The following is a 144,179-nucleotide window of genomic DNA, read 5'->3' as shown; positions in this document are numbered from 1 at the left end:
ATTGGTTCTCAGCTGTGTGATCAGGTTGTTCAACAGTATCAGTCTCTTGACCTGCTGTGTGATCAGGTTGTTCAACAGTATCAGTCTTTTGACCTGCTGTGGCTGGTTCCATGAGAAGATCTCGACGATTTCTTCTCAGAACAGCACCCTCATCTGTCTGAATGGTGTATGATCTTGGTTGAACTTCACTCAGGACAGTTCCCTTCTGAGTCCATATGTTTGTTTTGTCTTTGAACCTTACTTGGTCACCAGTGTGGAGTTCAGGTAGGTTTTGTGTTCCTCTGTCATAATAGTACTTTTGCTTTTCTTTCTGTTGTTCTTTGAACTTCCTCACTTTCTCCCCCTCTTTTGTTTTCAGGAGGTTCTCCGGGATGGGTAGGTTTGACCTTAGCCGACGTCCCATCAGGAGTTGGGCTGGTGACATAACACACTCGAGCGGCGTTGTGCGGTATACAAGCATGCTTTGGTAGAAGTCAGTTCCATTGTCTTTTGCCTTGTACATCAGTCTTTTCACTGTCTGGACTGATTTTTCCACTAGTCCATTGGACTGTGGATAGTGAGGACTTGACGTTGTGTGGACAAAGTCCCACTCTTTGGCAAAGTGTCGGAAATTTGCATTGTTAAACTGGGGTCCGTTGTCTGTGAAGACCTCACTTGCCACGCCATGTCTGGAGAATATGGCTTTCATACTTCTTATCACAGCTTCTGCAGTGGTGGTGTACAGTCTACAAACCTCTGGGTACAGGGAGTAATAGTCTGTGATGACAAGATAGTCCTTCCCTTGACATACGAATAGGTCAGCGCCTACCTTCTGGTAAGGTCTGTCTGGTGCTGGGTGTGGCTTTAGTGGTTCTACCGGATTGCTTGCTCGATATTTCAGGCATATTGTGCAGTTTGACACCTCATTTGTCACATCTTGGTTCATTCGTGGCCAGTACATCACCTCTCGTGCTCTTTTCTTACACTTTTCGATTCCCAGATGTCCTCCATGGATCTTTTTTAGCATCTCTTTTCTCAGACTCTTTGGGATAACTATTTTACTTCCTTTGTAGATGATGTCTTCGACCACTGATAGTTCCGCCCTACAGTTCCAGTACTCTGCCATGTCAGGTGAGCAGTTTTGCTTCATGTTGGGTCATCCATCCAAGATGCTTTTTCTCAGTCGTCTCATTGTTTCATCTTTGTTTGTCTCAGTCTTTATGAGCTCCATTTTTGCATCTGCTATGGGCAGTGCACTTGTGATCATGTCCACGTAGGCATTCACTTTTTCATCCAATGTGGTATTTGCGGGCTCACTTGGGTCAACAGCTCTGGACAACGTGTCTGCTGTATACATCAGCTTACCCGGTGTGTACACAACATTCAGTGTATAGCGTTGCAGCCTGATCATCATTCTTTCTATTCTAAGCGGACAGCTATTTAGTGGCTTTTGGAACAATGCAATCAAGGGCTTATGGTCAGTCGCTACACTGATTGCTTGTCCTGCCACAAACTGGTGAAATCTTTCACAGGCGTATGTGATGCTGAGCAGCTCCTTTTCTATTTGAGCATATCGCGTCCCCACGTCTGTCATTGAGCGCGATGCATGTGCAATAGGTTGCCAGTAGTCATATTGTTGCAGAAGAACGGCACCGAGCCCACTCTGTGATGCATCTGATGATACCTTGATGGGTCTCGCTGGGTCATAAAACCTCAGAACTGGTTCCTCTGTGAGCAGTTTCTTTAGATCGCTCCATGACTTCTCATGCTCATGATTCCATTCCCATTCTATGTTCTTTTCAGTTAGTCTTCTCAGTGGCGCTATTTTTTCTGAGAGGTTGGATATGAATTTACCCATTCCATTAAACCTCTGCACGTCCTTTTTGCATTGTGGCCTTGGCATATTCTCAATGGCGGACACCTTTCTGGGATCTGGTCTGATGCCCTCACTGCTAAGGATATCTCCCACGAATGTCAGTTCTGTCACCCCGAGCTGGCATTTCTCTCTATTCAGCTTCAGGTTTGTTTTCCTTGTTGCTTCCAGCACTTTTTTCAGTCTCTCGTCATGCTCAGTTCTCGTGGTTCCCCATACTATGATGTCATCCATTGATGTATCAACTCCCTCCAGGTGCTCATAGATCATATGGATAGTCTTGTGATACACTTCAGGAGCTGAGGCAATGCCAAATGGTAACCTTAGGAATCTGTATCTGCCAAATGGAGTGTTGAACGTGCACAGTCTTGAACTTGCTTCGTCCAGCTTCATCTGCCAAAATCCTGAGGATGCATCTAACTTGCTGAAATATTTTGCATTTGCAAACTGTGCCATGATTTCCTCACGTGTAGGAAGCTTGAAGTGCTCTTTCTTTTTTGCTCTGTTTAGATCTCTTGGATCCAGGCAAATTCTGAGCTTTCCATTCTTTTTGTCCACTACGACAAGGGAACTCACCCACTCAGTTGGCTCATCTATCTTCTGAATCACGTTCAGGCTTTCCATCCTGTCCAACTCTGCCTTCAGTTGCTTTTGAAGAGCAAACGGAACTTTTCTGCATGGATGTATGACCGGTGTCATACTTTTATCTACTCTGATCGTGTGTTCTCCTGGAATGCAGCCTAGACCCTTAAATAGGTCTTTGTACTCTTTCATGAGTTCATCATAGACTGTCTCTCCTTCGCTTTCCACAACGAGGACTCTCTTTACCAGGTTCAGTCTCTCACAGGCTTTTAAACCTAGTATGGCTTGCACATCCTTTGGCACCACGATTAATGCTAGCGTGTGCGCTCTGTCCTTGTGTGTTACTTTGACAATGCATTTTCCTTTCACTGGTATATCAGTACCTGAGTATCCGGTCACTTTCACTTGTATTCCATGTAACTTTGGTCTGGGTCTAATTCTCTTAAAATCGGTCTCTGATATCACATTAACTTGTGCTCCAGTATCCAATTTAAATGGAATGTGTATGTCATTCACTTTTAGTGTCAACATCCAGTCTCTTTCTTCTTTTTTGTTTTCAGACACAACATCTACATTGAATTCCTCTATCTCGCTTTCATCTACTGTATGGACCTTGCTTTGTTGCATTTGGTTCTTACAGCAACGGGCATAATGGTTGTTTTTGTTGCAACTATTGCATGTTTTACCATATGCTGGACACTTTTTTGGTGGATGCTGTGTTCCGCATCGACTACATGACTTTCGATTGTCCCTTTCATTTTCGTTCGCTGGCCACGCCTCGTTTTTCACATTGGCGCTCGTTTTGTTAAACGGTTTGTATCCGTTCTTTCTCACTGCATCCACGTTGCAGCTATTGTCACTGAACAGCTCCTTTGCCTGCAACTTCACAGTCTCTGTAGCCCTACACAGTGCAATGGCTTTTCCCAGGTCTAGATCTTGCTCTCTTAGCAGTCTTTCCCTTAGACCATTATCTGGAATACCACACACCAGTCTGTCTTTTATCAGCGAGTCTGTCAGTCCCCCAAATTCACATGTTTTGCTTCAGTTTCTCAGTTCAGTCACATACTGATCAATAGTCTCGCCCGTTTTCTGTACACATGTGAAAAATTTGTGCCTCTCAAAGGTCACGTTGCGTTTAGGTATGCAGTAGGCCTCAAACTGTTCCATTATTTTATCTAGCTTCATTTTGTCTCCATCAACGGCAAATATGAAATTATTATACACCTCCAGCGCTGCATCACCCACTACATGTAAGAACACGGACGATTTCTGTTTATCACTTTTCTCGTCAGCTCCAATTGCCGCTAAATACAACTCTAAACATTGTTTGAACCTTCTCCAATTTTCAGCCACATTACCTGACAACTGAAGCATCGCCGGTGGGTGTAATCCTTCCATTTTTCACTTCGTTAGCTATTCTCCAAGGTAAGTAACGATTTTCTCTTTTGGCTTGCTAGTATGTGGAGAGCTGTTTTAACTTCAGATCTTTTTTCTTCATCTCTTTCAGTCCCTCTCTTTCAGCCACTTCTGACACCATGTATTGATTTCTTTGTGGGTTCAAAGACGAGACATTTATGAAAGAGAATGAGTTTTAATCTAAAGTCTGTTCAACTCTTTTATACAGCTTTTACAGGAGACCCGATGCTGTGATGCATCTAGAATGAAACCGAAACTAAACTCCACTGCCTTGCTTGTCTCGGTCACATGACCTCTGCTGGTCAGGCACAAGCAATCAATACCTGCAATCATGCTGCTAAGGCATCATAATCGAACAGGCAAATACCATCTCTATTTGCTGATATCATTACAGAGTCAATTACTGCTGTAAGGAGGGATGATATCTTAGCAGGTTCCTCTAATGAGGCCATATGGGTAGAACTTAAAAACAAAAAGGGGCAAGGACTTTGCTGGGTGTGTACTATAGGCCCCCAAACAGTCAGGGGGAGATAGAGGAACAGATATGTAGGCAAATCTCAGCGAAGTGTAGAAATACTAGGGTAATAAAAGTAAGGGATTTCAACTTCCCCAATATTAAATGGGATAGTCAGAGTGTGAAAGACTTAGAGGGTGCGGAATTCTTAAAGTGCATCCAGGAGAGCTTTTTGAACCAGCATGTAGAAAGTCCTACAAGAGAGGGGACGGTACTGGACCTAATTCTAGGGAATATAGCCGGGCAAGTGGTAGATGTGTCAGTAGGAGAGCATTTTGGTGACAGTGACCATAATTCGGTGAGATTTAAGGTAGTCATGGAAAAGGACAAAGATGGACCGGAAATAAAGGTTCTAAATTGGGGAAGGCCGATTTTAATATGATAAGGCAGGATCTGGCCAAAATGGATTTGGATCAGCTACTTGTAGGAAAATCCACATCAGAGCAATGGGAGTCTTTCAGAAAGGAAATAGAGAGAGTACAATGCCAACATGTTCCCGTAAAGGTAAAGGGTGAGACCAACAAGCCCAGGGAACCCTGGATGTCAAGGGATATACTAGAATGGATTAGGAAAAAAAGGGAGGCTTTTGGCAGATACAAAGGGCTAAAAACAGTGGAAGCCCTAGAGGAGTATAGAAAGTGCAGGGGATACTTAAAAAATAAATTAGGAGAGCGAAGAGGGGGCATGAAAAAACACTGGCGGGCAAAAAAAAGGAAAATCCCAAGGTGTTTTATAAGTATATTAAGGGCAAGAGGATAATCAGGGAAAGAGTAGGGCTCATTAGGGACCAAAGTGGCAATCTGTGTATAGAGCCGGAAGATGTAGGTGAGGTTTTAAATGAATATTTTGCAGCTGTGTTCACTATGGAGAAGGACGATGTAGGCATAGAAATCAGGCAGGGGGATTGTGATATACTTGAACAAATTAGTATTGAAAGGGAGGAGGTACTAGTGATTTTAGCAGGCTTAAAAGTGGATAAATCCCCAGGCCCTGACAGGATGTGTCCCAGGCTGCTGTGTGAGGCAAGGGAGGAGATTGCAAGGGCTCTGACACAAATTTTCAGAACCTCTCTGGCCACAGGGGAGGTGCCAGAGGACTGGAGAACAGCTAATGTAGTACCATTATTTGAGAAGGGTAGTAGGGATAAACCAGGGAACTACAGGCCAGTGAGCCTAAGATCAGTGGTAGGGAAATTATTGGAAAATATTCTGAGAGACAGAATTAGTCTCCACTTGGAGAGGCAGGGATTAATCAGGGATCGTCAGCATGGCTTTGTCAGGGGAGATCATGTCTGACCAATTTGATTGAATTTTCCGAGGGGGTGACTAGGTGTGTGGATGAGGGTAGTGCAGTTGATGTAGTCTACATGGACTTCAGTAAGGCTTTTGACAAAGTCCTGCATAGGAGACTGGTCAAGAAGGTAAGAGCCCTTGGGATCCAGGGCAATTTGGCACATTGGATCCAAAATTGGCTTAGTAGCAGGAGGCAGAGGGTGATGGTTGAAGGTTGTTTTTCTGACTGGAAGCCTGTGTCCATTGGTGTACCGCAGGGATCGATGCTGGGTCCTTGCTGTTTGTAGTGTACATTAATGATTTAGATATGAAGGTAGGAGGTATGATCAGTAAGTTCGCAGATGACACGAAAATTGGTGGAGTGGTAAATAGCGAGGAGGGATGCCTCAGGCTACAGGATGATATAGACGGGGTGGTTAGATGGGCAGAACAGTGGCAAATGCAATTTAACCCTGAAAAGTGTGAGGTGATGCATTTTGGGAGGACAAACAAGGCAAGGGAATACACAATGAATGGTAGGATCCTAGGAAGGACAGAGGATCAGAGAGACCTTGGTGTGCATGCAGATAGATCCCTGAAGGCAGCAGGACAGGTAGATAAGGTGGTTAAAAAGGCATATGGGATACTTGCCTTCATTAGCCGAGGCATAGAATATAAGAGCAGGGAGGTTATGATGGAGCTGTGCAAAACGCTAGTTAGGCCACAGCTGGAATACTGTGTGCAGTTCTGGTCGCCACACTATAGGAGGGATGTGATTGCATTGGAGAGGGTGCAGAGGAGATTCACCAGGATGTTACCTGGGCTGGAGCACTTCAGCTATGAAGAGAGACTGGACAGGCTGGGGTTGTTTTCCTTAAAGAGAAGGCTGAGGGGGGACCTGATTGAGGTGTAAAAAATTATGAGGGGCATAGATAGGGTAGATAGAAAGGAACTTTACCCCTTAGTAGAAGGGTCAATAACCAGGGGGCATAGATTCAAGGTAAGGGGCAGGAGGTTTAGAGTGGATTTGAGGCAAAAGCTTTTTCACCCAGAGGGTGGTTGGAATCTGGAACTCACTGCCTGAAAGAGTGGTAGAGGCAGGAACCCTCACAACATTCAAGAAGCATTTAGATGAGCACTTGAAACGCCATAGCATACAAGGTTACGGACCAAGTGCTGGAAAATGGGATTAGAATAGAAAGGGCTTGATGGCCGGCGCGGACACGATGGGCTGAAGGGCCTCTTTCTGTGCTGTATAACACTATGACTCTATGATTCTGTGGGAGGCCAGCAAGGGGAGCATTGAAATAGTCGTGTCTAGAGGTAGCAAAAACATGGATGCATTTTCAGCTGCTAATGAGCTGAGGCAGGGGCAGATGGGGGATGTTACGGGGGTGGAAGTAAGCGATCTTGATGATGGAAAGAATATGTGGTCGGAAGCTCATCTCAGTATCAAATAGGATGCCAAGGTTGCAAAAAGTCTGGTTCAGTCTCAAGCAGTGGCCAGAGAGAGGGATGGAGTCAGTGGCTAGGAAATGGAGTTTGTGGCAGGAACTGAAGACAATGGCTTTGGTCCTCCCAATATTTAATTTGAGGAAATTTCTGCTCATCCAATACTGGATGTCGGATAAGAAATGTAATAAATCAGAGGCAGTGGAGGGGTTGAGAGAGGTGGTGGTGGTGTGGTAAAGCTGGGTGTATTGTCAGTGTAAATGTGGAACCTGAAGTTGTGTTTTCAGATGATGTCACCGAGGGGCAGTATGTAGATAAGAAATAGGAGGGTGCCAAGCATAGTTCCTTGGGGCCCTCAGAGGTAATGGTGCGGGAGCGGGAAGAGAAGCCATTATAGGAGATTGCCAGGCTACAACTGTATAGATAGGGATGAATCAAGGCCAGGGCAGCGCCACCCAGCTGGACAAAAGAGGAGAGGCATTGGAGGAGGATGGTGCAGTCAACTGTGTCAAAGGCTGCAGATAATTGAGAAGGATGAGGGCGGCTAGTCCACCACGGTCACAGTCACATAGGATATCATTTGTGACTTTGATAAAGGGCCGTTTCAGTACTGTGCCAAGGACGGAAACTTGATTGGAGGGGTTCAAACATAGAGTTGTGGGACAGATGGGCATGGATTTGGGAGGCGATATTACATTCAAGGAGTTTAGAGAGGAAAGGGAGGATGGAGATGGGGGGTGGGTAGTTTGCAAGGATAGAAGGTTCAAGGTTTTTTTTGCAGAATGAGGTGATGATGGCAGATTTGAAGGAGAGGTGGACAGTACCTGATGAGAGGGAACCGTTAATACTATCAGCTAACATGGGCAACCAAGGTGTAAATTTTCACATTTAGTGCTGACAGCCACAATTTGCTGAATATTAAAATTAATGCATGAAAAATCAAGGGTGGGGGGTGATGCGTCCAAATTCCCAATATGCATTCTTGGTGTGTGAAGTTCTGCACCAGGAGCACTAAAGATAAAAATGTAACCACAATTTATTATCTTACCTTGGCTGGAATTTTAAACAGGAGGCGGGCTGGGAGTGAGTGGGCTCGGAAGCAGTCAGGAAACCCAGGAGAAGGTGATCAGAGGCCCCATGGGGGAGATTGGATGCCTCATGGAAGGTCTCCGATCGCGGGGGGTGCATTAGGCAGGGTTGCTGGATCCAGGAGGTAGGTGCCAAGGCAATTACCTCCTGGATCCAGCAGTCCTTGTCTTCCATTAGGTTTCCTGATGCCTGCGAAACTCAACCAGCCACAGTTGAAATGCTGGTTAAATCTGAGGCACACCAGCCTCATTATAATATTTAAATGGACGATTTGCCTCCTGGGAGAAGGTTGGCTGCCCACTCCCATCCCACCTCTGTTAAAACCGGAAGTGGGCGGGTTGGAGGTGGGTTCTGGTCGGGATTCTGTTTTTAACATATTAACTTCCCACCTGACCCAACCCACCCGTTTTTGGGGTTTAAAATTCCACCTTTTGTGTCAGGTGTGAAAGATGTCAGTAAGTTTTACCATGGTGCTTCCTCTCACAGTATTTGATCTAACTCCCAACTTGCATTCTAAGTGATTCTCCAGTTGAAGGGGTAGCACATTAGTCCATTGTTGGGTTTCAGTGGGAGCTGGTTGGTGTTCAGGCTACTGTGTATTTCCTTCTGCTTGTTTCTGAGATTGCTCTGTACCTGATTCAGCTGCTTGGCTGGCTGGTCCTACCTAATGTCTGGTACATCTACTTTCACTGGTACAGCATTGCTGGATGTGCCAGACATGGCATCACCCTGAAATACCTCAGCCTTATTCATGCCTGCTCCAGCCATGCCCAGCCATGTTCACTGATCTGCCTGGGAGCAGACTGTTGAGCAAGAATGAAATCTGTGAATCTTTCACTCAAGTTTCACTCAATCTGATCTCCAGATAGTTGAAACTTGACAACATAGCATCTTGTAGATTGGAGCTCAAGGTCTCTATAATAGCAGTCTGAGCATTCACAAGAGATACTTGAAATTTTTGGATGTGTACCATTAGGGAGACGTTTATGAAGGGAATTCAAGAGTTTATGACCTAGACAGCTGTAAGCACAACTGCCAATGGTGGGGCAAAAGGAGTGGGGGATGCGTAGAGACCAGAGTTGGAGGAATGTAGAGTTCTCAGAGGGTTGTAGGGCTGGAGGAGGTTCCAGAGATAGGGAGGAATTTGAACATAAGGATGAGAATTTTAAATTTGAGGTGTTGCTGGACCAGGGGCCAATGTATGTCAACGGGCCCAGGAGTGATGGGTGAGCAAGCCTTGGTGCGGATTAAATATGGGCAGTAAAGTTTGGGATAAGCTCATGTTTATGGAGTAGGAAGATGGGAGGCCGGTGGAGAAAGCATTGGAATAGTCAAGTCTGGAGGTAACAAAAGCAAGGATGAGAGTTTCAGCAGCAGATGTGCTAAGACAGGGGTTGAGGCGGGTGATATTACAGAGATGGAAGTAGGCGCTCTTTATGATGGAGCAGATATGGGGTCAGAAGCTCAGCTCAAGGTCAAACAGGGCGCCGAGATTATGAACAGTCTGGTTCAGCCTGAAAGAATGGCTGGGGAGAGAGATAGAAACTAAGGCCTAGAAATTCAGTTGTTTGCGCCAGCCGCTAGCGCCTTAGGAGGAGGAGATGTGGGGCACTAGGCGGCTAGCGGCCGGGCGCAGCGCGATCTGCGCCTCTCCCCAACTTCAGTAAAGATTTAGCGGCGGCGCAAAGCCTTTGCGCGCGCTCAGCTGCGCGCGCAGATCCTGACGTCATTTCATCGTGCAACGCCCTTTGTGCGCCCCGAACCGGAAATTCAGTGGCGCCGCCCTTCTTTGCGCCTGGCGCCCCTAGCGACTGGTAGAGGGGAACGGTTCCCAGTCGCTGCGGGGCGCGGGGGCGCTATTTAAAGGGGACTCCTCCTGCAGTATAAGTGGCAGCCATTTTGTGCCAATCCCTCTGTGTGAGAGACGGATATTTGGAGAGAGACAAAGGCAGAGAGCTTTTTGCTTTGACTCAGCGCTTGCACAGGTACTTGTGGCTTCAGGCCAGAGCTTTGCACTTGGATTTCACTTTCAGTGCCATAGCCTTGAGTCGCCACATATAATGGGGGCTGCAATGGGTGGAAACGTTGGCTTTCTGCATTGCATTCAAAGGGATCAGAGACGCCATGAGAGAGTGCCAGTCATGGCCAGACGGAGATTGGCCAACAGGCGTCGGCACAGGAGGCCTTACCCACCCAGGGTATAGCACCAACAGTTCTCATATCTGAACATGTCTGAGGAGCAGTGTGTTCGGAGGATGCGATTCAGAAGGGAGGTGGTCACTGAGATCTGCCACCTGCTTCACAGAGATCTGCAGCCACAGCTGAGGAGCAGGACGTCTCTGTCAGTGGCAGTGAAGGTGACGGTGGCTCTCAACTTCGATGCCACTGGCTCCTTCCAATCCGCTACTGGGGGCATTGCCAACATCTCCCAGTTCGCGGTACATTGCTGCATCCGCCAGGTGAACAATGCCCTTTTCAGAAGGAGACGTCAGTACATCTCCTTCCCCATGACCCTGGACAAGCAGCAAGAGCGTGCAATCGGCTTTGGAAGAATAGCGGGCTTCCCCATGGTTGAGGGCGTAGAGCTGATGAACCAGCAATGGTCAGGCCTTGCTTCAGGGCTGCAGTGTACAGGGCATGGCAGCCAAACAAGTCGACCCTTCCCCTTTAAGAGCTGACCGGCGCCAGCGTGTCTGCCTTCATTGAGCAACTCGCCGCACCTGCGCTGCGCCCGTCCTCGGTGTTAGCGCCCCGGATCGCCGGCTTAGCACCTAATGATAGTCGTGCATTGCCTGCTTTAGCGCAGCAGCAACCTCTTGGGGCGATGCCACTGAATATCGGCAAAGGCGGCGCGAAGTTGCGCCGGGCGCAAACTTTAGCAGCCGCCCGGCTGTAGCGCCCCAAATGTGGCTATACTGAATTTCTAGGCCTAAGTTGATCACTTCCAGAGGTTGGAGAGGAATTTCCCAGAGGTAATTTTTACACGAAATTGGTCTAGGATTTTGTTCTACTTTTTTGCCTCTCTCAGGAGATTGCATGGTTGGCTGGCTAGTGGGGAGCAGAGTGGAGGAACGGGGGGATTCAGATGAAGGCTATGGTGTGTATATGTTACACTGTGACAATATGGGACTGTATTGGGACAGTATTGGGACAGGCTTGATGGATCAACTGGTCTTGTTCTGTCTTTGTTTTGCATGTTAATATGGGGGAATGGGGGGGGGGAGGGAGAGGTGGGAGAGAGGGTTAGCTGCCAAACATCCTGCCCGAGCAATCTAGGACCAGGAGCAGTGGACTACACATGCACCCAGGATGGTGTTGTAATTCTCAAAAAAAAAAATAACTGTGACTACTAACTAACTAACTACTGACTAGCTATGAAACAGAAAGTATTTATCATTCATTTAGCAGACAGAATCACAACTGCAACATTTATTTTAATAGTACACAGAAAAATACTTGGGGAATGTGTTTAAAACTACACATAAGAAAATAAGAAATAGGAGCTGGAGTAGGCCATTTGGCCCTTCGAGCCTGCTCTGCCATTCAACAAGATCATGACTGATCTTCTACCTCAACTCCACCTTCCCGCACTATCCCCATATCCCTTGATTCCCTTTGTTCCCAAAAATGTATCGACCTCTGTCTTGAATATACTCAACGACTGAGCATCCAAAGCTCTCTGGGGTAGAGAATTCCAAAGATTCACTACCATCTGAGTGAAGAAATTTCTCCTCATCTCAGTCTTAAATGGCCGACCCCTTATTCTGAGACTGTGACCCTGTGTTCTAGATTCCCCAGCCAGGGGAAACAGTTTCCCAGCATTAACCCTGTCAAGCCCAGTAAGAATGTTATATGTTTTAAGTAGATCACCTCTCATTCTTCTAAACTCTATGGAATATAGGTCCAGTCTACTCAATCTCTCCTCATAGGGCAATCCCTACACATTTGATAAAAGATTGATGAAGGAACCCAGAAGGTTGGCAATTGCAGACTTTAACAAAGGTTCAGATCTGAAATTCTGGCACTTTCACTCCAGCAAAAACAATGCTACAGTACAGTGAATAATAATTTATAAAAAAGAGAGTCATGAATTTCATCAGATCTGAACACAGCTTATGATAGAGTACTTTGGCTCTTTAAAGTGCACGTCAGCTACTGATTGCTCATTCACTCAGCATATGTCCCACATAAATCAGTCGATCGGTGAATGGATAACTTAATGTTGAAATTATTCGACAAATCTTGATTTACCATTGTATGTCTAAAGGCAGTGGCCTGCTGAGTTTGTTGCCTTTTCAGAAGTGTGAATTCTGAGAAACTCTGAGTGATCTGTTGGGGGTGAAAAAAATCTCCTGGAAATGCATATTAATGTTTTGTGTAATTATTCTGCAATTGTTTTCTATTCTACTCAAATCAGACGCATCGTTATAATAATTTGACATAAAATTATTTTTTGCTAGCTTCAGAGTTAAAGACATATGGGAAAAGTCAGAGATGAGAAAAGCCACTTGGCCTATAGCTCCCATACATTAACTCTTCCATCATAACATTTAATTTTATTTAAATAGTCCTAATAATTTTCCTTCTGTTACCTTGCATGATTGTTCCCCATATTTGTCACATTTTAAGTATTTTTTTCTGATATCTGTTCTAAATTAGCAGGGTACAGTAGTGTAGTCATTATGGTTATGATACTGGACTAGCAACTCTGAGTTGTGAGTTCAAATCCCACCATAGCAAGATATGAAATTGAATCTAATAAATCTGGTAATTTGTGGGCTGGCACCAGAAAAAAAAATCATGAAAACTGATGGATTGCTGGAAAAACCCAGCTGGTTCACTAATGTTCTTCAGAGAAAGGAACCTGCTATCTATAACTGGTTTGACCTACATGTGACTCTAATCCACACTACATGGTTGACTTTTAATGCACTCTGAAGTGGCCTAGCAGGACACCTTCTCAAGGCAACTAGGGATGGGTAATAAATGCAGCAACAGCAACATCAACCACAAACGAGAAAAAAGTAAATACTTACTTCTCACTCATTTCTATTCTAATCTCTGATCCCACTTTCTTGAGTTACTTCAAATTAATAATCTGGTTTTACCTTATCTTTACCATTTAACAGTTTATATATTTTGATGAGGACCTCTTTTAACAGGCTTACCTGTAGCCTCGAAAATGTAAGGCCGCAATTTTAATTCAGCTGCGAGGGCGGGTTTGGAGACGGGCCGGCAGCGAAAATTGGAAAAACTGCCGGCGGCATGCGAACCCGCCTCCATCCCGCCTCCACACTATTTTCGCAAATGTCGGGTCAGCCGTTCCCAAACTGACCTGACACCAAACGTCAGGGAAGGCATTTAAGGCAGTTAACTCCTTGTTAACTGCCTTTCTAATCCTGTTTTAATTGGGGTTTCCGATTTTGGTGCATTTTTTCCGTCTTCCCCGTCTTGCGGAAAACATGCCAGCTTCAATGAGTCGGGTTTCTCGAGACAATGAATTGTTGTAAGTTGGTGCAGCAGCGTTAAAGTGCTCCTGCACCATGGCTGACATTCAAATGCCACAACTTTGTTGTTTGATGTTTTGGCAAAGATTTAGCTACTCTACTAAACTTGTGAGTGTTCAAGCTGAGAGCCATCTGCAGTGTGACCTGTTTGGACTATCCTCAGGTCACTTTGACTGTGTGCTTGCAAGCTTTTTTCCTCAACTGAAATCTATGGTATGGGACTGATTTATACCCTCTCATCCTGGTCATCAGATTCTGAGGAACAACAGCCACGGCAGCAGCACAACCAGCCACAACAACTGTTTGCCATCGCTTTTGTTTAATGACATCACAAAAGGAGGACACTCGATACATTACAGCACAATAAAACACCCAAGTGACTACCTTTGTGACTATTTGTGTGTTAACTTCCTCTTACGCATGCTTCTACATAGTGCTTCCCCTGTGGCTTCAGCAGATGTAGAGGCACCTTGCTCACATTGATGCTGCGCCTGCTTAGATGCCTTTGGCAGGCGTCCTCTGGGTTTGGGAGTCTGGGAGGGCTCCTCCACAGTCTGCTCTTCCTGCGCTGTGCAGGGGCTGAGACAGCCATCTCAGTTGGGTGAGGACTCTGGGGCTCTGACCCAGGGCTCCGCAGTGGCAAGGTTGTGTGAGCGCTTGGAGAGGAGCCCACACTTCCTTGTTGACTGCCGCCAACATACCTCTCATGGGTCAGCCGCACTTCAGTGCTAGCAAGTGGCTGGAGAGCACCTTGATGCACATCAGGGGGGCCATGAGGATCTGTCTCTGTTCTGACAGTCCTCATAACAAGGACATCCATGAACCTCTGGTGTCTCTCCTCAATAGATGCCCATCTATCCTCCAATTTAATAGACAATCTATTTTGAAGACTCACCATGTTTCATGACTCTGGCGACTTATGTTCTCCATGGCGGTTGCCACCCTCTCCATGGTGGCACATTCATTCACCATTGCCTCCACAAAGGCAATGCTCATGTTAGAGATGGACTCCTCCATTCTCTGCACAGTCGCAGTTACCTTGTATGCAAACCCTGTCAGAGACTCCTGCACTTGTTCCTGGAGTTCCAGCACCGCTCTCTGGATGGCCCCAGAGGCACAGTGTGATGAAATATTCCATTCATCACTGCCTGTGACTGTGGTTGGTTTCAGGTTTCTCCTCACCATTGTATTGTATATCATCACTGCCTGTGACTGTGGTTGGTTTCAGGTTTCTCCTCACCATTGTATTGTATATTGGAATGTATGGAATGCATTGTGTGTGTAGGGCTCCGCCCATACCTGGCCTCTATGTAAGCAAGCAGTCTGGCCTCATATCCAGTACTGCAGACCTCCAGATGGAAGATACCTCTCTCCACTGCGTGTTATCTTCTAAGTTAATAAAAGCCTTGTTTTGTTTCGCTAACATCGAGTCTCGGGATTATTGAGGCACATCAATTTTATTAACTTATTTTTCAACACAATGGATCAACTCCTAAAACCCGAACGTTTGGATTTGGATCAGCATGCTCCGGACGCATCAGCACGCTTCGGACACTGGTTTATGTGTATGGAATTCTTCCTGGACAATTCCGCAGCCGTCAAAGACGCTACGGACGCTGCGAGTATGAAACTCGGAATTCTGCGGAATTGGGTAAGCCACCGGGTTTAACCCCTCATCCAAGACGCCGACACGTACCTGGCCGCCTGCGACATCTTAAAGGCGCATTACCAGCAGCCTACGAATGAGGTGTATGCTAGGCATCTGCTCGCTACTCGCGCACAGCGACCTGGGGAATCGGTGGAGGAGTTCCTAGGCACCCTGAAAATGCTTGGCAAAGACTGCAAGTGCCGAGATGTAAAAGCCGCAGTGTACACTGACGAGCTTGTTCGCGATGCCTTTATCACAGGCCTCAGCTCCACTTACATCCGGCAAAGACTGCTGGAAAAAACGGGATTGGACCTGAAACAGGCTGCGGACACCGTGCGATCCCTGGATGTGGCCCAGAGAAACTCGGACGCCTACTCTTCAGCCCACGCCGTCCACGCCGCCACGTGTGCACCAAGGGCGCCGCCATCTTGGAAGGCATCTTCCCCGCCCGGCAGCCCGACACCGTCGGGGCCCCGCTCTCCCCCCAGAAGCCCTACGACAGCCGCGACGCGTCGGGGACCCAACTGCTACTTCTGCGGGCAGCCAAAGCACACCAGAAACCTGTGCCCAGCGAAAGGCACCACCTGCTTCAAGTGCGGTAAGAAGGGGCACTTCGGGAAGGTGTGCAGAGGAAACCCCGCCAGAAAACCAACCGCCGGAAAACCCGCCACCGCCGCGTGCGCGCCGTGGGAGCGGCCATCTTGGACGCCATCTTGCCCGACCTCGTGGGGTCCGCCATCTTATGAGCAGACAGCGTGGATGCCATCTTGTCTCGATCAGGGCCCTACAGTGGCATCGGTCACAGTGGACCAGACCAGGCCGCACCCGCTATCCAAATCAATGGTGGACATCGAGGTAAACGGGTACCGGGTTAAATGTTTAATTGACAGTGGAAGCACGGAGAGTTTTATCCACCCTGAACTGGCACAACAACTCTCCCTGAAGGTGGTCCCTACTCAGGGTACCATCTCTATGGCTGATAAAACCCAGACATCGACCATTCTGGGTTACTGCATGGTACAATTGTCCGTTAACAGAACTGTATATGATAATTTTAAAGTATTAATCATGAAGAATCTATGTGCGAGCGTGATCTTGGGCCTGGATTTCCAGTGCAACCACCAAAGCATCACGCTCAAGTACGGTGGGTCCCAGCCGCCCCTCACAGTGTGCGGTCTGGCTACCCTGAAGGTAAAGCCGCCTTCGCTATTCGCGAACCTTACCCCTAACTGCCGGCCAATAGCGACCAAAAGCAGGAGGTACAGCTGGGAGGACAGGCGGTTTATCGCGACCGAGGTAGACAGGCTCCTGAAAGAGTGCATTATTGAACGCAGCAACAGCCCGTGGCGCGCCCAAGTGGTAGTGGTAAGGGGTAGCGAGAAGAAACGGATGGTGATCGACTATAGCCAAACGATCAACAGGTACACCCAACTAGACGCCTACCCGCTACCCCGCATATCAGAAATGGTGAACCAAATCGCCCAATACCGGGTGTTCTCCACCATCGACCTTAAGTCAGCGTACCACCAGCTCCCTATCAGACCAGAGGACCGCCCGTACACCTCCTTCGAGGCGAACGGACGCCTCTACCAATTCCTCAGAGTCCCCTTTGGGGTGACGAATGGGGTCTCGGTTTTCCAGAGGGAGATGGACCGCATGGTCGATGACCACCACTTGCAGGCAACCTTCCCCTACCTCGACAACGTCACCATCTGCGGTCACAACCAGCAGGATCACGACTCGAACCTCGAGAGGTTCCTGGAAACCGCACAAAAACTCAACCTCACCTACAACGAGGACAAGTGCGTTTTCAACACCACGCGCCTCTGCATACTAGGCAGCGTGGTGGAGAATGGGGAAATCGGACCAGACCCCGACCGATTGCGCCCCCTACGGGAGCTGCCCCTGCCCAACACTCCCAAAGCCCTGAAAAGGTGCCTGGGGTTATTTTCTTATTATTCCCAATGGGTCCCCAACTACTCCGACAAAGCCCGCCCCCTCTTGAAAGCATCCTCTTTTCCGCTCTCTGCTGAGGCCCACGCCGCCTTCAAAAGCATTAAGCAGGATATTGAGTGGGCCACGCTACAGGCAGTGGACGAGAACGCTCCATTTCAAGTGGAAAGTGATGCGTCTGACTTCGCCTTGGCGGCCACCCTCAACCAGGCGGGGCGGCCCGTAGCTTTCTTCTCGAGGACCCTCCAAGGGCCCGAGATCAGACACTCCTCCGTGGAAATGGAGGCCCAGGCCATCGTGGAGGCAGTGCGCCACTGGCGCCACTACCTAGCCGGCAAACGCTTCACCCTACTTACCGACCAGCGGTCGGTAGCGTTTATGTTCAATAATAAACAGAGGGGGAAGATTAAAAATGATAAGATTCTTAGGTGGCGGATCGAGCTCTCCACCTTCGAGTATGACATCATTTACCGGCCAGGGGCCCTTAACGAATCCCCTGACGCCCTCTCACGAGGGATGTGTGCCAGCGCCACCGGGGATCGGCTACAGACCCTCCACAACGACCTCTGCCACCCAGGGGTCACGCGGCTGTTCCACTTCATAAAGTCCCGTAACTTACCCTACTCGATTGAGGAAGTTCGGTCTCTGACCAGGAACTGCCACACTTGCGCTGAGTGCAAGCCTCGGTTCTACCGCCCAGATAGAGCCCACTTAATCAAAGCTACACGGCCCTTTGAGCGGCTCAGCTTAGATTTCAAGGGCCCCCTCCCGTCCGTTGACCGCAATGTTTACTTCCTGAACATTGTGGACGAATACTCCCGGTTCCCATTCGCCTTCCCCTGCCCAAACATGACCAGCGCCACGGTCATTAAATGCCTCAACAGCCTGTTCTGCCTGTTCGGTATGCCGAGCTACATCCATACGGATAGGGGGGCGTCCTTCATGAGTGAAGAGCTACGCCAGTACATGCTGTCCAGGGGGATCGCCACGAGCCGTACCACCAGCTACAACCCCCGGGGTAACGGCCAAGTGGAGCGAGAGAACGGGACAGTATGGAAAGCAGTCACTCTAGCTCTGAGGACCAAGGGCCTCCCTATCTCCCGCTGGCAGGAAGTCCTCTCGGATGTGCTCCATTCGATACGGTCGCTATTGTGTACTGCCACTAATGCCACGCCTCATGAACGAATGTTTGCCTTTCCCCGGAAATCCACCTCAGGCGTATCCATGCCGTCATGGCTCTCCACCCCAGGTCCGGTATTCGTGCGAAGGCATGTGAGGGGCCACAAGACGGACCCTCTCGTGGAGCCAGTGTACCTACTCCACGCCAACCCCCAATACGCATATGTCCGGCACGCCGACGGAAGGGAGGACACCGTGTCCATAAAAGACGTCGCCCCAGCCGGTAACGACAACAACCACGGCGATAGCAGCGGCAACGACCACAGCAACTCTTACCCACCCACTACTCTTTCATCACCCCCGGAAGAACATCGACCAACGGCACCCCCACCAACTACCCCTTCAACAACCCTGGCGGCACCCCCGGCAGAGACCCAGGAGGCTACCGGGGACACCCAGCCGACACCCGCGGCACCACAACAGCCACGTCGGTCGCAGAGGACTATCAAATCCCCGAACAGACTAAATCTATAGAAGGGGTGAATGTGATGAAATATTCCATTCATCACTGCCTGTGACTGTGGTTGGTTTCAGGTTTCTCCTCACCATTGTATTGTATATCATCACTGCCTGTGACTGTGGTTGGTTTCAGGTTTCTCCTCAACATTGTATTGTATATTGGAATGTATGGAATGCATTGTGTGTGTAGGGCTCCGCCCATACCTGGCCTCTATGTAAGCAAGCAGTCTGGCCTCATATCCAGTACTGCAGACCTCCAGATGGAAGATACCTCTCTCCACTGCGTGTTATCTTCTAAGTTAATAAAAGCCTTGTTTTGTTTCGCTAACATCGAGTCTCGGGATTATTGAGGCACATCACATAGCGTCTACATGCAGCTGAGCAGAGCTAGCAGCATCCTGCGACCTCCGACAAGGACACTCCGCTGCTGTCGCTGTCTCCACCATCTGCTCTTGCTCACTTGTGAGTTGTGAGACACCAGGTGACAACACTACTCTATCTCGCGTGGGACCCACCGAGGTATGCGTCTCTGCGCTGCTGCTGGGTGCGCTTATGTCTGGTGATGGTGCGCCCCCAGAGGCTGGAGGTTCCTCTGCGGAGTCGTCTGGCTCTTCCTCCTGGACAGTGGTGGGGGGGGGGGCGGTGCTCTTGATGGACCTGTGAGAGAATAAAAGAATGAGTTAGACATCAGATTTTCAGGTCGCAGACACATCCTATTGTGCAGATGATCAGAAGTCAATCTCTATGAGCATCATATGCCATTGCAGTAAATGATGATTTGTAAATGCCAGGGATGAAAATGCATTCTGTCACCAGCTTCCTCAACTGCGCCCTTCTCTCCGTCCCCCACTTCCAGCACCTCGCCACCTCCCACGATGTCGTGAGCAGCCTCCTCAGCATTGGTTAATGTCGCCAGGGATGATGGGCCTCCTCCTGTCTTTGCTCTCTCCCTCTTATTGTGGGCTATCTTTTCCTGCAGGGAGGGACACAAGTGGAGTTTCAGCGAGAGTGATGGAGTGACTGTGAAGAATCCATAACATTGAATCTTAGAGGGAGACCAAGATGGAGTGAGGTGGCAAGAGGAAGCTGCCTCCCTGTGCGTTGTTAGTTGTTGCCATTGCATAACAGTGAGAGCGAGTGTGAGGGCTGCATAGTAGGATGGTGAAGTGATTCAGTACAGAGAGAGAGATAGAGAGGTAAGGGTGCAAAGGAAGTAAGGGTAAGGTAGGATGTGGAGGAGCAGGCTGACAATGCAGAGTGCTGGTGATGAGAAGAGTAGGAAAGCAGATTGAAGGTAACTGTGATGTGATACTCACTTTTGAGGTTCGCAGAAGATCATTGAAGCGTTTGCAGCACTGGACCCAGGTGCGTGCACATAGCGACCTTGCGCTTACCTCCTCAGCAATGTGCAGCCAGGATGCCTTTGCCTGCTGATCAAGGCCATCGAGAGGGAACAGAATCTCCCTGCGTCCTCTTACTCCCTGCACAAGAGCTAGCAGGGAGTCCTCAGTGAATCGGGGAGCAGCTTTGGCTTTGGCAGCAATAATGGTCACCTTGGTCCATTCAAGCTGCAGCAGTATTGAGAAATGAGAGGCTGAGGCTACATGGATCCCTTAAAAACAAGTGCAGCAATGATCTCATTAGTGCAGACCAACAGACCCGCTCCCACACATTGCAGCAGGCAGGACGCACAACGGGACTAATTGATCCAATTAAGCCAAAATGGAACATTGGGAGCGGCTGAAACCGGCAGCGAGTCCAAACCCCGCCCACCAGGCAACCCAACTCCAAGCCACCTCCTCCATTAAAATTGCAGCCTAAGCATTTTTAATCTTGTCTTATAGTTTATCTCTTTTACACTTGGGATCAGCTTAATTGCTCTTCTCTGCACCCTTTCCATGTATGTACAGCATATCTTTTTGTGTGGTGTGGTGGCAAAATCTAATTGCAATAATCTAGGTGTGTTCTGACCAGTGGATTGTAAAGGCTTAAATTGGGCTAGATTTTGCTGGGTCCCACCTGCAAGACTTCACAGGCTGGCTTCCAGTCGAGCGGGGAACTTGGAACAGGAGGCCGCAGGACCAGTTAGATGCTGGGCCCAGGATAGTGGGGGGTGGTTTCTGATCCTCCAGGGAGGGGGGGGAGGATGGGGGGTCCGATTCCCCCGGGAAGCGGGGGGGTCCAATACCCGGGGGGAGAGGTCCGATCCCTGATCCCAGGGCTGAGTCACGATCCTGTGGGAGGAGAGGGTGTTCCAGGCCTGCGGGGGTCCGATCCCAGGGGGTCTGATCCCCGACCCCGGGGAGGGACAGGCTGATGATTGGAGGCTTAGGGGGCCAGGAAGAAGCACTCCTGCTCTCCCGGCCCATAAACAATGCTCCCCGAGGCTGAGGCGGCCTCGTTGCAGCCACTGGGAATCCCGAGCCCCAGGATCCCCAGCCGCCTGCAGTAAAACCTGCAAAGCAGGTTAAAGTAGAGACTTCAGACCTCATTATCATATTTAAATTGCCAATCCACCTCTTGGCAGGGGAACCTCCGGGAGCATTGTTTCTGGGCCGGGAGAGCAGGAGTGCTTCCTCCTGGCCCCCCAAGCTCCCCACCACCAACCTGCCTCTGCCCGGGGTCAGGGATCGGATCCCCCTGGGATCGGACCCCCCCCCAGGCCTGGACCACACCCTCCTCCCACAGGATCGTGACTTGGCCCCGGGGCCAGGGATCAGGGATCGGATCTCCCCCCACCGGGTATTGGACACCCCCCCCACCCCCCGGGGTCAATCTCATGCCCCCTCTGGGGTCGGGGATTGAATGTGATTTTCAAGCTGGCCTTGATGTAGGTGGCCAGAGCTCCTGCCCAAAATATGGTAGGGGCCTCATTGAAATGTTTAAATGAGGGCCCTCTGCTGTATTTAGGACCCCAATGCAATTATGATCTTCAACTGTCTGCACACACTCTGTCCAGGGAAACTGAGTGTTGAGCGGTCGAACCATCAGTCCTTAAAGGGACTGGTGCGTGTCGCTTTGAAAAACAACTTTGCCAATAATTTCTGTGGGGCAAAAAATCTTCCCTTCCCTCTGTGGCCCTGCTCCAGTCCTCCACTTCCAGCTTGAATCCACAGAGGAGCTGCCAGATTGCCCCATTTCCCAACCCCTCCACCCCAACCCCAACCCAATCAGCAAGAGCAAGCCAGGATCATGGCCTGGACCCCTGAAGAAACGGCATAGAAATTTTTTTTAAATATTAAAAAGTGGTAATCTTACAAATGGGTCCATGGGGGCAATGCCCCATCTGCAATGCTCCATCTCACCCTCAGTAACCTTCCTGCTGGAGTGGAGCTAATTTACAGAACAAATGGGAAACTGTTCAACCTCCATTGCCTCCAGTCCAGATCCAAGGTCGTCCCATCCTCTGTCGTCGAATTACAGTATGCAGACGACGCCTGCATCTGCGCTCACTCAGAAGTCGAACTTCAAACCATCATCAACACCTTCACCGAAGTGTACGAGAGCATGGGCCTTACATTAAACATCCGTAAGGCAAAGGTCCTCTACCAACCTGCCCCTGCCACACAGTACTGCCCTCCGATTATCAAAATCCACGACAAGGCCTTGGACAACGTGGACCACTTTCCATACCTCGGGAGCCTACTGTCAACAAAGGCAGACGTCGATGACGAAGTCCAACACTGCCTTCAGTGTGCCAGTGCAGCCTTCAGTCGCCTGAGGAAGAGAGTGTTTGAAGACCAGGACCTCAAACCCGGCACTAAGCTCATGGTCTACAGAACAGCAGTGATACCCGCCCTGCTGTATGCCTCAGAGACATGGACCATGTACAGCAGGCACCTCAAAGCACCGGAGAGGTACCACCAATGCTGCCTCCACAAGATCCTGCAAATCCATTGGCAGGATAGGCACACCAACGTCAGTGTTCTCGCTCAGGCCAACATCCGTTTTGACCACGCTCGATCAGCTCCAATGGACAGGTCACATCGTCCGCATGCCCGATATGAGACTCCCAAAACAAGCGCTCTACTCGGAGCTCCGACACGGCAAGAGAGCCCCAGGTGGGCAGAGGAAACATTTCAAGGACACCCTCAAAGCCTCCTTGAAAAAGTGCAACATCCCCACTGACACCTGGGAATCCCTGGCCCAAGACCGCACAAAGTGGAGGAGAAGCATCCGGGAAGGCGCCGAACACCTCGAGTCTCTTCGCCGGGAGCAAGCGGAAGCCAAGCGCAAGTAGCGCAAGGAGTGCACGTCAACCCAAGCACCCCACGCACCCGCCCCTTCAACCACTATCTGCCCCACCTGTGACAGAGACTGTAGGTCCCGCATTGGACTCATCAGTCACCTGAGAACTCATTTTTAATGTGGAAGCAATTCATCCTCGGTTCCGAGGGACTGCCTAAGTAGTAGTAAGTAGTAGTCACCACTGGTGGGGCCTCAGAAAATCAACCCTTTAATATTTCATTTAACTTCTTTTAGCAAATTTCTAGACTGCTCCCAGTTCCCCCTTTCTTCTTGATTGATCTTCTCTCCCAGCCTCATTCCACTCTGGATCATTCAGTCGAGCTGTAGACAGCTTTCCAATGTTGATCTGATACATTTTAGCAACTTTTATAAGGGACCAGATCGGCCCAAGCCCGACTCCAGATTGCCTCAATTACAACTGATCATGTTGTTGCAGCAACCTAGCAGTTACAACGTGCAACCAACCAACTTATTTCTAATTTATTCCTCTTATAAGTTACTAAAATTTCTGAATAAAAATAGTCACATTAGAATCAAATCATTGAATAACTGCTTTTGGAGTCAAATTAAGGCTTAAATGATAATTGGTAATTTTATTTGAATGATCGATTGCAATCAAAATCCAGCCACAGCATCGTAACAGGCACCAGTGATATGAACTGTTGAAGAAGCAATCAGTTTAATTTACATATGCAAATAATGTCATATTAGCACACTTTGCTAATACAGTAAATCTTCATTTTAGCATAATGAACATAACTCTAAACTTCTTGAAAATGGGATTAATAAATTGAGTTATAGGGATTTGTATTTTGAATTAACACAATTTGCATATTTTATTAATATGTTATCCCGGTGACCATAATATACATAGCTTTCAAGATAGGATTCATGTATCTTCAGTTATCAATGACAATTTATACATGGATGTTGTGGTGATGCCAGATGTTAGAGCACCAGCATACAGCAACACAGAGTGGTTGGATGTAGGTTTGATTCCTTATTCTGCTGAATTCCTGAGCACTGTGGGGAGCAGAGCCCAGCTGCCAGCCCACAGGGATGATGGGAAAATCTGTGGGCATTTCGCCCGGACTGGTAGCGAGTGACATTAGTAGACATCTGGGTGTGGATTGTGGAGCTCTAGAGAGGGATAGATGATCGGAAAATAAATAAATAAACTTTGTCAAAGTATTTCTACAGTCAGTCAGAAGAGCGACTTGAAAAGCATGTTTTGTTTGTACATGTTATGCTTCTTCACTATATCAAGGGATTGTTCCATTTAATGTTAAATTCTTTATACTAGAAATCTCAAGACTTATTAAAATAAATATTAACAGCGAGTGAATGTGATTTCTCTCTAGTCTCTACTAATTCTGCCCAGTGAACATTATTTTTAAATTTGTAATTGGATGTCATCTCCTCTGTAACTTGGAAATTGCACTCTGAATGTGCACAGCTTTTGATGAGATAAGCTGGGGCAAGCAATTTTAAAATAAAAGCGAAAAAATTCAATTTAACAGTAAAATAGCATAAATAAGCTTCAGAAATTATGTAATGCTTTCAATACCAAGTGCCAAAGCAAGACATCTATCTTTTTTGTGGTTTTATTTGCTTCACAGTGTAGATAAAATGGAATAATATAGTCAGCACAGAGAAATAGAACGAAAAAAAATCTTGGCTAATTGCCCCTATTGCAGCTTATTTACCACGGAGGGCCTTTGTAAAGTAGCTAAAAATAAGTGGCTAACGGAGACGCTTATTCAAGATTTTCATTGACAGAACATTTTATCAAAATAGAATAAGGGTGATGAAACCTAAAACATATGCTTTCTTCTATTTAAATGTAACAGTTTCACAAGGAAACTGGAAAATGAGTAGGGGCTGATTTTCATCCTTGCCACCAGACAGCAAGAGGGCAGTATCATGATCGATATTGTAGTGCAACACTTAAGTCCCTGTACCCGTAGCCATTTTGTTGGGGGGCCTTGAAATGGGTGGCTCAGGTGCCCATTGGAAATAAGCAGGAGCTTCATTTGCCTGTAAAAATCAGGGTCCTGTAATAGCAGCCAATGCTATTGTTAAGTACCAATGGTTGGGCAGGCTACTCCTCCTGGCCCCACAAAAATTAACCCCCCACCCCCTTCATGGCTGACCCTCCACAGCCTCCCCACAGGATTGCCTCCCACCTTTTAATTTTGGATTGGATGCGGAGCAAATTTCGCTCGACTCGGTTCCAAAAAGCGCCAAAGTCAAAACTCAGAAGGAAACTTGTTACCACACCAAAGTCACATTTCTATTTCCTATAGAAGAATGTGCAGAATTGGAAAGGCCTTTCAGCTTATCAAATCAAATCTTTCCACAAACCATATACAATCTACTTCATTGCAAACCTCACCCCACCTATTTAATCCCCGAGAGAATGTTTGCACAGGGAGTGCACATACTCCCCGATCCCAAAAGATATGCAAAACTCCAGAATATTTAATCCATTCCCATATCTCCACTATGAGGGTGGTGAGCTGTCAGCTTTCAATTTAGGCTAGCAATGCAAGTTTGACATTGCTGAGCTGTAGGGCCACACCCCTGACATCAGGGAAGGCCTGAAGCCACAATGATAGTTTGAATTGTAGTAATTGCACATGTGCAAGATAGTGCATGCGCAGTTGACTTAATCGATATTTGTGGCTTTGAGCGATTACAATGTTGCCGAGTTCACCCTGCAGTTTAGACAGTGTGAATTTGTAATTTGGGGGAATCAGGTTATGCTGTGAATCCAATTCCATTGGAAGCAGCTCTCCAGTAATACAGAGCACTGCTCACCAGCCTCCACTTACATCCAGCTTCTTAGTGAGAAGAACTTTTGGAGCAGGGTATATTTTTTCAATTGATTTACAGAAGCTGAAAGGCACTTGGATTTTAGAAAACAATAAAAGAATGTTGTCAAAAAGCAGATTCTTCGCAGTTATACTGCCATTGGTTCAAAGTGAAAAGAAACAAGACCACCTTTTGAAAATTCTCTTGTTTCCTTTGATGCCAAATGCACTGCCAGTTTTATTTTGTCCTCTTGGCACTGGCATGCCATAAACACTGGCAAAATACAGGTTCTAAAGCTCCTGTATTAAGACAGCATTACTTTGCTGGCCAAACAGGAATTCTACACTGTGAACCCAAATAAACACGACACTGGCAAGAGTTCAACTGATGATTGAAAACCTAAATGAATGAAAAATAGAGCACAGTCCACAGAAATCACCTAGTGTAAGAGATATTTCCTCATTCCCAATAGTTCACGGTGACAAAACATTCCCCAATTACGGCTTTAAGTTATGAACTGTAAATTAAGAATTTTTCACATGGGCTCTTTTTTGGCACTTTCAGCAAAGTCAGCGTTTGAAAAATTCTCATGAATTTTCATGAACGTTAATGAATCTTCACTCAGGTAAGAAGTTTCACAGCTAGTAAATGTTCGCAACCTGATTAGTTTGCGAATGGGGTATCAGTGTACAGTTCGCAAAGAATGAAAGAAATCAAAATCAAAATATTATTAAAAGCATTCAGTGTGTGTCTAGGAAACAGCAATTGCTTTGTGTGAATTGGTAGGACAGAAACAGAGTATATTCAAAGCATACAATTCCTTTCTGTTTTGATGAACACTACATATTTAGGAACATAGGAACATAGGAACTGCAGTAGGCCATTTAGCCCCTCGAGCCGCTATTCAATGAGATCATGGCTGACCTGTGACCTAACTCCCGCCTTTGCCTCATATCCCTTAATACCTTTGGTTAACAAAAATCTATCAATCTCAGATTTAAAATTAACAATTGACCTAGCATTAATTGCCGTTTGTGGAAGAGCGTTCTAAACTTCTACCACCGTTTGTGTGTAGAATGGTTTCCTAACTTCACTCCTGAAGGGCCTGGCTCTAATTTTGAGACTATGCCCCCTAGCCCTAAACTCCCCAGCCAGTGGAAATATTTTCTCTCTAGCTACACTATTAGTTCCCCTTAATATCTTGAAAACTTCAATCAAATCACCCCTTAACCTTCCAAATTCCAGGGATAACAATCCTAGTTTGTGTAATCTCTCCTCGTAATTTATCCCTTGGAGTCTGGGTATCATTCTGGTAAACCTACACTGCACTCCCTCCAAGGCCAATATATCCTTCCTAAACTGCTCACAGTACTCCAGGTGTGGTCTAACCAGGGCTTTGTATAGCTGTAGCATAACTTCCACCCCCTTGTACTCTAGTCCTCCAGATATAAAGGCCAGCACTCCAGTAACCTTTTTGATTATTTTCTGTACCTGTCCATGACATTTTAATGATCTATGTACATGGACCCCAAGTCTCTTTGAACCTCCACTGTTTTTAGCTTTTCACCATTTAGAAAGTACCCTGCTCGATCCTTTTTAGGTCCAAAGGTCACATTTGCCTACACTGAAATCCATTTGCCACAGTTTTGCCCATTCGCTTAATCTATTAATATCTCTTTGTAATTTTATGCTTCCATCTACTCTGCTTACAATGCCGCCTATCTTTTTGTCATCAGCAAACTTGAATAGGTGGCTTTCTATCCCATCATCTATATCGTTAATAAATATGGTGAGGTCCCAACACAGTTCCGTGCAGGGCACCACTAGTCACATCCTGCCAATTAGAGTGCCTGCCCATTATCCCAACTCTGTCTCCTGCCATTCAGCCAATTTCCTAACCAGGTCAATAATTTACCTTCAATTCAATGAGCTTCAACTTTAGCCAACAGTCTCTTATGAGGGACTTTATCAAATGCCTTCTGGAAGTGTATGGCCTAGAAATCTGATAAAGTCCGAAATCGGGCAGTGCCACTATGGGGCGAGGTTTGCTCATGCCAGTAAAAAGATCGCAGGCAGTACCGTTATTTTGGTGCTGCCTGCTGATTTGAATGATTGCAGCGCACAGCCTAGCATAAATCATGCTGCTTCAGGCTGTGCGCTCAGCAGGAGGCCCAATGTAGCGTGGCCGTAGCATCCTTGGAGCGAGGCAGCCTTCTCGTAAAGCAAGTCTGTCATTTTATAAAGCAGTCTCAAGCCCTTAAAGGGGAACTGCCTTCTAAAACAAAAAAAAATCATTTAAAAATAGGCAGACATTAGCCCTTGGAGCTCAACTGCCTTCTGAAAAGAAGAAAAACATTAAAAATAATTCCAAAATGTCAGTCTTCAGCTCTTAAAGCTGAACAGCCTTCTGCATGTAAAAAAATGGTAAAAGTGCTTCAGCACTAACAGAAATGGCTCAACAAGCCAAGGAAAGGGCACCCACGGTCTTGCACACAGCACTCCAGCTTTGTGCACTTCCAGTCAACACTGGAAGAGAGGTCCCCTACCCACAGGGGGCCACAAGGCCATCCAGAAAGAAGGATGTGGGACCAGATCGCTGAGACCATGACTGCCATCAGTGTCACCTCCAGGACCTGGCTCCAGTACCCAAAGAAGTTTCATGACCTCAGACCAATGGTCAAGGTCAGTGAATGTGTCTTCGAAAGCTGTCTGCTACCAACTGAACCGCTAGCCTCACACATTACTCAATGCACGACCATCACCCCATCACTCACCTACCAACAATCTCTACCAAACACGAGGCACACCTCACATTCTTAGCTTCACCTCACCCCCTTGAAGGAGACAGTGCTGGCCATCTTGGTAGGGCCATGGCTGAGCCCTTGGCCAGCGGCGGGGCTGAAAGAATACAAGATGCTGGTATCCTTATACGTTATCCTCCTTCTCACATCCCACTTCTCCCTCATCCCACCATCTCTTCTGATGTACAAGGTGTGCATGGTGTAAACATGCAGCTCTTGCTTTCCTGCCCTCCCCTCACCACAAACCTACCCTTGTGCCTTCCTCATTTCAGACACCCAAGAAATCCAGCCTGCCCAGCCAGAGGGAGAGGAAAGTGAAGAAAAAAAAGAAGAAACACTGTCATTTGATTTCACACTCCCAGCCACCAGCTCCTCGAGGTTGTCCTACAAGGCCAACTACAGTGTCCCCCACTGAAAGACGACAACCTTCCACCAGCCATGATGCAGCCACTGGGGTAGCACTACTGGGGTAGGATAGGCAAAGGCAGACACAAGACAGTCACTAAGGGAATGCATAAACGTGATTAGCTGATTTCCTGATGTCATATTGGATGTATTTTTGGATGAAGTTGGATTGGAAAGTTTGCTTTGTGGTGGCTTTTATTTCAGCATTGTGGCCAAGTGATGGTCAGCAACAGAGGGAAGGTAAGTTGTGGGACAAATGTTGAAAGACGAATTGAGGTTGTGTTCACTGGTACTGCTGATCAGCGGGGGAATGGGACTGTCTGTATTGCTCTACAGAGAGCTGGCATGGACTCGATGGGCCAAATGGTCTCCTTCTGTGCCGTTATGATTCTAGGGGCTTGATTTTACCATTGGTGGTGGGTTGGGGGCGGGTCAGGTGGTCGGCAGGTCCCACTCCTGCCTCCGCTGTCAGGCGGGCCTTTTTTCAGCTATTTTGCCAAAATTGGCCAATTGATTCCCAGCATGTGCAAACCCCTGGCCCAATTAGTTTTTTGGGGCTGAAACTCGCCTCTGATGACGTCATTTCTCCAGCTGCATTTAAGGGCTCCAAGTAGCCTTGGTTCATTTTCAGCCTATACGCTTGTGATTGCTTCTCTTCATAATAGTTTTTGGAGCTAGTGGAAGGTCGACTTCAAGGCCCAAGGCCTCACCATGCTTTAATGATGACTCACTCCATGCTCTGGTGGAGGGAGCCAGAGCACAAAAGGAGGTGCTGTTTCCATCCTCTGGGAGGAAAAAACCTCCTCAGCAGACCAAAGCTGTGTGGCTGCAAGTTGCCCAGGAGGTGAGTGCCAGATTGATGTGCAGCAGAACCTGGCTGCAGTGCCGAAAGAGGTTCAATGACCTTGTCCGAACAGGCAAAGTGAGTATAGCATCACCTTTACCCTCATTCTGCTCCCCATCTCCTCTCAGCTCCAGCACTCTGCATTGTCAACCTATTCCTACACATCCCACTTTACCCTTACACCCCTTGCACCCTTAACCATTCCCTCTCTCTCTATGTACACAATCACTTAACTATTTGACTATGCAGCCCTCACACTCCCTATCACTGTGATGATATGACAACAACTAACAACACACAGGGAGGGCCCTTGGTCTTGGAACCTCACTCCATCTTTGTGTCCTTCTAAGCATCTATGCTATGGATTCTCTACACTCACTCCATCATTCTCACTCAAACTCCACTTGTGTCCCTCATTGCAGAAAAAGAGAGCCCACAATAAGAGGGAAAGGGCGAAGACTGGAGCAGGGCCACCCTCAATAGCCCATCTTACCAGCGCAGAGGAGGCAGCCCTAGAGATCATTGGCGCCAAGGAGGATGTGGAAGTGGGGGACGGACAGATGGGCACATCAGAGCAAGCTGGTGACAGAATAGTTTTGCATCTCTCTCATTGACATTGCATGAGTGACTGATATAGCTTCTGATGCTCAAACAGATTGACTTATGATCATCTGCACTATTCCATGTGCATGCTACATTTATATCACATGTCTTTACTCCCCCACAGGACCATTGACAACCCCCCTCCCCACTGTCCAGGAGGAAGAGGCTGAGACGAAAGACTCCTCATAGGAACCTGCAACCTCTGAGGGCGCAGCGTCACCAGAATTAAGCGCACCCAGCACCAGCGCAGATACGCACACCTCGGTGGGCCCTTCGGGACATGCCAGCTAATCCTGTTGGGTTCACAAGTGGCTGTCTACCTAACAGCTGGAGGCGCAACCGAAATGGAGTCTGCAAGCCCGCCTTTGGGAAAGTTGCGCAGAGGCGGGTTGACGGTGGGATCAGAACCCGCCGTAATTTTTTCAAATTTTCCCAACAGTCCCGCCCCAAACCCGCCTCCTCAGGGCTGGTAAAATCCAGCCCTGAGATTCTACGGGCTGGATTTTACCAGCCCCGAGGAGGCGGGTTTGAAGGCGGGTCAGGTGGGAAAGTTGTAAAAAATGGTGGTGAAGCTGAGATCCATCTCCACTGTGACTTCCTGGGAAAACCTTCTCCCCACATTGACTTCCTCAACTGAGGTATACACCAGCAGCATGGAAACCATTTATTTCCTTTCCTCCTGTTCCTCAGATTCGGACGAAGACCAGCTGTGGCAGCAGCAGAACCAGGAACAACAGCAGCAGCAACAACAGGAGCGCCAACCTGCTGCTCACCCACTTGAAGCTGCACAGGGCAGAAGGCGCCAGCGCAGGGAAGCACGCCACCGCAGGAGACACTCCCAAAACAGGGTTTACAGATAGAAGATGAGCTACCTCAACATGACTGAGCAGCAGTGGCAAAGAAGGCTGAGATTTTTGCAAGAGGTAGTGGGTGACATCTGCACAATGCTGCAACAACACCTGGCCGTAAAAGTCAACACCACACTCAAATTTTTTGCTTCAGGTGCATTCCAGGGATCAACAACAGACATCAGCAGCATCTCCCAGTCGGCCGCACACACTTGCATCACACAGGTAACCAATGCCCACTTTGCAAAGGTGCACAATTTCATCAACTGCCCCAAGGATCAAGCAAGTATAACTGCGCGTGTGGTTGGATTTGCAAATATGGCAGGCTTGCCAAGGGTGCAGGGTGTCGTAGACTGCACACATGGCTACTTGGAGACAAGAGCTATCCCATGAAAACGTGGCTAATGACACCATTCAGGAGGCCATCCAACGAAGCTGAGGAGCGCTACAACTCCAGCCACATTTTGACCAGATCCATTATCGAGCAAACCATCGGCTTGCTGAAGATGCGATTCAGAAGCCTTGATAGATCAGGTGGAGCCCTGCAGTACTCAGCAGCCAGGGTCTCCAGAATCGTCGTGGTCTGCTGTGCATTTCACAACATCGCACAGCATCGTGGCTTGCAGCTTCCTGAGGAACAAATGGCTCAGCACATAGCCTCCTCAGATGAGGATGAGGTTGAGGATGAGGAGGAGGATGAGGAGGAGGAGAACAAGAACGAAGACCTTGCGGAGGCGCATCAACCAGCAGCAGCAGCACGCGAGAACATTGCTGCCCGGGATACAAGGATACACTCATCTTGGCCAGATTTGCTTAGGTTGCCCAGTCAAACACATTTGGCTCACACCTTCTTACCACACCATAGACAATGGACAAGAATCTGCAGCTTCCTATCACTCTGACCACCATCATGACAAATCCAAGTCACCCTGAGCCCTCAATGTGGAACTTCCATTTGTGAAATGACACAGCCCATAACTTCAACAGTTTGCCATCACTTCATTTTATTACATTGACTAAAGGATGGCATTTAACAATTAAACACAACAGAACACTCAAGTGGCTACCCTTGTGATTACTTTTGCTTTATCTTCCTCTTACGCGTGCTCCTACGTAGTGCTTCCCCTGTGGCTTCAGCAGATGTTGAGGCCCCTTGCTCACTTTCATGCTGCTCCTGCCTTGACACCTTTGGCGGGCATCCTCTGGGGTTGCGAGCCTGTGAGGGCTCGCCAACAGTCTGCTCCTCCTGCAGCTGTGCAGGGGATGAGATGCCCATCTCAGTTGTGTGAGGACTCTGGTGGGGCTCTGACTGAGGGCTCCGCACTGGCATGGGAGTGTGAGCGCTTGGAGAGGAGCCCCCACTTCCTTGTTGTCTTCCACCAACATCCCTCTCATGGGTCAGGCCCACTTCAGAGCTAGCAAGTGGCTTGACAGCACCTTGCTGCACATCAGGGGAGCCATGAGGACCCATTTCTGAACTGGCAGTCCTACTCCAGAGGACTTCCATGAAGCTCTGATTTCTCTGCTCAATAGCTGACCATCGCTCCTCCAGAGATGTCAACCTATTCCAAACAATCACCATGTTTTCAACACTCTGGCGACTTAGCTCCTCCATGGCCGTAGCCATCCTTTCTACCATAGCCATCCTTTCCACAGAGGTTGCCATCTTTTCCATGGTGATGCGTTCATGCTCCAATGCCTCCACAAAGCTTCTGCTAGCGATGGACTCCTCCATCCTCTCCACACTCGCAGTGACCCTGGAGACAAAACCTGCCAGAGACTCCTGCACCTGTTCCTGGAGTTCAATCACCGCTCTCCTTCTGGATGGACCCGGAGGCACAGGGTCCACATGCAGCTGAGCCGAGCTGGGAGCACCCTGCGGCCTCTGAAGAGGACTCTCCACTACTGTCCCTGTCTCCACCATCTGCTGATGCTCGCTTCTGAGCTGTGATACACCAGGTGACAACACTATCTCCCGAATGTCCCACCGAGGTGTGAGTGCCTGCGATGGTGCTGGGTGCGCTTAATTCTGCTGACGCTGCACCCTCAGAGGTTGCAGGTTCCTCTGAGGAGTCTTCAGGCTCAGGCTGTTCCTCCTGGACAGTGAGGAGGGGGGTCTGTCGATGGTCCTGTGGGGGAGTAAACTCATGAGTTAGACATGTGATATAAACGTAGCATGCACATGGAATAATGCAGATGATCATAAATCAATCTGTTTGAGCATCAGGAGCCATATCAGTTACTCATGCAATGTAAATGAGAGAGATGCAAAACGATTCTGTCACTAGCTTGCTCTGATGTGCCCGTCTGTCCGAACCCCACTTCCACATCCTCCTCGGCTCCCACAATCTCTAGGGCCGCCTCCTCAGTGCTGGTGAGCTGGGCTATTGAGGGTGGCCCTCGTCCGGTCTTCACCCTTTCCCTCTTATTGTGGGCTCTATTTTCCTGCAATGAGGGACACAAGTGGAGTTTGAGTGAGAATGATGGAGTGAGTGTAGAGAATCCATAGCATAGATGCTTAGAAGGACACAAAGATGGAGTGAGGTTCCAAGACCAAGGGCCCTCCCTGTGTGTTGTTAGTTGTTGTCATATCATCACAGTGCTAGGGAGTGTGAGGGCTGCATAGTCAAATAGTTAAGTGATTGTGTACATAGAGAGGGATGGTTAAGGGTGCAAGGGGTGTAAGGGTAAAGTGGGATGTGGAGGAGTACATTGACAATGCAGAGTACTGGTGGTGAGAGGCGATGGGGAGCAGATTGAGGGTAATGGTTATGTTATACTCACTTTTCCTGTGTGGACAAGGTCATTGAACCTCTTTTGGCACTGCAGCCAGGTTCTGCTGCACATTGATCTCCAACTGACCTCCTGAGCCAATTGCAGCCACACAGCTTTGGTCCGGTGGGGAGGTTTTTACCTCCCAGAGGATGGAAACAGCACCTCCTTCTGAACTGTGGCTCCCTCCACCAGAGCATGGAGGGAGTCATCATCAATCCGGGGTGAGGCCTTGGCCCTTGAACTAGACATTTCAAGAGGACCAAACCATTAGAAGATTAGCAAATAAAGGTTTTGAGGCCGGAAATCAACCAAGGCTGCTTGGAGCCCTTAAATGCAACTGCATAAATGACGTCATTAGAGACGAGTTTCAGACCCAAAAGAATCACTGGGCCAGGAGTGCACACACACTGGGAATCAATTGCCCAATTAGGGCAAAATAGCTAAATCATCCCGCCTGATATTGGAGGCGGGAGCGGGATCCGCCGACCACCTGACCCACCCCAAACCCACCACCAATGGCAAAATCCAGCCCTATGACTCTATAAATGTTGAAAGGGGAATTGGGGTTGCAGTCACTGGTACCACAGGCGGATGATCCGATCCCAGATCTCCAGACCAGAAAGGGTCTGTCTAGGTTGCACCCTTCCTTCCATTTCCTCCTCTGCTGCTTCTTCCTCTTCCCTCTGTGAACTTGTCCCCTTTGCTGCCTCTGCTGCATCTCCATGTTCCCCCCAGGACTGTGATCAAGTGGTCTTCACAGAGGCAAAATACTGCAGATGCTGGAAATCTAAAATAAAAACAGAAAATGCTTGAAATATTCAGCAGGTCAGGCAGCATATTGACCTGAAAATGTTAACTCTGTTTCGCTCTCCACAGATGCTTCCTGACCTGCTGAGTAGTTCCAGCATTTTCTGTCTTTTCAGAGACCTTCCTTTACCATCCAAAGTCTTGCAAGTGTCCAGCAGCACTCCCTGCACACTTTAACAACTTTTTAAATGAATTGCATGAAGTCACTACTTCAATAAAATATAAACGAAGTAGTCCAAAAGCTCAAATCCGAACTTACCTGAAAGATGTGTCTGTCTCTGTAAGAAGTGCTGACAGCATCTCTGCAGTGCTGCTACACGCACGTTCTTCAGTGCATGTTTTAGAGATAGCGTTATGGCATGCAGCGATGGCGAAAATCGCAGTTGTGGCATCAAATCAGGCGTTACACACCGATTGACGTCACGATTTACTCATTTGAATTTGAGAGACCAGCACTGACAATGGCAGCGCTATGGACCTCACCAAATTGGCAGCAATCGTGTCCCACGCGGAAACAGGTGGAAACGAAATGGCCGCCATTTCCTGAAGAAATATGGTGCAAACACACGCTGTTAAGGTAGAGAATTTCTAGGCCTATATAAATAACATCCATAGGCATTCCTCTGTGCACTACTATAGTCAACTCTTCAAAAAATTCGAACAGGTTCGTCAGGCATGATCTACCCTTTACAAATCTATGCTGGCTCTCTCTGATCAGCTGAAAATTTTCAAGGTGTTCAGTCACTCTATCCTTAATTATAGACTCCAGTAATTTCCCGACAACAGATGTTCAGCAAACTGGTCTATAATTCCCTAGTTTCCCTCTCTCACCTTTATTTTATCACCTAATATCTACAACAATGAATAAGAAGTAATGGATATGGTTTTATATGTGAAAACAAACTCATTCCAATAATAGAGCACATCCCTTAACACCTTTATAGTCAAACAACGTGTTACTTCAGTTTTTAATCTTTCCTGGGGTTGGAGAAAGGAAAATTTGGTACGTTACATTAAGGAACTGAGAAAGTAACAAAATACAGAGAGGAAGAAATTCGGTTGGTTAGCACCTGGCGGGGACGGTAACGGGGCACTAATGAAGTAGTGCCAGGACGATGCGAATCCTGCACCACATGTCAAATCCAGTCGCCCCTTAGCACTGCCACATGGCTTTAGCGCCAGGCAGATCGTGACATCAGTGAGCGTGCAACACTCACTGAGTGCCCAATCTGCCAAATTGATTATCGCCCCCTGCCTTAGCACCTTACCCGACAATGACAGGAAGAGGAGGGGTGAAGCAGGCAGATGGCGGCTCCAGGGGTGCTATTTAAAGGGATCAGTCGCATCTGTCAGGTTAGTGCTGTTTCACTGCTTCCTTGTCAGTTTGCGATTGTGCAAGTGCTTAATTCAGTCATTTAAAGGTTCTTTAGTATCAGGAGTGTTGTGGCTACTAAAAATTTGTTACATTTATTCTGACAAAATTTCAAAGTGCTACACATCGTTACATTAATGGGGGCTGTACTGGCAGTCGACCTCGTCCTCCAGGAGCTACACTGGAGGGAGCACAGGAAGCAAGAAAGATTGCAAGATGTGGCCAGAGGGAGGAAGAGAGCCATCAGGGCGCAGTGAATTAGAAGGCTCCGCATCAGCAAGGCTGTGGTCACCGAACTCTGCCACCTCCTGCAACCAGACCTCAAGCCTCAGATCAGGTCAACCACAGCTCTCTCAGTGGCAGTCGAGGTCACCGTCGCCCTGAATTTCTTTGCCAGCGGTTCTGTCCAGTCTGCATCAGGAGATATAGTGAACATAAGAACTTAAGAAATAAAAGCAGGAGTAGGTTATACGGCCCCTCGAGCCTGCTCCGCCATTTAATAAGATCATGGCTGATCATCGACCTCAACTCCACTTTGCCGCCCGATCTCCATATCCCTTGATTCCCCTAGAGTCCAACAATCTATCTATCTCAGCCTTGAATATACTCAACGACTCAGCATCCACAGCCCTCTGGGGCAAAGAATTCCAAAGATTCACAACCCTCTGAGTGAAGAAATTCCTCCTCATCTCGGTCTTAAATGGCCTACCCCTTATCCTAAGACTATGCCCCCTAGTTCTAGACAATCCAGCCAGGGGAAGCAACCTCTCAGCATCTACCCTGTCAATCCCCTTCAGAATCTTGTATGTTTCAATGAGATCACCTCTCATTCTTCTAAACTCCAGAGAGTATAGGCCCATTCTACACAATCTCTCATCATAGGACAGTCCTCTCATCCCAGGAATCAATCTAGTGAACCTTTGTTGCACCGCCTCTAAGGCAAGTATATCCTTCCTTAGATAAGGAGGCCAAAACTGTGCACAGTACTCCAGGTGTGGTCTCACCAAGACCCTGTACAATTGTGGCAAGACTTCCTTACTCTTATACTCCAATCCCCTTGCAATAAAGGCCAACATGCCATTTGCCTTCCTTATTGAGACATTTCTTCTTACAAAAAATCTGACAGATGTCACGTCATACGTTGACGTGCTCTGTCACTGACTTCCCCCTAATTGGCCTGCTGAGCCCGCTGGGCAGGCTTAACAAGGTCAATCAGGGGAAAATCCCGCTGGTTGGCCAGAAACTAATGGAGGCGGGACTGAAAGCCAGCAAGCAGCATTCTCACCTCCAAAAGCTTCCCATTGACAAAATCCAGCCCTTTGTGTCCTCCTCACAGCTTACTGTCCCACCTAGCTTTGCATTATCAGCAAACTTGGATACATTACACTCAGTCCCTTCATCTAGGTCATTAATATAGATTGTAAATAGCTGAGGTCCCAACACTGATCCTTGCGGCACCCCACTAGTTACAGCCTGCCAACCTGAAAAAGATCCGTTTATCCCTACTCTTAGGTTTCTGTCCGTTAACCAATCCTCTATCCAGGTTACTACATTACCCCCAACCCCATGAGCCCTGATCTTGTGTAATAACCTTTTATATGGCACCTTATCGAATGCCTTTTGGAAATCCAAATATACTACATCCACTGGTTCCCCTTTATCTACCCTGCTGTTTACATCCTCAAAAAACTCTAATAAATTTGTCAAACACGATTTCCCTTTCATAAAACTATGTTGACTTTCCCTAATCATGTTATGATTTTCTAAGTGACTTGATACCACTTCTGTAAAGTCTGTGGGTTGTTTAGTTAATTAATACACAGACTACCAGAGTAACTTAAAACAGGACTTTACTATTCGAAGGTCAGGGCGAATCTGCCCAATAAATCATGACACAGCACTTATATACCGGTGTGGTCACCGTCGGTATTACAGTATAGAGAAGCCAACAAAGTAGTGCAACACCTAAAGTAGTTCTCTTAAAGGTGGATGGTTACATACAATAGTTCTCTTAAAGGTAGACGGGTACATACACTACAATCCTCCCTTTTTAGCTTACAACATACTGATTCCCCATTAAACATACATTATAACATATATACAACTTTATGCAAGACAGTTCACAGATTCAGTCTCTCTGGAGGTTTCCGGACTCTGTCCGGATAACGCCTCGGTGGTGTCGTAACTCCCGGCGGGGTAGTAGGTGCTTCTGGCAAGGTCGATTCGGCTTGAAGGACAATGTCAGGTTCATCTGATTCCAGTATTACCAGATCGGAGGTAGGTGTTCTGGGTATCTCTGTCTCAACATTAACCGTGTAAGGTGGTGGAGTAGGTTGGCCATTTGTGGCTGACCCTATGATCTGGTCAACATGGCGCCTTATTATACTGTCCCCAATGTCCACCGTATACATCAACGGCCCTAGCCTTTTTCCGATAATTCCAGGCTGCCATTTCTCGGTACGGTAGTCCCGGGCCAAAACTTGTTGACCTATCTGAAAAGATCTAGTTGGCCTTTCATTCATGCCCTGGAATTGCCGGTTCTCTACGTCCCTTCTGACGTTTGGCTTAAGCAAATCCAGCCGGCATCTTAGTCGTCTATTAAAAAACATCATTGCGGGAGTTTGATTTGTGACCGCATGTGTTGCATTCCTGTACGCCAACAAGAAGCTATCCACCTTATGTTGTAAGTTAATGGCTTCATTACCCATGGCCTTTATGGCCTTCTTGAAGGTCTGGACAAACCTTTCAGCCAATCCATTGGAGGCGGGATGGTATGGGGCTGACGTGTAGTGCTTAACCCCATTGCTCTTTAAGAATTTCTTGAATTCTTCGGACACAAATTGCGGTCCATTATCAGAACAGATCTGTTCCGGCAGCCCATTCCTAGCAAACATGGTCCTTAACACTGTGATGGTTTTTTCCGTGGTGGTGGTGGTGGACATCTTTATTACCTCCGGCCACTTGGAGTGTGCATCCACCGCTATTAGAAACATTGAGTCCATAAATGGACCAGCAAAGTCGATGTGTACCCTTTGCCAAGGAGATGAGGGCCACTCCCATGGATGCAGAGGAGCCTGTGGTGGCGCGTTTTGGACCTTCTGGCATCCTAGACAGCTCTTAGTGATTTCTTCGATGTCCCCATCAATGCCTGGCCACCACACAAACGCTCTTGCTAGGTTCTTCATTTTCACTCCACCCAGATGTCCCTCGTGCAGCTCCTTTAACACCTTCTGTTGAAGTTTGGGTGGAATCACCACTCTAGATCCACACATCAGGGTTCCTCGACACACTGACAGCTGTTCTTTTCTCTGCGAAAATGCTGGCAGCGTTGGTTCGCCCTGTGCTGGCCATCCCTCCACCGTTAAATCATAGACTCGTGAGAGAGTTGGGTCATTTCTTGTTTCGTTTTCAATCATCGAATTTGTTACTGGTAGACATTCCACTATGGATGAGTGGAACATCTCTACCGGGTCCACTGTAGTCGCTTCTTCTACTATCGGCAATGGCAAGCGTGATAACCCATCAACATTTCCATGCTGTTTGGACCTTTTGTATTCGATGTCATATTGGTGTGCCCCAAGTAACACGGACCACCTCTGTAACCTTTGCGCTGTCATGGTGGAAACGGCCTTGTTAGGGTTGAATATGGACACCAACGGCTGGTGGTCTGTCAGTAATGTGAACTTCTTGCCCTGCAGGTAATGATTGAATTTCTTTACGCCCCACACAAGGCTGAGGGCCTCCCTATCTATTTGAGCATAATTTCGCTCCGCGGAGGTCAATGATCGGGACGCGAATGCCACTGGCCTTTCCGAGCCATTTGGTAACTTGTGTGAAAGTACTGCTCCAATTCCATAGGGGGAAGCATCACAAGCTAGACGAAGAGGTAACGTTGGGTTGAAATGAGCCAACACTTCTTCAGAGGTAATCAACGCCTTGCTTCTGCGAAAGGCCTTTTTACATTCCTCACTCCACTTCCATGGTACTTCTTTCCGCAACAGAGCATTCAGCGGATGCAGCACCGTGGATAGATTCGGCAGAAACTTGTGATAATAATTAATCAACCCCAAGAATGATCTTAACTGTGATACGTTTTCCGGAGCGGGGGCCTTCACGACAGCTTCTATCTTGTCAGGTGACTTGTGCAGCCCCTCTCGGTCAATGACATGACCGCAGTACGAGATCCGTTTTTGGAAGAACTCACATTTCTTGCGATTAACTCGAAGGCCATATTCCTTCAACCTAGTGAGCACCAGTTTCAAATTTGTGAGGTGTTCTTCCTCGTCTTGTCCCGTAATCAGGATATCGTCTAAGTAACACTGCGTGCTTGGAATTCCTTGTAATACCTGCTCCATGGCCCTCTGCCAAATTGCTGGAGCCGAAGCTACCCCAAAAACCAGTCTATTATAACGATACAAGCCTCTGTGTGTGTTGATGGTGAGGTACTGACGCGACTCTTCCTCGACTTCCATTTGTAAGTATGCCTGTGCCAGGTCTATCTTGGTGAAGTGTTTCCCTCCAGCCAACGAAGCAAAGATGTCTTCAATCCGCGGAAGCGGGTATTGTACCGTGTGAAGCACCGGATTCACTGTGATCTTAAAGTCTCCGCAGATGCGGACCTTCCCCGGTCCCCCTGGCTTGTTGCTTGGTGAAGACTTCATGACGGGAACAATGGGCGTGGCCCACTCACTCCAGTCCACTTTTGACAGTACCCCTGATCGTTCAAGTTCTTCCAGCTCTGCCTCCACAGCAGGTCGTATCGCGTAAGGTACCGATCTGGCTTTGAAAAATTTTGGGCTTGCATGTTCTGCAATCTTAACCTTTGCTTTAATTCCTCGCAGTGTTCCCAGTCCTTGCTGGAATACCTCTTTAGCTTCGTCCAATATTCTGGACAACCGTTCAGGTTTGACATCTTCCTTTCCGGAATCTACCGTCATGGTGTTTAGTGAATGCCAGTCTATCTTTATTTTCCTGATCCACTCCCGTCCCAGGAGTGGTGGACCTCCCTCAGGCAACACATACAGGTCCATCCTTTGGTGCTCTTTGTCCTTGTATCTCACCTTGACTTCTATCTTTCCGATGGGGTATACTTTGTGCCCCGTGTATGTCTGCAATACTAGTTCCGTATCCCGTAGGGGAATATGCTTGAATAACTTTTTATAATCATGCTTATTCATGACCGTCAATGCCGATCCGGTGTCCACTTCCATTTTCACTTGGACTTTTGCAATCTGTAGTGTGATCCAGATAGCTTGTCGGTCAGCTTCTTTACTCACATTATGACTCCTCAGACTACCCAGTGCCTTGCTGTTGGAGTCTGAGTCCGAATTCTGTTCATCTGGACTCTTCCTAGTCACCTCATGTACCTTCCTGTACCTCTTTTGTGGTGACTCATTATTGTTGGTCTTCTTTCCTGACCGGCATACCTTAGCTATGTGACCGAGCTTGCCACATTTCCTACATTCCTGGTTTTTAAACCAGCATTGGTTCTGGTCGTGTGTTGTCTTCCCACAACGATAGCATTTCGTTGTACCCGAAGTAATTTGCTGCACACTGAGTGCCGCTGCCTTTAGCTGCATTTCCGCCGTTCCTTTCGCTGTGGCTTCGTTCGATGCAGCAATAAGGACAGCCTTATCAAGTGTAAGATCGTTCTCTTCGAGCAGTCGTTTTTGTGTTTCTTCCTTCGACATTCCACACACGAATTTGTCTCTGAGTGCCTCTGCCAGATTTTCCCTAAACTGACAGTGTTTCGCTAGCCTACGCAGTTCAATCAGGTACTCCGCGTTGCTTTCCTCTTTCCGTTGCGTTCTCGCGTAAAATTTGGATCGTTCCACTAACATCAGTGGTGCGGGGTTAAAATGATCCTTCAGGACAGCAACAATATCATCGAAAGTCTGATCCGTCGGTTTAGCTGGTGCTAGTAGATGTTTCAAGAGCCCGTATGTCTTCGCGCCCATCGAGTTTAGCAAGGTTATAGCTTTGTCATCTTCTTCTATTTTATTGGCCTCACCATAGATCTCAATGCGTTCCACATACGTGGCCCAGTCTTCTACCTCGGAATTAAAATCATTGATGTTACCACGCTTAGGCATCTTCCTCTCTTCCTGATAACACCATGGATTATTTCTTTAAATTTTCTTTTTTTTTTCTTCAAGATGGCGGTTCCCGCGAAAATGGCGGTTTCCCGCGCTTATCTTCTCTCCCCGCCCACTTCAATGGCGGTTCCCCGCTTCTGTCTTCTTCTCCGCCTAATGGCGGCTTCCCGCGTTTCTTCCCCTGGTGGGAGGGGTACACTTTCCCCACGGGCGACGGCCGCTGGCTTTCAGGTTCACAGCCTGCGCGTCGGCTTCAGTGCTTTCCCTTTTCTCGGCAGGGCAACCGGCGCTGGGTACACCCCGTTGACGGCGAACAGTTTCAGCCGCTGGGCTGGCTCTCGCTCAGTTCCCCTTGCTCGGGCTCTGTCTCTCTCCCGCTCGCTCGGCTCTACCGGCGCTGGGTACACCCCGTTGACGGCGAACAGTTTCAGCCGCTGGACTGGCTCTCGCTCAGTCTCCCTTGGTCGGCTCTGCCTCTCCCGCTCGCTCGGCTCCCAATCGCGCCTCCCAGCCCTCTCGCAGTCCGGTGCTTCCCTCCCCGGCTGCGGCTGAGTTTTTATATCTTCCCGCGCCTACGCTCCCGGTCGCAGCGCTTCGTGGCTTCGGTCGCTGCCCGGCCTTTTCCGCCGGTCGCGGTCTAGCTGTCTCACGACGCCGTTGCGTCCCCAGCCTGTCTGTACCGCGGCTTCCTTGCTCCACGCTGCCCCAGTCTCAGCGCCTCTGGGACCGACTTCTGTCCGGCTCCTTTCCCCCTCGACCGTGGTCGAGTGCACCGCCCTTATCCTCCGATTATTCTTTTTACTTTTCCCTTACTCACAGTCACCGTGGCCGGCTTGCTTCTCGTGCTGATCGGCTCACTCCTCACCATGGCAGAAGGGACAGTCAGTGCCTGTTGCTGATGGAAGTCTTTGTCTCTGAATTCTTCCTCCTTTCCAGCTCTGCAGACTCGAGTTTTCTCCCAGCAGAATGGCGAGGGCGGTTGCCTCTTCTCGACGCTCGTTAACTGCTTCGGAAGTATTGTTGCCGCAGGGTACGATCGGACTCATCGCCACTGTAAAGTCTGTGTGTTGTTTAGTTAATTAATACACAGACTACCAGAGTAACTTAAAACAGGACTTTACTATTCGAAGGTCAGGGCGAATCTGCCCAATAAATCCTGACACAGCACTTATATACCGGTGTGGTCACCGTCGGTATTACAGTATACAGAAGCCAACAAAGTAGTGCAACACCTAAAGTAGTTCTCTTAAAGGTGGACGGTTACATACAATAGTTCTCTTAAAGGTAGACGGGTACTGTGGTGTATGTGCCTTTAAGAGCAATTATGGTGTATGTGCCTTTAAGAGCCCCAGGTGTGCGTAATGCCGGTAATTGCCACTTGGGCTATATAAGCCTGTGTATTGTGTATATCCTTTAGAAACCCCCCCCCCAGACTTGCTTAGTAAATACCTATGAACCAACTCTTGTCTTCAGTGTCTTTATCTACACACGGACACTACAGTGGCGACGAGGTGGAAACGGACTTACCTGCAATTCGGCAGCACCTCAAGGACATCGATTCCTCCAGCGTCCAGAAGACTCAAGGAAGTAAGAGAAACTGTGGTTTCACCAGCTGGCCAAGCTGGTGACAGGTACTGCGCTAATCCTTCCTGGGCGTCAGGCTGGAGCTCCAGCGGCGGGCTCTACAGCTGAGACAGGCAGCGAAATCGGAGGCAAGCAATAACGGACTGGGAGGGTGCACTCGAGAGATGGCCGGCACGGCAAGCAGGTCAGCGTTTAGACCTCCGTCGGGAACGAGTCTCCAACAGTGAATAAACGGAAACCACAGTAAAACAGCGTTGTTATCGGTAGCAGCGGCGGGAAAGCGCAGGAAGCGCCATATCGTCGCTACAGAGAAAAAAAAAAGCGCGGGAAGCGCCATATCTTTTCTGAAATGCCTAAATCTGGTAATATTGAGGCTTTTGATGGCGAAATAGAAGATTGGACCACATACGTGGAAAGAGTAGAGGTTTATTGCACTGCAAATGGAATAACAGATGAAAAAAAAGCTTCAGTACTTCTGAACTTAATGGGCGCGAAGACATACGGGCTGTTACGAAATTTAATCACTCCAGCCAAACCAAAGGGCAAGACTTTTAAAGAAATTGTTGATACCCTGCAGGAGCATTTAAACCCAACACCGCTGCTGATAGCGGAACGATTCAAGTTCTTCAAGAGAAATCAACACAAGAATGAAAGTAACGCTGATTACCTAACCGAATTAAGAAAGCTATCAAAGTACTGCCAATTCGGAGCAGGACTATCGGATTATCTTCGAGACAAATTTGTTTGCGGTCTCTTAAGTGAAGGAACACAAAAAAGACTGCTTTCTGAAAAAGATTTAACATTGGACAAAGCTTTCAGTATGGCTGTATCATACGAAGCAGCAGCAAAAGGAGCTGCAGAGATACAATAAGAGACACAGGACTTCGGCACCCATAAAATGACACAGGAGTTCGGAAGATGTTATCGCTGCGGCAGATCCACCCATAACCAGAGGGACTGCTGGTTCAAGGGCAAAGCATGCAGGCAATGTGGTAAGATTGGACACATTGCACGGGTATGCCAATTTGGACAAAATAAATCCACTGACAGAAAACAAAAAATCAATAAAGAAAAGTACAGGAAGGTACAAATGATGGCAGACAGTAGCTCCGAAGACCAGAATAGCGATAGCGACTCCGGAAACAAGAGACTAAGCTGTCTCAAATTACATAATGTACTTGCCAAAGAGGATTACCAAACCATTTGGGTTACCCTCACAATAGCAGGGTCCCCAGTTAAAATGGAGCTAGATACAGGATCAGCTCTAACCGTAATAAATCAACGAGATTACGAGAGGCTATTTTCGCATATACCTCTAAAAGACACATCCATTATCTTAAAAACATATATGGGGCAGAAAGTCTACCCCAAAGGAAAAATAAGGGTGCCTGTGGCATACAACGGCAAAGAAACACAAAAGTTGTATTTATACATTCTACAAGATGGTGGGCCACCGTTGCTGGGACGTGAATGGATAAGGAAGATACGTTTAGACTGGCACTCCATTCAGGCACTGACGGTGACCAGTAAGGAAAAAAACAATGATGACATCATACCTGAACGATTAAAAGACATCTTGGCCAACGCCAAAGAAGTGTTTCAAGAGAAACTAGGAACCTTGAAAGGCATCACCGCCTCAATAAAAGTGGAAGATACAGCAATTCCAAAATTTTTTAAGGCAAGACCGGTGCCATATGCAATACGTCCGGCAGTCGAGGCAGAGCTGAAGAATTTGGAAAAGGCAGGCGTATTATCCAAAATAGATTGGAGCGAATGGGCAACACCCATCGTTCCAGTCATGAAAAAAACATTGAAAAATAACTCTGAGGAACAGAAAAAAATTCGCATCTGTGGGGACTTTAAGGTGACTGTAAACCTGGTCCTTCACACGGTACAGTATCCTCTTCCGAGGATAGAAGATATTTTCGCCTCACTATCCGGAGGGAAACATTTCACAAAAATTGACTTGGCACAGGCATATCTACAGATGGAGGTTGAGGAGACCTCTAAAAAGTATCTCACAATAAACACACACAAAGGCCTGTACCAGTACAATCGACTGGTTTTTGGAATAGCATCAGCTCCAGCTATCTGGCAAAGAGCTATGGAGCAAGTCCTGCAAGGGATTCCGGGGACTCAATGCTACCAAGACGACATCCTTATAACAGGAGAAAACGACAATGAGCACCTTGCCAATTTGGAGCAGGTGCTCACTAGGCTGAAAGAACGGGGCCTACGAGCAAATCGCCCCAAGTGCGAATTTTTCCAAAATCAGATATCATATTGTGGCCACATAATTAATAAGGAAGGGTTGCATAAGTCACCTGAAAAAATTGAAGCAGTTATAAAAGCCCCAGCACCTGAAAATGTTTCACAATTAAGGTCATTCCTGGGATTAATAAATTACTATCATAAATTTTTACCGAACTTATCAACTATTCTACACCCTCTTAATGATCTTCTACAGACAGGAGTGATTTGGAAATGGAACGAAGACTGTAAACGTGCCTTCCATAAATGTAAAGACTTAATCACATCCGAGAAAATTTTGGCTCATTACAACCCATCACTACCAATCAGACTGGCGTGCGATGCATCCCCTTACGGCATAGGAGCGGTATTGTCCCATAGATTCCCTGATGGCTCGGAATGGCCGATAGCTTTTGCGTCACGCTCATTGAACTAAGCTGAGTGTAACTATGCCCAGGTAGACAGGGAAGCACTCAGCCTGGTATGGGGAGTGAAGAAATTCAACCATTACCTACACGGACAAAAATTTACCTTGCTGACTGACCATCAACCCCTCATCTCCATATTCAACCCTAAAAAAGGTGTCCCCATTATGACGGCACAAAGACTACAGAGGTGGTCCCTTTTTCTAGGGGCACACCAATACAACATTGAATACAAAGGGTCAAAACAGCATGGGAATGCTGACGGTTTATCACGCCTACCGTTGCCAACGATAGAAGAGGCACCTACAGTAGACCCAGTAGAGATATTCCACTCTACCATAGTGGAATGTCTACCGGTGACAAATTCTGCCATTGAAAGGGAGACAAGAAATGACCCTACTCTCTCACGGGTCTACGATTTAACAGTGAAGGGATGGCCAGCACATGGCGAACCACTGTTGCCAGCATTCTCGCAAAGAAGAGAACAGCTGTCAGTGTGCCGAGGAACCTTGATGTGTGGATCCAGAGTGGTGATTCCACCCAAACTCCAGGATAAAGTGCTAAAGGAGCTTCACGAGGGGCATCTGGGTGGAGTGAAAATGAAGAACCTAGCTAGGGCGTTTGTATGGTGGCCAGGTATCGATGGAAACATCGAAGACATGACCAAGAGCTGCCTAGGATGCCAGAAGGTCCAAAATGCTCCGCCACAGGCCCCTCTACACCCATGGGAGTGGCCCTCATCTCCCTGGCAAAGGGTGCACATCGACTTTGCTGGTCCATTTATGGACTCAATGTTCTTAATCGCAGTTGATGCACACTCCAAGTGGCCGGAGGTAATAAAGATGTCCTCCACCACCACGGAAAAAACCATCACAGTATTAAGGACCATATTTGCCAGGAATGGGCTGCCGGAGCAGATATGTTCTGATAATGGACCGCAATTTGTGTCCGAAGAATTCAGAAAGTTCTTAAAGAACAATGGGGTAAAGCACTACACGTCCGCCCCATACCATCCCGCCACCAATGGATTGGCTGAAAGGTTTGTCCAGACCTTCAAGAAGGCCATCAAGGCCATGGGTAATGAAGACATAAAACTTCAGCACAAGGTGGATAACTTCTTATTTGCATATAGGAATGGAACGCATATGGTTACTAACCAAACTCCCGCCATGATGTTCTACAATAGAAACCTAAGATGCCGGCTGGATTTGGTCAAGCCCAACATCCGAAGGGACGTGGAGAACCGGCAGTTTCAGGGCATGAATGAAAGGCCAACTAGGGTCTTCCAGATAGGCCAACCGGTTTTGGCCCGGGACTACCATACCGAGAAATGGCAGCCTGGAACTATCTGCACACGATTAGGACCACTGATGTATACCGTGGACATCGGAGACAGCATAATAAGGCGCCATGCTGACCAAATCATCAAGTCATCCGAAAAGGGACAACCTACACCACCACTCTATACATCTAACGATGAAGTAGAGATACCCATATCTACCTCCGATCCGGTGATACTGGAGCCCGATGAACCTGACACTGGCCTTCAAGCCGAATCAGCCTTGCCAGAAGAACCTACTACACCACCAGAAACTACTACACCCCCGAGGCGTTATCCGGACCGAGTCAGGAAGCCTCCTGAGAGACTAACTTATAATTAATTAATACAGCAATGTATATTATTTTGCATATAACATGTAATTAAGAATTACTTAAAATATGATGTACTAGTTAGCTAGAAGGGGAGGAATTGTGGTGTATGTGCCTTTAAGAGCAATTATGGTGTATGTGCCTTTAAGAGCCCCAGGTGTGCGTAATGCCGGTAATTGCCACTTGGGCTATATAAGCCTGTGTATTGTGTATATCCTTTAGAAACCCCCCCCCAGACTTGCTTAGTAAATACCTATGAACCAACTCTTGTCTTCAGTGTCTTTATCTACACACGGACACTACAGGTACATACACTACAACTTCCTTAACAATGGATTCCAGCATTTTCCCGATGACTGATGTCTGGCTAACTGGCCTGTAGTTCCCTGATTTTTCTCTCGCTCCTTTCTTGAATAGCGATGATACATTTGCAACCTTCCAATCTGATGGGACCATTCTAGAATCTATGGAATTTTGGAAGATCAAAACCAATGCATCCACTATCTCTTCAGCCACCTTTTAGAACCCTAGGATATAGGCCATCAGGTCCAGGGAATTTGTCGGCTTTTAGTCCCATTAGTTTCTCTAGTACTTTTTCTCTACTTATATAAATTACGTTAAGTTCCTTGGTTTCCCACCAATTTTGGTATGCTTTTTGTGTCTTCTACTGTGAAGACAGATACAAAATATTTGTTTAACATTTCTGCCATTTCCTTATTCCCCATTATAATTTCTCCTGTCTCAGCCTCTAAGGGACCAACGTTTACTTTTGCTACTCTTTTCCTTTTTGCATACTTGTATATTTCTTGCTAGTTTTCTTTCATATTCTATTTTTTCCCTTTTTATCAATTTTTTGGTCAACCTTTGCTGGTTTCTGAAACTCTCCCAATCCTCTGGCTTACTATTATTCTTTGCAACTTTATAAGCTTCTTCTTTCAATCTAATGCTATCCTTATCTTCTTTAGTTAACCATGGTTGGATCACTTTTCCCATGGAGGTTTTGTTTCTCAATGGAATGTATTTTTGTTGAGAATTATGAAATATTTCTTTAAATGTTAGCCACTGCTTATCTACCGCCATATCTTTTAATCTATTTTTACAATCTACCTTAGCCAACTCGCCCCTCATACCTATGTAATTGGTTTTATTTAAGTTTAAGACTCTAGTTTCGGACTTAGGCAAGTCACTCTCAAAATTAATGTGAAATTCTATCATATTATGATCACTCTGCCCCAGAGGAACCTTTACTATGAGATTGCTAATTAACCCTGTCTCATTACATAATACAAGGTCTAAAATAGCTTGCTCCCTGGTTGGTTCCATGACATATTGTTCTAGGAAACTGTCCCGAATGCATTCCATGAACTTGTCCTCCAGACTACCTTTGCCAATTTGATTTGTCCAGTCTATATGAAAATTAAAGTTCCCCAAGATTATTGTATTACCTTTGTTGCAAGCTCCTACTATTTCTTGATTAATATTCTGTCCAATGGTATAGCTACTGTTAGGGAACCTATATACTACTCCTACCAGTGTTTTCTGCCACTTGTTATTCCTTATCTCCACCCATACTGATTCTACTTCCTGCCCTTCCGAGCCGAGATCCTTTCTCGCTACTGTCCTTATGTCATCCTTTATTATCAGGGCTACTCCCCCTCCTTTACCATTCTGCCTGTCTTTTCAAAATGTCAAGTACACTGGAACATTTAGTTCCCAACCTTGGCAACCTTGCAACCATGTCTCTGTAATGGCTATTAGATCAAACCCATTTATCTCTATTTGTGCCATTAATTCATCTATCTAGTTACGAATGCTTCATACATTCAGATAAAGAGCCTTTAATTTAATTTTTTTACCATTATTCCCTGCTTTGACCTTATTCTCTGCTGCACTGCTACCATTAAACTCTCTGACCCTTCCTGTCACACTCTGCTTATTTTTGCCCAAATCACTACACTGCTCTATTGCCTTGACCTTTCTCTTTAGATTTCTAAATTGACCCTTCCACCCCCTTTTTTAGTTTAAAGCCCTATCTACAGCCCTAGTTATTCGATTCGCTAGGATGTTGGTCCCAGCCCTGTTTAAGTGGAGCCCGTCCCGACAGAACAACTCCCTCTTTCCCCAGTACTGGTGCCAGTGCCCCATGAATTGAAACCCATTCTTCCCACACCACTCTTTGAGCCACGCATTTAACTCTCTGATCTGCTTGACCCTATGCCAATTTGCGCGTGGCTCAGGTAACAATCCAGAGATTATTACTCTTGTGGTTCTGCTTATTAATTTAGACCCTAGCTCCTCAAACTCCCTCAGCAGAACCTCATTGTTAGTTCTACCTATGTCATTGGTTCCTACATGGACCACGATAACTGGATCTTCCCCCTTCCACTCCAAGTTCTTCTCCAGCCGCAAGGAGATATCCTTAACCCTGGCACCGGGCAGGCAACACAGCCTTCGGGACTCTCTTTCGTGGCTGCAGAGAACAGTATATATCCCTCTGACTATACTGTCCCCTACTACTACCACATTCCTTCCTTCTCCCCCCACTTGGATGGCCCCCTGTACCACAGTGCCGTGGTCAGTTTGCCCATCCTCCCTGCAGTCCTTTTCCTCATCCATACAGGTAGAAAGTACCTCATACCTGTTGGACAAGGTCCAGAGCTGAGGCTCCTCCATCACTACATCCTGGGTCCCCATAAGTTCTGGACTTGCAGTCACACCCTCCTGTCCCTGACCACTGATGAACTCTAAAGTACTACTTAACCTAAAGGGTGTGACTGCCTCCTGGAACAAAGTGTCCAGGTAACTCTCCCCCTCCCTGATGTATCACAATGTCTGCAGCTCGTACTCCAGCTCAACAATTCTGAGCCGAAGTTCCTCGAGTTGCAGACACTTACTGCAGATGTGGTTGCTCGGGATCGCGATGTTCTCCACAGGTTCACAAATGCTGCAGTTACAGCTCTGTGCAATATTGGAGGCGCACTCCTCCACTCTCCTTACAATTGCTGAGAGGTTCTCAGGCACCCTTGCAATTGCACCTATCATCTCTGTGTGCATGCCTATCACCCTTCTTCTAAAGGCCTCCCCATCGAGGTCCTCATCTGAGTCCTGTGCAGCAGAACGTGCACGTGAACTCGCCCTCCGAGCTACTCTTTCCTGCTGGCCTGGCTGTAGCCCACTCGTCCTCGGTGTCTCACCCTGTGCAGATCCCACTACTATGCTAGCCTCTAAAGAACGTGTAGTGCCAGTATCTGAGCTGGTGCCTGCGGGTAAGACATGCAGTGACGCGGTTATGTACTTCGTGCTCCTCTTATTCCGCCTCGCTCTCTATGGTGGACGCAGGGACAGGCTGCTCCGGTGCTTGCTCATTATCTGAAAACATAAAGGCACAAGAGTCAGGTTAGGGTGAGGGGAGGGGGGCAGGAAGGGAGAAATGCATGCATACAGCATGATTAGCTGGAAAGTGGGAAAGGCTTGTGGAGTGAGATGTGAGAAGAAGGAGTAGGGATGAACATACCGTTGTTGTCCCCAAGGAGGTCAATGTCACCGGTGGCCACGGTGTCCACCACCTGGCACCCAATGATTTGCAGCACTCTTTCCTCCAGCTTAGAAAGTGGTTGGGTGTCAGGTTGTCCACCGCCTGTGAGCTTCTGCTCCCTCCTGTTGTGAGCCACCTTGGCTTGCAAGAGAGAGGAAAGATGTGAGTGTGGAGCAATTCATAGTTGAATAGCTGTCATTGTGTGCAAGGTGTGAGATGTAGGTGTGAGTGTTGGGAGGTGGAGATTGTTGATGGGTGAGTACTGGGGATGTGGTGCTTTGGGCAGTGTGTGCAGACTGAGGTTCAGATGGTGGTATGTAGCATTTGTTGAAGCATTGACTGACCCTGGCCACCTGAGTGAGATCATTAAATTTCTTCCTGCACTGTGTGTGGTTCCTGGGGACCACAGTGCTGCCTGAGAAGTGCTGGGCTACCTCCCTCCACATGGCGCGGAAGCCTTGCAGCGAGGGCCTCCTGCCACTTGCCGGGTAGAGCACCGCCCTTGTCTCTCCACAGTGAAGACCAACGCCTCCAGTGCTGGGTCGTAGAATCTGCGAGCTCTGTCTCTGGGCTGTTGATCTGCCATAATGACACTTCCTTCAGTGATGCAGTTCCTTCTCCTTGGCCTTCTGCTGCTTGCTGAGACAGCTGCAGAACCAGCAATGCTGAGAATAAGGTTCTGCAGCATGAAAGAACCTCCCCTTTAAGAACTGGAAAGAGCCTGTGACAATGATGACTAGAGGTTAGACTGCACCTGAAATTGCTTAGTACTTTGAGTCTAACGCCACTGAGCTGGGTCATTAGCGCTTGATTAGAGCTCCTATCCTTTCTTTGAGGGATGACTTTAAATTTTGCATGCATCGAGATTCATTAGCAGCTGGCGCTAAATCTCAAACTTTTTTGAAGTTAGCGCCCATTCCTGGGCGATAATGAATTTCACCCCCAGAATGTTTCTCTAGGAAGGCCACACTGATTGTTGAGGAGGCTTTTCTGTATCGAGCCTTCTTTCAGTCTTACGACTGTTATTTAAATCCATTAATAACCATGAGGTAAACTAAAGGTTGAAGTTTCAGTAGCAGCTCCGAGGATTGTGCTTGTCAGTTACCCATTCAGCCACATGGTAGATTATTCCTACGTTTGGTAATTTGGTACCTAGTCTATCCCTAGTTTGATTATCAGTAATCCTACCAGCATCAGCCCCAGAGAAGTAACAGCTTGTGTATCTAGCCTTGCAGTTCATGAAAAGATATGGATAGTATATGGGAGAGCAAAAGGAAACCAACCAAGGTGAATGAGGACGGGAGCGACTGTTAGTGGTGAATCAAAAGTTCAGCTTCAAAACTTCTGCAGCTCTATGAGAGTTCTATTGATCCCCATTGAAGTTTGGATGAAACTGTTAATTAATAATGTTACCAACGTTCTCACTTCTTTACCTCTAACTACCTTTACCTTTCTCCATGTGCATTTTTTTCTGTTACTGAAATGCAGCAAAATCAGTTCAAATCTCTAGCATCTCTCACCTTTGCACTGTGGCTCTACAGCAGATTCAAGCCCAGGTTAGGGAAGGTAAACAGTCAGTTTTAATGTAAGAACAGAAAATGTTGCAAATACACAGAATGTCCGTCAGTATCTCCAAAATAAAAAGCCAGTTGACATTTTGGCATACATCCTCTTTAGAACTCACCTGCTGAGTATTTCAAGCATTTTCTGTTTTGGTTTCAGAGTGCCTTTCATTGTTTTGTATCAAAGAGAATCAAATACCAAAAGCAAATCAATATCAAAATGCGATTACAAAATAAACAAGCTGCACATAATCTAATGGTGGTATTGAACTCCAAGGTGTGTCCCTGTCTAAGGGTTTGATAAGGTTATAGCACTCAGTCTTATCTTGTTGAAAACAGTCCCTAGGTACTAACACCTGAGCTAAATGCATAACTTAGAACATAGGAGCATAGGAAAAGACCAAAGTCCATCTAGTTCACCGTCTATCATCCTGGTTGTCACCTGATACAACGTTTACTAATTATTAGCAATCAATCTCTATCAATTAGTCTACAACAGACAGACTCAGAAATGACATGTGAAAATCCCCAGTGATGGAGAGCTTTGGGAACATGTCCAAAGTCACCTATTCCACCCAAGCCTACTGTTTCTGTGCTGTAATTTCTCTGTAATTCTATGCTATACTCCTTCTTCTTCTTTCTTTTGTATAGTAGTAGAAAAGCAAATCAAATGTCAATATCTAAGTCAGATATCCAGGCTAAAGCTTCCTGTGTAACAGTGTGGAGATCTTGGAGGCTGCCTGCAAATTTCCTCTGAGGGCAGTGTTCGATGCTGTGCTCCAGGGTCTGATTAGGAGCTCCACAGTCACAGGATGAGGATGCTTTAATCTTCCATCTATGGAGAAGGTGGCAGCATCTACCATGACCGGTTCTGAGGCGGTTGATGGTTGTCCACTGTTTGCGAGGAAGGTTTGATCCTTCAGGTTGTACTGTGTGGTCCTCTATAAGGAATCCATTTCGTATGTCACAGTTCTTCCAAGCATTATACTTAACACATGTCATGTCTCAAATTACTCATATGCTGCAGTCCAAAATGTAATTTTCTAAAAGGAATGTATCTAATTTCCATTGTCATGAATCAATACTAACTGTTTCCACCATCTCCCTTGGGGGCCTGTGCCATAGATTGACCACTCGCTCACTGAAATATTGTTTCATAGGGGGTTAAATTGGATAATCTCCAAAAACAGGTGCAGGGATCGTGATTAACCCGTGCCTGTTGATTGCAATGCAGGCAAGATGCCAACTTTGTGCTGCCTGCTCATTTCCATGACTTCTGCGTGCAGCCCGTGCTCCCCGTGCTGTTCATTGGCTGCACGCATCAGCAGGGGGCCCAATATCGACAGTGCCTAGCGCTACTTAAAGCAAGCCTTCACTACTTAAAGGGGAGGTGCATTGTGGCTGCTGGTGGTGTTGAGATCATTCTGAATATTGTGCTGTGGACGAATGAGGTAGGTCAAGTGGAGTAAGTGTCAGTAGGTGAACATTTAGGGAACAGTGATCATAGTATCATAAGGTTTAGATTAGCTATGGAAAAGGAAGGGAGCAATCTAGAGTAAAAATGTTTAACTGGGGGAAAGTCAATTTCAATGGGATGAGAACGGATCTGACCTGGGTAAACTGGAATCAAAGATTGGCAGGCAAAACTGTAATGGAACAATGGGCTGCCTTTAAAGAGGAAATAATTCAGGTATGGTTGAGGTATATTCCCACGAGGGGGAAAGGCAAGGCAACTAAAGTCAGGGCTCCCTAGATGATGAAACCAATAGAGAATATGATGAAGCAGAAAAAGATCACATATGACAGATGTCAGGTTGCAAATACATCTGAGAATCAGGCTATATTATAGAAAGGTCAGAGGAGAAGTGAAAAAGAGAATAAGAGGGGCAAAGAGAGGGTATGAGATTAGAATGGCAGCCAACATAAAAGGTAATCCAAAAGTCTTCTATAGGCATGTAAATAGTAAAAGGGTAATAAGAGGAGGGGTGGGGCTGATTAGGGACCAAAAAGGAGACTTATGCATGGAAGCAGAGGGTATGGCTGAGGTACTAAATGGGTACTTTGCATCTGTCTCCACCAAGGAAGAGGATGCTGCCATAGACATAGTGAAGGAGGAGGTAGTGGAGACACTTGATATGATAAAATTGATAAAGAGGAGGCATTAGAAAGGCTGGCTGTACTTAAAGTAGATAAATCACCAGGAGCAGATGGGATGCATCCTAGGATGCTGAGGGAATTGAAAGCAGAAATCACGGAGGTTCTGGCCATAACATTCCAATCCTCCATAGATATGGGGGTGGTACCAGAGGACTGGAGAATTGCAAATGATTCACCTTTGTTCAAAAAAGGGTGTAAAGATAAACCCAGCAACTACAGGCCAGTCAGTTTAACCTCGGTAGTGGGGAAGCTTTTAGAAACAGTAATCAGGGACAAAATGAACAGTCACTTGGATAGGTATGGCTTAACTAAGGAAAGCCAGCATGGATTTGTTAAAGGCAAATCATGTTTAACCAATTTGATCGAGTTTTTCGATGAGGTAACAGAGAGGGTTGATGAAGGTAATGCAGTTATTGTAGTGTACATGGATTTCCAAAAGGCGTACAACAAAGTGCCATGTAATAGGTTTGCCAGCAAAGTTGAAGCCCATGGAATAAAAGGGACAGTGGCAGCATGGATCCAAAATTGGCTAAGTGACAGGAAACAGAGAGTAGTGGTGAACAGTTGCTTTTCGGACTGGAGGAAAGTATACAGTGGTGTTCCCCGGGGTCGGTTCTAGGACCAATGCTTTTCTTGATATATATTAATGACTTGGACATGGGTGTACAGAGCACAATTTCAAAATTGATGGCTCAAAACTTGGAAGTAGAGTGAACAGTGAGGATGAGAGTGATAGACTTCAGGAAGACATAGCCAGGCTGGTGAAATAGGCAGACACGTGGCAGATGAAATTTATCGCAGAAAAATATGAAGTGATACATTTTGGTAGAAAGAATGAGGAGAGGACATATAAACTAAATGGTACAATTCTGAAGGCAATGCATGAACAGAGAGACCTGGGGGTATATGTGCACAAATCATTGAAGGTGGCAGGGCAGGTTGAGAATGCAGTTAAAAAGACTTATGGGATCCTGGGCTTCATATATAGAGGTAAAGGGGGTAATTTTGCCAGCCCTGGGGAGGCGGGTAAGGAGGCGGATAGGAGGCGGGACTGCCGGGAAAATGGCAGAATCTGGGGGCGGGTACCCATCCCGCCCCAACCCACCTCCGTGCCATCTTCCCAGGATGCAGGTACCCGACCCGCGCTGGGAGCCGCCTCCCCGAGAAGGTGATTAGTGCCAATTAACTGCCTGCTAACAGGTAGTTAACAGGCAGTTTTTTGGAAAATCCTTATTTTGAGCCCTAAAATTCAGGCTTCCAGACAGGTCCGGACCTCGCCAGGGTCAGCGAGACAAGCCGTGGGTCTGCAGGGGTTGGAGCGGCCGAGATGTCCGGTGTGCAGGTAAGTGATGGGTGCATGTGTGCAGTGGCAAGTGTGTGAGGTGTGTGTAAAGTGTTTTAATAAGTTTTACTTACCTTTACTTCTTCCTCCAGGCTTCATCCCTTCAGGTCTCAGGAGTCCCTCAGCTCGCCGGCACAAAAAGCAGAATGGCCGCTGAACTGTCAAAAGCTGCAACCTTCCGCTTTCTGCTCAGGAGAGATCTCTAACTGAGACTGAGTGGAGGTACTCAACTTAGAGGACAGATTGCCAGCTTCACAGAGCCGTCAAATGCTGACATTTCATCTGTCAAAAGCTCTTGACAGATGAAACATCACTCGTTGACGTCACCTGTAATCAGCTTTCCCTTAATTAGCCTGCTAAACCCACTGGACGGGCTTAACAAGGTCAATCAAGGGAAAATAGCATGGGTTGGCCACAAGTCGATGGAGGCGGGACTAAAACCCAACAAGTGGGAGTCCCGCCTCCAAAAGCTCCCCATTGGCAAAATCCAGCCCATAGAGTACAAAAGTGTGGAAATTATGATGAACCTGTATAAAGCACTGGTTCGGCCCCAACTGGAGTATTGTGTCCAATTCTGGGCACCACACTTTAGGAAGGATGTGAAGGCCTTGGAGAAGGTGCAGAAAAGATTTACGAGAATGATTCCCGGAATGAGGGGCTTCAGTTACGTAGATAGACTGGAGAAGCTGTGGTTGTTCTTCTTGGAGCAGAGAAGGTTGAGAAGAGATTTGATAGAGGTGTTCAAAATCATGAGGGGTCTGGACAGAATAGATAGAGAGAAACTGTTCCCATTGGCAGAAGGGTTGAGAACCAGAGGACACAGATTTAAGGTGATTGGCAAAAGAACCAAAGGCGACGTAAGAAAAAACTTTTTTACGCAGCAAGTGGTTAAGATCTGGAATGCACTGCCTGAAAGGGTGGTGCTGGCAGACTCAATCTTATGTTTCAAAAGGGAGTTGGATAAATATCTGAAGGAAAAAAACTGCATGGCTTTGGGGAAAGGGCAGGGGTGTGGGACTAGCTGAGAGTCGGCATGGGCTCGACGGGCTGAATGGCCTTCTTCCGTGCTGTAACCATTCTATGATTCTATGATTCGAATTAACAATGGCTGGCCATGGAAGAGAGCGTGCACCAAGGTTTTCAGAAGCTGCACTGGAGGTCTTGGTGGAAGATGTGGAAAGAATGAGAAATGCCCTGTATCCTCAGGGGAGCTGGAGGCCCACCAGACATATGCTCATAAGGAAGTGGCAAGAGATAGCTGCGGAGATAAATGCCAGGATTGTAGCCCCAAGGACCTAGTTGCAGTGCAGGAAGGAGTTTAAAGATCTCACACGAGTTATCAAGGTCAGTGAGTGCAACTTCAAATGCCATATCCTACCAACTGCACCACTAGCCTCATCCACTGCTCAATTTACTACACCCCAATCACCCACCTACCAACAATCTCATATCTCATATCTAACATTCATATGCTATACCTCACCAGAACATACTTAGCACTGTTGCCAGCCTCGCACTCACATTTCAAAGCTGGCACATACTGGCAGCTATTCAACCATGACAGCCACATCATCCAAACATATTGTGTGACACTTACTGACACACTTCCTTCTTTAATGCAGGAGAAGGTGGCGCACAACCAGAGGCAGCAGGAATTAACAAGAGGGGGAGAGGCACGCCTGCGTGTTTTATTTAACCCCCATGGAGAAGACAGTGCTGGCCATTATGGGAAGGGCCATTGCTGAGGCCGTGGCCATCAGCGGGGCAGAAGCCATTGAAGCTGAGAGTATCTGCATAAGTAATCCTCCTTCTCTCATCCCACTTTCCCCTCATCCCTCAACCTCTTCTGACTTAGAAGTTACAGGTAGTGTAAGCATGCACTTCTTATTTTCTCTCTCCCCTCACCACAACCCAAACCTTTTCCCTTTTTCATTTCAGATGCTCAAGAACTGGAAGCTGCCCAAGCAGTGGAGGAAAAGCAAGAAGAAAGTGAAGATGATGGGACACTGTCACTCAATTTCACAGTCACAGCCACCAGCTCAGATACTTACACTGCTCAGTAATTTAGACAATAGCATAGAGGCGGGATCTGCACGTGGTGAGACACCGGGCACAAGTGCGCTGCACCCAGGGCAGGGGGAAAGGATAGCGCAGATGCCAGCATGCCTGCTGCAGAGGACTCAGATGATGACTTTGATGGGCCACACTGCAGAAGAAGGCTGATGGGTGTACACACCCAAATGCTTGGTGTACTGGGAAGCCTGCCGGAAAGCCTGCATTCAATGTCAAGGAGCATGGAGGGGTCCAGCACCAGCTTAGCACAGGGCTTTTCTCAGAGCTTGCAGCCCATCCTTTCTAGCATGAATGTGTGGCTTTCAACACACATATGGCGCCAACCATGATGCAGCATCTGATGGCCGATGTCTCAGCTTCCATTGCAGCACAAGTAGCATCCACCCAATGTCTGAGTGCTGCAGTGGAAGCTTAGACTGCTCTCATGCAATCTCAGCTTGCTAGCATGGAAGCTCAGATTGCTGCCATCATGGCTCTGGATACCAGTGTGCAAAGAGGATCCAAGGTAGCACTCCAGAAACCTGTTCTCCAACAGAGTACTAGGATTGTTGAGACACCGCCCTGGGAGAGTGGCAGTGGCTCCATGGAGTACATAAGAACATAAGAAATAGGAGCAGGAATAGGCCACTTGGCCCCTCGAGCCTGCTCCGCCATTCAATAAGATCATGGCTGATCTTGGGCTCAAAGCCACTTCCCTGCCCGTTCCCCATAACCCTTCACTCCCTTATCTTGCAAAAATCTGTCTATCTTAATTCTAAATGTATTTAATGACCCAGCCTCCACGGCTCTCTAGGGCAGAAAATTCCACAGATTTACGACCCTCTGAGAGAAGAAATCCCTCCTCATCTCAGTTCTAAAAGGGCGACCCTTTATTCTGAAACTCTGCCCCCGAGTCCTAGATTTCCCCACAAGGGGAAACATTCTCTCTGCATCTACCTTGTCGAGCCCCTCAGTATCTTATATGTTTCAATAAAATCACCTCTCATTCTTCTAAATTCCAATGAGTATAGGCCCAACCTGCTCAACCTTTCTTCATAAGTCAATCCCCTCATCTCAGGAATCAACAGTGTGAATCATCTCTGAACTGCCTCCAATGCAAGTATATCCTTCCTTAAATAAGGAGACCAAAACTGTACGCAGTACTCAAGGTGTGGTCTCACCAATACCCTGTACAGTTGTAGCAGGACTTCCCTGCTTTTATGCTCCAACCCCCTTGCAATAAAGGCCAACATTCCATTTGCCTTTTTATTACTTGCTGTACCTGCATGCTAACTTTTTGTGTTTCATGCACAAGGAGCCCCAGGTCCCTCTGTACTGTAGCATTTTGTAATCTCTCTCCAATTAAATAATAATTTGCTTTTTTATTTTTCATGCCAAAGTGGATAACCTCGCACTTTCCCACATTATACTCCATCTGCCACATCTTTGCCCACTCACTTAGCCTATCTATATCCCTTTGGAGATTCTTTGGGCTGGATTTTGTCAGCCCTGAGGAGGCGAGTATGGAGGCGGGACTGCTGGTAAAGTTGCAGAAAGTGGGGGCAGATGGCAAACCCACCCCCAATCCGCCTCCGTGCCCTTTTGCCAGGAGGCAGGAAGCCATCCTGCCCGGGGTCCCGTCTCCTCGAGGCGGGAGAGGGATTAAATCCTTTTAACTGTCTGTTAACAGGTAGTTAACAGGTAGAAAAAAGGATTAGTCCCATTTTACCTTTTCAGGTGAAGCTTCCCGACCTCGGAGAACCCCGCCGGGTTGGAGGAGCCGAGTAGGGGGTCTGCGGGGGTCGGAGGGGTCTGAAAGTGCAATGTAGAGGTGAGTGATGGGTGCAAGTGTGGAGTGGTAAGTATGTGAGGTGAGTGTTAAGTGTTAGAAAATGTCCACTTACCTTTGTTTCTGCCTACAGCCTTTAGCCGTGGTGGTTCCGGAGTCCCAACATCTTCATTGTAAATTTCACAGACTGGCTGTTGGATCCTCCGAACCAACAGTCATCTGCTTTCTACGAAGTTGAAAGGTTTCATGAGTCCTGAACACAAGGGCTCATCAAACTACACAGAATGTCAGTGTTTGACAGCTTCAAAGAACTATCAAATGCTGACATTTCTTCTTTCAAGACATCTTGACAGATGGCACATCAGACGTTGACATGCACTGTCAGTGATTTCCCCCTAATTGGCCTGCTGAGCCCGCAGTGCGGGCTTAACAAGGTCAATCAGGGGAAAATCCGGCTGGTTGGTCAGATGATGATGGAGGCGGGACTGAGACTCGACAAGCAGCAGTCCCACCTCCAGCACATCTCCATTCACAAAATTCAGCCCTTTGAGTCCTCTGCACAACTTGCTTTCCCACCCACCTTTGTATCATCCGCAAACCTGGCTACATTACACTCGGTTCCTTCATCCAAGTCATTAATGTAGATTGTAAAAGATTGAGGCCCCAGCACTGATCCCTGTGGCACCCCACTTGTTACCGTTTGCCAAGCAGAAAATTACCTATTTATCCCGACTCCCTGCTTTCTGTTAGTTAGCCAATTATTTATCCATCCATGCTAATATATTACACCCAACTCCGTGAGCTCTTATCTTATGCAGTAACCTTTTATGTGGCACCTTATCAAATGCCTTCTGGAAATCCAAATACACCACATCCACTGGCTCACCCTTATCCACCCTGCTTGTTACATCCTCAAAGAACTCCAGCAAATTTGTTAAACATGATTTCCCTTTCATAAAACCATGCTGACTCTGCTTGACTGCATTATGATTTTCCAAATGCCCTGCTACTGCTTCCTTAATGAAAGACTCCAGCATTTTGCCAACGACAGATGTTAGGCTAACTGGCCTATAGTTTCCTGCTTTCTGTCTCCCTACTTTCTTAAATAGGGGCGTTACATTTGCGGTTTTCCAATCCGCTGTGACCTCTCCAGAGTCCAGGCAATGTTGGTAAATTGCAACCAATGCATTCACTATCTCTGCAGCCATTTCTTTAAGACCCTGGGATGCAAGCCATCTGGTCCAGGGGAATTGTCGTCTTTTAGTCCCATTATTTTACCAATACTTTTTCCTTAGTGATCATGATTGTCTTTAGTTCCCCCCTCCCTGTGGCCCCTTGATTATTCATTATTGGGATGTTGTTGGTGTCTTCTACCATGAAGACAGATACAAAATATTTGTTCAGAGTTTCTGCCATTTCCCCGTTCCCAATGATTAATTCCTCATTCTCATCCTCTAAGGGACCAACGTTTACTTTAGCTACTCTCTTCCTTTTTATATAGCTGTAGAAGCTCTTACTTTCTGTTTTAATATTTCTTGCCAGTTTACTTGTGAAGGAATAGCCATGATTCAGAGAAATACACGATACTGTGGTGTATGTAACCTGTTCCACCTTAAGAGAACTTAAGCCTGTTCCACCTTAAGAGATGTACTACTTTCTCTGGCTGCTGTATACGTAATACCGGTGGTGACCACACCGGTATATAAGCACTGTGTAGTAATATTGTATTCAGTATAGTCCCTACCTCCAACCAGTAAAGACCTGTTGAATTTACTCTTGTAGTCTGTGTAGTAATTATCACTATAACACACAGACTTAACAGATACCATGAACAGATTTCTAATATTATTAATAAAATACATACTGGGTTTAAAAGACACAAGTCTCAGCAGACAGGCTGTAAACAAAATACAGGCTTCTGAGAAAAGATCAGCTGATAACAAAGTTGTAAACAAGCTTTGAAATGGGAATTAGTTAAATATTCTAAAACAATGGAAGATTGAAGCATACCATTGGTGGTTCCGAAAGGTCTACGGTTTGCAACAAACACAATGGGAAGACCCAATTTAGGTGTTACAAGCTGACACGATAAAACAGAAATACAAACAATAAAAGAGGCATGTGCCTTTGAAAACATGACATCAAGAAAAGAAACCTGCTGGTCAAATAGTTTTATGTTAAACTTGGATGACAGGAAACACAATTAAATATGCAACCAATTGAGATAGCTAGAAAACAAGTAAACAAACAGTTAACGTGGTTTTGATTCACATATAGTAAAAACCATACCAACAAGACTTTGAAGATATAACTTCAATAGATGACACCAAGCAATTGCATTGTGTTTGTATTAAACTTGAAGCAGAACGGAGTCAAAGGGCACGATTTTGTGGCTTGTGTGGGAAATGGTCAGATTCCCCCAAATGTGGGGTTCTGACACACAAAAAAATGTGTCAGCCAGCTCCACACAATTTTCCCTCAAGTGGCCAATTAATTCCCAGCATGTGGGCAGCCTTGCTGATTGTCCATTTCTAGTCAGAAAGCCCCACAGTATGATGTCATCATTCGTGGTGCTTTCAAGGTCCATAGCAAGCACTGCATCCTCTGAAGGCTTCCAAACAAACCATACAGGATGGCAGAGGAGCCTGCAGCAGCTGTGGGCAGTGCCAGACCCCGAGCTGCCTCCAAATTCGACGAGGCTTCACTGCAGGCATTATTGGATGGGGTTAGGGCCCACAGGAAGGTCCTCTTCCCTAGGTCAGGGAGGAAGAGGCCTCCCACTGAGACCAATGCTGCATGCATGCAGGTGTCAGCAGATCCCAACTCGCTGGGAGTCATCAGAAGAACCTTGGCATTACATCTCTAACTCCTTCCTTTATTCCCCCACAGTACCATCCAGAGCCCCCGTCCTCACTGTGGAGTAGGAAGAGGCTGTGCAGCCAGACTCCTCAGAGGAAGCTACAACCTCTGAGGGCGCAGCGTCAGCGCACCCAGCACCAGCGCAGACACTCACACCTCGGGGGGACCTTCGGGACAGAGAGTAGTGTTGTCACCTGGTGTTTCACAGCTCACAAGTGAGCCTCAGCAGATTCTGGAGACAGGGACAGCAGTGGAGAGTCCTTGTCGGAGGGCACAGGACCCTGCCAGCTCAGCTCAGCTCAGCTGCGCTGCATGTCGACCCTCTGCCTCTGCGTCCATCCGCAAGAGAAGAGGTGATGGATCTCCATGCACAGATGCAGGAGTCTCTGGCAGGTTTTGTCTCCAGGATCGCTGCGAGTGTGGAGCGAATGGAGGAGTCCATAGCGACCATGAGCAGAGCCTTTGTGGAGTCATTGGTGCATGAACGCATCACCATGGAAAGGTTGGCAACCTCCATGGAGGAGATAACTCGCCAGGGTACGGAAAACATGGTGAGTGCTCATAAGAGAATGACATCTCTTGAGGAGCATTGGCCATCTATTGAACAGAGAAACCAAACCTTCATGGAAGTCCTTCTGAGTAGGACTGCCAGTGCAGAAACAGGTCCCCATGGCCCCCTAAAGCGCAGCAAGGTGCTCTCAAGCCACTTCCAAGCGCTGGCCCCTTCTGGCCTGTGCAGCTTCAGGTGAATGAGCAGCAGCCTAGTGCTCCTGGTGCTCATCATGCTGTTCCTGGTTCTGCTGCTGCCGCCTCTGCTGCTGGAGATACTCTAATGGCAAGAAGGGAAGGGAAAAAAGGCGTCCCTGACTTCTCGTAAATGCCTCCGCTGGGGAAGCGCTGAGTGAGGGTGGTGAGAGGGGCTTCCCAGGAGATCACATTGGAGAAGTGTGTGAGGCTCCAACCTTCCACAGCTGTGCCTAAGCCTTGAAGAAGTAGCCCCAAGCCTGCAGCAACAAGGTCCTTCACCATACAAATGCTGTGACTTTAAATCGCAGCTTTTCTGAATGACCTGCAGCTGACAGCAAGCAAGCCGGCAAGCTTCACGCCAGGTTTCATCAGCGGGGTTCCCCACAGGCGTGTTTGATGTGAGGAAAGCTCCAAAATCGCAACGGCCCCTGAAAATCGACTTAAACAAGGTAATTATTGCTCATTAGTGTTCCGACGGCCAGTCCCGCCAGCGGCGGGCAGGACTGAAGTGGGTCACAGAGAAACAGCGGTCCGAAAGTCGGACGGGGAGGGGAATCAGGCGGGTGGGGTCGCGACCCCCTTTTTCGGCGATTTTCGGCCCCCGGCCGCCTGAAAAGCCGCCCGACGGCTGGCAGAAAATCGGGGCCAAAATGTCTGCTAAAAAGCAGTTAAGCCAGTATTAAGAAATGAATGAAGAATCTTCAGTAAGAATGACATCAAACAAAAACCATAGCTGTCATTGTTTTTATGATGGTTTTTGGAACACCTAAAAGTAGAGAAATAATTATGCATGCAATAGTTGAATTGATAGTAACATAGAAAGCATTCAAAAGAAGCATTCAAACAGAAGGATCAATAAAGACAATTAGCTGACATCAGCAGAGAACATCAAAGAAGAAACCAAAGCCAAAAGGGTATAAAAATAAGACCTTTTTAACAGAAAGTCAGAACACGCTGAACGAGCAGGGCGTTTCTCAACCTTCCAGAGGCATCTCTATAGGTTTTTAACTATGAATCTCAGGTATATCAAAGTGATTGATTTTTGGTGGAGGTTCTGGATTTAGAAATAAGAAATAAGAAATGTTCTGGATTTAGAAATAAGTAAGAAATAAGAAATATAACAAAGTAAAGATTTGAGAATAAGGATCTCTGAGAAATAAGAAATGTAAGCTAATTGTACTTTGAATTGTTAATGTTACGACTGATTCAACAAATGTTAACTGAATGCCAGCTCTTAAATAAAACTATATATTTCTAGAAATTGTCTCAAAGAGTGAATCTGTATAGAATCGTGAACCCACAAATTCTGTACACTCTTTTGTAAGGAGTTGCAGAAATCTGGGGCATATTCCGGACCCTCATAATATCCGGAAGGTTACAGTCTAGTTCAACTTATTAAAAGTACTATCCGGAGGACGGTAACATCTTTAGTCGTTCCTTTCCTTTAGGGAGAGACAGCCTGAACATTTAGACCCATTTAAGCATCTTATGGAATTCGGCTATCTCTAACTTAAGTTCAGAGTGAACGTCTGGGGAATACGCCTGATCTGGGATGGCCCTAAAGGGCTAGGACTGTAATTAACCCTTCATACTCTCATAATTCATCTTCTCTCTCTTTATTATTTTTTAGTCATCCTTTGCTGGTTTTTAAAAATTTCCCAATCCTCTGGCCTCCCACCAATCTTGGCAACATTGTATGCTTTTGTTTTCAATTTGATACCATCCTTTACTTCCTTAGCTAGCCACACATAGTGCACCCTTCTCTTAAAATCTTTCTTTCTCACTGGAATATATTTTTGTTGAGAGTTATGAAATATCTCCTTAAATGTCCGCCACTGCACTTCAACTGTCTTACTTTTAATTTATTTTTCCAGTCCACTTTAGCCAGTTCTGCCCTCTTGCCATTGTAATTGCCTTTGTTTAAGATCAGGACATTGGTTTGAGATACAACTTTCTCACCCTCCAACTGAATTTGAAATTCAGCCATGTCATGATCACACTTTCCTAGAGGATCCTTTACTATGAGATCATTTATTAATTCTGTCTCATTACACAGTACCAGATCCAAGATAGCCTGCTCCCTGGTTACATAGAAACATAGAAGATAGGAGCAGGAGTAGGCCATTCGGCCCCTCGAGCCTGCTCTGCCATTCAATGAGATCATGGTTGATCATCCAAATTCAGTACCCTGTCCCTGCCTTCTCCCCATATCCCTTGATCCCTTTAGCCTTAAGAAATATATCTAACTCCTTCTTGAATATATTTAATGAATTGGTTCCATTACATACTGTTCTAGGAAATCATCCCGGATACACTCTATGAACTCCTCCTCAAGGCTACCATGGCCAATTTGATTGTCCAATCAATATGGAGATTAAAATCATCCATGATTATTAGCTACATTTTTTATAGACCTCCATTATTTGTTGATTTATACTCTGTCCAACAGTATTGCTACTGTTCGGGGGCCTGTAGGGCCCGATTTTTGGCTTGTGTGGGAAATGGTCGGGTTTCCCCGAATGTGGGGTTTCTGACACACAAAAAAATGTGTCAGCCAGCTCCACGCAATTTTCCCTCAAGTGGCCAATTAATTCCCAGCATGTGGGCAGCCTTGCTAATTGCCCAATTCGTGTTAGAAAGCCCCACAGTATGATGTCATAATTCGTGGTGCTTTCAAAGTGTCCAGCAAGCTTCTCCACCTCTGCAGGCTTCTCAACTACTCTTGCACAATGGCAGAGGAGCCTGCACCAGCTGCTGCCAGCGGCAGAGGCCGAGCTGCGGCCAAATTCAACGAGACGTCATTGCAGACCTTAGTGGATGGGGTAAGGGCCCACAGGGAGGTCTTCTACCCTCACTCAGGGAGGAAGAGGCCTCCCAAAGAGTCCACGGCTGCCTGGATGGAGGTGGCAGCAGAGGTAAACTCTCTGGGTGTCACCCATCGCACCTGGCTGCAGTGCAGGAAGCGCTTCCATGACCTTCACCGCACAGTAAAAGCAAGTATGAAGTTTCCATCACCCTCAACCTGATCCCCATTGCCTTTCCCCAACAGCACTCAGCTTCAGCAATCTCTTCTTCCACATCCCACTTCACAGTCACATCCATGCACCCTTACCCATTCCATCTCTCTCTATGCTCACATTCACATAACTATTCCACCATCCAGTCTTGTAAATAGTTTTAATGCCATCATTTTCCTGTACATAAAAAATCTGGTGCCAGCTGCTGCAGTTATGGCGTCTGTCATTTGGCGAATGGGGATGTCACATAGAGGCCTTAGGATAACTTGCAGATGACTGCAAGCTGGTCAAAGTTGTTGGAAAGTGCAGGCATGGGCCACTGTCCATGGTCAATTCAGAAGCAGTGAGGCTACAGTGTTTGATGTTCCAGGCTACGCAAATCTGCCCAGGATGAGTGCGTTCCTTGCATTCCGCCCAGCAATGTTCTCGCGCACTGGTGCCACTGGTTGGCGGGCCTCTGCAGGATGCTCGTTTCTGTCCTCCTCCACCTCCTCCTCCTCCTCAGCATCATCCTCATCTGAGGCGGCTCTGTGAGGAGCCTCTTGGTCCTGCAGAATCGGCAAGCCACGACGCTGTGCCATGTTGTGAAGCACACAGCATACCACAACGATTTGGGAGACCCTGGCTGATGAGTACTGTAGGGCTCCACCTGATCTATTGAGGCATCTGAAGCGCATCTTCAGCAATCCAATGGTTTGCTCGATAATGCATCTGGTGGTAATGTGGCTGGAGTTGTAGCGCTCCTCAGCTTCGCTGGCTGGTCTCCTCAACGGCGTCATTAGCCAAGAGCACAGGACATATCTCTTGTCTCCAAGTAGCCATCCTTGAAGTTCATTTGGCGGACTGAATAGCGGAGGCACAGTAGACTGGCGCAGTATGAAGGAGTCATGGCAGCTGCCAGGGAACCTGGCACAAACATGCAAAATCACCTTCTTGTGGTCACACACCAGCTGAACGTTAAGGGAGTGGAAGCCCTTGTGGTTGAAAAAAATTCCTGGATTGCGGTGGGATGCCCTAAGGGCCACATGTGTGCAGTCAATGATGCCCTGCACCCTTGGAAAGTCTGCCAGCTGAGCGAATCCACGCGCTCACGCCCTCACACTTGCGCGATCCCTGGTGAAATGGATGTGATTGTGCACGATAGCAAAGAGGGCATCGGTTACCTGCGTGATGCATGTGTGTGCGGCAGCCTGGGAGATGCCGCTGATGTCTGCTGCTGATCCCTGGAAGGAGACTGAGGCATAAAAGTTGAGTGCGGTGGTGACTTTGATGGCCACTGGCAAGTAGTGTGGACCTGTTGCTCTGGGCTCCAGGTCTTGCCGCAGCATTGCGCAGATGTCAGTCACAACCTCTCGCGAAAGTCGGAGCCGCCTCTGGCACTGCTGCTCAGTCATGTTGAGGTAGCTGACCCTGTGTCTATACACCCTGTTTGGGGAGTATCTCCTGCGCCGACGGCCTTCCATGCGCTGACCCCTTCTGGCCTGTGCTGCCTCAAGTGGGTGAGCCGCAGCCTGCCGCTCCTGCTGGTGCTGCTGGTGTTGCTGGTGATGCTGTTGCTGGAGTTGCTCCAGCCTCCTCTGCTGTTGGAGATCCTCCAATGCCAGGAAGGGAAGGTACCAAAGGCCTCCCATGCTTCTGGCAGATGCCTCCATTGAGGAGGCGCTGAGTTAGGGTGGTGAGAGGGGCTTCCCAGGAGCTCACACTGGAGAAGTGTGTGAGGCTCCAACTTTCTACAGCTGTGCCTAAGCCTTCAAAAAGTTCCCCCAAGCCTTCATCAACAAGGTCCTGCAGCCTGCAAATGCTGCCTGTTTAAATCTCTTCAGTCCTCATTGACCTGCAGCTGACAGCAAGCAAGCCAACTGTTTTCACACCAGGTCTCATCAGCGGGGTTCCCCGCAGGCGTGTTTCACGTGGGGAAAGCCCCAAAATCGCAACGGCCCCTTAAAATCTGCTTAAACAAGGTAATAATTGGTGATTTGTGTTCCGACGGCCAGTCCCACCAGCGGCGGCCGGGACTGAAGCGGGTCACGGAGAAACGGCGGTCCGAAAGTCGGACGGGGCGGAGAATCAGGCGGGGGGGTCGCGACCCGCTTTTTCGGCGATTTTCGGCCCCCGGCCACCTGGAAAGCCGCCCGACGGCGGCCAGAAAATCGGGGCCATAGACTACGCCCATCAGAGACATTTTCCCCTTATTATTTTTCATCTCCACCCAAATCAATTCTACATCTTGATCTTCTGAGCTAATATCACTTCTCACCACTGCACTGATCCCATCCTTTACCAACAAAGACACCCCAGCTCCCTTTCATTTCTGTCTATCCTTCCAAATTGTCAAATGCCCTGGAATATTTAGTTCCCAGCCCTGGTCACCTTGCAACCACATCTCTGTAATGGCGATCAGATCATACCCATTTGTATCTATTTGTGCCATCAACTCATCTATCTTGTTACGAATGCTGCGTGCATTCAGATATAAAGGCCTAGAAATTCACTGGCCTTAGCGCCGCTTTTCAGGCGCTAGAGGGCCTAGCGCCGAAGTTATGGCCAGTTTAGAAATTGACAGGGGCCCTAAATCGGCGTTAGGCCGGTAGCGCTGCGCCGGCACTGATGACGTCATCGGTGTGCGCAGCGTCCCGGTTGCCATGGTAACCCGCCCGAACTCGGAAATTGAGTTGCGGCCGCCTCGCCCGTGGCAGCCGCAAGCAACGTTCTGGCAGAGGTGCCTTACAGAACTTTGCGCCGGCGCATTAAAGGCCCCGCGGCGGCCGGCCGCTTTCCCGCCGGCTGCCTGGCCGCAGCTCCCTCCCCGGACTTCCCCCGCCCCCCCCCGGAACAGAAGCAAGCCCGGCACTTGTCCGAGGTGCCGGGCTCATTTTTAAAAAGATTATCGCGGGCCGCGGCCGGGTGCAGGCAGCTCCTCCTTAACAGAAGGAGGAGGCCTGCACTTCCCGAGCCTGCCGCACCGCAGCGGGCGCCGCAACGCCGGAATAGCGCCGCAATGCGGCGCGTGGCGCCAGTTTTGAGGCGCTGGGACACCTCAGTAGCGCCGGCATCCGTTTGGGCGCGGCGCTACTGAATTTTTGGCGCACGCAGGGGGACTTAGCGCCGGCACTAACTTCCGGCGCTAAAGCCCTCACTGCGCCAAAACCGAATTTCTAGGCCAAAGCCTTTAACTTTGTCTTTTTACCATTTCTCCTTGTTTTGGCCCCATTTTCTGTTGCACTCTTATTTTTAAACATTCTGTCCCTTCCTGTCACACTCTGGTTATTATTTCCACCATCTCTATCCTGCTCTATTGTTTTCTCATTTCTCATTGACTTTTCTCTCTCAGGATGACAGCAGTCGTGCTCCCAGCCCTGCCACACCAGCAGTGCCCTTGCTGTTGGCCTGTCAGCCAGCCAGCCCAGACTGCTGCAGCCCAGACCGAGATGATGCAGTCTGCACCCGGGCCTTACAGACCCAGAGCTGCTCGAGGTCACCCATCAAGGCCATCTGCAGTCTCCTCCACTGAAAGTCAGCAACCTTCCACCAGCCATGCTGTAGCCACTGGGGAAGAACCTTTTAGGAGCACTAGGACAGGCTAGGGCACACAGAAGAGGCACTAAGAGAATATAAAAGGGTGATTCATTTACGTTTGTATGCACTATGGCATGATATAATTTATAAATTTGGATTGGAATGTGTATTTTGTGTTGACTTTTATTTTTGCCTTGTGGGAAAGAGGACGCTGTGATGGTCAGTGACAGAGGAAAGGTAAGGAATGTGACACTGTTGGTGAATGGGGAATTGGGGTTGAGGTTATTGGCATTGCTCATGGATTATTTGTTCATGTAGAGCCCAAGCAGAAAGGGGCTATCTAGGTTGCAGCCTCCCTTCTGTCTTGTTTTGCACACTTTGTACAAAAATAATAAATTGCAGGACAACGGAGTATTACAGTTTAAACTCTTTTAATGAAGCATCAGGTCTGTGAACTCAAACATACATACAGCACCGTGTGGACAAGATGGAGTCAGGACCCCTGGGTCTTTCAAACAATAGCAGTCCTTACAGATGCCTGCAGGCCAATGACAATTCAACATGCAAATGTTACATCCCCTTTCTTTTAAAAGAAAAATGTTATGCATTACTTTTGAACCTTTCTTCTACCTAATGTTCTCAGTAGCATCAACATATAAGTAAACTCAACATTTAACTAGCACTGAAAACATCTCAATGTTTCAATAATGGTGTACAGTTTTTTTTTTAGGGCAGTGATCCGCCTACACCCTTTGACAGTTCACAATTCAAGGCTAACTCTAGGCTTGACCTCTCGTCCCGACCTTGTGTGGTATGGAACTGAGCATGCTCCTGAATCGGTCAACAAATCAGGTTCAGGTTTAGGTTCAGGTAAGTATGATGTGTTTTGTGTATTGCTCTGTTCATCACACTCTGTTGCACTGATCCTCTCGTCGGAATGACGGTGTTGTTCCTTGGTGTTCAGGAAGTGCCTGCGATTGCGGCAGTACACCTGTCCTTCTGGGGTGCGGACGTGATACGATCGCTCAGTGTCAGCTGGCTGGATGATGACTGCTGGCTTCCAGTAGTCATGCTCCTGGATTCTGACGGATTCTCCATTGTGCAGCGGCGGCAGCAGTCTAGCTGACCTGTCACAGTATCTCTTTTGGTGTTGCTGTCTCTGTACACGTTTTGCATGCACTTGCTTGCAGCCGATGACCTGCCAGGGCCTGTCTGGGATGCGGTGAGGTATCATGGGCTCTTTGACATTTGATGGGCGGCGTTCTAGACAAATGGAACATTTTCCGACAATGGATAGACAATGGCAAGCATTCAAAGATAGAATGGAAGAATTCCAGAACATGTTTATACCGGTTTGGCACAAAAATAAACCTAAAAAGGTGACTCAACCGTGGATAACGAGGGAAATTAGGGACAGCATAAAATCAAAAAAAGGGCATATCAACTGGCAAAAAAAAGCACCAGACCGGAAGATTGGGGGCAGTACAAGATACAGCAAAAGAGGACAAAGGGATTAATCAGGAAGGGGAAAATAGAATATGAAAGTAAACTTGCAGCAAACATAAAGACAGACTGCAAAAGCTTTTATCGGTATATCAGGAGGAAAAGACTGGTAAAATCCCAAGTCGGTCCCTTGCAGTCCGATTCAGGAGAATATATAATGGAGAATAAGGAAATGGCAGACCAATTAAACTCATACTTTGGTTCTGTATTCACAAAGGAGGACACAAATAACCTCCCAGGAATATCGGCAAACATAGGGACTAATGAGAGGGAGGAGCTGACAGAAATTAGTATCTCTAGGGATATGGTGCTGGGTAAGTTGAGGGGACTGAAGGCCGACAAATCCCCGGGGCCTGATAAACTACATCCTAGGGTACTTAAGGAGGTGGCCCTGGAGATAGCAGATGCTCTAAGGATCATCTTCCGGAACTCCATTGACTCGGGAACAGTACCCGTGGATTGGAGGGTAGCTAATGTTACCCCAATATTTAAAAAGGGGGGTAGAGAGAAAGCAGGGAATTATAGACCAGTAAGCCTTACATCGGTTGTGGGCAGAATGCTAGAATCCATTATTAAGGATAAAATAGCGGAGCACTTGACAAATGGGGAAAGGATCGGACAGAGTCAACATGGATTTACAAAGGGTAAATCGTGTTTGACTAATCTGCTGGAATTTTTTGAGGAAGTAACTGGTAAAATAGATGGGGGAGAGCCAGTGGATGTGGTGTACCTTGACTTCCAGAAAGCCTTCGATAAGGTTCCACACAAAAGATTATCATGCAAAATTAAGGCTCATGGGATTGGGGGCAAAGTATTAACGTGGATAGAGAACTGGCTGGCGGATAGAAAACAGAGAGTTGGAATAAACGGCTCATTTTCGGAGTGGCAGGCAGTGACCAGCGGGGTGCCGCAAGGATCTGTCCTGGGACCCCAGCTGTTCACAATATATATAAATGATCTGGATCAGGGAATTGGATGCAATATTTCCAAATTCGCTGACGACACTAAACTAGGAGGAGGGGTGGGCTCTGATGAGGATGTCAGGAGGCTACAGTGCGATTTGGACAGGTTGGGGGAATGGGCGGATACGTGGCAGATGCACTATAATGTGGATAAATGCGAGGTTATCCACTTTGGGGGTAAAAACAGGAGGGTAGATTATTATCTAAATGGCAATAGATTGGGAGATGGGGAAGTGCAGAGGGACCTGGGTGTTCTTGTGCACCAGTCACTGAAGGAGAGCATGCAGGTGCAACAGGCGATTAAGAAGGCAAATGGTATGTTGGCCTTCATATCAAGGGGGTTCGAGTATAGGAATAGGGATACCTTACTACAGCTGTACAAGGTGCTGGTGAGACCGCATCTGGAGTACTGTGTACAGTTTTGGTCGCCCCATCTGCGGAAGGATGTTCTTGCCATGGAAAGAGTGCAACGGCGATTCACCAGGCTGATACCTGGAATGGCGGGAATGACCTACGAAGAGAGATTAAATAGTTTGGGCTTGTACTCACTGGAGTTTAGAAGATTGAGAGGGGATCTCATCGAAACATATAAAATTATGGCAGGCCTGGACAGGCTGAATTCAGAGAGAATGTTTCCAATGGCCGGGGAGCACAGAACCAGGGGCCACAGTCTAAAAATAGCGGGCAAATCATTTAAAACAGAGATGAGGAAGAATTTCTTCACTCAAAGAGTGGTGAGCCTGTGGAATTCCCTGCCACAGAGGGCTGCGAAGGCTAATTCAATAAATATTTTCAAGAGAGAATTGGATATATTTCTGAAGGCTAAGGGGATTAAGGGTTACGGAGAAAAGGCGGGGACGGGGTACTGAACTGGTAAGATCAGCTATGATCTCAGACGAAGATCAGCCATGATCTCATTGAATGGCGGAGCAGGCTCGAAGGGCCGAATGGCCTACTCCTGTTCCTATCTCTATGTTTCTATGTCCTCAATGTGTTTGCACATTCTGGGCCAAAACATAATGTCACATGCTATTTGTTTACATTTTTCCATGCCCATATGTCCAGCATGAATTTTTGTCAACATCTCTTCTCTGAGACTGGTAGGAATGATGATTTTCTCCCCTTTGAAGATGATTCCATTGATTTGTGACAGTTCGTCTCTGTGGTTCCGGAATTCAGATATGCTCTGAGGGCATTTCCTCCTTTCCTCAGGCCATCCTTCATGTATGACTTTGCTCAGCAGTGTGAGTTGTGCATCTTTCTCTGTTCCTGCTCGGATCTCCTTCAGTTTTGAGTCACTCACAGGTAAGCTGTTGTACACCATGTGCACCTGCACATCCATGCCTTCACTGAGGCTGCTGTCCTGGTAGCTAAGAGACTTTCTGGAGAGCATGTCTGCAACAGAAATGTCTTTGCCTGGATGGTGAATGATTGTGAAGTCATACTTCTGTAGCTGAAGGATCATTCTCTGTACCCTTGGTGGGGCTGCGGCTAGTGGTTTCCTCATGATTGACTCGAGGGGCTTGTGGTCGGATTCCACAATGACTTGTCGGCCATAGACGTACTGGTGGAAACGCTTACATCCAAACAGAATTGCATATAGCTCTTTCTCGATTTGAGCATAGTTGATATCACTGTCTGAGAGAGATCTGGAAGCGTAGCTGATGGGCTTTCCTTCTTGCAGTAATACTGCGCCTAGTCCGTACTTTGATGCATCCACTTGTAGTCTGAGCTCTTTGTTGGGGTCGAAGTAGGCAAGAACTGGTCCTGGTTCTCTGGTGATTAGGTCTTTCATTTTCTGAAATGCTGTGTCATGTTGTTTGTCCCACAGGAACTCATTGGATTGTTTGAGCAACTGACGCATGGGTGCGTTGATTTCGGAGATGCTTGGGGCAAACTTGGCTAAGTAGTTAACCATGCCTAGTACTGTCTCTAGCTCTGCGCGGTTATTCGGCGGCTCCATCTTCTTGATGGCGGAGATTTTCTCTGGATCCGACTTAATGCCATCAGTTGAGAGGCGATGCCTGAAATAACTGATCTCGGTGGATCTGATTATGCTTTTCTCGGGGTTGAGCCGGATACCTTTCTCCCGTGATCTTTGTAGCATCGCACAGAGGTTCCTGTCATGTTCCTCTCTATTCCTGCCATAGATGAGGATGTCGTCTATGATTGCAACTACTCCGTCGAGGCCTTCATAGGTTTCGTCGATCTTCCGCTGGAATTCATCCTGAGCTGAGATGAGACCAAATGGTAAACGCAGAAATCAGTAGCGTCCAAATGGTGTGTTGAACGTTGTTAGCTTAGATGACTCTTCCGTGAGCTTGATAGTCCAGTATCCTGATCGTGCGTCCATTACACTGAAGTAACGTGCTCCCACTAGCTTGGGTGTGATGTCATCTAGCGTTGGTAGAGGGTAGTGAGGGCGTTTGATAGCCTTGTTCAAATCTCTGGGGTCGAGACAGACTCTGACTCTGCCTGTACGTGGTTTCTCAACCACTACTAACACGTTGACCCACTCTGTCGGTTCTGTTTCCTGGACAATGATTTCTGTATTCTCCATGCTCTGCAGCTCCTCCTTCAGGCGACTACGTAGAGCAAGGGGTATCCTTCTCGGTGGGTTGCTGCTGGGTCAAGGTGAATAGTGCATTCACCTGGGAATAGTCCGATTCCTTTGAAAATGTCAGCAAACTCCTCCATGACTGTCTGCTTCTCAACTGGTGCTATCAATGATAGCACTAGCTTGATGAGGTCCATGTTTAAACATGCCTTTAGACCTAGCACTGGAGGTGCTTGAGTATCAATAATGTAAAAGTTCACCATCATGTCGCTTTCTTTGTACTTGCATTTCATCACACATGTACCTTTTACAATGAACTGCTCACCCCCATAGCCGGTCAGTCTGCGTGAGGTGGGCTGTAGCTCACACTCATCCTTCAAGCTGTGATACTCACACAGAGGAATTACGTTAACCTGAGATCCAGTGTCTAGTTTAAACTTAAGCTCTTTGCCCTGTTTTCCTATCTCAATGTCGGCAAAAGCTTGCTCAGTCTCTGAAATCTGTTTTTTCTGTGACACAGAATCAATAAACAGTTCCTCTGCATTTGGCTCTCTATCTGGCATTTGGCTGTCACTCACTGTGTGTACTGCTTTTCCGAAAACAGTCTTGCAAACTTTAGCAAAGTGGTTCCGTTTACCACATTTAGTACATTGCCTTCCTTTGGCAGGGTAGTACTCCTTTTCTCCATGCCAGTTGTTTCCACAATATCCACAGTTTTTGAAGCGTTTTATGTCTGTGTCGCCCATTTTTAGAACTCTCTCTGTTCTTTCTGTTCTGAAACACGTTCTCTGGGCAGTGTTCTTTGGTGTGTATCTATTAACTGCGTGCACTGTCTGTTCACTTGAGCTGCTCGTGGCGCCGGTTATGGTTTTCAACTGTGCTTGGGCTATCTCGTGCGATCTAGCTATGTCTATAGCTTTGTCCAGCATTAGCCCGGACCCAACATTCAAAAGTTTCTCTCTCACTTTAGCTGAATGTATTCCAAACATGATGCGGTCTCTGACCATCTCATCTTTATCTGCATATACACAGTCTTTTACCAGCAATTTTAACTCAGTCATGAACTGTTCAAACGACTCACTAGCTCCTTGTACTTTCTCCTGAAATTTGTACCTAGCGAATATCGTATTTGTCTTGGGCATCACATATGCTTCAAAACGGTCAAAATAACTTTTCAGTACCTTTGCTTCATCCGCAGTGAGAGACCATGGCCCCGATTTCCGGCTTGTGTGGGAACTGGTCGGTGTGATATCCGAGTGGTAAGGTCAGAAACTGAGAGAAGCGAGATATTAGGAACAAAACCCAACTGTTTAATTACCCGGTGTAGCAGAGAAACATCTCTTACAGGCTGCAAGCAAAACACACATTTCTTACTGCACGATGGCAAGATGGAGGATTCACCTCTGAGTTATACCCATAATGCAATGCCACATTACCGTATAAACTGGTGTACCAGGACATTGACTGCATGAGCCATTACCTTAAAAACTGGTGAATGGGAACCCTTAATATTTGGCTCCATCTGGTGGATAACTTAAACATTACATCCCAGATTACTATATCCCTCCCCTCTTAAGTTGAACATTAATTTCTTAACAACATTCTTAAAAAGTCCCATAAGGAAACTCCTTTAACGATAGTCCATACTGAACGAATCTAGCAGGTCGTTATCAATCTCTCTGGTGGCTTGTGAGGCCTTGGTGAACGTCTTACAGTCCAATCCCTGCTTGGTTGTGGTAGAGCCACCTGCTGCTCCTGAGCAGTACTCAGAGTATCTGACTCTGCTACGATGGTTTCCTCTTGACGAAGGGGTCCAGGTGGAACTGACTCTGTTTGTGGTGGTGGTACCACCGATGCATTTGGATAACTGGGGGCCAACTTGTCCTCCAACATCTCCTCTGGAACCTCCATTTTGATTTCCCCTGGTCTGGTCAGTATCTGATCTACATGTCTGCGTACTACCTGACCAGTTCCCACCATGACCGTATATGATACTGGACCGGTCATTGAGTCTATGACGCCAGGAATCCATTTTGGACCATAACTGAAATTCCTGGTAAGGACCGCATCTCCTTCTCCAAAACTGCGGCTCTTTGTCCTTCTGTCATGGTTCTCCTTTTGTTTGATTTGTCGGTTTTCCACCTTCCTTTTTAGATTTGGGTGAACCAGGTCAAGAGTGGAGCGTAGTCGATGTCCTAACAACAGCTCAGCAGGAGAGAGTCCTGTGGTAGATTGAGGTGTTATTCTGTAGCTGAACAGAACTCGTGACACCTTGGTTGCCAAACTCCCTTCCGCACTTTTTTTCATCATCTCCTTAAATGTTTGTACGGCTCTCTCCGCAAGTCCATTTGAAGACGGATGATATGGAGCTGATGTCACGTGCACTATGCCATTGTTTCTCATGAACTCTTTTGTTTCGGTACTCACAAAACACGTGGCATCTCCGGTAGCCCTTGATTACTAAAACTCCTATGCAGGCAGTCTAAAGTAACAGTAGATGAAGCAGAATTTACAGGATACACATCCATCCATTTGGAATGTGCATCAATGATTATGAGGAACATCTTTCCCATGAATGGACCCACATAATCTACATGTAATCTTCTCCATGGTTTATCCGGCCACTCCCAGGGGTGGAGAGCAGCCGCTGCTGGTGCCTTCCTGTGTACTTGACAAGTGCTGCATGTCTTGACTAGATTTTCTATCTCCTCATCTAGCTTTGGCCACCACAAGTAACTCCTTGCCAAGGCTTTCATATGCGAAAGTCCAGGATGACACTGATGTAGTTGCCCTAGGATAGACTGTCGTGCTGGCTGTGGAATAATCACTCGTGCTCCCCACAACACGCAACCATCCTGCACACTCAGCTCTGTCTTCCTGACACTGTAAGGTGTGAAATCAGTCCCTTCCGGATGCTGTGGCCAACCCCTCATCACATATTCTTGGACTCTAGACAGTACTGGATCTTTACCGGTCCATGTCCTTACTTGTTCTGCTGTCACAATTGCCATGTCCGAAACGTCAACTCAAATTTCTCTCCACAGATGTTGCCTGACCTGCTGAGTTTTTCCAGCATTTTCTGTTGTTATATCAAAACTCTGTCCTCTGGAGCTGCACGGATAGGTGTACCTGGCAGTGGAAGACGGCTCAAGGCATCTGCGTTCTCATGGTACTTGCCCGCCTTGTAAACGATGATATACTCATACGCCCTCAACGTCACTGCCCGCCTCGGGATCCGGGTTGACACCATCTGTGGTACTGCTTTTATTTCATTAAAAAGAGATAGAAGAGGTTTATGATCAGTGCATATGGTGAATTTCCTGCCATATCTGTACTTGTGAAACCTCTGTAACCCAAACATTACTGCTAACCCCTCTTTATCTAACTGGGAATAGTTTTTTCCGCCGGGGTCAGAGTTCGAGACATAAACCCTATTGGTCTTTCTGATCAATCTTCCAAGCTGTGTGAAAGAACTGCCCCCACCCCATAAGGTGAAGCATCACAAGAGAGAATGATGTCTTTATCTGCATTGTAGTGAACCAGCACGTCTGAGGACAGCATCAGTTTCAAATGAAACCCTCTGTTCCTCTTCCCACTGCCACTGTGTCTCCTTACACAGAAGTTTGTGAAGAGGTGCTAACACTGTTGACAAGTTTGGTAAAAACCTGTCATAATAGTTTAGCAGTCCCAGGTAAGCTTTTAACTCTGTCACATTGGTAGGAGCTGGGGCCTCCTGCAGTGCTTGTACCTTCTCCTTGATTGGATGGAGCCCAGTGGCATCCACTCTGTGTCCCAGGAACACGGCCTCATTCCCCAGGAAAGTGCACTTACTCCTCTTGAGCCGTAACCCAGCCTTATCCAATCTTTGTAGTACCTCTCTCAAGTGCTCAGATGCTCCTGGTCGGTTCTTCCCGTCACCAGAATATCATCTAGATAGATTGAAACATGTGGGATCCCTTGCAGTACACCCTCGATAGTCCTCTGGAAAATAGCTGGACTAGATGAGACACCAAACGGTAAGCAGTTATAGGTAAACAAACCCTTGTGTGTATTTATGGTTACATACTTCTTGGATTCCTCATCTAGTGTAACCTGCAAGTATGCATGACTCATATCCAGCTTCGTGAATTTCTTCCCTCCAGCCAGGTTTGCAAAGAGATCCTCTGTTTTGGGAATAGGATACTGTTCTAGTTTAGACACCCTATTTACAGTCAATTTATAATCTCCACAGAGTCTTACCGAATTGTCCGGTTTTAAAACAGGTACAATGGGAGCTGCCCATTCTGAACATTTCACGGGTTCCAGAATGTTCTCTCTCAAAAGACGGTCAAGCTCAGCCTCTACCTTCGGTTTCATGGCATACGGCACAGGTTGTTGTTTAAAAAACCTTGGCAGTGCCTCCTTGTCTACATAAATCTTAGCTGGGGGGCCATTAAATGTGCCAAGTTCTTCCTTGAACACGTTCTCATGTTCAATCAACACTTCTTGCAAAGACAATTGTTTGCCTCCCTCTATTTGATTTATTGCTCCCCAATCTAATTTAAGTTCTTGTATCCAGCCCCGACCTAACAAGTTTGGTCCAGAACCCGATACTACAACTACAGGTAGCTGTTCCACGGTGTCCCTGTGCTGCACAGTTACAGTAGCTGTACCCAATGTCGCCACTCATTCACCGGTATATGTTTTAAGCTGCATAGAGCAAGACTTTAACTTTGGAACTTTTGCACAGTTCCACAATTTTGAGTACTCCTCCCTGTTCATTATGGTTACGCCGCATCCTGTATCCACTTCAAAGTTGACCTTAGAGTCATTTACTGTCAGTTGCAAAGTGATAGGATCCACTTTTGGAATGTTCTCTACCATACTATGCATTATGAACATGTCGTCTTCTTTCTCAGCTTCTTCGCTGATGTGATGTGCTCCCTGTTTTTTCACTTCTCTTCCTAGGTTTTGCTTTCCTCCCCCTTTTGGTTTGTATTCTTCCACGATTGCTTTTGCCCTGCATGCATGTTTTATGTGCCCTTTTTTCCCACATTTGTGGCACTTTTCCTCCAGAAACCTGCATTCCCTCGCCAGGTGATCGCCATTGCATCTATAACATGCCTTTACATGCTCATGTTGTGGTTTCTGACGCATATTTAACTTGTGCACAACAACCTGACCTCCAACTTGCTTTGTAGCTGCCCAGTCGGAACCTTGTATTTCTTTTACATCTCGGTTCGCTGTCTCTATGGCTTGAGCAAGTTACAACGCTTTTTCATATGTAAGCCCAGTCTCGGACAATAATCTCTGCTGCATTCGATCATTCATTATCCCGCAAACTAGCCTATCTCTCAGCATGTCTTTCAGGTTGTTCCCGTAATTGCAATCGTGTGCCAATTTTCTCAACACTGCTACATAATCCAATACAGTCTCTCCCGGTTTTCTGTTCCGTGAATTAAATTTGAAACGCTGTACAATCTCACTCGGTCTGGGATTGAAATGGTCCTTCAGCAAGGCCACTAAGTTAGCAAATGAGCTGTCTCCAGACTTTTCAGGACTGCATAAGTTTCTCATTAAACTATATGTCTGACTTCCCACGGAAGTGAGCAAAATAGCTCTCCTTTTTCCGACATCATCTATATCATTTGCTTCAAAGAAATGCATCAGCAACTCACAATACTCATCCCAGGTTTGCGTTCGAACATCAAAAGCAGAGATCTTTCCTACCGTAGCAGCCATGATCCTCTATTCAGTGTTCCTTTTCTTTTTTTCTCTTCGCCAAGATTTGATCTGTTGATCCTCGTCGCCAATATGTGATATCCGAGTGGTAAGGTCAGAAACTGAGAGAAGTGAGATATTAGGAACAAAACCCAACTGTTTAATTACCCAGTGTAGCAGAGAAACATCTCTTACAGGCTGCAAGCAAAACACATTTCTTACTGCACGATGGCAAGATGGAGGATTCACCTCTGAGTCATACCCATAATGCAATGCCACATTACCGTATAAACTGGTGTACCAGGACATTGACTACATGAGCCATTACCTTAAAAACTGGTGAATGGGAACCCTTAATATTTGGCTCCATCTGGTAGATAAATTAAACATTACATCCCAGATTACTATATTCGGGTTTCCCCGAATGTGGGGTTTCTGACACACATAAAAAAGTGTCAGCCAGCTCCATGCAATTTTCCCTCAATTGGCCAATTAATTCCCAGCATCTGGGAAGCCTTGCTAATTGTCCAATTCGAGTCAGAAATCCCCACAGTATGATGTCATTATTTGTGGTGCTTTCAAGGTCCACAGCAAGCACTGCATCCTCTGAAGGCATCCAAATGAACCATACAGGATGGCAGAGGAGCCTGCAGCAGCTGTGGCCAGTGCCAGACCCCGAGTTGCCTTCAAATTCGACGAGGCTTCACTGCAGGCATTATTGGATGGGGTTAGGGCCCACAGGGAGGTCCTCTTCCCTAGGTCAGGGAGGAAGAGACCTCCCACTGAGACTAATGCTGCATGGATGCAGGTATCAGCAGATGCCTGCATGTGAGGCAAAGGAGGAGATTGCGGGGGCTCTAACACATATATTCAGGACCTCTCTGGCCACAGGGGATGTGCCAGAGGACTGGAGAACCGCTAATGTAGTACCATTATTCAAGAAGGGTAGTAGGGAAAAACCGGGGAACTACAGGCCAGTGAGCCTAACATCAGTGGTAGGAAAATTACTGGAAAAAATCCTGAGGGACAAAATTACTGGAAAAAATCCTGAGGGACAAAATTTGTCTCCACTTGGGGAGGCAAGGATTAATCAGGGATAGTCAACATGGCTTTGTCAAGGGAAGATCATGTCTGACTAATTTGATTGAATTTTTTGAGGGGGTGACTAGGTGTGTGGATGAGGGTAACGCAGTGGATGTGGTATACATGGATTTCAGTAAGGCCTTCGATAAAGTCCCGCACAGGAGACTGGTCAAGAAGGTAAGAGCCCATGGAATCCAGGGTGCCTTGGCACATTGGATACAAAACTGGCTTAGTGGCAGAAGGCAGAGGGTGATGGTCGAAGGTTGTTTTTGTGACTGGAAACCTGTGGCCAGTGGGGTACCACAGGGATCGGTGCTGGGTCCCTTGCTGTTTGTGGTCTACATTAATGACTTGGATATGAATGTAAAGGGTATGATCAGTAAATTCGCGGATGATACTAAAATTGGTAGGGTGGTAAATAGCGAGGAGGGTAGCCTCAGTCTGCAGAACGATATAGATGGGTTGGTCAGATGGGCGGAACAGTGGCAAATGGAATTTAACCCGGAAAAGTGCGAGGTGATGCACTTTGGGGGGTCTAACAAGGCAAGGGAATACACAATGAATGGTAAGACCCTAGGCAAGACGGAGGGTCAGAGGGATCTGGGTGTGCAGGTACACAGATCCCTGAAGGCGGCGGAACAGGTGGATAAGGTGGTAAAAAAGGCATATGGGATACTTGCCTTCATTAGCCGAGGCATAGAATATAAGAGCAAGGAGGTTATGATGGAGCTGTATAAAACACTGGTTAGGCCACAGCTGGAATACTGTGTGCAGTTCTGGTCGCCACACTACAGGAAAGATGTGATCGCGTTAGAGAGGGTGCAGAGGAGGTTCACCAGGATGTTACCAGGGCTGGAGCGCTTCAGCTATGAAGAGAGACTGGGCAGATTGGGTTTGTTTTCCTTGGAGCAGAGGAGGCTGAGGGGGGACATGATTGAGGTGTACAAAATTGTGAGGGGCATAGATAGGATGGATGCTGAGGAGCTTTTCCCCTTAGTAGAGGGGTCAATAACTAGGGGGCATAGATTCAAGGTAAAGGGAGGGATGTTTAGAGGGGATTTGAGAAAGAACTTTTTCACCCAGAGGGTGGTTGGAGTCTGGAACTCACTGCCTGAAAGGGTTGTGGAGGCAGAAACCCTCACAACATTTAAGAAGCATTTGGATGAGCATTTGAAATGCCATAGCATACAAGGCTACGGCCCAAATGCTGGAATATGGGATTAGATTAGACAGGGCTTGATGGCCGGCATGGACACGATGGGCCGAAGGGCCTCTATCTGTGCTGTATTACTCTATGACTCTATGACTCTATGCCAACTCACTGGGAGTCACCAGAAGAATCTTGGCATTACATCTCTAACTCCTTCCTTAACTCCCCTACAGTACCATCCAGAGCCGCCGTCCTCACTGTGGAGGAGGAAGAGGCTGTGCAGTCAGACTCCTCAGAGGAAGCTCCAACCTCTGAGGGTGCAACGTCAGCAGAAGTAAGCGCACCCAGCACCAGCGCAGACACTCACACCTCGGGGGGACCTTCGGGACATAGAGTAGTGTTGTCACCTGGTGTTTCACAGCTCACAAGTGAGCCTCAGCAGATTCTGGAGACAGGGACAGCAGTGGAGAGTCCTCGTCAGAGGGCGCAGGACTCTGCCAGCTCAGCTCAGCTGCGCTGCATGTCGACCCTCTGCCTCTGGGTCCATCTGCAAGAGAAGAGGTGATGGATCTCCATGCACAGATGCAGGAGTCTCTGGCAGGTTTTGTCTCCAGGGTCGCTGCAAGTGTGGAGCGAATGGAAGAGTCCATAGCGACCATGAGCAGAGCCTTTGTGGAGTCATTGGTGCATGAACGCATCACCATGGAAAGGTTGGCAACCTCCATGGAGGAGATAACTCGCCAGGGTACGGAAAACATGGTGAGTGCTCATAAGAGAATAACATCTCTTGAGGAGCGTTGGCCATCAGTTGAACAGAGAAACCAGATCTTCATGGAAGTCCTTCTGAGTAGGACTGCCAGTGCAGAAACGGGTCCCCGTGGCCCCCTAAAGCGCAGCAAGGTGCTCTCAAGCCACTTCCAAGCGCTGGCCCCTTCTGGCCTGTGCAGCTTCAGGTGGGTGAGCAGCAGCCTGGTGCTCCTGGTGCTCATCATGCTGTTCCTGGTTCTGCTGCTGCTGCCTCTGCTGCTGGAGGTCCTCTAATGGCAAGAAGGGAAGGAAAAAAAGGCGTCCCATGCTTCTCGTAGATGCCTCCGCTGAGGAAGCGCTGAGTGAGGGTGGCGAGAGGGGTTCCCAGGAGATCACATTGGAGAAGTGTGTGAGGCTCCAACCTTCCACAGCTGTGCCTAAGCCTTGAAGAAGTAGCCCCAAGCCTGCAGCAACAAGGTCCTTCAACATACAAGTGCTGTCCCTTTAAATTGCAGCTTCTCCATTGACCTGCAGCTGACAACTAGCAAGCCGGCAAGCTTCACACCAGCTCTCAGCAGCGGGGTTCCCCGCAGGCGGGTTTGATGTGGGGAAAGCCCCAAAGTCGCAACGGCCCTGTAAAATTTACCTCAAAGAGGTAATTATTGGTAATCAGTGTGCCGACGACCAGTCCCGCCAGCGGCGGGCGGGACTGAAGCGGGGTGCGGGGAAACGACGGTCCAAAAGTCAGACAGGGCGGGGAATCAGGTGGGGGGGGTCCCTACCCACTTTTTCGCCGATTTTCGGCCCCCGGCCGCATGAAAAGCCACCCGACGGCGGCCAGAAAATCGGGGCCCGGTCCCAATTTTCGGCTTGTGTGGGAAATGGTCGGGTTTCCCCGAATGTGGGGTTTCTGACACACGTAAAAAAGTGTCAGCCAGCTCCACGCAATTTTCCCTCAATTGGCCAATTAATTCCCAGCATGTGGGAAGCCTTGCTAATTGTCCAATTCGAGTCAGAAATCCCCACAGTATGATGTCATCATTTGTGGTGCTTTCAAGGTCCATAGCAAGCACTGCATCCTCTGAAGGCTTCCAAACGAACCATACAGGATGGCAGAGGAGCCTGCAGCAGCTGTGGCCAGTGCCAGACCCCGAGCTGCCTTCAAATTCGACGAGGCTTCACTGCAGGCATTACTGGATGGGGTTAGGGCCCACAGGGAGGTCCTCTTCCCTAGGTCAGGGAGGAAGAGACCTCCCACTGAGACCAATGCTGCATGGATGCAGGTGTCAGCAGATGTCAACTCGCTGGGAGTCACCAGAAGAACCTTGGCATTACATCTCTAACTCCTTCCTTTACTCCCCCACAGTACCATCCAGAACCCCTGTCCTCACTGTGGAGGAGGAAGAGGCTGTGCAGCCAGACTCCTCAAAGGAAGCTCCAACATCTGAGGGCACAGCGTCAGCAGAAGTAAGTGCACCCAGCACCAGCGCAGACACTCACACCTCGGGGGGACCTTCGGGACATAGAGTAGTGTTGTCACCTGGTGTTTCACAGCTCACAAGTGAGCCTCAGCAGATTCTGGAGACAGGGACAGCAGTGGAGAGTCCTCGTCGGAGGGCGCAGGACGCTGCCAGCTCAGCTCAGCTGCGCTGCATGTCGACCCTTTGCCTTTGGGTCCATCCGCAAGAGAAGAGGTGATGGATCTCCATGCACAGATGCAGGAGTCTCTGGCAGGTTTTGTCTCCAGGGTCGCTGTGAGTGTGGAGCGAATGGAGGAGTCCATAGCGAACATGAGCAGAGCCTTTGTGGAGTCATTGGCGCATGAACGCATCACCATGGAAAGGTTGGCAACCTCCATGGAGGAGATAACTCGCCAGGGTACAGAAAACATGGTGAGTGCTCATAAGAGAATGACATCTCTTGAGGAGCGTTGGCCATCTGTTGAACAGAGAAACCAGATCTTCATGGAAGTCCTTCTGAGTAGGACTGCCAGTGCAGAAACGGGTCCACATGGCCCCCTAAAGCACAGCAAGGTGCTCTCAAGCCACTTCCAAGCGCTGGCCCCTTCTGGCCTGTGCAGCTTCAGGTGAGTGAGCAGCAGCCTGGTGCTCATCCTGCTGTTCCTGGTTCTGCTGCTGCCACCTCTGCTGCTGGAGATCCTCTAATGGCAAGAAGGGAAGGGAAAAAGGCATCCCTTGCTTCTCGCAGATGCCTCCGCTGAGGAAGCGCTGAGTGAGGGTGGCGAGAGGGGCTTCCCAGCAGATCGCATTGGAGAAGTGTGTGAGGCTCCAACCTTCCACAGCTGTGCCTAAGCCTTGAAGAAGTAGCCCCAAAGCTGCAACAACAAGGTCCTTCAACATACAAGTGCTGTCCCTTTAAATCGCAGCTTTCCCTGACCTGCAGCTGAGAGCAAGCAAGCCGGCAAGCTTCACGCCAGGTCTCATCAGCGGGGTTCCCCGTAGGCGTGTTTGATGTGGGGAGAGCCCCAAAATCGCAACGGCCCCGGAAAATCTTCTTCAACAAGGTAATTATTGGTCATTAGTGTGCCGACGACCAGTCCCGCCAGCGGCGGCCGGGACTGAAGCGGGTCGCGGGGAAATGGCGGTCCGAAAGGCGGGCAGGGCGGGGAATCAGGCGGTGGGGGGTCCCGACCCGCTTTTTCGGCGATTTTCGGCCCCCGGCCGCCTGAAAAGCCACCCGATGGCGGCCAGAAAATTGACCCCCATGTCATGTTTTGCACACTTTGTACAAAGATAATAAATTGCAGGACAACGGAGTCTTACAGTTTAAACTCTTTTAATGAAACATCAGGTCTGTGAACTCAAACATACATACAGCACCGTGTGGACAAGATGGAGTCAGGACCCCTGGGTCTTCCAAACAATAGCAGTCCTTACAGATGCCTGCAGGCCAATGACAACTCAGCATGTGATCACTTGTGAATATAATAGGTATTCCTTACAGATACCTGCGGGCCAATGACAATTCAACATGCAAATGTTACACCTTCCTCTTCCTCCTCCTCCTCCTCCTTGTGCTCCTGCTCCTCCGCTTCTCGCCTGATAGGTGGTGGCAAGGGCTGTTCCCTCATGATGGCAAGGTTGTGTAACATGCAGCATTCCATGAGAAATCTTGAGACCAGATCAGAAGCATTGCTTGAGAGCGTGAATGGCCTGCTCTATAGTGTTCCTTGTGGCTGCATGGTTCTCGTTGTATGCCTGCTGTGCACATGTGCGTGGGTTCCAGCCCGGAGTCATGAGTCATGTTATGAGTGGATAACCCTTGTCGCCCAGTAGCCACCCTTTCCTTGCCATGGTGGTTGAAATATAGCTGGTACAGAGGACCGCCGCAGAATGAATGCATCATGACAACTGCCAGGACACATGGCATTGACCTGCATGATACCCTGCCTGTGGTCATACACCAGCTGCACATTGAGGGAGTGGAATCCCTTTCAGTTCGAGTACGTGGCCGAGTTCACATGGGGCATCCGCAAAGCAGTATACGTGCAGTCAATGGCACCCTGCACCATGGGAAGCCTGCAATTCTTGCAATCCCTTGTGCTCGCTCCACCAGCTTGTCTCTGGCAAGAGGGAATGGGATGAAGTTATCTCTCTTTGCATAGAGAGCTTCAGTGACCTCCATTATGCAGCAATACATTGCAAACTGAGAGATGTTGCTTATATCTCCAGCAGCTGCCTGGAAGGAGCCAGACGCATAAGAGTTACGGTCACCTTCACAACTACAGGCAATGTGGGCCTTGCCCTGCTCTGAGGTTGGAATTGTGGCTGCAGCATTTGGCAGATTTCGGTCACAACCTCTTTAGTGAAGCGCGCACATCTCAAGCATTGGCCGTCACTGATGTTCAGGTACAGGAATTGCTCCCTAAAGACCCTTTGCGGATATGGCCTCCTGCTGAGAGCCCATCTCCCCCTCCTCCTCCTCCCTCTTCTAGCAGCTTGTCCTGCTCTGCGTGGCCTCTGCACATTCTCCTAGTCATGTTCAATGCCAAGAGGAAGCCCTACTAGGCCATCCATGTCTGCAAGTAACTGGTTTGCGCACAAGCGTTTAAGTCACTAAAAAAGTACATCAGCACCAGCCAGACCACTCCCTGTAGACAATTGAAACTTTTAACAGGTACGGAAAAGTATCCAAAATGTATATAATTGCAGCAACAACCAGAGGAAATAATCCAGCAACTAATCTGTAAGTAGTTGATGATCCCTTTGATCCCTGGTGGGGTACTTCATGCCGTTTAATGTCGTGTTCAGCTGTGTGAGGTTAAGAAAGCTGGTGCGTGGAGCTCCAAAATGGCAGTGCACATTGATTGACATTATAATAGAATATAAGAGCAGGGAGGTTATGCTTGACCTGTATAAAACACTAGTTAGGCCACAGCTAGAGTATTGCGTACAGTTCTGGTCACCACATTACAGGAAAGAAGTGATTGCACTCGAGTGGGTACAGAGGAGATCTACGAGGATGTTGCCAGGACTGGAGAATTTTAGCTATGAGGAAAGACTGGATAGGCTGGGGTTGTTTTCTTTGGCGCAGAGGAGGCTGAGGGGAGACTTAATGGAGGTGTATAAAATTATGAGAGGGCTAGATAAAGTGGATAGAAAGGTCCTATTTCCCTTAGCAGAGAGGTCAATAACCAGGGGGCATAGAGTTAAAGTAATTGGTAGAAGGATTAGAGGGGAGTTAAGGAGAACTTTTTTCACCCAGAGGGTGGTGGGGGTCTGGAACTCACTGCCTGAAAGGGTGGTAGAGGCAGAAACCCTCATCACATTTAAAAAATACTTGGATATTCACTTGAAGTGCCGTAACCTACAGGGCTACAAACCAAGAGCTGGAAAGTGGGATTCGGCTGGATAGCTCTTTTTCAGCCGGCGCAGACACAATGGGTCGAATGGCCTCCTTCTGTGCCATGAATTTCTATGATGCTATGATTCTATGATCTGCCTGCTCTGCATGCTGCCGGCTGTCGATGAGTGCGCGCGCGCTAACCCCTTTATGAATATGGCGCCCGGTGCACTTCCCATCGGAAATGTGCATGTGCATCGCGAATGCCATTTTCACAGTTTATGAGGCCTTGTAGTGCCCGAAAAATGGGCACAACAGAGCCCAATTTTGCCCCCCATAGAATCTTACTGCACAGAAGAAGACTATTCAGCCCATCGTACCTGTGGTGGCTCTTTGAAAGAGCTGTCCAATTTAGTCCCACACCCCAACCTCTTCCCCATAACCTTGCAAATTAGTCCTCTTCAAGTACATGCCTAATTTGTCTTTTGAAAGTTCCTAAGGAATCTGCTTCCACCATTCTTTTAGGTAGTGTATTCCAGATCTTAAACCTCTCTGTGGAAAAAAAATCACCTCATTTCCCCTCTAGTTCTTTTGACAATTATTTTAAAACTTTGTCCTCTGGTTACCATCCTACTTGCCAGAGGAAACAGTTTCTCCCTCTTTGCTCTATCAAAACCTCTCAGAATTTTGAATACCTCTATTAGGTCTCCCCTTAACCTTCTCTGCTCTAAGGAGAAGAATCGCAGCTTCTCCAATTTCTTCACATAACTGAACTCCCTCATCCCTGGTATCATCATGGTAAACCTTCTCTGTACCCTTTCCAAGGCCTTGACATCTGTCCTAAAGTGTGGTTGCCAGAATTGCACACAATACTCTAGCTGAGGCCTAACCATTGATTTGTAAAGGTTTAGCATGACTTTCTTGAACTGTCTCTGCCTTTCAGGCCTGCCATTGCTCATTTACTGTTTTGTTTGGCCAATCTTTGTTTCCAGTCCACCTGTGTTAGATCCTTATTAAATCACTGAAATTGGCTCTCTTCCAGTTGGGTATTTTTACCTGTAATTTTTCTTATTCCATTTCCATAACTACAATAAAACTAATATTATGATCACTATTACCCAGATGTTTTCCCACTGAAACATACTCCACTATTCGCTAGAACTAGATCCAGCACTGCTTCCTTCCTCGTTAGGCTAGAGGCATACTGATTAAGAAAGTTCTCTACACATTTTAGGAATTCTTCAACCTCCTTGCCCTTTACACTTTTTTTCCCAGTCTATATTAGGTTGTTGAAGCCCCCTACTATTGCTGCTCTGTATTTTTACATTTCTCTGAAATTTGCCTACAGATTTGCTCCTCTATTTCCTTCTCACTATTTGGGGGTCTATAGTAAACATCCAGCAATGTAACAGCTCCTTTAACCAAATAGATTCAGTCGTTGAACCCTCTTGTATATCGTTCCTCTGTAGAACTGTAATATTATCCTTCATCAATACCGCCACCCCCTCCTTTTTTCTTTCCCTATCCCTCCTGGACTCTGCTTTTTTTTTTTAGAACCAATTCCTTTTCTACACTTACCTTGAACCATTTGTCCACATCTTCCTCCTGTACACATACATTCTCACTGGCACCATTTTTTTTAAACCGATGCAAAATATTGCCTTTATCCTCCACAATTACACTCCTTACTTCAGCTGACCTTTCTCTTTCACTATTCCTTTATTTTTTATATCTTATAAATGCCCTTACTATTTCATTTTATATTATCTACTAGACTTCTTTCATATTCCCTTTTTACCCTTCTAATTCCATTTTTCACCTCCCCATACACTTTTTATGTTTCTCATGATTCTTTTTAGTATTTTGAGACTTAGCTTTATCATATTCCTTGCTTTTGAATTTCAGTTTAATTTTAATCTCAAAATTGTGGAACCTCCTACCTCCCTTGCTCTTTCCTCCTATAATGTATAGGTTTTTATCTCTGTAAATTTGGAGTCACCTAACCTGCAGTACTTAATATACTTCATTCTCCATTTTATGCTTGGTGATGATCGATACTATGGCCATGACCTAGATTTCTGAATTTAACTGTTATTTTAAGCCTACATTTCAATTTTACGTGCTGCACGGGGAACACGTCAGTTCAGCATGTCGTGAGTGGATTCAGCATTGAATTATCTCATAACCTGACAACTGCCAAAGTTGTATAAAAGATCCCATGTTACAGCTGTTCATTTTCGAAGCTCAGACGCTGTTGCTTACTGCATTTGGAAGACATATTGGCCTAGAAATTCGGTTGGCTTTGCGCCCAGTTTTCGCCCAAAGAGGGCTTTTGCACCAATAGAGGAGTTCGCGCTGATATTCAGCGCTGCGGTAATGGCGGCGGTAGCCGGTAGCGCTGCGCCGGCACCGATGACGTCATCAGTGTGCGCAGTGCCCTGGTTCCGCCCTGATGCCGGCCCGAATCCCATATTCAGTTGCCGCCGCCTCCTCCGTGGCGGCCGCTACTTACATCCGGAGACCAGTGCCTTACTGCAGCCTTAGTGGGGCGCATAAAAGTGGAGGTGCGGCCGGCCGCTTTTTCGGCGGCCGCCTGTCCGCACCTCCTTCCCTGGCCTCCTCCACCACCCCCCCCGCAGCATTGCCGGCTGCTTTCCGCGAGCCCGGCACTTCTCCGTGGTGCCGGGCTCATTTGCCGGCACAATCCAGTGGCGATCTCCCCGTTGCAGGCACCTCCACCTTAAGAGAAGGAGGAGGCCTGCAGTACCGCAGCCTGCCGCACCGCATCGGGTGGCGCAGCGGCGCCTACAGCACTGAAATTCAGTTTTAGCGCCCCAAGCGGGGGCGGGCACACCCTGGAATAGCGCCCGGTTCCGACTTGGGGTGCAAAAACTGAATATCTGACAGGCGCAACTGGCTCTGCGCTCAGCGCTAACTTTTGGGCGCAAACCAGCTGGCGGGCCCAAACTGAATTTCTAGGCCATTGACCTTTCTGCAACTTGCAAGTGTTTGGAGCCAACTCTCTATCCAGCGCCACCTCATTGGAACAACCTCTCTCACCATTGACAGATCGCTTCTGTCATCTCAAGTTCACCTGCCATCTATTCCATCAGCATCGTTGCCCTTGAAAATACCTCACCTGGTCCTCAGAATCCCACTAAGATCAGCCCCAACACCAGCAGCACCAGGCACACCAGCAGCAACAACAACACCAGCCTTCTCCACAATCAACTGATGCTACACAGGACACAGGGCATCAGCACTCGACCACATTGCTGCCCGGGACACCAGGGATGGCCTCACTATGGCCAGATTTACTTCACTTGACGCTGTTACACCCTGGCTGCCACATGATGTGCCAGGTTGGCACCACCCCACACCAACACCATAAAGCATCCCTACAATGCCCAACCCATTCCTTTCACACTCATGACCATTGCAGAACTGTCAAGATCAATTTGGACATGGCCCCTTTAAGGAAACCAGCTTAACAAGCCTTATTAACATAAAATCACTTCGAGAGTGTGGGCTGCAGTAAGCAGCGGGCTGGGACCGCAACACCTATCCCGGCTGCCCCAGGTCCACCTCGGTCGGCAAAATTTTGGCCCTTGTCTTGGTCTTCCATGGTCCCAGAAGCTCAGGAACCATAATTTTCTGCATAATATTTGATTATCTCCTTCTGCACTTATTCTTGTAAACCTTACTCATATTCCTAATCATATATATCACCTGTTTCTTTTACTTGAAAACTGGGCTCAATGTATGGAAACAAATTGATTATAAGGATGAGAAAAGCAGAAAATCATCGAAATATAAAAACACATCTACCATCAAGACAAATAGCTATGTATTTAAATATTATTACTGCTCTCTTATTTTGATGTTATTAAAATGTCTTGTATTTTTACGTTAATACTAAAAAAGAGATTGTCTTTTTTATCTTTGCACATAAAGTCCACTATAGGAAACAAAATGAGGCAAATTCATGTTTTATAATCTGCATTAATACAGTCTATCTGTGATAATTATGTTTACTTTAAAATTGTATAAACAAGAAACAGCCAGTTATTAGTATTAGAAATTTATGATAGAAGGATTGTAACAATTAAGCTGCTTACTCACTAGTTGTTTTGCGTCCTGTAACTTACTACAAACACATTCTCTGGAATTGCTGAGCTGTTACATTTGTTAAAATATTGCAATATATTGCAACACTGTTGATTTCTTAGCATAATAATTAAGTAACCATGAATTTAAGCACATATAGTGCTGCTGAAAATTATTTTTAGTTAATTGGATGTTAACAACCTTTTTAATGATGTGAATTGCCTCCCCCGCTGCTTGGTGTCGGGCCTGTACAGACCCGGCACCTGGGAGACTTGCGTGGAGGCGGGTTGACAGCGGGTTCCCTAAAAACCTTCCCTAAAGTTCCTCCCTGGCTTCCAATAAAATATATCTCAGGAATACATTTGTTCTGAATTTAAGGCCAGCTTACTGCTAGCCCCGTAGTACCCGCCTCTGATCCCGCCCTCTGAGCGCTGGCAAAATTCAGCCCAAGGAAATGAACCTACAGGACAGTTACGGTAGAATGCAATGGCCCTGAATTTGTAGTCGGTATGGCGATGTACTCTCAGAGTGCAGCATCATGCCATCTTTGAAACTGACCACTACTTCGGGATTTGACGCAGGTGCATGCAGAAATCCCAAAGTTGCGGTCTGTCACTGACAGCTCTGAAACTGACTGCACTGTGCCCCCCGCACCCCCAACCACCCCACCTAACTCCCCACAGAGCCAGCAATCAATGAAATTTCATAACTCATTGAAACTGACGAAAGTTTTGGCTCTTCTGTAGTAATTATGTTGTTAAATTCCCCACTAAAAGTCAAAGCCAAAGGGATTCATTGTAACTGGGGTTTTAACAGCATATTGCCTACTAAACAAAGGTAAAGGGCCTGGAAAACTAATTTTAAGTTTGTGCAGTGTGAAATTTGTCCATTTTAATAAAAAATAAAAAGAAACTTTTCAAAGACTTTTTTAAGAATTGTTTTAAGTTTGTGCATCTTTATTTTAGGTTTGCATTTTCCCCATGTGAGAGCCCCAATCTTTCTTTTGCTCTCTCTAACTATTTAAAAAAATTCGAATTTTAAGAGCTTACCCACTTCCTTGTTCGCTGACTGTGAGAATTCTGACTTTTGATTGGCCGCTTAGACAGCCTGTTGACATCACAGCACTTCGCTCAAGGGGATCCCCATTATGTTCCATTGAATTGAATTGAATTCAAGGTCAGAAAACCCAAAGTTCTCAACACAGGGATTTTGAGATCCCTGTGCGGAGCGTACTTCAGAGCTAGCAATAAGTACCTTTGCTGATGACCTCAAATTCAGAGCTAATGGCCCAGAAATTCATGTCGGGGGCTTTCCGTGGGTGCAAGCCCCTGACCTACATTTACATTGCGCGCCGACAGTTGAGGCTTGGGCCTGCGTGGATTTCCTGTCTGTGGCCCGGTCCAGCTCCCGACATGCTGTGCTTGCGTGATCCAGCGGCGTACTTAATGCGATGCATCAGCTGGGATCACGTGAGCACTGGGCAACCAATCGGAGGAGGGAAAAGTCCATTCATGAGTTTGACATAAGACCTGTCAAACTCATGAAAACTCCGGGCGCCCAAAACAGTACATAACCTTAAAATAAAAAATTTTAAAACATCAAACTATTTAAATCAACTATAAATAACATTAAATAACCATTTTAAACAATAATTTAAATTTTTGAAAAAAATAATTTTATAAAAAATCGGAGCTAAAAATACACTTACCTTACTGTAAAGTATTTAAAAATAATAAACCTGTGGAAAAAATGTTCTAATTTTAATTAATTGACCACTTACCTTTTAAAATGAAGTCCTTACGTCTGCTTTTTTAATGTGTAAAAAGTGGAGGCCTTCACGCACAGGCAAACCTGTCAGAAAAAGGGAAGTTCAACGCGCACGCGCAGACTCATACGTCGCACGCATTTCACCTCTTAACCCCTGCTTTCAGGGGACCCGAAGTGCTGTTCTCCCGCGCATGCACTCTGCATGCAAGAAACCGGCACTTCCATCGGGTCCACGCGTGAGTACCCCGTGCGCACTCACGCGTTGGGACCCGAATTACTGGGCCAATGTATTCCTGAGATGTACTTTTTTGGAAGCCAGGGAGGAACTTTAGGGAAGGTTTTTACAGGCAGGAGCCCATTAACACACAGCCCTATACAGCTCATGCCCAGGGGCTCCAGCCAGGGCCGGAGAGCAGTGTCCAATAGGCAGCTCGCCTTGTACAACCTGAGGAGCTCAGGCTCCCTGCCCCCAATCCCATTGGAGGAAAAAGCTTTCCATGAATGCCTGCGGGTCCCAGCACCGAAGAACAGCAGCCTAGCCTTCTCTGCTGGGTAGGTTTTAATGGATCGGGGTGGGGGGCTGTAGTACGACCCAGAATGTTCTTTCGGCTCAGGGCTCCAACAATCCTTAATTCAGTTCTGTTCTCCGGAAAGTAGGGGTACAGTAGCATTGTCACTATGTTACTGGACTAGTAATCCAGAGGCCTGGACTAAGAATCCGGAGATGTAAATGCAAATCCCACCATGGTGGTTTGTGAATTTGAACTCAGTTTATTAAATAAATATGGAATAAAAATCCAGCATCAATAATGGTGACCATGAAGCTGTCGGAGTGTCAGTAAAAACTCGTCTGGTTCACTAATGTCCTTTAGGGAAGGAAATCTGCCATCCTTACCTGGTCTGGCCTATATGTGACTCCAGACCCACAGCAATGTGATTGACTCTTAACGGCCCTCTGAAATGGCCTAGCAGGCCACACATTGTATCAAACTGCTACAAAGAGTTACAATAAGAATAAAACCAGATGGACCACCCGGCATCAACCTAGGCATTGGAATCAGACACACCAAAGACACACCCAGCCCAGTCGACCCTGCAAAGTCCTCCTCACTAACATGTGGGGACTTGTGCCAAAAATATGAAAGCTATCCCACAGACTAGTCAAGCAACAGCCTGACAGAATCATACAGAATCATACCTTTCAGCCAACGTCCCAGACTCCTCCATCACCATCCCTGGGTATGTCCTGCCCCACTGGCAGGACAGACTCACCAGAGGTAGCAGCACAGTGGTACACAGTCGGGAGGGAATGGCCCTGGGAGTCCTCAACATTGACCCCATGTTGAAGTCTCATGGCTTCAGGTCAAGCATGGACAAGGAAACCTCCTGCTGATTACCACCTACCGACTGAGCTGGCCAAAACCTGAAGGACAGGATTTGTGGCAGGTGGTGAGAGAACAAACATGAGGTGAAAAACTACTTGACCTCATCCTCACCAATCTACCTGTCGCTGATACATCTGTCCATGACAGTATTGGTAAGAATGACCACTGCACAGTCCTTGTAGAGACGAAGTCCTGTCTTCATACTGAGGACATCCTCCATCTTGTTGTGTGGCACTACCACAGTGCTAAATAGGATAGATTCAGAACATATCTAGCAGCTCAAAACTGGACATCCATGAGGTGCTGTGGGCCATCAGCAGCAGTAGAATTGTATTCCAGCACAATCTGCACATTCCTCACTCAACCATTACCATCAAGCCAGGTGACCAACTTCAATGAGGAGTGTAGAAGAGCATGGCAGGAGTAACACCAGGCATACCTGAAAATGTGATGCCAACATGGTGAAGCTACAATACAGGACTATATGCATGCTAAACAACAGAAGCAGTATGCTATAGACAGAGCTAAGCAAACCCACAACCAACGGATCCGATCAAAGCTCTGCAGTCCTGCCACATCCAGTCATGAATGGTGGTGGACAATTAAACAGATCTGGGCAAAGTAGTAGTCATTCAGCGGGGACTTATAGCAAAGCTAAATTCACCATATACCAATTCCAAGTTTATTTCCTTCATTTAAAGTAAATCTATGTGTAGCTGTTGAATTGATTTAGGAATAGAACTGTCAACATTTAATACAGTAAAATATAAATAACCCATTAAGGGCATACTGTATTATAAAATATAACGTTTGGTAGGATCCACCTCAGTGTGACTGCGAATCTTACATTTCAATTAATTCCCTTGTGTGATAGTTTTTACTCTTTCCATCATCCATGTCATTTATAGCGCTTGCAAGGTAAATTGAAAAATAAACTCTGATAGACTGCATACACTTCCTACAAACCAGTCAGAATTTTGAGAAAAAAAACATAATCTGCTTGACATAGCTTTACAAATAACAGGGGCTTCTCAAGAGGTATTCCCTGTAGTATTGGTTTGAAAGGAAACCAGAAAGCCATAGGCAAAAGTTTGGGTTCAATCGCACAAATGTAATGCTAAATGTATTATGTTGCCATTTTAAATGTAGCATTTTCTTTTTTTCGCCTGTTGCAAATAGTATTATTCAATTAGTACCATTATTGCAAATGACTAATTTAGGCATGCTAATCACATGCAAGTAAATGAGAATCCCCATTTCAAGTATATCATGTGCTGTGCTCTTCAGAAAGAAAGCATACAATGGCTTACAGAGCAGAAGGAATGGCTGACAAGGAAGGTAAAACCCAGATTTGTAGTACAGAGGTGGATTTCCTTTTATGGGAGACTTGAAAAAGAAAGAAAAGAAAGAAAGAAGGAAAGAAAGAAAGAAAGAAAGACTTGCATTCATATAGTGCCTTTCATGACCTCAATATGTCAGGACGTTCTAATGTGCTTTACAGCCAATGAAGTACTTTTGAAGTGCAGTCACTGTTGTGAGGTAGGAACACAGCAGCCAACTTGTGCACAGCAAGGTGTAAGGTTCTTAGACTTGACAACATTTTTTTGGTTGCAAATAATCTTTATTGAGTTCAACCGAGTCTTGACACACTCAATGTCTAAGCAATAGTCATAAAGAGAAATAAACAATATATCTCCTTTTGCTCTGGGTAGAGATATCACTATCATTGATTTTTTGTTCTTGTCTCTCTCTACGAATTGTAGAAGAAAAGCTTAAGATCTTTATAGGGCCTTAGTCAGTACACCCATCCCTTGTAACCTTGATGATTCATTATGGCGTGATAAGAGTTATTTTTCAATTTAGTTGTTGTTCAGTTTTCCTAACTAATCTGTTGATGATTGTCTTGTTTGTTTGTGATTTTGCTTATCCTTTTCTCTGGAAGACATTTGACTCCTTATTCACCATTCCTTGCTAACAAAAGACCCTCCTTGCTGACAAAGCTTTTTCTTGCTAAAGGTTATCCCTACCCTGAAGCATTCTGGGAATGAGTAACTTGACCATTTTATTATTGCTAGCTACAGTACGAGGCTACAAGCTATTTATAAGTGAAAAGAAAGCAAAAACCTTAATCATATGCGATTAAACCAAATCCTAATCCTACGTATCTTATCTTATATATATAAAGCGGTATGTCTCTCTGTCTATAAAGCGGTATGTCTCTCTGTCTCTCTGTCTCTCTCTGTCTCTCTGTCTCTCTGTCTGTCCGGCTATACAATCAAAAGTTATAGAGCGTACCTACACATATGTTACATCAAAAGAAAGCTTATCATTAGGGGACTCTCGTAGGCATATTTACTTTTTGGTCAGACAAAAATTGTGCCGACGGTATCCAAAAAATGTTCAAAATTCCGCTCATTATCCGCTCATTAGCATCGAGTGATGTGAAGGTTGACCAATCGTACAGTCGAGCGACCCGACGGTCGACCAATCGCTGCGTCACGGGGGCGGGTTCATTGCGTGTGCGGGCGGGCCATCCTAGAGTCGAGTGACATGACGATTGACCAATCCTACAGTTCAGTGACCTGACGGTTGACCAATCGGTGCGTGTGTGGGCGGGCCTAATGCTTCTGAGTTGAGGTGAGTGGCCGCCATCTTGATTCCAAACTCTTCATTTCTTTTTCCCACTTTCTGCATGTTTCTTTTCAAATCTAGATTTCCAGCAAAAAAAAAGTTGCTTTTAAAACACAAATTGTTTTTTAAAAAAGTTAATTAATTTGTAAATCTTTTCTCTAACCTCTATAATTTTCCTACCTTTCACCGTTTTTGCAGGCAGGCCTCGAAGCCTGGGCCTCTGTTGCCCAGCCAGGCCCGAGCTACGCACCTCCCCTCCCGCTGGGCCCGCCCCGCAATCGCCGCCATCTTGGTAAAGGCTGGCGGCGCGGGACTGGGCCGCGCATAGCCATCGCCGCCATTTTGGTAAAGGCTGGCGGGGCGGGAGGGAGCCTAGCGGGAGGTGAGTTGCGGTCACCGCGGGGCTCGGGCTCAGCTGATCGGGCACTCATCAGGGGTCGGCCCGCAACACATCGACCGGAGGAGCGGCGGCTCGCTCTCTCCTTTCCCCCCCGTGGCCCGAGAGCCTGACCCAAAGCCAGCAGGTGAGCGGCCGCGGCGGTCCATGCCGGGAGCCGCCACGCACAAAACTTCCCCGCAGCGTCAACAGCCCTGCCCCAGAGCCTGACCCAAAGCCACCAGGTGAGCGGCCGCGGCGGTCCGTAGCGGCCCACTCTCTCTCTCTCTCTCACTCTCTCTCTCTCACACACTCACAGTCAGCACCAACCAGATCGCTCGCCGCCATCTTTGATCATGGCAGCACTTCAATGTGGGGAAACAACAGCGCCATATTTGATCCTGGCGGCACGACAATTTCCTCGTGACACCATCTTTGATCATGGCGGCACTTCAATGTGGGCCCGAACAGCGCCATCTTTGATCATGGCATCACTTCAGTGTGGGCCCGAACAACGCCATCTTTAGTCTGGGCTGCCCGGTTTCTTCCTCCTTCCCTCACTCTCTCCTTCCCTCTGTCTCTGCCTCTCTCTCTCCCTCTCTCTCTTTCTCTCTCTCTTCCCCCCAGTCTCTCTCTCTCCCCCCAGTCTCTCTCGCTCTCTCTCCCCCCGTCTCTCTCTCTCTCTCCCCCCCAGTCTCTCTCCCTCTCTCTTCCCCCCAGTCACTCTCTCTCTTCCCCCCAGTCGCTCTCTCTCTTCCCCCCACTCGTTCTCTCTCTTCCCCCCAGTCGCTCTCTCTCTTCCCTCAGTCGCTCTCTCTCTTCCCCCCAGTCACGCTCTCTCTTCCCCCCAGTCACGCTCTCTCTTCCCCCCAGTCGCTCTCTCTCTTTCTTCCCCCCAGTGGCTCTCTCTCTCTCTTCCAACAACAACATGCCCTCAAAAAGGCCTCGGCACTGCTGGGCACTCCAGCTAGTATATGTATATAAGAATATGGTATCTTACAAAAGTCCCAAACAGTAATGTGATAATGCTCATCTAATCTGTTTTGGTTGATGGATAAATATTGGCCAGGACACCAGTGAGAACTCACCTGCTCTTTTTCGAAATAGTGCCATGGGAGGGGAATTTTGGTATCGCCCCATTTGGGGTGCTAATTTTTAAAAGTTGAAAAAATTAGCGCCAGGCACTAATGTTTATCAACTATTAAAAAATTTGGGGTTTGCGCTCCAGGAAGGAAGTGGAGCCTAAATCAAGCGTTCCACTTCTTTCCTGGAGCACAACAGGCAGCAGGCAGGGTGGTAGGTGTGCAGCGCTGCTCAATGGGCCGTATTGGAAGGCTCCTTCCCTCCCTTAAAGGGAAGAGCCATCGCTGCAGGCTCTGCAAGGGAAAGCAGCTTACCTGGTCCCCGACGGCGGCTGCGATCCGGCCCGAACAGCCTGATGCACTGCAGCAGAGTGCTGGGCTGACTGATCACTGGCGAAGACAAATGAAAAAAAAGGAGAGCATTGCAGAAATTTTTTTACTTACCTCGGCCACCTCGCCTTTAAGTATGACCCCCAAAGCGTCCGGCCTCCCGATGATCGCCTCCTGCAGCTGCCGGTGTTTTCGCCTAGCGATGCTGCGGGGGGCGGAACCAAAGTTCGGGTCCGGGGCGATGCGCACAGTGATGACGTCACGATCTCCGGACGAAGGAGTACAGGGTGCAACGCCATACCACCGCTGCAAACCTCCCGCCGAATATAGCGGGAGTCGATCTTCTCGCCGCGCCTGGCCGGTAAGTGCTTAACGCCCCGTTATCATCCCCGGAGGCAATAACAGGAGGTGTTAAGGAGGCCGATTTCTAGCCCGGGATCTTTGACATCCACCTGAGAGGGCAGCATTAATATAACATCTCATCCAAAAGGTGGCACCTCTGACAGTGCAGAACTTTCTCAGTACTGCACTGGAATGTCAGCCTAGATTTTGTGCTCAAGCCTCTAGAGTGGAATTTGAACCCACTACCTTCTGATCCTGAGGCAAGGGTGCTACCACTGAGCCACCACTAACACCTAAACACACGACTCATATTTCGGTAGCGGGAAATAAATCCTCCCAGGATAAGTGTTCATTAAACAGATGCCATCTTCCAGGTCCGGAGAGGAGGGGAGAGTAGAAAGCACATTTTGAAGATCTGCAATGAGTCCAGGGAAAAGCTGGAAACTAGAAATTGTCAGGAGATGCTAATTCTAGGTAAGAAACTGAGAAGGAATTCATTCAATTTGAGAAAGGACAAAGTACTGTCCTTCTTGTAAGGAAAATGATGAAATAGAAAATATGGAAACTGATGAATAGAATACAGGAACAGCTATAGGGTGAGGTAGGACCAATGACAAACTGAAATGACGGAACTGTATTGAGGTGACTGGATCATAAATTTCAAGGTTCTGCGGAAATATCAAGGCTACCATCACTGACTTCCTATCTCCTGGAAAACAACAACATCAAGTGTATGGAGGCAGCTGAAAAATGATAATGCGGGATCCTGTGTACCTTGGTCACTGTGTGAAAGTTTTTTTTGAAAATAACCTTAAAATGTTTCAAAGAAAAAATGCTGGAAATACTCAGCAGGTCAGGCAGCAACTGTGGCGAGAGAAACAGAGTTAACGGGCTGGATTTTGCCAGCCCCAAGGAGACGGGTATGGAGGCAGGACTGCCGGTAAAGTTGCAGAAAGTGGGGGCGGATGGCAAACCCACCCCCATCCCGCCTCCGTGCCCTTTTGCCAAGAGGCGGGAAGATGTCCTGCTTTGGGTCCCGTCTCCTCGAGGCGGGAAAAGGATTAAATCCTTTTAAGGATTAGTGCCATTTTACCTTTTCAGGTGAAGGCTTCCCAACCTTGGAGAACCCCGCCGGGTTGGAGGAATCGTGTAGGAGGTCTGCAGGGGTTGAAGGGGCCTGAAAGTATGATGTAGAGGTGAATGATGGGTGCAAGTGTGGAGTGGTAAGTATGTGAGGTGAGTGTTAAGTGTTAGAAAATGTTCACTTACCTTTGTTTCTGCCTACAGCCTTCAGCCATGGTGGTTCTGGAGTCCCCGACATCTTCGTTGTAGATTTCACAGACTGGCTGTTGGATCCTCCGAACCAACAGTCATCTGCTTTCTACAAAGTTGAAAGGTTTGATGAGTCCTGAACACAAGGTCTCATCAAACTACACAGAGGGCTGGATTTTGTGAATGGAGATGAGTTGGAGGCGGGACTGCTGCTTGTCATGTCAATGTCCCACCTCTACCCTTGCCTGAACAATCAGAGGGATTTTCCCCTGATTGAGCTCGTTAAGCCCGCCCTGCGGACTCAGCAGGTCAATTAGGGAGGAAGTCACTGACAGATCACGTCAACGTCAGACGTGCTATCTGTCAATACTTCTTGAAAGAAGAAATGACAGTGTTTGACAGCTCTGTGAAGCTGTCAAACACTGACATTCTCTTTAGTTTGATGAGTCTTTGTGGTGAGGACTCATCAAATCTTTGAACTTTGTAAATTTTGCATGTCTGTAGGATCGGAGAATCCAACAGCCATTATGTGAAATTGAGAAGGAGAATGTCGGCTCTCCCCATCCAGTGCAGCTAAAGGCTGTAGAAAGAAAACAAGGTAAGTGCACACTTTCTTAAACTTATCACTCACCTTGCATACTTACCACTCCATACTTGCACCCATCACTCACTTCTACACCTTACTTCCAGGTGCCTCCAACCACCGCAGACCTCCTCCACATCTCCTCCAACCCGACTGGGTTCTCCGAGGTCGGGAAGCCTTCACCTGTGAAGGTAAAATGGCACTAATCCTTTTTTCTGCCTCTTAACTACCTGTTAACAGGCAGTTAAAAGGATTAAATGCCTTTCCCGTCTCCAGGAGACAGGACCCGAAGCTGCACATCCTCCAGTCTCCTGGCAAAAGGGCACGGAGGCAGGATGGGGACGGGTTTGCCATCCGGCCCCACTTTCTCCAATTTTACCGGCAGTCCCGCCTCCATGCCCGCCTCCTCGGGGCTTGGAAAATCCAGCCCAGAATGTCAGTGTTTGATAACTTCACAGAGCTGTCAAACGCTGACATTTCCTCTTTCAAAAAGTCTCGACAGATGGCACGTCAGACGTTGACGTGCTCTGTCAGTGACTTTCCTCTAATTGGCCTGCTGAGCCTGCAGGGCGGGCTTAACAAAGTCAATCGGGGAAAATCCCACTGGTTGGCCAGAACATGATCATAGAATCATAGAAAGTTACAGCACTGAAGGAGGCCATTTCAGCCCATCATGTCCGCACCGGCCAACAAAGAGCTATCCAGCCTAATCCCACTTCCCAGCTCTTGGTCCGTAGCCCTGCAGGTTAGAGCATCCCAAGTGCACATCCAAGTCCTTTTTAAATGTGGTTAGGGTTCCTGCCTCTAACACCCTTTCAGGCAGTGAATTCCAGACCCCCACAACCCTCTGGGTGAAGAAATTTCCCCTCTAATCCCCTCTAAACCTTCCCTCAATTACTTTAAATCTGTGTCCCCTGGTTTTTGACCCCTCTGCTAAGGGAAATAGGTCCTTTCTATCCACTTTATCTATGCCCCTCATAATTTTACACACCTCAATAAGGTCTCCCCTCAGCCTCCTCTGTTCAAGGAAAATAGACCCAGCCTATCCAGCAGCAGGTTGGCGCTCCTGTTGTTGCTGCTGCTGTTGGTGCTGCTGTTGTTCCTGGTTCTGCTGCTCCCTCGGCTGGACTTCATCTGAATCTGAGGTCCAGGATGAAAAGAAATAAATGGTTCCCATACTGCTGGTAGATACCTCAGTTGAGGAAGCGCTCAGTCAATGTGGGGTGAGGGTTTTCCCAGGAGGTCACAGTGGAGATGGAGCTCAGCTTCACCACTTCCAAAATCAGTAGACCTGCAAAACGTTCTCCAAGACCTGAGAAAACAAAGTTCTGCCACCTGCAACTCCGTTTTTATGGTGGAGCTGCAGCTGTTAGGAAGCCAGCCACTTGTGAACCCGACAGGATTAGCTGGCGTGTTTCAGGAGAGATGTGCAGCACGCTGGAAATGTGGCAAAATTTGAAAGGCCTCTCAAAATGGGATTATAGAGGTCATTAAGTAGCAGTTAAGTGCCTTAAGGGCCTATCCCGCCGCTTGGCGGCAGGAATGAAATGAAGTCCGCAAGCCTGCCTTTGGGAAAGTTGTGCAGAGGCAGGTTGACGGCGGGGTCAAAACCCGCCATCATTTTTTACAACTTTCCCACCTGACCCGCCTTCAAACCCGCCTCCTCAGGGCTGGTAAAATCCAGACCAAAAGTATTTGTTTAATTTCTCTGCCATTCCCTTATTCCCCATTATAATTTCTCCTGTCTCAGCCTGTAAGGAACCCACATTTACTTTCGCTAATCTTTTCCTTTTTACATACCTATAGAAGCTTTTACAGACTGTTTTTAGGTCTCTCGCTAGTTTACTCTCGTATTCTATTTTCCCTTTTTTTATCGATTTCTTGGTCCTCCTTTGCTGAATTCTAAAATCCTCCCAATCCTCAGGCTTACTACTCTTTTTGGCAACATTATAAGCCTCTTCCTTTGATCTAATACTATCTTTAACTTATTTTGTAGCCTCGGTTGGACTACTTTTCCTGTGGAGTTTTTGTGCCTTAAAGGAATGTATATTTGTTGTAAGTTATGTATTAATTCTTTAAATGCTAACCATTGCTTCTCTAACATCATACCTTTTAATGTTTCCCAATCTACCTTAGCCAACTCGCCCCTCATACCTACATAGTTTGCTTTGTTTAGATTTAAGACCCTAGTTTCGGATTTAACTTTCACTAATCACTTTCAAAATCAATATAACATTCTATCATATTATGGTCACCCTTCCCTAAAGGCCCCTTTACTACAAGGTTATTCATTAACCCTTTCTCATTGCACAATACTAGATCTAAAATAGCCTGTTCCCTCGTTGGTTCCTCAACATACTGATCTAGAAAACTATCTTGCATACATTCCATGAATTTGTCCTCCACACTATTACTACAAATTTGGTTTGCCCAGTCTATATGTAGATTAAAGTCCCCCATGATTACTGTATTACCCTTGTTACATGCACCTCTAATTTCCTGATTTATACTCTGCCCTACATTACAACTACTGTTTGGGGGCCTATAAACAACTCCTACCAATGTTTTCTGCCCCTTGCTGTTTCTTGGCTCCACCCAAACTGATTCTACTTCTTGATTTTCGGAGCTGCAATCCTTTCTCTCTACTGTCCTTATCTCAGCTTTCATTATCAGGGCTACCCCTCCTCCTTTTCCATTTTGCCCATCTCTTCTAAAAGTTAAGTATCCTGGAATATTTAGTTCCGAACCTTGGCCACTTTGCAACCACATCTCTGTTATGGCTATTAGATCAAACCTGTTCATTTCTATCTGCGTTATTAATTCATCTATTTTGCTGCAAATGCTTTGTGCATTCAGATATAGTGCCTTTAGTTTTGACTTATTTCTATTTTTCCCTGATGTCACCTTAGTCACTGATGCCTTATTACCATTGTTACTCTCTCTGTCCCTTCCTGACCCACTCTGCTTATTTTTACCCAAAACTCTACTCTTCTTTGGAGCCTTGACATTTCTCTCGTTGTTTTTAAATTTACTCTGTCCTGAATCCTCCCCCCCCCACCCCACCTTCATTAGTTTAAAGCCCTGTCTACTGCTCTAGTTATTCGGTTCGCCAGGACACCGGTCTCAACGGAACAGCTCCCTCTTTCCCCAGTCCTGGTGCCAGTGCCCCATGAACTGAAACCCCTTCCTCCCACACCACTCTTTGAGCCACGCATTTAAACCTTTAATCTGTTTGTCCCTATGTCAATTTGCGCGTGGCTCAGGTAACAATCCAGAGATTATTACCTTTGAGGTTCTGCTTTTTAATTTGGATCCTAGCTCCTCAAACTCCCTCAGCAGAACCTCATTACTAGTTCTGCGCATGTCATTGGTGATGTGCCTCAATAATTCCGAGACTCGAAGGTAGCAGAACAAAACAAGGCTTTTATTAACTTAGAACGAAACACGTAAGCGAGAGAGATGTCGTCCTTCTGGAGATTGGGGCTAGACTGAAGCTAGCTTACAAACGGGGCCAGGTATGGGCGGAGCCCTACACACAGCACATTCCAGCACATTCCAGTATACAATACAGCACATTCCAGTACACAATACAATGAGGTCTGGGGGAAGGGAAATGACACTGAAACCGATCTCAGTCACAGGCAGTGATGAATGGAAATATTTCATCACAATTGGTTCCTACGTGGACCACGACAACTGGATCCTCCCCCTCCCACTTCAAGTTCTTCTCCAGCCGCGAGGAGATGTCTTTAACCCTGGCACGGGGCAGGCAACACAACCTTCAGAACTCTCGGTCACAACTGTAGAGAAGAGTATCTATCCCCCTGACTCTACTGTCCCCTATCACAGCATTTTGCGATATTAAAGATGCTATAAATGCAAGTTATGGTTGTTGCTTTGCTCCTTTCCCCTTCTTCCAGGTAAAACATACAATCAACACTAGCACAAGCAGGTATCACTGCCGCTCATAAAAATGCTATTTATGGTCACTAAAGTACATTTTCTGTCAGCTACAAAACAGAATAAAAGAGAAAATAACTTTTTTTATAAATCCTTCAATCAGTTCTCGCTCCCACCTGATGCCGCATGTAGCAGCGCCATCTCCAGAGGCCTTATATTATTACAAACTGGACCGCAGTGACTATTGAATTAACTCATCTTGGCTGGATGATGGTTCTTTTCCGCTATGCAGCCTGACGCAAGGAACGAGGGCACATGCTGCTGCCTGCACCGGCTGTCACTCAGCGTGCTGAGAAAACAGACAAAAATCTTGTCATGGGGAGTTCAACCCCTCTGGAGACCAAAGTAAGTAACTCAGCTTACAGTTATGGTACACAGCTCACTCGGTTCAAGGAGAGTGCTGCCAGAAGCAGAAAGTGACAGCAATTGTTGGTATAGACAGGAAGCCAGGTTATAATTCCTGTCAAATGCCCACTGCCTGCTGCATATATACCATAGTTATTCTCACATGGGTCTAGATAATGCTAATGAGATATACATGAAGGAAAGCGTGCCTTTAAATATTTCCAATATTGTAAACCGTGAATACGACTGTCTTTTTTGTAGTTCCTAAGGAAATGAAAATTGCATAACCCACCAAAAAATAAGGCAGTTTTACAGCTCAAAAAAGGCTTTACATATTATCATGCTACCTGAGGGTCTCTTCTGTCAGTGTAGAAAAAAGTTTTTTGAGTGTTAAATGCCACTATTTGGGTCATTTCTCTGTCTATTAAAGGTAACTCTTGCCAAGGTACAGAGGCACATTATATATTTTTTATTTGTTCCGGTATGTGGGCGTCGCTGGCAAGGCCAGCATTTATTACCTGTCCCTAATTCCCTCAAGAAGGAGCTGGTGAGCCGCCTTCTTGAACCGCTGTAGTCCGTGTGGTGAAGGTACTCCCACAGTACTGTTAGGGAGGGAGTTCCAGGATTCTGACCCAGCGACGATGAAGGATCAGCAATATATTTCCAAGTCAGGATAGTGTGTGACTTGGAGGGGAATTGGAAGTGATGGTGTTCCCATGTGCCTGCTGCTCGTGCCCTTCTAGGTGGTAGAGATCGCGGGTTTGGAAGGTGCTGTTGAAGAACCTCTCTAGCTCTCAGGTGCGAAGAACTCTGAACTGAATTCTAAATCTGAAATGACCTCAATTCAGAGAATACTCAACTATGATTTGTCCCTTTCAAATTGTAGAAATAATGTGAAAATACTAACAACAGAAACAACAACTTGCATTTATATAGCACCTTTAACATAGCAAAACGTCCCAAGGTGCTTCACAGGAGCAATTACCAAATAAAATGTGACACCGAACCTCATAAGTAGATATTAGGACAATGACCAAAAGCTTGGTCAAAGATGTAGGTTATTAGCAGCATTTTAAAGGAGGAGTGAGAGGTAAAGAGGTAGAGAGACAGAGAAGTTTAGGGAGGGAATTCCAGAGCTTAGGGCCAAGGCAGTTGAAGCCACAGCCACCAATGGTGGAGCGATTAAAAATCGGGGATGTGCAAGCTGCCAGAATTGGAGGAGCGCAGAGATCTCGAAGACTTGTAGAGCTGTAGGAGGTTACAGCGATAGGGAGCATTTATTGCCCATCCCTAATTGCCCTTGAGAAGATGGTGGTGAGCTGCATTCTTGAACCGCTGCAGTCCGTGTAGTGAAGGTACTCCCACAGTGCTGTTAGGTAGGGAGTTCCAGGATCTTGACCCAGCGACAATGAAGGATCGGCGATATACTTCTAAGTCAGGATGGTGTGTGACTTGGAGGGGAACTTGGAGATGGTGATGTTCCCATGCAGCTGCTGCCCTTGTCCTTCTAGGCCGAAGAAGCCTTGGCGAGTTGCTGCAGTGCATCTTGTAGATGGTATACACTGCAGCCACGGTACGCCTGTGGTGGAGGGAGGGAATGTTTAAGGTGGTGGATGGAGTGCCAATCAAGCGGGCTGCTTTGTCCTGGATGGTGTCTAGCTTCTTGAGTGTAGCTGGAGCTGCACTCATCCAGGCAAGTGGAGAGTATTCCATCACACTCCTGACATGTGCCTTGTAGATGGTGGAAAGGCTTTGGGGAGTCAGGAGGTGAGACACTCACCACAGAACACCTAGCCTCTGACCTGTTCTTGTTGCTACAGTATTCATGTTGCTGATCCAGTTAAGTTTCTGGTCAATGGTGACCCCCAGGATGTTGATGGTGGGGGATTCGGCGATGGTAATGCCATTGAATGTCAAGGGGAAGTGGTTAGACGTTCACTTGTTGGAGATAGTCTTTGCCTGGCACTTCTGTGGCGCGAATGTTACCTGCCACTTATCAGCCCAAGCCTGAACATCGTCCAGGTCTTGTTGCATGCAGGCATGGACTGCTTCATTAGTTGAGGAGTTGTGAATAGCACTGAACACTGTGCAGTCATCAGCGAACATCCCCATTTCTGACCTTATGTTGGAGGGAAGGTCATTGATGAAGCAGCTGAAGATGGTTGGGCCGAGGACACTGCCCTGAGGAACTCCTGCAGTGATGTCCTGGGGCTGTGATGATTGACCTCCAACCACCACAACCATCTTTCTTTGTGCTAGGTATGACTCCAGCCAGTGGAGCGTTTTCCACCGATTCCCATTGACTTCAGTTTTACTGGGGCTCCTTGATGCCACAGTCGGTCAAATGCTGCCTTGATGTCAAGGGCAGTCACTCTCACCTCACCTCTGGAATTCAGCTTCTTTGTCCATGTTAGGACCAAGGCTGTAATGAGGTCGGGAGCCGAGTGGTCTTGGCGGAACGCAAACTGAGCATCAGTGAGCAGGTTATTGGTGAGTAAGTACCGCTTGATAGCACTGTCGATGACACTTTCCATCACTTTGCTGATGATTGAGAGTAGACTGATGGGGCGATAATTCGCCGGGTTGGATTTGTGCTTCTTTTTGTGGACAGGGCATACCTGGGCTGTTTTCCACATTGTCGGATAGATGCCACAGTGTTGTATCTGTACTGGAACAGCTTGGCTAGAGGCGTGGCTAGTTTTGGAGCACAAGTCTTCAGCACGATAGCCGGGATGTTGTCGGGGCCCATAGCCTTTGCTGTATCCAGTGCACTCAGCCATTTCTTGATATCAGATGGAGTGAATCGAATTGGCTGAAGACTGGCTTCTGTGATGGTGTGGACCCCAGGAGTAGGCCAATATGCATCATCCACTCGGCACTTCTGGCTGAAGTTGGTTGCAAACGCTTCAGCCTTGTCTTTTGCACTCACGTGCTAGGCTCCACTATCATTGAGGATGGGGATATTCATGGAGCCTCCTCTTCCCTTTAGTTGTTTAATGGTCCACCACCATTCACGACTGGATGTGCAGAGCTTTGATCAGATCCGTTGAATGTGGGATCGCTTAGCCCTGTCTATAGCATGCTGCTTCCACTTTTTAGCATGCATGTAGTCCTGTGTTGCAGCTTCCCCAGGTTGGCACCTCATTTTTAGGTACGCCTGGTGCTGCTCCTGGCATGCTCTTCTACACTCCTTATTGAACCTGGCTTGATGGTAATGGTAGAGTGAGGGATATGCCGGGCCATGAGGTTACAGATTGTGGTGGAATACAATTCTGCTGCTGCTGATGGCCCACAGCGCCTCATGGATACCCAGTTTTGAGCTGCTAGATCTGTTCTGAATCTATCCCATTTAGCACGGTGGTAGTGCCACACAACACGATGGAGGGTGTCCTCAGTGTGAAGATGGGTATTCATCTCCACAATGACTGTGTGGTGGTCTCTGCTAACAATACTGTCATGGACAGATGCATCTCTGACAGGTAGGTTGGTGAGGACGAGGTCAAGTAGGTTTTTCCCTCGTGTTGGTTCTCTCACCACCTGTCGCAGACCCAGGCTGGCAGTTAGGTCATTCAGTACTCGGCCAGCTCGGTCAGTAGTGGTGCTACCGAGCCACTTTGGTGATGGACATTGAAGTCCCCCACCCAGAGTACATTCTGAGCCCTTGCTACTCTCAGTGCTTCTTCCAAGTGGTGTTCAACATGCAAGAGTACTGATTCATCAGCTGAGGGAGGGCGGTAGGTGGTAATCAGCAGGAGGTTTCCTTCCCATGGGGTCCAGAGTCAACGTTAAGAACTCCCAGGGCCACTCCATACCACTGTGCCGCCACCCCTAGTGGGCCTGTCGTGCCGGTGGGACAGGACATACCCAGGGATGGTGATGGAGGAGTTTGGGACATTGGCTGAAAGTTATGATTCTGTGAGTATGACTATGTCAGGCTGTTGCTTGACTAGTCTGTGGGCAGTTCTCCCAATTTTGGCACAATCCCTAGATGTTGGTGGGGAGGACTTTGCAGGATCGACTGGCCGTGTGCCGTTGCCATGTCCGTAGCCAATGCCAGGTGGTCCGTCCGGTTTCATTCTTATTATTATGTTTCATAGTGTTTTGTTACAACTGAATAGCTTGCTAGGCCATTTCAGAGGGCAGTTAAGAGTCAACTACATTGCCACAGATCTGGAGTCACATATAGGCCAGACCAGGTAAGGACGGCAGATTTCGTTCCCTGAAGGACATTAGTGAACCAGATGGGTTTTTACGACAATCCGATAGTTTCATGGTTACCATTACTGATACTAGTAATTATTCCAGATTTATTTCATTAACTGAATTTAAATTCCCCAGCTGCCATGGTGGGATTTAAACTCATGTCTCTGGGCCATAAGTCCAGGCCTCTGGATTACCACTATGCTACCGTTCCCTTCAGGGTAGAAGATGGAAGGCCAGCCAGAAGAGCATTAGAATAGTCAAGTCTAGAGGTAGCAAAGGCGTGTATGAGGGTTTCAGCAGCAGATGATCTGAGGCAAGGTGATGTTACTCAGGTGGAATTAGGTGGTCTTGATGATGGAGCGGATATGGGGTTGGAAGCTCATCTCGGGGTCAACTACGACACCAAGGTTGCAAATGGTCTGATTCAGACCGTTGGCAGGGAGAGGAATGACATCAATCTTCCCAAAATTTAGTTGAAGGAAATTTTTGCTCATCCAGTACTGGATGTCAGGCAAGCAGTCTGACAATTTAGAGACAGTGGACGGGTTGAGAGAGGTGGTGGTGAGGTAGAACTGGGTGTTGTCAGCATAGATGTGGAACCTGACGCTGTGGTTTCAGATGATGTTGCCAAGGGGCAGCGTGAAGATGAGAAAAAGGAGGGGGCAAAGGATAGATCCTTGGGGGACTCCAGAGGTACCGTTGCGGGAGCAGGAAGAGAAGCCATTGCAGGTGATTCTCTGGCTACGACTGGATAGATAAGAATGGAACCAGGCGAGGACAGTCCCTCCAAGCTGGATGATGGAGGACAGCAATGTTCCTTATAAGGTGTGCGGTCGTGCAGCCCGGGACTGGCTTTTGCAATGTAAAGTTAAACTGTGAACGGGCCGCGCAGCCCCTTAAAGCCCCCCACCTCAAAAAGTAAGAGGGAACATTGGAGGAGTGGTGTCAGAAAGGGATCCAGCAGTCATAGATTCCTCAAGACATAAAGCCAATGTCTGGCTGCTGCCCAGGAAGCAAAGAGGATGTTATATTGTATAAATAGAGGACTAGATTGAAGGATGTTGTCCAACCACTATGTAGAGCATTAGTCAGACCATACCTAGTGTTAGATCCATGGTTCAGTGGATAAATAATTACACGGATGCTGTACATAAACAAATAACATGTCTTTACTGGAGGAGGGTAATCTCTAGACTGGGGTACAGAGGCATGCGCACAGCTTATATACCGGTGTGGTCACTGCCGGTACTACAGTATACAGGAGCTGTAAAAAGTAGTTCTGACTTAAAGCACATACACTACAATTCCTCCCTTTTTAGATTAATAATACCCCCTTAATATTCAAATAACAATTACATTTTTACATGTACATTCAATAACAAAAGTCCATTTATAGATTCAGTCTTTGGGGCGGCTTCCTGACCCTTTCGGGATAGCGCCTTTCCGGAGGTTCTTGTTCTTGGTGCAGAGGCGATTCTGACCCCCTTTCATCGGGTAGTTGATCAGGTTCCACTGCTACTGGGTCTGAAGTAGATGCTACCGGTATGTCGGGTTCATCCCCAGGTACTCGAGACATGGGGTTGACGCATTCCTGTGATGCTAAGATCTGATCGACGTGGCGTCTCACAATGTTCTCCCCGACATCCACTGTGTACATTAATGGCCCCTGCCTTGTACATATCGTTCCGGGTTGCCACTTCTCTGTTTGATAGTCCCGGGCCAAGACTGGTTGCCCTACATTGAAGCTCCTTGTCGGCTTCTCGTTGATGTGCTGGAATTGTTTGTCCTCAACATTTCTTCGCACATTTGGTCTGAGCAAGTCCAGACGAGATCTCAACCTTCGGTTAAAGAACATCATGGCCAGGGTCTGGTTGGTAACTGCATGTGTCACGTTTCGGTAGGCTAATAAGAAATTGTCCATCTTATGCTGTAGTGGAATTTCCTCATCGCACATGGCCTTTATCGCCTTCTTAAAGGTTTGTACGAACCTCTCAGCCAATCCATTGGTGGCTGGATGATACGGGGCGGATGTGTAATGCCTTACCCCATTGCTTTTCATGAATTTTTGGAACTCGTCGGACACAAACTGTGGTCCATTATCAGAGCAGATCTGCTCTGGCAACCCGTTTCTGGCAAATATGATCCGTAGGACTGCAATCGTTTTCTCTGTAGTGGTTGAAGACATCTTTATCACCTCAGGCCACTTTGAATGAGCATCCACTGTTATTAAGAACATTGAGTCCATGAATGGACCAGCGAAATCAATGTGCACCCGTTGCCATGGAGAGGAGGGCCACTCCCATGGGTGTAGAGGGGCATGTGGTGGTGCATTTTGGACCTTCTGGCATCCTAAGCAACTCTTCGTTAGGTCTTCGACTTGTTGATCGATTCCTCGCCACCACACATAAGCCCTAGCTAGGCTTTTCATTTTCACTCCCCCCAGATGACCTCATGCACTCTCTCCCTTAACTTGGGTGGAATCACCACTCTGGATCCACACATCACTGTCGCCTGGCATACTGACAGCTGTTCTCTTCTGGATGAGAATGCTGGCAACAGTGAGTCGCCATGTGCTGGCCATCCCCTCACCGTCAATTCATATACCCGTGACAGCATCGGATCATTGCGGGTCTCCTTCTCTATATCCGCGTTTGTTACTGGCAATCGTTCAATTATCGATGAATAAAATATCTCGATAGGGTCCACTGCTGGTGCTTCCTCCACAGTAGGCAGTGGCAGGCGCGATAGCCCATCAGCGTTCCCATGCTGTCTCATGCCTTTATATTTTATTTCATATTGATTCGCCCCTAGAAACAGGGACCATCTTTGTAACCGCTGTGCAGTCATTACTGGCACGCCCTTCTTAGGATTAAAGATGGAGACAAGTGGTTGGTGGTCAGTCAGCAAGGTGAACTTCTGTCCATGCAGATAGTGGTTGAATTTTTTTACTCCCCATACTAGGCTGAGGGCCTCCCTGTCAATCTGGGCGTAGTCGCGCTCAGCTGAGGTTAGTGACCGAGACGCAAAGGTTACTGGCCTCTCCAACCCGTCTGGGAATTTGTGCGACAGCACCGCTCCAATGCCGTAGGGTGATGCATCACATGCCAAACGAATTGGTAGTGCTGGGTTGAAATGGGCCAACACCTCTTTTGATGTGATCAATTCTTTACACTTCTGGAAAGCTCGTCTACGTTCGTCATCCCACTTCCATGGTACCCCTGTTTGCAGTAGGGTGTCCAGCGGGTGTAATACCGTAGACAAATTTGGTAAGAACTTGTGGTAATAGTTTACCAGCCCGAGAAACGACCTCAGTTGTGACACATTTTCCGGTGCTGGAGCCTTGACTACTGCCTCTATCTTGTCAGGGGACTTATGTAACCCCTCTTCATCGATGACGTGGCCGCAATACGAGATCTGTTTCTGGAAAAACTCGCACTTGTGGCGATTAGCTCGTAGCCCATATTCCTTTAATCTGGCGAGCACCTTCTCCAAGTTAGCGAGGTGATCACCGTCATTTTCGCCCGTGACCAAGATGTCATCCAAATAACAGTGGGTCCCTGGAATCCCGTGCAGGACCTGATCCATCGCCCTTTGCCAGATAGCCGGAGCCGAGGCTACTCCAAACACCAGCCGGTTGTATTGATAGAGACCTTTATGGGTGTTGATCGTAAGGTAATGTTTCGAAGCTTCTTCTACCTCCATTTGCAAGTACGCCTGGGCTAGACCAATTTTGGTGAAGCGTTTACCACCAGATAGCGAGGCGAAAATATCCTCAATTCGTGGAAGCAGATATTGCACCATGTGAAGGACTGGGTTCACTGTCACCTTAAAATCCCCACAGATGCGGACCTTCTTTGGTTCCCCAGGCGTATTACTCAACGACCTCTTCATTACAGGAACGATGGGTGTAGCCCACTTGCTCCAGTCCACTTTGGACAGTACTCCTGAACGTTCCAACCCTTCCAGCTCTGCTTCAACCACTGGTCTGATCGCATAAGGCATTGGTCTGGCCTTCAGAAACTTTGGGCTTGCATTATCCTCTATTTTAATTGTTGCTGTTATTCCTTTTAGTGTTCCTAGTCCCTCCTGGGACACTTCTTTTCCGTCAGTTAGCATTTTTGACAGTCGTCCAGGTGTGACATCGTCATCCTTTTTGGCCTCCACCTTCAGTGCCTGTATGGAATGCCAATCTAAATGTATCTTCCGGATCCATTCACGTCCTAGCAGTGGTGGTCCTCCATTTGGCAATACATATATATCCTTTTTAGGTATTCCCTGACCTTTATATGTCACTTTCACCCTTATTTTTCCTTTGGGGTAGACTTTTTGCCCCGTATACGTCTTCAAGACAATCTCTGTAGCTTTCAAGGGTATGTGTGAAAATAGCCGCTTGTAGTCTCTTTGATTTATGACTGTTAGAGCTGACCCTGTGTCCAATTCCATTTCCACTTGGACTCCGTCTATCTTGAGTGTAACCCAGATAGTCTGGTGATCCTCCATTTCGGTTACATTATGTAGTTTCAGACAACCCAGCTCCTTGCTTCTGGAGTCTGTGTCACTTTTCTGTTCGTCTGAACCACTGTCCATCACCTGGTGTACCTTTTTGTACTTCTCCTGTGGAGATTTCTTACTGTTGGTTTTCTTCCCAGACCTGCAGACTCTTGCTATGTGTCTTGCTTTCCCACACTGTCTGCACACTTGGTCCTTGAACCAACAATCTTTCTGGTCATGTGTTGTTCTGCCGCAGCGATAGCACTTCCCTGTTTCATAGGTCATTTCGTTGATGCCATATTCTTGCGGTCTCCGTTGTATCTCTGCAGCGCCCCTTGCGGCTGCTTCATGTGATACTGCCATACTGAAAGCTTTGTCCAGCGTAAGGTCCTTTTCTGATAGAAGCCGTTTCTGGGTTCCTTCACTTTGTAGCCCACACACAAACTTGTCCCTTAACGTGTCTGCTAGTCCCGCTCCAAACTGGCAGTATTTCGATAGCTTGCGCAGTTCCGTTAGGTACTCAGCATTGCTTTCGTCTTTGTGTTGGTTCCTTTTATGGAACTTAAATCGTTCTGCTATCAGCAGCGGTGTGGGGTTTAAGTGGTCCTGTAGGATTTCTACTATGCTTTCAAAATTCTTGTTTACCGGCTTCTCTGGGGTTATTAGATTTCGCAGTAACCCATAAGTTTTTGCACCCATGGAATTTAACAGAACCAGTGCTTTATTAGCATCTGGCACTTCATTCGCCCTGCATACACCTCAATACGTTCCACATATGTCGCCCAATCTTCGACTTCATTGTTCATAGACTACAGCCCAGCATTCAACACTATCGTCCCCAACAAGCTGGCCACCAAACTCCAAACTCTTGGCCTGAACACTTCCCTCTGCAACTGGACCCTGGACTTCCTAACAAACAGACCCCAGTCTGTCAAATTAGGTAACCACACCTCCCCCCCCCTGACCCTGAACACGGGGGCCCCACAAGGATGTGTGCTGAGCCCTCTCCTCTACTCCCTCTTCACCCACGACTGTGTGGCTGTTAATGGTTCCAACACCATCATCAAGTTTGCGGATGACACCACGGTAGTAGGCCAGATCACCAACAACGATGAGTCAGCCTACAGGGAGGAGGTCCAGCATCTCGTGAAGTGGTGCGCCGATAACAACCTGGCCCTTAACATCAAGAAAACCAAAGAAATCATTGTGGACTTCAGGAAGTCCAAAGGCGGAAGTCACACCCCCATCCACATCAATGGGGCTGTGGTGGAAAGGGTGGACAGCTTTAAGTTCCTCGGAGTCCACATCACGAAAGACCTCTCCTGGTCCCTCAATCCCTCCTCTCTGGTGAAGAAGGCCCAGCAGCGCCTATATTTCCTAAGGAGGCTGAAGGGATGTAACCTGTCATCCCTGATCCTCTCTAACTTTTACCGCTGCACTATAGAGAGCATCCTGACAAACTGTATCACAGTATGGTATGGCAGCTGTAGCTACTATGACCGGAAAGCCCTGCAGCGGGTAGTCAAAACTGCCCAACGCATTACCGGCACCCGGCTACCGACCATAGAGCACATATACCAGAAACGCTGTCTACGGAGGTCACGGTCCATCATCAAAGACCCTACCCACCCCAGCCACAGTCTGTTCGCCCTCCTGCCATCTGGGAGACGCTACAGATGCATTCGCACCCGTACGACCAGATGTAGGAACAGCTTCTTTCCCAGGGCTGTCATCCTACTGAACTCCACAAATAAACTCTAAAGCCTGCACATCTGCCAATGCACTTTATTATGGTTATGTTTATGTTAATATACTACAAGCCAAATGTATGTTGAATGTTTAAATGTCTTAATCCAAATGTACACTCTCGGGAGCCGCAAGCCTACATTTCGTTGTACTGCACTTGTGCACTAACAATGACAATAAAAGTTGATTTGATTTGATTTGATTTTGATTTGATTTTGAACGTAGAGATACTGCCACTCTTCGGCATCCTTGGTTGTGCGTTAACTATCACCAATGGCGCCTCCCACACTTCCCCTTCTTCTCCGCTGGCACAAAATGGCATCTCCCGCGCTTTCCTTCCTTCCCGCGCTCGCCCGTCTTCTCCGCTGCGGCTTCGCAAAATGGTGTCTCCCGCGCTCTTCCTTCTTCTCCGCGGCTCAATGGTGCCTCCCGCGTTCTCCCTGCTTCTCCGCAGCTCAATGGCATCTCCCCTTGCTTCGCCCCGCGGACCCTGATCAGCCCGTGATCCCTGGCTATGCTCTGCGCGTTCTTCTCTTGATATTTGTCGACGCCGCTCAGTCTAGAACCCGGCTGTTTCTTACCCTCTCTCTCTCCGGTTTGCAGTATTTTTCCTCGACGCCGCTCAGTGATCAACCCCCGGCTGCACCCTGCTCTCTTCACCCTCTTTCTTAACCCGTCGACACTGCCCGTCTCTCTCTCTCTGCCGTCGGTCGGCTCCAGCCGCCGCTGCTCGGGAAGGGTCTGCTCTGGACCTGTCGTCGGTCTCTTACTGCTCGTTGTGGCTGGGGAACCAAGCCCAGCTCTCCACAGCCTCCCCAGCGAAGTTGGATCTCTGCCTGACTGCTGGGCGGTTGCTCGCGGTCGACGCCCATGTTCCTGGACGCGACTATTTTTTTTTTTATGTTGCAGGTAGATTCGCATCAACACTCATCGCCACTGTTAGATCCGTGGTTCAGTGGATAAATAATTACACGGATGCTGTACATAAACAAATAACAGGTCTTTACTGGAGGAGGGTAATCTCTAGACTGGGGTACAGAGGCATGCGAACAGCTTATATACCGGTGTGGTCACTGCCGGTACTACAGTATACAGGAGCTGTAAAAAGTAGTTCTGACTTAAAGCACATACACTACACCTAGTATACTGTGTGCAATCCTGGATCACTACAGAAAGGGTGTAGCTGAGCTGGAAAAGGTGCAGAGAAGAGCAACTAGAATGATTAGGGTCTCTAGAATAAACCATAGAATCATAGAATGATACAGCATAAAAGGAGGCCATTCAGCCAATCGTGCCTGTGCCGGCTCTTTGGTAGAGCTATCCAATTAATCCCACTTTCCTGCTCTTTCCTCATCCTTGGTACCATTCTAGTAAATCTCTTCTGCACCCTCTCCAAGTGCCGTGCGCAAAATTGAACACAATATTCCAGCTAAGGTCTAATCATTGTTTTATGAAGGTTTAGCATAACTTCCTTGCTTTTGTACTCTATGGCCTCGACTTTCATTGAGCCATGGAGGCGGGCTTGGAGGCGTGCAGGGAGTTAAAATCGCAAAAATTGGCGGGCGAGACCCCCTCTCCCCCGCCTGGTTCCCGACTCCGAGCTATTTTAAATCAGTCGTATCTGATGGTCACAACTCCATCCGCATCCAATAAGCGGGACTGGTCGTTAAGGCCCTTAACAACCACTAAATGGCCTCTATAATCCTATTTTGAAAGGCCCTTGCGAATTTAACCCTTTTCCCACGTGAAATCCAGTTATTTTTGTCAACCGCAAGGGCTTCCACTCCCTCAACATTCAGCTGGTGTGTGACCACAAGAAGGAAATTTTGCATGTTTGTGCCATGTACCCTGGCAGTTGTCATGACTCCTTCATACTGTGCCAGTCTAGTGCGCCTCCGCTATTCAGTCTGCCAGACCAACTTAACAGGTGGCTACTTGGAGACAAGGGCTATCCCCTGAGGGCGTGGCTAATGACGCCGTTGAGGAGGCCAGCCAACGAAGCTGAGGAGCGCTACAACTCCAGCCACATTTCCACCAGATCCATTATTGAGCAAACCATCGGTTTGCTGAAGATGCGCTTCAGATGACTGGATAGATCAGGGGAGCCCTACAGTACTCAGCAGCCAGGGACTCCAGAATCGGCTTGGTTTGCTGTGCACTTCACAGCATGGCACAGCGTCGTGGCTTGCAGATTCCTGAGGACCAAGTGGCTCCTCACATATCCTCCTCAGATGAGGAGGAGGAGGAGGAGGAGGAGTGCGAAAACGAACATCCTGCAGAGGCCCATCAACCAGCGGCAGCATTACGCAAGAACATTGCGGCCTGGGAAGCAATGAACGCACTCATCCTGGCCAGATTTGCTTAACCTAGTCAATCAAACACTTTTGCCTCGCTGCTTCTTACCAGAGCTTTGACAATGGCCAAGAACCAGAGGATTCCTAGTACTCTGACCACCATACTGACAGTTGCAAGTATTCCTAAGGCCTCAATGTGGAAGTCCCACTAGCGAAATGACAGACGCCACAACTGCAACATTTGCCATCAGAATTTTTATGTTCAATAACGACATGATGGCATTTTTACAATAAACACAAAATTGCACCCTTGTGACTATTTGTGCAGAATTTTCCTCTTACGCATGCTCCTACGTGGTGCCTCCCCTGTGGCTTCAGCAGAAGTGGAGGCCCCTTGCTCACTTTCCTGCTGCTCCTGTCTCGATACCTTTGGCGGGCGTCCTCTGGGGTGGCAAGCCTGTGAGAGCTCGCCAGCAGTCTGCTGCTCCTACGGCTGTGCAGGGGTTGAGACATTTGGGTGTGGACTCCGGTGGGGCTCTGACCGAGGGCTCTGCAGTGGCATGGAAGTGTGAGCACTTGGAGAGGAGCCCCCACTTCCTTGAGGTCTGCCACCAACCTCCCTCTCATGGGTCAGGTCCCCCTCAACACCTGCAAGTGGCTGGAGAGCACCTTGCTGCACATCAGGGGGGCCATGGGGACCCGTATCTGCCATGGCAGTCCTATTCAGAAGGACTTCCATGAAGGTCTGGTTTCTCTGTTCAATAGATGTCCATCGCTCCTCAAGAGATGTCATTCTATTCTGAACAATGACCATGTTTTCCATACTCTGGCGACTAAGCTCCTCCATGGCCGTAGCCATCCTCTCCTCAATGGTAGCCAGCCTTACCACGGAGGTAGCAATCCTTTCCACAGAGGTAGCCATCCTTTCCATGGGGATGCGTTCATGCGCCACTGACACCACAAAGGCTCTGCTCATGTTTGCTATGGACTCCTCCATTTGCTCCACACTCGCAGCGACCCTAGAGACAAAACCTGCCAGAGCCTCCTGCATCTGTGCCTGGAGTTCCATCACCTCTGATCTTATGGATGGACCCAGAGGCAGAGGGTCGACATGCTGCTGAGCCGAGCTGGCAGAGTCCTGCGCCCTCCGACTAGGACTCTCCACTGCTGTCCCTGTCTCCACAATCTGCTGATGTTCACTTTTGAGCTGTGATACACCAGGTGACAATACTCTATGTCCCGAAAGTCCCACCAGGGTGTGAGTGTCTGCGCTGGTGCTGGGTGCGCTGAATTCTGCTGACGCTGCGCCCTCAGAGGTTGCAGCTTCCTCTGAGGAGTCTGGCTGCTCAGCCTCTTCTTCCAGGCTAGGGGGGACGGATGCTTGTGATGGTCCTGTGGGAGAGTAAAGGAAAGAGTCAGAGATGTGATGCAAAGGCTACATGCACATAGCTTTTTGCAGATGCTCATAAGTCCATCTGTTATAGCTTCACAATCATTATCAGCGACTCATGCAATGTCAAAGAGAGAGATGGGAAACTCTTCTGTCACCAGCTTGCTGTGTTACACCCGTCTGCCCGTCCCCCATGCGCGAATTATCCTCTATTCCCATAATTTCCAGGACGGCCTCCTCTCAGGGGGTCAGGTGGGCTATTGAGGCTATCCCTCCTCCTGCCCTGGCTCGCGCTCTCCTGTTGTGAGCTCTCTTTTCCTGCAATGAGGGAGACAAGTGGAAGTTGAGTGAGAATGAAGGAGTGAGTGTAGAGATTGCATAGCATAGATACTTAGAAGGAGACAAAAATGGAGTGAGGTTGCAAGACCAAGGGCCCTCCCTGTGTGTAGTCAGTTGTGTTCAAAGCATCAGAGTGATAGGGAGTGTGAGGGCTGCATAGTCGAATAGTTATGTGAATGTGAGCATAGAGAGAGAGGGAATGGGTAAGGGTGCATGGATGTTAGTGTCAAGTGGGATGTGGAGGAAGAAATTGCTAAAGCTGAGTGCTGGTGAGGAAAGACAATGGGGATCAGATTGAGGGTGATGGGAAATTCATACTCACTTTTCCAGTGCACTGAAGGTCATGAAATCTTTTCCTGCACTGTATCCAGGTTCTGCGGGTGAATCCCAAGGAGTTGACCTCCTCAGCCATCTGCATCCACACTGCCTTGGTCTGAGTGGGAGGCCTCTTCCTCCCTGATGAAGGGAAGAGCACCTCCCTGTTGGCCGTAGCCCCATCCACCAATGCCTGCAGTGCCTCCTCGTCAAAGCGAGGAGCTGATCTGGCCCTCCCGCTTGTCATATTTGCTGCAGCTCCCTCACACTGCACAGTCAAGAAGCTTGGCAGTCTGCAGAAGAAGCAAGGCTTGCTGTGGACCTTAAATGATGATGTCATCGGAGGGGACTTTCAGTCATGAAAAACCCATTTGCAAAGGCTTCCCACACATTGGAAATCAATTGGCCAATTAAGTTAAAATTGCATCAGCCTCCCACATCCATTTAAATTCGTGTGGGAAACACAAAATTCAGATAACACGACACCATCCCGCACCTGAGTTAAAATCCCCCCCATAGCCTCTATTAATAAAGCCAAGAATCCCGTATGTTTTTTTAACAGCCTTCTCAATTTGTTTTGCCACCTTCAAAAGTTTGTGTAGACACCCCCCCAGGTCTCTCTGTTCCTGCACCCCTTTAAAATTATACAATTTAGTTTATATTGCCTCGCCTCATTCTTCCTACCAAAATGTATCACTTCACAATTCTCTTTGTTAAATTTCATCTGCCATGCATCTGCCCACTTTGCCAGTTTGTCTATGTCCTCCTGAAGTCTGTTACTATCCTTCTAATTTTTTACTACATTTCTGAGTTTCATATCACCTTCAAATTTTGAAATTATGCCCTGTATACCCAATTGCAGGCCATTAATATATATCAAAAAGAGCAGTAGTCATAATAATGACCCCTGGGGCACACCACTGTATACCTCACTCCATTCTGAAAAACAACCGTTCACCACTACTCTCTGCTTCCTGTCTCATAGCCAGTTTTATATCCATTGTCCCTTTAATCCCTTGGGCTTTAATTTTGCTAACAAGTCTATGTGGTACTTTGTCAAATGCCTTTTGAAAGTCGATATACACAACATCAGCCGCACTACCCTCATCAGCCCTTTCCATTAATTCATCAAAGAACTCAATCAAGTTAGCGAAACACGATTTACCTTTAACAAATCCTTGCTGATTTTCATTTATTAGCCCATACTTTTCCAAATGCCAATTAATTTTATTCTGGATTATTGTCTCTAAAAGTTTCCCCACTACCGACGTTAGGCTGACTGGCCTGTAATTGCTGGGTTTATCTCTCTCCCCTTTTTAAACAAGCGTGCAACACTTGCAATCCTCCAGTCCTCTAGCACCACCTCTATATCCAGGGAAGTAGTGTGACTTACCTCATTGGAGAAGAGAAGTCTGAAGGGAGATATGATTGGGGTTTTCAAATTAATAAGGCTCAGGGATATTCGATTTGATAAAGGATAGCAGAACAAGGGCAAGCTGAAAATGGGTAGATGCAGGCAAGATACTGAGAGGGTGGTTGTTAGGAGACTGTAGGGAAGTAGCACAATGTGCCTATATTTCTTATCTCTTCTTGGACGGTTATTGAGGTAATGTCGTCTATACTCCAGGCATTGTATAGGCATTACAGAATGAGTAAAGCCTACTATAGCAATTCCACCTGACACACCTATACTTACATCTTACAGCTGGGCACAAGTCAGGCACAGCACAACCAAAGTGCCTTGCACCTCACCAGAGCTGAACTCACCTAGATTTGTAGGTTTACGCCATCTGCATTTTCTCAATGTGCCCCCAATGCAGGACTGTCCCCTGGCAGAGCCTAGAACCCAGAAACAAAAAAGGAAAACAGCAGCAAGAAAGCCTCCAGCACCAATTCCTGATCTGTTGGGCTGGATTTTGTCAATGGGGCCGCATTGGGGGCGGGACTGCTGGTTTTCGGGTTTCAATCCCGCCCCCAATGACGTCTGACCAACCCATGCTATTTTCCCTTGATTGACCTCGTTAAGCCCACCCTATGGGCTTACTGGCCAGTTAAGGGAAAGCCGGTGGCAAAGGACGTCAGCGTATGACGTTTCATTGGTCGAACATTTTTTGACAGATGACTTGTCAGCTTTTGACAGATTTGAGAAGCTGTCAAACACTGACAATTGCTGTTCTAAGGTGAGCCCTAGCACAGAAGGCTCACCAAAACCTGTCTCCTCAGCAGAAAGCAGATAGCTGCTGCATCTGAGAATGCTCAGCCATTCTGTCATCTCTGCCATTGTGATGAGGCACCTCCAGATCCCCAAGGGTGTCAGGGCGAGGCTGGTTCTGGACCCAAGTGCAGACAGATGAGGTGAGAAGCAGGTATGCAGTCTTAAATAAAAGTACTTTACTAGAATCACACAGGTAAACAGTTACAAACATAGGAGCTCAAGACAAGCTACCACTAGGCAAATGGCTTGTCAAGACTGAGCACAGAGGGAAGACACCACAGAACTTAAATACAAGCAAAAACAGGTGAAACCAATAAACCTGATAAAAGGCAGTTAAGTAATAAACACAGGAGAAACTAGTAACAATTAGCAAAGGGAAAAAAACAAGTGAAGGTGCCATCTAGGGGTTACTGAGGGAACTAACCGGCACCCTCACAGAGGGTTGAAGGCTGCAGAAAGAAACAAAGGTAAGGAAACTTTTTCCAACACTTTACATTCACCTCTCATACTTACCTGTCCACACTTGCACCCATCACTCACCTCCACAGCAAACTTTTCGATCCCGCTCACCCCCGCAGACCCACTGCTCGCCTCCCTGACCCTGGCGAGGTTCGCAGACGTCGGGAAGCCTGCACTTGCAGGGGTAAAATGGGAATAAGTCTCAAAACTGTCTGTTAACTACCTGTTAACAAGCAGTTAATTGGCTCTAATCCCCTTCCCACCTCAAGGAGACAGGTCCCTGCGTGAGTCGGGGACCCGCCTCCCAGGAAGATGGCACGGAGGCGGGTTGGGATCAGGGTTGGTACCCGCTCCCAGTTTCTGCCATTTTCCCGGCAGTCCTGCCTCCATACCTGCCTCCCCAGGGCTGGGAAAATTCCCCCCCCCCTCCCCCGGTTGTCTCTGTTAAAATAAACAGAACTAACTTTTCAATCCTTCATGCTTGCTCCAACCAGAAAGAGGCTGGGCACAGGGCCTAGGGCCTATTTCTTCAGGGCGATCCTCAAAATGGGCCGATAGCCAGCAATTATCTTCTATGTGGAACCTGGTGAATGCTCCATTCCCAGATACTATAGAGAGAAAATTGAGACAGAAACGCAATCCTGACCTTATACACTCATTTATATGGGCAAGTTGAGAACGCAGCACATTTTCAGGGAGGTAGTCAGGAAATTCACTTGCATCACATCAATATGAAATTCAGTTTTTAAATGAGGTTATTGCACATTTGGTGTAAGAGCACTTTAGGTTCACTTAGAAGGCTGTCTAGGAAATACCACACAGCACAATTCAAGCAGGAATTGTGTGAAACAGATGCCTACCTGATTTCCTGGTCCCAGTGGGGCAAATGCAGAAAATCTGCCATTTGATTCTTGGCAGTAGTGGACTTCTGGCACAACTGGGAGAGTATCTCATTCCATTTCAATTTTAATTTACCCTAGTAGCTGGGGGAGGCCAGGAAATGACATCCCTGCCTAATCTTTGGTTGTCCAATAAGGAGGGTCTAGATCTCCTCACCATGGTGATTAATTTGTTCGTTCCATCATACATAATTTAAATTAGTGGCAGTTTGTATGCAAGCTCTTAAATTGAGTAAAGTTTGGATTTCAAGTTTGGGTTCAGAGTCAGCAGAGGTAGCAAGGGAAAAAACAATGAAAGGTTAAAAAAGTAACAATGTAAATTTAAAATGCTAAAAAAAGTTTTTCCTGTATTTTATTAAACTTTCCTTTGCCCCCCTGGGTGCCATTTCTGGAAACACACATCTTAGATCAAAATATTCAGATTAATTGTTCCCATACATTCCTTGGTGCACTTTTGCTTTTGAGCATCCTGAGAAAGAAAAGTGTGCAATTTAAAGAAAAGTAATTTGTACTCATCAAGAGAAGAATGATCATAATCTAGGAACACCAGGATTGATTGATCATACCTATCTGGGCTAAATGCAATAACATAACTTTATTTCAGTACTCAGATTAGGAGTGGTAAAATGACAGATGTGTTGAAGGATCTCCCTCATACATAACATTTCTTTTCCCATAAGTTATTTTATCCATCTATTTGATGTAAGGTCATGCTTTTTTCTTCCAATCCTATCTAAGATTATGCTTCCCTCCATTTCCATTTTGCTTGTGTTGCCTGGTCATATGTGAGCTAGGATTCACTGCATTACCATGTAAATTGAATGCCATTTACAATTAACCATGTAACTAGCATTCAGTTGCAAGTATGTTAAGGTTAAAGAATATAACATAGCTTGAACTGTTTGTAATTTTGGCACCCAATTATCATTCTGTTGATTATAACAATCCAGGGTACTTTGGGCAGTATTAATAACAGTTCACAGATTTCTCTAGTGATAAATGTTTGACACTGGTGGATTAAAAAAGCAATTGGATCAATAATGAAGGGAAAGACCATATTCAATTAACTTAAGTCATGTATATTTGATTTATTTTCATGGGATACTCCACCAGTGTTACAAATCACATTCAGACTAGACCATAACACCAATAAACTAAAAGTTGTCTCTTTTAATACCTGACAGAATTTACAGTAGAAAATGAGTATGAACAGTAAGGACAGGGGGTTGTGTAAGGTGCATCAGATTGTAATTATCTTGGATACGTAGGCTTCTCCTCCAGAACCAGTAGATAGAAGGGCTGACCAGTGGGACCCCTATTTGGCACAGCTCAATTATAGTTCCCAACATCACTAAAACAGATGATTTGGTCATTATCTCATTGCTATTTGTGGGACCTTGCTGTGTACAAATTGGCTGCCGTGTTTCCTACATTACAACAGTGAATACACTTCAGAAGTACATAATTGGCTGTAAAGTGCTTTGGGATGTCCTGAAGTCATGAAAGGCACTATATAAATGTAAATTTTTCTTTCTAAGACACATAGGTGACAAATGGGGTGCAGCCTTAATAAAGTGTGAGTAGTTACAGTGAAGCTCAAGGACACCATGAAATAAACAATGAAATATTTGCATCAACACGCAGCTAACTAATGCAACTATAAACAGCCTCCTCTTAAGGAAAAGGAACCAATATGCTGAATGGGTCAACCATCCAATGCCCATTTTATATGGGCACTGTGTTCCAGTGGCGCTATTCAGGCACTGAGGCCGCATTGTAGCGCAAGGATCTCATTAACTTTTTTTGTGAGACCTAATGCCTGGAGGTCTAGCAAAGAGCTGGTACAGACACAATGGCCCAAAAGGTGCTATAAACATTGATGCACAGGCCTTCAGAGCCATAGGCCCTCCCGCAATGCCCCATACTTTGCATAAGGAGCATGCAACAGTCCACATCACCCGTTAATTATGGGTCACATGCACTCAATGCTCATGAGCGCTATGGTGCTGAGAATCATATCAACAGGCCCAATATTCCAAATATAGCCTTGTCTATGAATTATACAGTGTTAAAATGACTTATAGCGAAATAACCCTAAGATGCATTGCCGTGCACAATAAATCTTCAGTCTAGTTACATCTTTGTGATATTATAGGGGATAGATTCTGACATGCAGTAAGTCAATCTCATCTAGTCCAATGGCTTTAATAGCTTTGGACGTTACTGTGTCCAAGAGCAAAATACATGTTTTCTATGCAGCTCCCAAACGGTAATTATAATATTTTATCATTGAACAGATATAGGCCTTGTATAACATTGACTTTCCTAGCTGTAAACAGTACAGTAGAGATTTCATGAGAATTCCAGATTTGCCAGTCATATTTGTCACCTGTTCATTTCACAGGTGCTCAGTTACCAAGCCAAGTAGCAAAGTGTTTTTAACCTGAAGAAACTTTACAATCCTTATAAGAACATAAGAACATAAGAAATAGGAGCAGGTGCAGGCCATTCAGCCCTTCGAGCCTGCTCCGCCATTCAATGAGATCATGACTGATCTTCTGCCTCAACTCCATTCACCGGCCCTATCGCCATATCCCTTGATGCCCTTACTAGTCAGAAATCTATCGACTTCTGTTTTGAATATACCCAATGACTGAGCCTCCACAGCCCTCTGGGGTAGAGAATTCCAAAGATTCACCACTCTCTGTGTGAAGAAATTTCTTCTCATCTCAGTCTTGAATGGCCTACCCTTTCTCCTGAGGCTGTGGCCCCTGGTTCTAGACTCCCCAGCCAAGGGAAACATTCTCCCAGCATCCACCCCATCAAGCCCTGTAATAATTTTGTATGCTTCAATGAGATTCCCTCTCATTCTTCTGAATTCAAGAGAATACAGGCCTAGTTTACTCAATCTCTTCTCATATGACAGTCCCGCCATTCCAAGAATCAATCTCGTGAACCTTCGTTGCACTCCCTCTATGGCAAGTATATCCTTCCTTAGGTAAGGAGACCAAAATTGTACACAGTACTCCAGGTGTGGTCTCACCAAGGCCCTATATAATTGGAGTAAGATTTCTTTACTCCTGTACTCAAATCCTCTTGTAATGAAGGCCAGCATACCATTTGCCTTCCTAATGGCTTGCTGCACCCGCACATTCACTTTCAGTGACTCATGTACAAGGACACCCAGGTCCCTTTGAGCATCTGCATTCCCCAATCTTTCACCATTTAGGAAATACTCGACCTTTCTGTTTTTTCTACCAAAGTGGATAACTTCACATTTATCCACGTTATATTCCATCTGCCATGTTCTCGCCCACTCACTGAGCCTGTTGAGATCCCCTTGAAGCCTCTTCACATCCTCTTCACAACTGACACTGCCACCTAGCTTTGTATCATCAGCAAATTTGAAAATGTTACATTTAGTCCCCTCGTCCAAATCATTGATATAGAAGAAATATAGGTGATATCAAAGGTAAGGGCCTAGAAATTTGGGGGTTTAGTGCCAGCCGTTAAGGCCCATTTTGAAGAAAAAATGGCGGCTGGCTTGCTTCTGCCCGCTTCCGGCAGGTGCAGTGGCGGCTGTCATTTTGGGAAGGTCGACAGCGCTGCCATTGTCTGCGCTTGCTGCAGAAATGGAAATGAGGCAGATCGTGACGTCAATGAGTGTGCAACTCTCACTTGACGTACATTCTGCCATTTTCACCGTCGTCGCTCCATTTACTGCCCTCTCTTAATCACAACCAGCTGACCAAGCATTCAGCAGCAGGAAGGAGCCCCCAGCAGCGCTATTTAAAGAGATCATCAACAACAACTTGCAGCGGACATGCTTTCTCAGCTTGACTGGATCTGTGTAATTTTCTGCAAATCTTGCAGCTTTCCAAACTTGTTTCAAGTTCCTGAGGTGACAGGGAGTGTTGGTGCAAGTGGAGAATACCTTCATTCTCATTTAAAGGTTTCTGCTCACAACACTGGCTCACAGTCATGGGGCTCTACTTGCAGTCCCCCTCGCACTCGAGTATCTTCGGGAGAGGGAGCAGAGGCAACGAAGAAGAGGAGAAGATGCACGTAGAGGTAAGAGGAAGAGGGGCAGGAGGGCTCTCAACAGGAGGCCTTATGGCCTAGGGTCTTCTGAGAGCACTTCTCCTACCTCCACTTAAGCAAGGAGCAGTGTATTGGGAGGCTCCACTTCAATAAGGAGGTGGTCACAAAACCAGGCCACCTCCTGCAACCTCACAGCAGGGTGACCACAGCTCTCCCAGTGGCCCTCAAGGTGACCGTGGCCCTCAATTTCTTCGCCAGTGGATCCTTCCGTTCTGCAGCAGGAGACATAGCTAACATCTCGCAGTTCATCATCCATCGCTGCATCCGGGAGGTCACAGAGGCTCTCTACCCCAGGAAAAGCGACTTCATAGGCTTCTCTCTGAATAGAAAGAAGCAGGAAGAGCACCCATGTGGATTTGCCAGGATAGCGGGCTTCCCCATGGTGCAGGGTGACATCAACTGCACACACATGGCTTTGAGGGCACCCATGCTGAGATGTTCCATAACCGCAAAGGCTACCATTCACTTAACGTGCAGTTGTTGTGCTACCACGCCCAGCGCATCATGAGGGTGAATGCCCGCTATCCTGGCAGAAGTCATGGTGCCTTCATCCTGCGCCAGTCCATTGTGTCAGCAATCTTACAGCCATCACATCAAACCCAAGGGTGGCTGTTTGGAGACAAAGGCTGTCCGCTCTGCACCTGGCTCATGACTCCCCTCTGCAACCCCAGCACTTGTGCCCAGCACTCATATAATGACAGCTATGCTGCCACCAGGAACTTCATCGAGCAGACTATCGGGGTGCTGAAACAATGGTTCCGCTGCCTTGACTACTCGGGAGGAGCCCTTCAGTACCAGCCAGAGCAGGTGTCTGCAAAGGGATATAGATAGACCAAGTGAGTGGGCAGTAAGGTAGCAGGTGGAGTAAAATGTAGGGAAATATGAGGTTATTCACTTTGGTAGGAAGAATAGAAAAACAGAACATTTTTTAAATGGTGAGAAACTTTCAAATGTTGGTGTTCAGAGAGATTTGGGTGTCCTTGTGCAAGAAACACAGAAAGCTAGCATGCAGGTACAGCAAGCAATAAGGAAGGCAAATGGCATGTTGGCCTTTATTGCAAGGGGGTTGGAGCATAAGAGTAAGGGGCCTAGAAATTCAGTATAGCCACTTTTGGGGCGGTAAAGTCGGGCGGTCGCTAAAGTTAGCGCCCGCCGGAAAGTGCAGGTCACTTCGCCGAAATTCAGTAGATTTGGCCAAGAGTTTGGGCGAGCGCTGAAACTGGCGTTGCACTCCTATCTTTAGGCGCTAAGCCGGCGGTGCGGACTGATAACGCCGAGGCCGGGCGCAGCGCAGGTGCGGTCATGTTTTGATTGACAGCAGACACCCTGACGCCGGCCAGCTCTTAAAGGGGGAAGGGTCGACTTGGTCTGCAGCCACGACCTGGATAGTGGAGCCCTGCAGCTAGGCCTGAACACTGCTGGTGGACCCAAATAGCGCCTGAAGCCATGGAGAAGGCCCGTGAACGAGCGCAGCGCTTCTCCCAGCATGCTTTGAGGGTGCTGGTTAGGGGGTTGGAAAGGTACAAAGAGATCTTGTGCCCGGACAGTGGCAAGAAGGCTCCCAGGAGGCAGTACAGGAGAGCCTGGAGGAAAATTGCCCACAGGGTGTCAGTCAACAGCGATGTCCCCAGGACTGGTGACCAATGCCGCAAGAAGTACAACGACCTCACTCGGTTGGTCAGGGTGAGTACCCTTTCCAGTGTCCTCCTCATCCTTGCATGTGCACCTCACATTATGGGCAAAGGGACCTCAAAGGCCTAATGGCCAGCCCTCCTCCCGCAGCTATGGCACTGGCATGATCCTCAATAGCACTTTCTGCACTTAACACACTGGCCAAGCTATTCGACCTTGGGAGGCAGTGCACACAACAACAGGGCACCACACTGGCCAAGCTATTCGACCATGGGAGGCAGTGCAAACAACAACAGGCCACCACACTGGCCAAGCTATTCGACCATGGGAGGCAGTGCACACAACAACAGGCCACCACACTGGCCAAGCTATTCGACCATGGGAGGCAGTGCACACAACAACAGGCCACCACACTGTCCAAGCTATTCCACCATGGGAGGCAGTGCACACAACAGCAGGCCACCACAATGTACTTAGAGGCCGTCCTTTCTCTTGCAGGCCAAGATGGCCCGGAATTTGAAGAGCCAGAATGTCACCGGGGGAGGCCGTGCCCAGTTCCAGGAGCTCAGTGAGCTGGAGGAGAGCGTGGCTCGACTCATGCGTGGCCGGGTGACTGGCCCTGTTGCCATTGGAGATGCCGACCCTGTGCTGCGACCCAATGGTAAGGACATGACCGTTTGGACCTCTCTCGTTCCCCTAGCGCATCAGATCTACATCCTTTGGCACTGTCCGACCAATGCGCTGAATGCCACCACTCATGCCTCCCTCGCTGACGCCCTGTCCTCACTCTAAAGCTACTCTTGTGCCTTCCTGCTTTCAGCTGGTGAGGAGGAGGTCCTTGAAGCTGAGAGTGCCAGTCCCTCGGAAGAGGAGGACAACGAGGACCAACAGGAAGGCGGCACATCGGGGGAAGCCTCATCCGCGCCAGGGGATGGCAATGGAGGGGAGCCAGGGGGAAGTGTTGCAGGGGGGTGTAGCTCCTGGGCCCAGTGGCGTCCAGGCACGTGGGAAGGGTCGGGCAGAACGGCGGCCTTCTCCCCAGAGGGGGCAAGTGTTGCAGGGGAGGCCAGTTGCTGGGCCCAGTGGCGTCCAGGCACGTGGGAAGGGTCGGGCAGAATGGCGGCCTTCTCCCCAGAGGGGGCAAGTGTTGCAGGGGAGGCCAGTTGCTGGGCCCAGTGGCGTCCAGGCACGTGGGAAGGGTCGGGCAGAACGGCGGCCTTCTCCCCAGAGGGAGCAAGTGTTGCAGGGGAGGCCAGTTGCTGGGCCCAGTGGCGTCCAGGCACGTGGGAAGGGTCGGGCAGAACGGCGGCCTTCTCCCCAGAGGGAGAGTCCGGCCTCCAGTCCGGAGACGGTCCTCGCCCAGGAGGTGCGCCTCCTAGATGAAATGTCCGCGGATTCTGAGCGCCGCCACAAGGAGTTCATGGGGGTTGTGGGACAGTTGCCTCAGGCCATTGAGTCCCTGGCTCATAGTGTGGCCGCTTTCGGGGACTCACAGGCCAGGGGTGTCGACCAACTCGCGGCAGCACAGGCCAGGGGTGTCGAACAACTCGCGGCAGCACAGGCCAGGGGTGTCGACCAACTCGCGGCAGCACAGGACAGGGGTGTCCATCAACTCGCGGCAGCGCAGGACGCGAGTCGCGAGTTCATGAGTGGTGCCGTGCAGACACTCACTGATCTGATGCGGGCACAGACCACGGCAGTTCGGGCACTCACTTCTGCCACACTCGCTGTGTCGCGGAAGCATCGCCAGGGCACCCGCCGCCCTGCTGCAGCACAGCGGTCTGGCCTCCACCAGATTGCTGCGCTTGCTGCACTGCCAGCCCGGCCGAGTGCCAGTGTCTCTGGCGACCAGTGAGCGCCTGGCATCAGCCAGCTTGCCCCCATTGCTGCAGCCGCCACTGCAACTCCCTCAGCCAAGGTGCGACGAGCTGCTGCAGACACTGATGCTGCCCAGCCACAGCTGCAGCAGTCAGCAGCCGGCCCCTCCAGGGCCGGACCTCATCTAGGCCGACCCCCAAGGGCATCTGCCGTCACGCATTCTGCCCCTCAGGAGCCTTTCCCCAGCCTTGCAACACCCACAGGGCCCAGGTTGAGGCGGAGCAACAGGTCGGGCAGGGGCCGCACAAGGCTGCACAAGGACTCGCCCTCTCGGCACACCCAGTAGAGTGTGTTGGCAACGGTTTTTTTTATATGGGGGTGTTTGTGTTGTGGGGGGGGGCTTCTTTTGGTAAGGCCGAGGATGAAGGCCAATTGGATGGGCAAGTTTTGTTATTCCTCCCCAGGTTGTGGGAGTGAGATATTTTTGTGACTGCTTTTTGGGGGTCTTGTCTGTTTTTCTGTTTCATGTGGGAAGGGCCCTGAGTTTGTTAAATAAAGCTTTTTATTTATTCAGCTTGTCCAGGTGTCATGTTTCCAGTGGTTGTTGCGTTAAGCGGCTGAGGGCTTGCGGAGCGGCTGCATTCAGGTGCGTTCATTGCCACAAGCCATTCCCTGACAGGGGGCCTAGAAGTGTCGTTCAATAAGCCGCCGGGGGACGGCCCTTGGACCTTGTGGCTCCCTCCTGGGCTGGTACTCGTCCTCCTCCTCCTCCTCATGGTCCTCCTGAGGTGGTGGTGCGACGTCAGGTGGCAGTGCCTGAGTCCTGCGGATAGCCAGGTTGTGCAGCATGCAGCAAACGACGACGAACTGGGAGACTCTATCCGGCGAATACTGTAGTGATCCGCCGGAGCGATCCAGGCAGCGGAACCATTGCTTGAGGACGCCAATCGTTTGCTCTATGATGTTCCTTGTGGCTTGATGGCTTTCGTTGTATGCCTCCTCCGCAGGGGTCCTGGGCGCGCGGAGCGGGGTCATGAGCCATGTACGCAAAGGGTAGCCCTTGTCCCCAATAAGCCATCCCCTTGGTGGAGGCTGTGCCTCGAACATGTCAGCCACAGTAGTCTGGCGCAGGATAAATGCATCGTGGCTGCTTCCTGGAAAGCGGGCATTGACAGCTAGGATGCGCTGCCTGTGGTCACACACCAGCTGTACATTGAGGGAATGGTAGCCCTTCCGGTTGCGGTAATCCTTGGCATTGTCGATAGGTGCCCGCATAGCCACATTCGTGCAGTCAATGGTGCCCTGCACCATGGGGAAGTCCGCGATCCTGCCAAATCCGACTGCACGCTGCTCCTGCCTCTCTAGGGTCATGGGGAAGGAGATGAATTGGTGTCTCCTCGCGAAAAGGGCATCGGTGACCTGCCGGATGCAGCGATGCGCGGCGAACTGGGAGATGTTCGCTATGTCCCCAGCAGCGGCTTGGAAGGAGCCGCTTGCATAAAAGTTCAGAGCCACCCTGACCTTCACTTCCACCGAGAGAGACGTCCTGCACATCAGCTGTGGACGCAGATCTCTGTGAAGCAGCTGGCAGATCGCTGCAACCACCTCCCTTCTGAAGCGCAGCCTCTTAACACAATGCGCGGCAGTCATGGTGAGATAGGACACCTGCTGCCGGTATTCCCTGAGTGGGTAAGGCCTACGTTGCCGACGCCTGATGGCCCCTCTGCGTCTAGGCATGGCTGGCCCTCTCACACAGCGTCTGCGAGCCCTTCGCACATAATGCTGGAACTGAGGGTTGGAACCCCATACAGCCCCCATAATAAACTTGCAAACAGTGAAATCACAATGATTCAAATTTCCAAGCTCTGGCCAGTAGCCAAAAATACCTCTCCTATGTTGTCCCAAATCAGTAAGCTCTGTTCCTTGGTCTCTGTCCAGAAATCCAAAGCACTAAAGTCATTGCAGCAAAATGGCTGGGCTTTATAGGTCAGTGTAAGTGCCCTTTAATTAGCGCTCCCCGAGGCCCACAGGGCCTCTGTTGCGTTCCACTTCACAGTTCTTAACAGCGCCACGCCCACATTGGGCGGGCGCCACTGAATTTCCGGTTTGGGGCGCACAAACAGCGTTGCACGACAAAATGACGTCATAAGCTGCGCGCGCAGCTGTGCGGGTGCAAACACTTTGCGCCGGCGCTAAATGTCAACTGAAGTTGGGCGTAGGCGCAGATCGTTCTGCGCCCGGGCGCTAAGTGCCTAGCGCTGGAAATCTACCCCTCTTATGGCGTTAGCGGCTGGCGAACGCAACTGAATTTCTAGGCCAGGAAGTTTTGCTACAATTGTACAGGGCTTTGGTGAGACCACACCTGGAGTACTGTGGACAGGTCTGGTCTCCTTATCTAAGGAAGGATATACGTGTCTTAGAGGCGGTGCAACAAAAGTTCACTAGATTGATTCCAGGGATGAGAGAGCTGTCCTGTGATGAGAGATTGTGTAGAATGGGCCTATACTCTCTGGAGTTTAGAAGAATGAGAGGTGATCTCATTGAAACATACACGATTCTGAAGGGGACTGACAGGGTAAATGCTGAGAGGTTGTTTCCCCTGGCTGGAGTGTCTAGAACTAGGGGGCATTGTCTCAGGATAAGGGGTCGGCCATTTAAGGCCGCGATGAGGAGGAATTTCTTCACTCAGAGGGTTGTGAATCGTTGGAATTCTCTGCCCCAGAGGGCTGTGAATGCTGAGTCTTTGAATATATTCAAGGCTGAGATAGATAGATTTTTGGACTCTAGGAGAATCAAGGGATATGGAGATCGAGCGGGAAAGTGGAGTTGAGGTCGATGCGCAGCCATGATCTTATTGAATGGCGGAGCAGGCTTGAGGGGCCGTATGGCCTACTCCTGCTCTTACTTCTTATGTTCTTATTTTCTTATGTGTCCCATTTCGTGGTGGTCTATCACATGCTCCACAACTTGGCTATCATGAGGGCACAGCACTTGCCACCAGGGATTGCTTGACTGCCTCAGGTGGAGGAGGAGAGGAGGAGGACAAGGGTGAGGTTGAGGACAAGTACAAGGGAGGTAGCAAATCCACGTTCTGGACAGGCTGTCCGTGAGCGCCTCATCAGACTCCGATTCCAGTGAATGAAACCCCAGATCCCCGTTGCTCACCTCTTCCCCATCATCCATCCCTCTGTCATGGAACATCACAGCATCCTCCTGGGCACAAAGCTGAAATGATTGCCACCACAAAACACACATTCCAAACAAAATTTATCCAAATCCAATCTACAATATCAACTATTCAACCTTGTGCATTCCCTTAGTGCCGGTCATTCGTGTGCCTTTACCTACTCTAGTGCTCTAACACAGTGCTCCCCCAGTGGCTGCTGACTACTAGTGGGGAAGATGACAGATGGACTTGCAGGTCGACCTTGACCAGCTGTGGATCTTGAAGGCCCAGTTGTAGACTGCACCATCTTGGCAGGAGCGGCAGCAGTCTGGGCTGATAGGCTGATAATCAGCGGCAAGGGCGGAGTGGCAGTGGTGGGAGTAGGAATGCTGTCATCCTGAGAGAGGACAGCAGGTTCTTGCTCCACAGACCCACTGCCACTCCCCTGGGAGGCGCTTCGGTATTCCTAGCAATCTGTCGGAGAACAGAGTGCTGGCCTGCTGTGACACCCTGCAAGCCCCTTTTGAGACTTGTAAATGCAGCAACGATGGCAGCATTCTAAGTTTCCACTGCAGCAATGAGACGTTGGCCACAATTTTATCGGCACTGAGAGGACGGGTTTGGAGGCGGGTCAAGGGTTAAAATCGTTTTGATTGATGGCAGGTTCCGATCCTGCCATCAACTCGCCTCCAAACAATTTTCCCAAGTATCGGGTCCCCGAATTGTGCATGGACCTGACACCTAGCGGTGGGAAGCGGATTAAAGCCACTTACCTACCTGTTAACAGGCACTTGATAGTAATTGACAGGCTCTTTTTCAATTTTACCCCTTCTGCCTTGGGTTTCCCGACATCCGGACACCACACCAGGTAAGTGTGGCATGTTGTGAGTCTGCTGTAATGTTTCTGCATTGATGACAGCTGCAGAAGTGGTGTGAAGGATCCAATGGTGCACTGGTGAGTCTCAGAGGTAAGAAAATGTTGGGAAAAACATTTTTAATGCATTTACACATTTCTTTAGGTAACAAGTTTTAAAAACAATGTCTAGTACCACCTCATTGTGAGAAACATAGAAACATAGAAAAGAGGAGCAGGAGTAGGCCATTCGGCCCCTCGAGCCTGCTCCCCCATTCAATGAGATCATGGCTGATCATCCAAATTCAGTACCCTGTTCCTGCCTTCTCTCCATATCCCTTGATCCCTTTAGCCTTAAGAAATATATCCAACTCCTTCTTGAATATATTTAATGAATTGGCCTCTACTGCGTTCTGTGGTAGAGAATTCCACAGGCTCACCACTCTCTGGGTGAAGAAATTCCTCCTCATCTCTGTCCTAAATGGCCTACCCCTTATCCTTAGACTGTGACCCCTGGTTCTGGATTCCCCAACCATCGGGAACATCCTTCCTGCATCTAGTCTGTCTAGTCCTGTTAGAATTTTATAAGTTTCAATGAGATCCCCTCTCATTCTTCTAAACTCCAGCGAGTATAAGCCCAATCGACCCAATCTCTCCTCATACGTCATTCCTGCCATCCCAGGTATCAGCCTGGTGAATCTTCGCTGCACTCCCTCCATGGCAAGAACATCCTTCCTCAGGTAAGGCGAACAAAACTGCACACAATACTCAAGATGTGGCCTCACCAAGGCCCTGTACAATTGCAGCAAGACATCCTTGTTCCTGTACTCAAACCCTCTCACTATGAAGGCCAACATACCATTTGCCTTCTTAACCGCCTGCTGCACCTGCATGCTTACCTTCAGCGACTGGTGCATAAGGACACCCCTTCTCCCAATCTACTGCCATTCAGATAATAATCTGCCTTCCTGTTTTTGACACCAAAGTGGATAACCTCGCATTTATCCACATTATATTGCATCTGCCATGCTTCTGCCCAATCACCCAACCTGTCCAAATCATACTGGAGTTTCTCGGCATCCTCCTCACTGCACACATGCCCACCCAGCTTTGTGTCATCTGCAAACTTGGAGATATTACATCTAGTTCACTCGTCTAGATCATTAATATATATTGTGAATAGCTGGGGTCCAAGGACCAATCCCTGCGATACCCCACTAGTCACTGCCTGCCCCTCGGAAAAAGACCCGTTTATTCCAACTCTTTGCTTTCTGTCTGCCAACCAGTTCTCTATCCAAGTAAATACCTTCCCCCCAATCCCATGTGCCTTAATTTTACACGCTAATCTCTTATGCGGGACCTTATCGAAAGCCTTTTGAAAGTCCAAATATACCACATCCACTGGTTCTCCCTTATCTATTTTACCAGTTACATCCTCAAAAAATTCCAGTAGATTAGTCAAGCACGATTTACCTTTTGTAAATCGATGTTGACTTTGTCCGATCCTGTCACTGTTTTCCAAGTGCTCTGCGATTACATCTTTTATAATGGACTCTAGTATTTTCCCCACTACCAATGTCAGGCTTACCGGTCTGTAATTCCCTGTTTTCTCTCTACCACCTTTTTTGAATAGTGGGGTAACATTAGCTACCCTCCAATCCATGGGTACTGTTCCAGAGTCTATCGAATGTTGGAAGATGACCAGCAATACATCTACTATTTCTAGGGCCACTTCCTTAAGTACCCTAGGATGTAGATTATCAGGCCCTAGGGATTTATCGGCCTTCAATCCCGTCAATTTCCCTAACACCATTTCCCTACAAATACTGATTTCTTTCAGTTCCTCCCTTTCATCAGACCCTATGTTCCCCAACATCTCTGGGAGGTTATTTGTGTCCTCCTTTGTGAAGACAGAACCTAAATATGTATTTAATTGTTCAGCCATTTCTTTGTTCCCCATTATAAATTCCCCTGATTCTGACTGCAAGGGACCTATGCTTGACTTCACCAATCTTTTTCTCTTCACATATCTATAAAAGCTTTTACAGTCAGTTTTTATGTTCCCTGCAAGCTTACTCTCATACTCTTTTTTCCCCCTCTTAATTAATCCCTTTGTCCTCCTTTGTTGAATCTTAAACTGCTCCCAATCCTCAGGTTTACTGCTTTTTCTGGCCAATTTATATGTCCTCTCCTTGGATCTTATGCTATCCCTAATTTCCCTTGTTAGCCACGGTTGAGTCACCTTTTTTATTTTATTTTTATGCCAAACTGGGATGAACAAATTCTGTCATTCATCCATAAGGTCTTTGAATGTTTGCCATTGCCTATCCACCGTCAACCCTTTGAGTGACATTCCTTAATCAATCCTACCCAACTCTTTCACCAGTGACAGATCGCTTCTGTCACCTCACCTGTAGCTGCCATCTATTCCCGCCTAAGGGGGGAGTCATTGGAGAGCCTGGGTGCAAGAGCTCACCTTTGTACAGTGACTGTCAATGTTTGCAGCACCGCAATGCTGTCAAACACTGAGAAATGAGCTGTCAAAAAAAAATTGTGCGTTGTCCCTTTAAGAAAACCGACAGATGATGCATCATCAAATGACGTCATCTGACTGGCTTTCTCTTAATTGGCTGGCAAACCTGCAGGGCGGGCTTAACAAGGTTAATCAACGTAAAATCATGTCCGTGGGCCGGACGCAGTTGGGGCCGAACTGGAATCCGGAAACCACCTGACCCGCTCCCAACCCACCACCATTGATAAAATCTCAGCCATTGTGTCGCTTCCGCCTGTGCTGCAATGGAAACCGTGACATCGCCCATCATACGCAGCACATGGCTAGGTCCACAAGGTCTCTCTTGGAGTTGTCCATCATTTCCATCCTGGAAATCATGGGCTCCAAGCTCTGCGCAAAACCCCATCCAATGTTGGTGCCGGAATCCTCCATGCTCCTTGACATTGACAAGAGTCTCTCTGGCAGGCTTGCTATTGCACCTATAATTTCCGTGTGCATGCCCATCACCCTTCTTCTGAAGGCCGCCCCATCGAGGTCAACATCGGAGTCCTGTGCAGCAGTACTCGTGCACAAACTAGCCCTTTGGGGAGCTGGCACTCGAGCTACCCTTTGCCCCTGGCCTGGCTGCAGGCTACTTGTGCCCGGTGACTCACCACGTGCAGATCTCGCCTCTATATTACCTTCTAAATTCTGCGCACTGCCAGTTTCTGAGCTGGTGTCTGCGAGTGTCAGATGCAGTGCTGATATGTCTTCTTCTTCTCCATCACTCTCCTCCACAACATCAAGGACAGGCTGGGCTGGTTGCAGTTCTTGGGTATCCGAAAGCAGAAAGGCACAAGGGTCAGGTTGTGGTGAGGGGTGGGGGGGGGAAGCAAGATATCCATGCATACACCATCAGCAGCTTGTAAGTGAGAAGATATTGTGGGATGAGGGGGAAGTGGAATGTGAGAAAGAGGATTAGGTATGACCATACCATCATTATCAGCAAGGGATTCAACTCCTCCGATGGCCATGGACTCCGTCACTGCCCCTCCAATTACATCAAGGACAGATTCTTCCAGGTCGGTAAGGTTCTGTATAGTGGCTTGGTCACCTCCCATCTGCTCCTGCTCCCTCCTGTTAGGTGCCACCTTTGCCTGCAAGAGAAATGTAAGTGTGTCAGTGAGTGAGAAGCAATGGGGTCGATTTTAACTCAGGTGCGGGGAATTGTCGGGTTCCCTGAATTTGGTGTTTCCCACACGAAACTAAATGGGTGTGTGAGATTGATGCAATTTTAACTCAATTGGCCAATTGATTTCCAATGTGTGGGAACCCTTGCAAATGAGTATTTCCAGTCAGAAAGTCGCATAATATGACATCATTATTGCTGCTGCATTTAGGATCTGCAACAAGCCTTGCTTCTTCTGCAGGCTGCCAACCTTTTGGCATTTGCTGATACATTGAGCTGGAAGCAGAATGGCAAGAGAAAGACCGAGGTCTGCACCCCGTTTTGACGACGTTGCCCTGTAGGCTTTAGTGGAGGGAGCAAGAGCTCACAAGGAGCTGCTCTTCCCTTCATCAGGGAGGAAGATGCCTCCCCAGCAGACAAAGGCTGCGTGGCTGCAAGTGGCAGAGGAGGTCAACTCCTTATCGGCTACCCGCAGAACCTGGATACCGTGCAGGAAGAGATTTCATGACCTTCAGCACACTGGAAAAGTGAGTATGAAGTTCCCATCACTCTCAATCTGATCTCCATTGCCTCTCCTCACCAGCACGCAGCTTTAGCAATCTCTTCCTGCACATCCCACTTCACACTGACATCCATGTACCCTTACCCATTCCCTCTCTCTCTATGCTCACATTCACCTGACTATTCGACTATGCAGCCCTCACACTCCCTATCACTCTGATGCTATGAAAACAACTGACAACACACAGGGAGGGCCCTTGGTCTTGCCACCTCCCTCCATCTTTGCCTCCTTCTAAGCATCTATGCTATGGATTCTCTACACTCACTCCTTCATTCTCACTCAAACTCCACTTGCCTCCCTCATTGCAGGAAAAGAGAGCTCACAATAAAAGAGAACGAGCGAGGGCAGGAGGAGGGCCACCATCAGTAGCCCACCTCACTCCCTGGGAGGAGACGGTCCTGGAGATCGTAGGACTGGAGGATGAGGCGCAAGTGGGGGACAGACAGACGGGTGCATCACAGCAAGCTGGTGACAGAATAGTTTTCCATCTCTCTCATTGACATTGCATGAGTCACTGATAATGATTCTGAAGCTATAACAGATGGACCTATGATCATCTGCAATATGCCGTGTGCATGTAACCTTGACCTCACATCTCTAACGCTTTCCTTTACTCCCCCACAGGACCATCGAGAGCCCCCGTCCCCACTGTCCAGGAGGAAGAGCCTGAGCTTCCAAACTCCTCAGAGGAATCTGCAACCTCTGAGGGCACAGCATCAGCAGAATTCAGTGCACCCGGCACCAGCGCAGACACTCACACCTCGGTGGGACCTTCGGGACATAGAGTAGTGTTGTCACCTGGTGTATCACAGCTCACAAGTGAGCATCAGCAGATTGTGGAGACAGGGACAGCAGTGGAGAGTGCTAGTTGGAGGGCGCAGGACTCTGCCAGCTCGGCTCAGCTGCATGTCGACCCTCTGCCTCTGGGTCCATCCATAACATCAGCGGGGCTGGAACTCCAGGAACAGATGCAGGAGTCTCTGGCAGGTTTTGTCTCCAGGATCGATGTGAGTGTGGAGCAAATGGAGGAGTCCATAGCAAACATGAGCAGAACCTTTGTGGAGTCATTGGCGCATGAACGCATCACCATGGAAAGGATGGCAACCTCCATGGAGGAGATAAGTCACCAAGGTATGGAAAACATGGTGAGTGTTCATAATAGAATGACATCGCTTGAGGAGCGATGGGCATCTATTGAACAGAGAAATCAGACCTTCATGGAAGTCCTGCTGAGTAGGACTACCAGTGCAGATACAGGTCCCCGTGGCTCCCTGATGTGCCGCAAGGTGCTCTCAAGCCACTTCCAAGCGCTGGCCCCTTCTGGCCTGTGCAGCTTCAGGTGGGTGAGCAGCAGCCTGGCGCTCCTGTTGCTGCTGCTGTTGTTCCTGGTTCTGCTGGTGCCACGGCTGGTGTTCGAGCTCATCTAATGCCCAGAAGGGAAGGAAATAAATGGCTCCCATGCTTCTGGTATATGCCTCCGTTGAGGAAGCGCTGAGTGAAGGTGGCAAGCGGGGTTTCCCAGGACGTCACACTGGAGATGTGTGTGAGGCTCCAACCTTCCACAGGTGTGGTTAAGCCTGGTAAAAGTTGCCCCAGGCCTGAAACAACAAAGTCCTGCCACCTGCAAATGATGACTGATCAAATCTCCTCTTTAATGATTGACCTGCAGCTGATAGTCAGCAAGCCAATAGTGCTCCCGCCAGGTTTCACAGGCGTGATCCCCACCAGGTGTCTTTTACGTGGGAAAAGGGTTAAAAATGCAAGGGCCTGTTAAAATGGGATTATAAAGGCTTCGGGACCATCAGACATGCCTGGGTTAAAATGGCTCGGGGTCGGGAACCAGGCGGGGGGGGATCCTGACCCCCAGTTTTTGCGAATTTAACCCCCCACACGCCTCAAAGCTCACCTCACGGCTGAGTTAAAATCGACCCCAATGTGTTTGGGTGAAGTGCCTGCCATAGTTGAATAGCTCTCAGTGTGTGCAAGGTGTGAGATGTGGGTATGAGTGTTGAAGCAGTGGTAAGTTGAAGTGAAGCCATGATTGTGAGGTATGAGTGATGATAGCTAGAGATTGTTGGTAGGTGAGTGATGGGATGTGGTGCATTGAGCATTGTGTGAGGCTTGTAGTGTAGATAGTGGGATATGGCATTTGCTGAAGCCTTCACTCACATTGACCTGCCATGTGAGTTTATTAAAAAAATTTCGGCACTGGATCCAGATCCTTGGGACCACACTGGTGGCCGCGACGGAGTTAGCTATCTCCTCCCAGAACCTTCTGTAAGTAGCCCTGGATGGCCTCCTGCCACCCTATG

The 144,179-nt window shown here is 47.7% G+C and overlaps 1 long non-coding RNA gene across 2 annotated transcripts; it reads right to left on the bottom strand.

Moving 5' to 3' along the window:
* Nucleotides 1-23,736: 23,736 nt before the first annotated feature.
* Nucleotides 23,737-95,178, bottom strand: LOC147122211 (uncharacterized). Of its 2 annotated transcripts, none has more exons than XR_015075424.1 (2): nucleotides 94,681-95,178; nucleotides 23,737-24,310 (listed from the first exon to the last, which is right to left on the bottom strand). It is a non-coding gene; the product is annotated as an uncharacterized LOC147122211 (long non-coding RNA). The 2 variants fall into 2 exon arrangements; XR_015075425.1 differs by having other exon boundaries at nucleotides 94,886-95,178.
* Nucleotides 95,179-144,179: the final 49,001 nt, after the last annotated feature.

This window comes from Somniosus microcephalus, chromosome 3 (genome assembly GCF_052327205.1).
Source record: "Somniosus microcephalus isolate GS21.2 chromosome 3, FLI_Smic_1.0, whole genome shotgun sequence".
NCBI classification, from domain to species: Eukaryota; Metazoa; Chordata; class Chondrichthyes; order Squaliformes; family Somniosidae; genus Somniosus; species Somniosus microcephalus.
Note: the sequence above shows the minus strand (reverse complement) of the source record. Positions and strands in the feature narration are given on the sequence as shown.